Genomic DNA, 144,179 nt, shown 5'->3' on the forward strand with positions numbered 1-144,179 from the left:
CAAAGATTTTAAGAACAACTATAGCCGAAATCTGTAAAGTTTTCTGTGGCACTCCTAATAAAAAAGAAAAAACATGAAGTTGCGCATGAGGCGAAAAACAAGCGGAGGAGCTAAAGTCGGGTGTCCCGACTTTTAAATATAATATATATTTAATATATTTATTACATATATATATATATATATATATATATTTTTTTTTTTTTTAATATATATATATTTTAACTATATACGTATTATATTTAAAAGTCGGGACACCCGACCGGAACATCCAGCACAGGGCAAAACCTAATAGTCTCTAGCGATTAAGACTATGATGCGACGGGCAACAAGGCTATTGGCTTAACATATGATTTATACTTCTAATTTCATCCAAGCAACAAGTTGTATTTTTCTTTCCACTTTGTCCGAAAACGGATTTTCTTGCTTGGTATCAATTTCCATCGCTCCAATACTGAAATCCCTTTGTTATCATTCGGATCTAAACCTTCGAATATTGTGTTATTAATTCCAAATTGTGCTGGTCGTATACTGTTCTCAGCTTCAAACCTCTGTCTAACTTGTACAGTGGCCTGGAGCTCAGTATTGCCTTAATTTGCACTAGTGACGTACTTATTTTCTCGTACGCTAGAGTGCGTTCTTTTATTATTTTATTGTAATTTCTTACTGAATCTACCCCAGCTCTCCGGATTCATTCGACGTGAGGACTTGCTTGAGGGATAAGATGAAATTCTGGTCTTTGTAGCCACATATTTTGAGCTTGCTTGCTTGTTTCAAACCTACTGTCTAACTTGTACAGTTGCCTGGAGCTCAGTATTGCCTTAATTTGCACTAGTGACGTACTTATTTTCTCGTACGCTAGAGTGCGTTCTTTTACTATTTTATTGTAATTTTTTACTGAATCTACCCCCGCTCTTCGGATTCATTCGACGTGAGGACTTGCTTGAGGGATAAGATGAAATTCTGGTCTTTCCAGACACATGTTTTGCGCTTGTATAGTGGAATCGGAAAATTTGTTCGAACTTTAGATTTGCTTTCTTGTATTGTGCTTTTGGATTGGACGTTTATTGGACGAAGTCTGCACCTATGAGCTCAGGGGCGTTTATAAATTGGACTGGGGTAATTTATCTTGACATTTTTTCGTGCCTGTTTTCTTACAAATTTCTAATTATGCTTCTAAAGTGATAATCGGAGAGGAAGAAAATGTAGCAGCAGATATATTTTCGCACTTTAAATTTGTTTCTTCTTTTGACTTTTAACCAAAGTTTTCTTTCGCTGTTTGGGCTAAGTCTGCAACTATGAACTCAGGGGACTCTCTTAATTCAAATGAAGGTAATTGTATGCCTGTTTCCTCACAATTGTTGAAGTTGTCCTTCTCTGTATTTTTCTCTGACAGTTTTCTAAAAAACCTAAATTTAGGAAAATATAACTTTTTCTCAGAAGTTTTCTCTGAGACTTCGTTTATAAAATTAAATTTAGAAAAATCTATCGTTTTCTCAGCGGCTTTCTTTGAGACTTCTCGTAGAAAACTAAATTTAGTAAAGTTCGTATTTCCTATTCATTCAATTCCCTCATCTTGTTCATAAAACCTAATTCCATTTCATCTAATATTTCTTCTTTGTCTTCGAACCTTGTCATGGTCTGTCTTCAATTCTCGTATATTGTCCATAATTGATTCAAATTTTTCCCTAATCATTTTCCTTGCTTCTCTTACCTCAAATCCTTCATGTCTGTCCCTGTAAAATGTTTCGGCCCTAAACATAAGGACATTTTTCCGTTTTTCCCACTGGTCCCTAGTGAAAAACTTCTTCTTCTTTGTCATCGCTCAAAACTTTGTAGGAGTTTTGAAGATTTTTGGCCCAAACCTTGTAGAGCTTAGCTTCCGATGCTTGTTCGGCTTTGCTTTCGATGCTTCTTTGGCCCAAACCTTGTAAGGAATGTGGATCTGGTGTCTCCTGCGGCCCGAACCTTGTAGGGGCTTGGCTTCCGCTGCTTCTTCGTATCTCCTGCAAGGGTCTTTGTTCCTATTTATCGGCCCAAACTTTGTAGGAGTTTGGCAACCGATTTCTTCTTTGACCTTTATTTTCCCTTTTTTTTTTAAGGCAATGGCCTTTTTTTGCTTATAGTTTATACTTTTTTTGTTCTGACACCTTTTCTGGTATCCAGTTCGGTCGGGTCCGTTTTTGCCGACCTCGCCGTTCGAAGGACCAAATTGCGTGCTATACAGCTCGCAACTATTTACTACCAACGGCTAACACTTAATTTTCGTGTAAAAGCATCTTTGGGAAAACTACTAAGGACGCAAATATACACTTAAATTTCCAAATTAATTCTAGTTTGTTTCTGAAATTACTTCAGTATTTATACAATTTTGGGTTATTGTTGCCGCTGCAGCACAGCCTAATTTAAAGGCACCGTTAATTCGAATTTGAATCTATCACCTACTACTTATCTGGCAACACCAAAACCTACGATATGACCGAAAAGCGGGAAGTATGGCAGTTGCAGCATAGAGGCCGATGGGAAGCCATAAAGCTCTCTGTATATTTCGATTTCGCGAATATTTTTGTATGAATACCCAAAACTCTGAAATAAATAAATATATAAATATAAATGAGTGCTATTAGAAGCTTTTAACTTCCTTTACTTATGCCGGCTGCAACATTTCTTTAACAAATCTTTTGTCTTTTGCGCGTCGATGAACAGTAAGGTTCCGCGCATTAGTAAATGTGTAACTACGTGCAAGTGTGAAATATAGGGCTTGTGTTTTAATTTCTTGGCAAGGGTGTAGTTAGAACATTAAGTTTACACAGTATATCCACAATAACAGTTTGTACTTCCAGAAGATTAAGACGCCACGGAGCGCCTCTGCAGTTAACTGTAAACTTATATATATAGCACGCTGCAGGCGGCTCTAACACACATATAAAATCAAAATTATACCCGTGCATATAGCGTGTGGTGAAATTACAACAGCGTAGTGTGTATAACACACATTAAAAGTACAGTCACTGAGAAAATTCGAGCACTAGAACACAGACCCTTATTTACCTGCCTCCGCTAGAATTAAGCCACCATGATCGGGTGCGAGTACGACAACACAAGGTGCGACTATTGCAAAAAAGAACGTAATAGCACCGGCAAATCAAGCTGGGTGCAATGCAATATACGCAAAGCATGGTACCACTTTTCGTGCGTTCGCGTTAACGATGGAAAAAAGGAAAGGGGTGGACATGCCTCTACTGTGAGCTTAACGACATTCAAAGTTCCCGTGGTGAAACTGTAAAAACCTTCACAGTTTCTAAAGAGAAATACGAATCATTGATAGCAGTGGAGCCCTTAATTAACCTGGTAGTATCGGACGCGGATACACAGGTTCTACCGTTGTGAAGCCACCAAAAGAATTGGCAGCAACTCACAAAGAAGTCCAGTATTCGCCTGGCACACATATTACAGCTGATGCCCAACTAAGGGACATGGGTTTGAATGAGGAAAGATCAACAACCGTAAATAATAATGTAAATACGGGCTTATCTAATACCATTCTATTATTACAGATGCTAGAAGAGAAGGGAGAAGCTGAACAAAAGTACATTGAACAAAAATACAATATACTTGCACAACAGAGTGGAGCGAGTTCGATTCTAATGTCCACATATGTGGATCCTAATAGCGCACAGTTGGCGACGTGCCAAGTATTACCAGTGGATTTGCCAACCTTCAATGGCAATGCGGACGATTGGCCCATGTTTATCAGCGCGTGCGAGAACAGCAACGCTGCTGCCGGGTTCGCAAATTTCGAAAATATGCTTCGTCTACAAAAATGCCTCAAAGGGAACGCGTACGATCTAGTGAAAGACAAACTTCTTTTACCGTCAATGGTGCCAGAGGTTATAGGCACCTTAAAAACATTCTTCGGACGCCCGGTTGAACGCATTGAAAGGCAAAAAATATGTACATAAACAAAGAAAAGTTGGACTCACTTATCGATTACGCGTTGGCACTGCGAAACATTTGCGCCACTATGGAGGCTTGCAGCTTAGACGCGCATTTAAATAATCCAATGCTTGTAAAGCAGCTGGTGACCAAACTTCCGAACCAATATAAGTTGAACTGGGCTATGAACCCAAAAGGAATACACGTGCCAACTGTAAAGGCCTTTAGCGACTGGCTATACAGGATCGCTGAGGCAGCATCAACAGTGATATCAATCTCATCTACAAAACTAAATTCTGTACACATACATTTGACTACGACCTCTCTGCTGAGAACATTAACAAATGTGTAGCTTGTAATGCAACACATCATCAGGTGACTCACTGCGAAATAACTACTCCACTAACCTTTATATCCTTAGAAATAGATGATGATGATGCACTAACTCCTAATCACCTACTGCTCAGATTCGCCGATGGATATAAGCCCATTGCTTCCAGCGAGTGCGATTTAAGACAACGCTGGACTCAGGCTCAGCAGTTTGCGAATCTCTTCTGGAAACGATGGGTAATGGAGTATACGCCAATGCTGATGCGACGTTGCAAGTGGTTTTACAAAAAGCCACCAATAGCCATTCGTGGTCGATGAAAATCTACCGAGAAATTGCTGGCCTTAGGGACGTATTGTGGACGTTGTGGCAACGAAGGACGGACAAGTACGAAAGGCAACTGTATAAACTCAAAATGGTCTTATGGTCCGCCCTTCTTCTAAATTAGACGTACTGTCTACTGGACTGGACGTCGCCCAGCGAAATAAGTAAACCCCTGAAGCTCGTTTACGAAGGGGGGAATGTTGCCGCCGCAGCACAGCCTAATTTAAAGGCGCCGTTAAACGAATTTTAATCTATCGCCTACTACTTATCTGGCAACACCAAAACCTACGATATGACCGAAAAGCTGGAAGTATGGCAGTTGCAGAATATAGGCCGATGGGAAACCACAAGATTTTTTAAAGCTCTCTGTATCTTTCGATTTCGCGAATATTTTTGTATGAATATCCAAAACTCTTTAATTAATAAATTTAAAATAATAATGAGTGCTATTAGAAGCTTTTAACTTACTTTACTTATTCCGGCTGCAACACTTATGTACTCGTTTTTCCTTATGTACTAAAATTTTACTATTTTATTCTTTCTTACGCTCCAAATATCGAACGTAGTTTAATTAAAATGTTTTTCCTAAAACGTGTCAAGTGCTTTTTCTCCTTGCTAGCGAGAGTACACTACATGCTGCTGTGGACAATGCCCTACACGGGATAGCCCACGTAAAAGCGCTGGAACAAGCTAGACTAGAAATTCGTGAAAAACTTTTAGCAAGGATCCAAAATGTTTGCTATGCTGTAGGAAAGGACTACATAACTATGCCCACGCCACCGGCAGCTTTAATTGCCTAGCGTTTAAAAAAGCAGTGCGTCAGGAGAAATGCCGAAATTCATCCAGCTGAATCTGAACTATTGTAGTACGGTACAAGACGTACTGCACAAAACAATACAGGAGCTCTCGGTCGACTTGGCAATTCTGAGCGATCTCCATATACCACCGAAAGACCAGATGGGCTACTGATGAATCTGGTTATGCTGCGCTATGGGTCTGCGAACCCTGTGGGATTCATCTGGAAGAGGTACAGGAATGCAAAACTTTTGTGGGCGCAAGAGTTTGAGGCTTTGGACGAGCTGGTGACCGACACAGCGAATCGCCGTAGGATCGCTTGGCTTGGGCAGTGGATTTGGGCACCCGTGGCCGTATACAGCTCGAAACCTTCGCAAATATGGAAATTTTCCTGCAGGCATAGGCACATAGCCCACAACTCAACCCGCCGGCTCAAGCTCCATGATAGATCTCACGTTCGCAAGCAGCTCTCTGTTTAATTCTGGATTTCTCGTATCGCATATATATAAGCCTGCCCAGAAACCCCCAGAGCATAGCGCACGTAGCTGTGGCACACCTCCAGGCTGCATGCGATATTAACATGTTGAAGAGGAGGTCAAATCCGCGTCATGATCAATCGCGCCAGACGACTCAACCAAAGACTGCGGGGCACATAAGAGTTCCTTCTCCAACAAGCAAAATTTAGGAACTGCAGAAGATCCCTGAAGCGCGCCATTCGTATTAGCAGAAGGAACTGCTTTCTGGAGCTATGCGATTCGGCAGACGTAAAGGCGTATAAATCGGTTGTGAAGAGAATCAACGCAGATCGGTACGAAGTGCCTTCTGCCCAAGATTCACTAGCACAAATAGTCGGTGACCGGAGAGAATGAGGGGCGCACAATTGTCTGGTCCTTGCTGTGAAGCCAACAAATTCAAATATCGGCGATAGGCAAATCAATTGTTGAGCATTTAATGTTATTTGGGTTTCATAGAGTTTGATTTGATTGCCTGTATTCACACAAAGTAGATTGTTAAGTACAATGCTCATATATTTATTATAACTTGTTGGAATTGCAACTCCTTTTCAGCATCTGTCTTAGACGGGATGACAGCGACCAGTTCAGACTTAATTGTCTTAAATAGCTTTGTCTGCACTATATTACTACAATTAACTGGTGCACATGATCAGTTTATTTATGGGTGCAGCTTCAACTACTGTTATTGTACATAGCCATACTAATTTACCAACACCTACAATGTATTTTATAGGTACCATCGTATTGCTATCAGTCGACAGTAGTGTTAATTGTATTAGTCAGTTATTGCAGTAGTGTTAATTGTATTAGTTTGGCGTTGCTATTAAGTCATTAAAATCAAATCGATGAGTTACGTTTCGTGTGTAGGTGTTGATAAAAACTAAATTAAATACTTTGTTGAACATCTTTTGCGACAAAGTCCCACGTGCTCAGCATTTTAATTAAGCGAGTAAAGTTATTTGTGAGTAATTTTTGTCATCAGCAGACCAGATCAATTCAGTTTTACCAAAAAAGATAGATACGAATATATGTAAGTATCTATTTTATATCCGCAAGAATAAAGAGCACAATAAGTAGTATATTTTTTATGGACATATTCTGTGCAAAAGTTTAAAATAAATAGCAGGATAGTGAAGCACAGCCACATGTATGGATTCCGGAAAGCGTAATCGACGATTTATGCCATCGGTAAAGTAGTCGAGATAGCCTCAAAAGCTATTAAAGGGACGCGCTGGAAGGGTGCCACCAAGAAGTATTGCCTTGTGGTAACGCTGGACGTAAAAAAAGCATTTAATTCGGCCGATCTACGGGGCGCAAATTGTTAAGCACCCGGGGTCAGAAGAAAGGAAGCAGACTACACCTGTTGGGATTCACACGCGCAATGATGCTATATGGATTTCCCGTCTGGAACGAGGCCACGGTGCCATGGTGCCAATAGACCTGTTGGCAAATGAGGCGAGCACTCTTCATCAGAGCACAGGAACAGATGGCGTGAACGGGATGGTGATGCTCTCACTGCGTAGGGCACTACGCTTTAACACTAGGTAGCAAAGCCTACGGGTATGTCATGAGCGCTGAAACACATAGACCTTAGTGGTCCTGGAGATCGGTTAGGGTTTGTTCTTAGTATTCCATTAGCTGGTTGCTTTGTTTTGCACACGCCAGCAGTGCTTTCGGGGAAAATTTGACTGCATCCTTCAACGAGGTGTTTAAGTATTTGGCTCTGTAGGTATAGATTGTTGGGCAGTGGCATACAAGGTGCTCAATCGTTTCTATCGCTTCGAGCTCTTTGCATTTCCTACATCTGTCCTCAGTTGTTATGCCCATCTTCTTGGCATGGGCAGCTACTAGGCAATTACCTGTCAGTAGGTCAGTGATATGTCTGCATTCCTTTCTCTGGAGTTGCAGAAGGAATTGGGTGAGCTTATGATCTCTACCCTTGCACATTGTGCGCGCTGTTCTGGAGTTGGTTGTGTTGTTCCATTGTTCTGCTGCCTTAGGCCATGTCTATCTATGCCTTGTTGGCTGGGGACCCAGTAAATGTGTACCGTTTTACTTTTTTTCTATCTACGGCTTCCCTGCTTGCCAGGATGGTTTTGTATTGGACAAACCCCTGATATGAAGATCCAATGCGTCAATTTTGATGAGAGGCCCCAAGTGCTACCCAGCATATTTTGCGATGCATAGAGTGCACTTGTTGCTTTCTTCACTCTTTCTTCGACATTAGCCCTCCACGTCAGTTTACTGTCCAATACTATTCCGAAGTATTTTACTTCCCTTTTCGGGGTAAGCGGGGTTCCGTTCACCTTCGGTGGGTTCTATCTTGATACCTTGTATGTCTTTGTGAAGAGAATGGGGTCGGATTTGTCTGCGTTGATACTGAGTCCTACGCTTGCTGCCCACCATAAGAGCTACAAGCGCCGTGTCCAGGGATTTTCATTTGGTATATGCATGGTCGCTGGGTTCCATGGCCGGTTATGAGGATCTCTAGAACCTTTTCTAGTGTTTTCAACAGGAATGAGGCTAGGCTAATGAGCCTGCAATCTTTCGGCTGCACGTGACTCATTTGCCTGGTTTGGACAGAAATATAACCCGTGCCGTCCCTCAGGTTAGTGGTATATAGCCAAACTTCAGGCAAGCTTCGTATCACTTGAGTAGTCATGGGGCTACCTCTTCTTTGGTCGCTTTCAGCGGGGTCGACTATGCGGGGTCTGCATGCGAGAAACGAGAAACGTAGGCAACATTTAGGTTTCGGGTGAGCGTCTATACAGACTACACAATACCCTCCACCGATGTTATGGTTGGTGGTGTGCTTAGACCCCTACTCAGTATCGATGTTAACCTGCCCCAGTTTGTCTTCCGGGGGTTTCTGACCGATGCTCTGGGTTGGTCTGAATTTAGAGTTGTATAGGATGTATTTATGATCAGAGAAGAAGTGTGTGTCAAGAACTCTCCATTCCGATATTTGCGCGTTGGCGCCATAGTCAAGCGTAAGGTCAAGAATGTTAGAGGATGTTGGTCCCATGTAGGTAAGTACCTCCCCTACGTTTCCTATACTTCTGTAGTATAGTATTAAGTAGTATTGTAAAGATATGTGGAGCCTCATCAAATACTAGAATTGACGGGGCCCCATTATAAACATGCGGTGTGTGTTTTGTTGATGCTTTATTAAAACTCAGAACTCAAACTTAAACTAACTCTTACTTTTGGACTTAAAGTAAAACTAAGCTAAGGCCGCGTAGCTACGCTGCCAGGAACGTCAGCAGCGGAGCGGCTGCATTATATATTAACTTGTATACTCAGCGCTGGTGGCGCCTTTCTTTAGTGTGCATGTAGCTGAAGGTTAGGAGTATTGACCTACCCTGCACCGTTCTCTATCGCCACAACTGTGAGACTGTCAGACAATAGGTACGAGAAGATACCTTTCCTCGCAACGATGGTTGTTCTTGTACTACTTACTGTTGTCGGGTGAAGCGTGCTGAAGCTGGGAGTTCTTAGCAAAGAGACCTTGTTCCCCGACGCTTTCCAAGGCTCTTGGACTAAGGTCACACCGGCAAATCCTTCCTCCAAAGCTAGATGGAGCTCTGCCGACGCCAGTTTGCTCGTATGCAGATTTACCTGGAGTATCTGCCGTGTTGTAGATCGACTCGTCTTGTCATGCTGATCAAGAATATATATACTTTGTGGGGTTTGCCACGCCTCCTACTGTCTGTTACATTTTCAGCTCCCGCAAACCCAATATACTATTGTATATTTCATGTACAGAGTATAAAAACTCTAGACAGATTAGTAGCAGCCTACCTCAGACAGACAATCAACCTGACTTTGCTGTCTTGCTGCCCTATACGCGTACAGTAACGGAAGGTCCACAACAATGCCTTTCACACCTTGGTTTCTAAAAATGATAACTCACTGGTAGCCTTTCTCGACATAGAGGGCTCTTCAAAAACATATGTACTGTAATGCAAATTAGTAGTGCATAGTTCATATCGCGACTTTGGTGCAAACTGATGTGATTTGTGCTTATCGATACGCCTACATGCGCCACCTACAAACAGCTAGTTTTACAAGATCCACGCTGCCTCGGCCAACTTCAAGGCTTCAACCGCAACTAACTTATAGGAGTGGTTATCTTCTTGGTGCGCTCTGGACCGACACGGTTGTGTTATCACCTGATTCAGCTCATTTTAAGCATTTTGTTTGTATTCTTTAAGTGATTTTAGAAACTAAGTTTTAAGTCGATCGGTTGAAAAATGCGGATTTTTCAAACACACTTTGGAGTTCGTTTTCCCCCCTTTGTCGTTCGAAATTTCCAAAACTTCTTAGTGCTCACCTACACCACTGAAGACAACATGTGTCTTATTTTCAGCCTCCTAGCTCTAACCGTTTGGGCTGTGCGTTGATTGCAAATAGCTTTTCGTTTACCGAATTTTCCACCGGTAAATCATTATTATTCAGGCCGCAGGAAAAATATTGAAAATCCAAGCATACAAGTTTTTTTTGTATTCTTTTTGAGAGTATACAAACTAAGTTTGAAGTTAATCGGATAAAAATTGTAGATTTTTCATACAAACGTTGGAGCTCGTTTTCCCCCCTTTGGAGCTCGAATTTTCCGAAACCCCTGCTTAGTGCTCACTTTCATTATAAGAGGGATCTTGTGTCCAAATTTCAGCTTCCTAGCTCTTACCGTTTGGGCTGTGCGTTGATTGCCAATCAGTCAGTCAGTCAGGACAAACTGTTTTACAAGGTGCAATTCAAAAGTTCCAGGACTTTTATTAAAAAACGAAAAATATATTTTTTTTTTGAAAAATTTATTGATCGCCTTTATAACGCCTGAATACAACGTTTTGCACGTTCAAGAAGGTGATCGAACGACTTTTTTAGGTCATTTGTCGGTATAGCGTTGAGGATGGCGGTCGCCGCCTGTTGGATGGCATCAGCGTCAGCATAGCGGTTTCCTTTCATGGCCAAATGTAGTTTTCCGAAAAGGTAGAAGTCGCACGGTGCCATATCAGGTGAATACGGCGAGTGGTTAATGGTTAAAATGTGATTTTTGGTCAAATAATCGGTCACAATCGGTTGATTTTTGAGCAATTTTTGGTCGTCAGTCAATTTGTGCGGAACAAACCGTGCACACACCTTTCGTAAGCCCAAATGTTCGGTCAAAATGCGATAAATCGATGTTTTGGAGATGTTCAATTCCATTTCCATCAATTTTAATGATGATTTCGGCTGATTTTTGACGATTTCACGCGCAGCTTCGATGATATTTTCGGTGATCAAGAATTTTGATTGGCCCACATGTTGACCGTCATTTATGTCCTCACGACCACTTTGAAAATGTTGAAACCACTCGTGCACTCTGCTACGGGATAGGCAATCATCGCCATAAACTTGTTCCATCAACGTTTCGGTAAAAGTTTTACCAATTTTAAAACAAAATTTAATGTTGGCTCTTTGTTCGAAGCTCATTTTCGCACAGATAACACAAACATACTGACACTTAAAATGCAATAACTTCACTTCCAATCGATGAAATGTCATAAAATTCTCACTGGATCAATCGGACAATCAATAAAGATACCAGATTCTAACGCACCAGTCGACATATAGATAGCGCCACCAGGGGGCGCTAGATTCAAATGTCCTGTTTCCTTTGAATTGCACCTTGTATATATATAGAGATTGATCAGGATGACAAGACAAGTCGATAAGTCTGTCCGTCCATCCGTCTATATGAGCGTAAGGATCTCAGAAGGTGCAAGAACTAGAATGACCAAACTTGACAGGTCAAGTTTGTTTTTTTTTATTCTAATTTCTCCCCCACTCCCCCGCAATTCGTGTTTTTTTTTAACTCCCGTAATTCTTGTAATTTTGAAATCAGTTTTGGTAGTTACTTCCAGTTAGTGCTTATGTGTCCGTTTGCCATGATAGGTCAATTCTGAAGAAAGTTATAGTCATAAATAAAATCGCTGCCTGGAGCTCTACCCGCAGCGCTGCCCCCAGCTGTTGTTGTTGCTGCTTTGGTTCAAGTTTGTGCTGCATACATAGACGCATATAAACACGCACAGACGCGTTGCTGATGTAAATTCATTCTGTTGAAACTGTACAAGAACATGTCTCCACTTTTGTATATATAGGTATTGAATAATTTGTATTGAATTTAATTAAATAATTTAATTAATATAATTTTTTTAAAATTAATTTAAAATTTGTTTTTTCATATTTTCCTTTTTGGTGGGAGGTACAGGGTATTTCAAAGTTGAGCACGCTCGACTATAGCATTCTTTTCTTGTTTTCTATGGAAAGTGAATTTTTTAAAACATCGATGCATCGGTGTTTGATAAAGAGACATCGATGTACATCAACATCGATGATTTTCCTTCGACTTACATCCCTAGCCTGCTCTTACTCAGATTAACGTGAAAGAATGTATATATATATATCGAATGTTGGAAATATAATCTCTAACTTTTCTGTACTTATATATTGACATAATAGTGGTGTCAGAAGTGGTTAATGATGAGTATAACTAACGAGCAACTGAATAAGACAATCAGTTTACTGGCAAGCGCCATTTGGGCAGCAGTGCAACAGGGTCAATTGCAATGACCCAAAATGCAACTTCTTCAACAAAAATACTGTAATTTGCAATGTCACACTACAAAAGCGGATAGGATTCTATAGTACAAGACTACTTCACACGACTTGACTGGGTCTTACAACTGAATAAGGTACCTCCTGAATAGCACCACTAAAACACACGGGTGCATATGGGTGCAGAATTAAATACTGCGCTACGTATTTTAATAAGTCAGAACCGGCCCGATGAGATACAAAAAAGTGATAATTTTGATCGCTCAGATCATCCAAAGTTGCCGGTAGGCAAAGTGAAGGGGTCCCTCGTCGCGACGATCAAATCAAAGATATATGTGTGTATATAAGTACCCTTGTACTTATATACACGAACGCACTGGCTTGTGTATGAAGAGCATCGAAACGAAAAAAAGTAAACTGCACAAATCGACTTCCAATTTTCAAGTGCTTTATTGCTAGCCATGCCGTCGCATTCTTCCGCTTCTCCAGCACTGATTGCTCTTTGGTCAACTTAATGTGAGAATTAGTTGGCCAAAGGTTCTGGTCATTCTGTAAAAACTTTGGACCACCAAACCAATGTGAATCAATCAATTCTGCAGTGGTACAACCACGCGAAGTTATGTCAGCTGGATTTTCTGCAGTCGGTACATGGCGCCAAGTGGCGTCTGATGTCAATTCCTGTATGGTAGCAACTCTATTGGCGACAAATGTATTCAAATGTGAAGGATGAGTTTGCAACCAATGCAGGACTACCTCTGAATCAGACCAAAATACGATTTGGTCAACAGGCACATGGAGAAGATGCCGAGCTTTCTCCCACAAATTTGCTAGCAACTGTGCTGCGCACAATTCTAAGCGTGGTACCGACTTTGTCTTCAGAGGCGCTACCTTCGACTTTGCAGTCAGCAAATTCACAGTTACTGTGTGCTCTCGCTCAATTCGCAGGTAAATACAGCACCCATAAGCCCTTGTCGATGCGTCGGCAAAGCCATGAACCTGACACTTTGTGCCTTTGGTGACGCCGACATATCGGGGAATGCGTATAGCTTCAATCTCACAAAATGACTGCGCAATTGACTGCAAGTCGGACAGTAAATGGTCGGGAATTTGGTCATCCCAAGCGGATTTTGAAGCCAAATTTCTTGCATCAGAATTTTTGGTCGAGTGATAATCGGACAAAGCAAACCAAGCGGGTCGTACAATCTGGATATAAACGATAATATCGAGCGCTTGGTGGGGGCAATGTCTATCGACATGTTCGAAATCGAATATTTAAAAACGTCTTCACGCGGGCTCCAAATGAGCCCCAACGTCTTCGTATCCTCCTGATGGCCGATCACCATTTCGTCAGAAGGCGACGCTTTAAATGTTTCACAATTTGATGCGCATTTCGTTAGAGTGAAACCGAACGATTCGAGGACTGAAACTAGCTCATTCCGTAGCATTCGCAATTTTTCCACTGTATCTGCTCCAGATAGCAGATCATCTACAAAGAAATCGCTAGCAAGCGACTTTGATGCCAACGGATGTGAAACAGCATGTAGCTCACTCAGGTACTTTAAGCAACGGATTGCCAGAAAAGGTGCCGAAGCAGTACCGTATGTTACCGTGTTTAAACGATACAATTGGAGTGGTTCAGTGGAGTTGCTTCTCCAAATAATAAGTTGGAAATTGCGATGCGATTCGTTGATTTCGACTTGTCGGTACATTTTTGCAATGTCTGCCGACAGGGCGAATGGATGAAGTCGAAATCGCAACAATGTTGAGTATAGACATGGCTGTATGGTTGGACCAACCATCAGGATGTCATTTAAAGACAATTGTGACGACGTCTTGCTAGACGCGTCGAAAACGACTCTCAACTTTGTTGATGTGCTTTGTGGCCTTAGCACGCATTGGTACGGTATAAAATAATGCGGCTCTCTCGGTACACTGTTCTCAATGGCACTCATATGGCCCAACGAAATGTACTCTTTCATAAAGGTAATGTACATTGACTGTGTATCAGGCTGCTTTGCCATTCTTCGTTCCAGAGCCAAAAACCGCCTTAAGGCTGTCTCATATGAATTTCCGAGACTTTTGGGACTGGATTTGAATGGCAACGAAACAGTCAGCCTGCCCGAGGGTAAGCGATTGACCGATTCGAGAAATGTTTTCTCGCAAAGCACTTGTTCTGGGGTGTACAAACTCTGATCGGACAAATTTGGAACTTCTTCCAACTCCCAGAATTTACGGATGAGACTATCTAGTTCCTGACATTCTGGATTTGACAAAGAGCTTTGATTTAAGCTCACGAGCGATGTTGACGGCAGCTCAGTTGACCCCGCAGAACGGCAACGGCCAGCTAAGTGCCGTAAATTGCAAAGCCGGCGAGTCACTGGTACCCTTTATTTGCCCTTCTCGTAGCAAATCAAAAAATGCATCTGCCCCAAGTAGCAGATCTATGCGTTGCGGCCGATGGAATTGCGGATCTGCCAATTCACAACTGTTAGGCACGTCAACGTCTACTACCAGTTTTTCAGGCTGGTACGAAGAAATGTTATTCAACACTGCAAATTCTGCCGTCAGCTCAAATTTGTCAATTCGAGAAGCTATAGAAGTTTGAACGATATGACGTACTTCAGACTTTCGTTTGCCTATGCCTAATAAACAAATGTCTTTGCGCTCCCTCTTAAGCTTTAAGACTCTGGCCAAGTCCTCGGTCATAAAATTGACCTGCGAACCAGAGTCTAAAAGTGCCCTGGCTAATTGGTAGGAACCTGACTGGTCCATTACCTTAACAATTGCTGTTGCTAAGATTACTTGGTCAGTCACTGTCGTGGCGTGGTTTACCGCCGACGTTTGCGTTGGTACTGCCGATTGTACTACCAACGTGTGACTAGAACCCGCAGCTTGCGAAATGTTCGAACTATATTCGTACTTGTGCAAGAGCGTGTGATGCGGCTTCGAACAGACTCTGCAACAACCAGACTTGCAGGATTTAGTCGTATGACCTTTTCGCAAACAGTTTATGCACAACTGGACCCGTTTCACAAATTTAAAACGCTCATCTCTAGCGATCGCTGAAAATTGAGGACATACTTGTATGTAGTGGTCATTCGACTGACAAAACGGACACTTAGGGGTCAATGGCTGACTTGGCTGTGCTACTGCCAACGCCGTTTTACCATTCCTTATTGACCCATCGGAACTTGGCTTCTTAGGCCGGCCAGACGATGCCTCCTCAGCAGTCAGATGCTGGTAGCGTTTATTAAGAGTGGCCTCGCATTCTTCCCAAGATGGAAGTTGACTGTAGTCAAGGCCCTCTTCCCATTTGGATCGAGTGATGGAGTCAACTTTACCCATAACCAAATGTATGAGAATGACGTTTGCTATTTACTTCTCATCACCCAATGACAACAGCGATTCATAAATTGCCCTTACATTATCTATTAGGGAGCGCAAAGATGAAGCAGACGGCCCTTGCATTTTGGGCAAGTCGAACAGCTTGGACACGCTGTCGAAAACGATTAGGCAACTATTGTCATACACTCGTTTTAATGCTGCTAGCGCCTTTGGATAATTGGCATCAGTCACTTGATAAGCTTTGACTGTGCCAAGCGCTTCTTTGTCCAAACAAGAAAGCAAGTGATTAAATTTCTCTATGTTCGTCAGAGATGCGTCATGGTCAACCAAGTTTTCGAACAGACCAATGAAATTTTTGTACTCCGAATAATCGCCACTGAATTTTGGGAGTTTCATCGACGGCAGCTGCTTGCTATGGCAACCTGATCCAAACATTGTAGAGTTTGCCAGGCTATCCCTATGAGGCTTAGGCCGAACACCTTTACTCATGAGCAGCGTTTCTGTCGTGACGCACAAATTTTCTAAATCTGCTCTTGAGGCTAAGGCCGGATCGATTTGATCCAACTCTTCCTGCAGATTGAACGCTCTGTCAATATATCTGGTTAAAATTTTCAACCGGCACTCCATTTCAACAGACTCAATGGGCTTAATGGCATTTTGCACGGAATCTTTAATGCGTTCTATATCTCTGACAACATTGTTGTGTGATTGCAATAATGCATCGAACTTGGTCGACTCCAAATCATCCGACAGCTTGCCGTAAGTTTGCTTGTTGCGTTTTGATGGCATGTTTGTAGCGAGTCTTTAAATGTTTGCACAAGACTAAAAGTGTATAAATGTATAATTGGACTATGTCCAGAAAAATATACACAATATACACAAAAATTTACACAAATGTATACACTGTATACTATTTTCAAGAAAGCGCAGGCGCAAAGGTTTAACTTTGTATGGTAAGTAAATGTAATGCCTACAGTTGTGGCCAGCACTGTACGCACGTATAAACCTATGTATGTACGCAACTATGTTAACAGCAGCTGACAAATAACAGAGGCGAGAGACGCGCAGCTGTTAGAATTAATGCTGAACAAATGCACACTGCACGATAGCAGCGAACCCACGCAACAACAATATGTCCGTAAGGGAAACGAATGACGTCGACGCTAGCTGAGCGACGCACGTCGACGGCTGAACTTGCAAGCAACGCAAGCAGCGGAAAGAACAATTAGAACAACAAGAACCACAGCGCAATTAGCAATTAGTCCAGCAACAACAATGCACAAGCAAGCGAAATTGTCTCTAGCTTGCAGTTGCTAGACCAGTGCGGCAATAACGAAGAGAGCGCAAAAGGCAGAATCCAAAATCAAACGGCACAGAAGAAAGGCGCGCTGAACTCTAACTTTGGCGCTTTCAAATTCTTGCGGTACGTTGGTATAATAAATGTCCAAAGTACAGCAGTTATATGTACATATGTACAAGCACAAATGTATATACATAGGTATTTATATATATGTTGGCAAATTTGCATGTATGTATGACCAAATGAAAATTATGCACTCATGTACCAACAAATGTATATTAAACTTTATTTATTTAAAAGTTTACTGTATGTATATGGTATATGGTAAAAAACAAATCGAATGCCAACATGTAAATTGCGGCCTAGTCATGCGAAAGCATTGAACGCATACACTCACATACATATGTGCCTTTATAGACAATTAACATATGGATGTACATATGTATGTGCCAATTCCAATCAGACAGATTTGGCCGCTATTTAATTTGCACTCGTTACCTGTGTATAACTTCCCTGTGGAATTGGGCACTGCATCGCCAGCTACCGCAAATAGGACAGTTTCAAACCAAATCTCCAGATACACAACCAGATGGCAGGAATGACTCCAGACCCAATGTCCAGTGTCCAACAAGTCACCACGATGAGTCCACCCGGGGGCGCCAAAATGATCGCTCAGATCATCCAAAGTTGCCGGTAGGCAAAGTGAAGGGGTCCCTCGTCGCGACGATCAAATCAAAGATATATGTGTGTACATAAGTACCCTTGTACTTATATACACGAACGCACTGGCTTGTGTATGAAGAGCACCGAAACGAAAAAAAGTAAACTGCACAAATCGACTTCCAATTTTCAAGTGCTTTATTGCTAGCCATGCAAGGCTTAGCATACGCATAACATAATGTGGACATTAACTTAACAGCGACCAAGAGACTAACATAAACAGCTGTTATTACAAATTAACATTTATGAGCGCTTACAACTAATTACTTACAAACGGCTTATGTCTACAATTCAATGATAATTCAAACAACTTATATCTACAATTCAGAATATTTCAACAAACTTAAATCTATACTTAAGTATAAAGGCATGAAATGCCCATACAAATTTATTACTTCAATGGGAAGCGTAATTTCGACAACTACCTCAGAAGCCAGAGCAATCACTTGGAAAATTCGTTCTTCGCCTAAAACAAGCAGCAACATTTAGTGAGTACGGGCTCTTCTTCGATAGAATGTTAATAGAACAAATGCTGTTTAGGATGACAAGTCGCAATACCTGCGATTAGGTGATCGCCATGCAGACAGCTACATTCGCGGACATGTATGAAGCCGCATATTTCTGAGAATGGTGTGGTTAAATAGAACACTAAGTCATGGATGAAATTTTCGTGCAAACTGGGATTTGTACTAACGCGCAAGAAACCAGAAAAGAACATGAAGCAAGGTAATAATGGCTACGGCTGTGGAGACCAGCATCTTCGTAAAGAGTGCAAATTCAAAAATGGTAAATGCTTCATGCGCGGAAAAGTTTGGCAAATAAGCAGGGTATGTAAGTCCAATACCAAGTAGATCTCCGATACAACAGATTCAGATGAGACAATCCAAATAGTACGGCCGACAAATTCAATTAATACAGTCAACCAATCGGGCAGCAAATACATAATTGTGAACATTGGGAGAGCTCAAACGCCAATGAAGCAAGACACAGGTGCTCCGTGAAGCATAATTTACAGGAAGAGTTTCAAAAAATTAAAATTAAAATTTTTTTTAACAAACGATATTTTCAATACTAATGTAGATAACATATGCAATTATATTTTTTTCTGAAGGGCTATCACAAGGGTATCACAAGGGGACCACGTGTAACCATCAAGCCAGATGATACGCGCCGTAATTGTGACACACCACTGGTAGTGCGACTATACTCTTTTTGCGAGAGCGGCTGAAAGCAGACCCCTGGCACGGTCATGTCTCTGCCAGGTGATGCTGACTAATGGTAGTCGGGCGAGAGATGAACTATATAAAATTTTTCCCAATCCAAAATGGAACAGCTTAGGCCGTTGGATGCGTCGCTGAGGGGGTGCTCAGGATGTATTTATGATGTATTTATGATCAGAGAAGAAGTGTGTGTCAAGAACTCTCCATTCCGATATTTGCGCGTTGGCGCCATAGTCAAGCGTAAGGTCAAGAATGTTAGAGGATGTTGGTCCCATGTAGGTAAGTACCTCCCCTACGTTTCCTATACTTCTGTAGTATAGTATTAAGTAGTATTGTAAAGATATGTGGAGCCTCATCAAATACTAGAATTGACGGGGCCCCATTATAAACATGCGGTGTGTGTTTTGTTGATGCTTTATTAAAACTCAGAACTCAAACTTAAACTAACTCTTACTTTTGGACTTAAAGTAAAACTAAGCTAAGGCCGCGTAGCTACGCTGCCAGGAACGTCAGCAGCGGAGCGGCTGCATTATATATTAACTTGTATACTCAGCGCTGGTGGCGCCTTTCTTTAGTGTGCATGTAGCTGAAGGTTAGGAGTATTGACCTACCCTGCACCGTTCTCTATCGCCACAACTGTGAGACTGTCAGACAATAGGTACGAGAAGATACCTTTCCTCGCAACGATGGTTGTTCTTGTACTACTTACTGTTGTCGGGTGAAGCGTGCTGAAGCTGGGAGTTCTTAGCAAAGAGACCTTGTTCCCCGACGCTTTCCAAGGCTCTTGGACTAAGGTCACACCGGCAAATCCTTCCTCCAAAGCTAGATGGAGCTCTGCCGACGCCAGTTTGCTCGTATGCAGATTTACCTGGAGTATCTGCCGTGTTGTAGATCGACTCGTCTTGTCATGCTGATCAAGAATATATATACTTTGTGGGGTTTGCCACGCCTCCTACTGTCTGTTACATTTTCAGCTCCCGCAAACCCAATATACTATTGTATATTTCATGTACAGAGTATAAAAACTCTAGACAGATTAGTAGCAGCCTACCTCAGACAGACAATCAACCTGACTTTGCTGTCTTGCTGCCCTATACGCGTACAGTAACGGAAGGTCCACAACAATGCCTTTCACGCCTTGGTTTCTAAAAATGATAACTCACTGGTAGCCTTTCTCGACATAGAGGGCTCTTCAAAAACATATGTACTGTAATGCAAATTAGTAGTGCATAGTTCATATCGCGACTTTGGTGCAAACTGATGTGATTTGTGCTTATCGATACGCCTACATGCGCCACCTACAAACAGCTAGTTTTACAAGATCCACGCTGCCTCGGCCAACTTCAAGGCTTCAACCGCAACTAACTTATAGGAGTGGTTATCTTCTTGGTGCGCTCTGGACCGACACGGTTGTGTTATCACCTGATTCAGCTCATTTTAAGCATTTTGTTTGTATTCTTTAAGTGATTTTAGAAACTAAGTTTTAAGTCGATCGGTTGAAAAATGCGGATTTTTCAAACACACTTTGGAGTTCGTTTTCCCCCCTTTGTCGTTCGAAATTTCCAAAACTTCTTAGTGCTCACCTACACCACTGAAGACAACATGTGTCTTATTTTCAGCCTCCTAGCTCTAACCGTTTGGGCTGTGCGTTGATTGCAAATAGCTTTTCGTTTACCGAATTTTCCACCGGTAAATCATTATTATTCAGGCCGCAGGAAAAATATTGAAAATCCAAGTATACAAGTTTTTTTTGTATTCTTTTTGAGAGTATACAAACTAAGTTTGAAGTTAATCGGATAAAAATTGTAGATTTTTCATACAAACGTTGGAGCTCGTTTTCCCCCCTTTGGAGCTCGAATTTTCCGAAACCCCTGCTTAGTGCTCACTTTCATTATAAGAGGGATCTTGTGTCCAAATTTCAGCTTCCTAGCTCTTACCGTTTGGGCTGTGCGTTGATTGCCAATCAGTCAGTCAGTCAGGACAAACTGTTTTACAAGGTGCAATTCAAAAGTTCCAGGACTTTTATTAAAAAACGAAAAATATATTTTTTTTTTGAAAAATTTATTGATCGCCTTTATAACGCCTGAATACAACGTTTTGCACGTTCAAGAAGGTGATCGAACGACTTTTTTAGGTCATTTGTCGGTATAGCGTTGAGGATGGCGGTCGCCGCCTGTTGGATGGCATCAGCGTCAGCATAGCGGTTTCCTTTCATGGCCAAATGTAGTTTTCCGAAAAGGTAGAAGTCGCACGGTGCCATATCAGGTGAATACGGCGAGTGGTTAATGGTTAAAATGTGATTTTTGGTCAAATAATCGGTCACAATCGGTTGATTTTTGAGCAATTTTTGGTCGTCAGTCAATTTGTGCGGAACAAACCGTGCACACACCTTTCGTAAGCCCAAATGTTCGGTCAAAATGCGATAAATCGATGTTTTGGAGATGTTCAATTCCATTTCCATCAATTTTAATGATGATTTCGGCTGATTTTTGACGATTTCACGCGCAGCTTCGATGATATTTTCGGTGATCAAGAATTTTGATTGGCCCACATGTTGACCGTCATTTATGTCCTCACGACCACTTTGAAAATGTTGAAACCACTCGTGCACTCTGCTACGGGATAGGCAATCATCGCCATAAACTTGTTCCATCAACGTTTCGGTAAAAGTTTTACCAATTTTAAAACAAAATTCAATGTTGGCTCTTTGTTCGAAGCTCATTTTCGCACAGATAACACAAACATACTGACACTTAAAATGCAATAACTTCACTTCCAATCGATGAAATGTCATAAAATTCTCACTGGATCAATCGGACAATCAATAAAGATACCAGATTCTAACGCACCAGTCGACATATAGATAGCGCCACCAGGGGGCGCTAGATTCAAATGTCCTGTTTCCTTTGAATTGCACCTTGTATATATATAGAGATTGATCAGGATGACAAGACAAGTCGATAAGTCTGTCCGTCCATCCGTCTATATGAGCGTAAGGATCTCAGAAGGTGCAAGAACTAGAATGACCAAACTTGACAGGTCAAGTTTGTTTTTTTTTATTCTAATTTCTCCCCCACTCCCCCGCAATTCGTGTTTTTTCCTTAACTCCCGTAATTCTTGTAATTTTGAAATCAGTTTTGGTAGTTACTTCCAGTTAGTGCTTATGTGTCCGTTTGCCATGATAGGTCAATTCTGAAGAAAGTTATAGTCATAAATAAAATCGCTGCCTGGAGCTCTACCCGCAGCGCTGCCCCCAGCTGTTGTTGTTGCTGCTTTGGTTCAAGTTTGTGCTGCATACATAGACGCATATAAACACGCACAGACGCGTTGCTGATGTAAATTCATTCTGTTGAAACTGTACAAGAACATGTCTCCACTTTTGTATATATAGGTATTGAATAATTTGTATTGAATTTAATTAAATAATTTAATTAATATAATTTTTTTAAAATTAATTTAAAATTTGTTTTTTCATATTTTCCTTTTTGGTGGGAGGTACAGGGTATTTCAAAGTTGAGCACGCTCGACTATAGCATTCTTTTCTTGTTTTCTATGGAAAGTGAATTTTTTAAAACATCGATGCATCGGTGTTTGATAAAGAGACATCGATGTACATCAACATCGATGATTTTCCTTCGACTTACATCCCTAGCCTGCTCTTACTCAGATTAACGTGAAAGAATGTATATATATATATCGAATGTTGGAAATATAATCTCTAACTTTTCTGTACTTATATATTGACATAATAGTGGTGTCAGAAGTGGTTAATGATGAGTATAACTAACGAGCAACTGAATAAGACAATCAGTTTACTGGCAAGCGCCATTTGGGCAGCAGTGCAACAGGGTCAATTGCAATGACCCAAAATGCAACTTCTTCAACAAAAATACTGTAATTTGCAATGTCACACTACAAAAGCGGATAGGATTCTACAGTACAAGACTACTTCACACGACTTGACTGGGTCTTACAACTGAATAAGGTACCTCCTGAATAGCACCACTAAAACACACGGGTGCATATGGGTGCAGAATTAAATACTGCGCTACGTATTTTAATAAGTCAGAACCGGCCCGATGAGATACAAAAAAGTGATAATTTTGATCGCTCAGATCATCCAAAGTTGCCGGTAGGCAAAGTGAAGGGGTCCCTCGTCGCGACGATCAAATCAAAGATATATGTGTGTATATAAGTACCCTTGTACTTATATACACGAACGCACTGGCTTGTGTATGAAGAGCACCGAAACGAAAAAAAGTAAACTGCACAAATCGACTTCCAATTTTCAAGTGCTTTATTGCTAGCCATGCCGTCGCATTCTTCCGCTTCTCCAGCACTGATTGCTCTTTGGTCAACTTAATGTGAGAATTAGTTGGCCAAAGGTTCTGGTCATTCTGTAAAAACTTTGGACCACCAAACCAATGTGAATCAATCAATTCTGCAGTGGTACAACCACGCGAAGTTATGTCAGCTGGATTTTCTGCAGTCGGTACATGGCGCCAAGTGGCGTCTGATGTCAATTCCTGTATGGTAGCAACTCTATTGGCGACAAATGTATTCAAATGTGAAGGATGAGTTTGCAACCAATGCAGGACTACCTCTGAATCAGACCAAAATACGATTTGGTCAACAGGCACATGGAGAAGATGCCGAGCTTTCTCCCACAAATTTGCTAGCAACTGTGCTGCGCACAATTCTAAGCGTGGTACCGACTTTGTCTTCAGAGGCGCTACCTTCGACTTTGCAGTCAGCAAATTCACAGTTACTGTGTGCTCTCGCTCAATTCGCAGGTAAATACAGCACCCATAAGCCCTTGTCGATGCGTCGGCAAAGCCATGAACCTGACACTTTGTGCCTTTGGTGACGCCGACATATCGGGGAATGCGTATAGCTTCAATCTCACAAAATGACTGCGCAATTGACTGCAAGTCGGACAGTAAATGGTCGGGAATTTGGTCATCCCAAGCGGATTTTGAAGCCAAATTTCTTGCATCAGAATTTTTGGTCGAGTGATAATCGGACAAAGCAAACCAAGCGGGTCGTACAATCTGGATATAAACGATAATATCGAGCGCTTGGTGGGGGCAATGTCTATCGACATGTTCGAAATCGAATATTTAAAAACGTCTTCACGCGGGCTCCAAATGAGCCCCAACGTCTTCGTATCCTCCTGATGGCCGATCACCATTTCGTCAGAAGGCGACGCTTTAAATGTTTCACAATTTGATGCGCATTTCGTTAGAGTGAAACCGAACGATTCGAGGACTGAAACTAGCTCATTCCGTAGCATTCGCAATTTTTCCACTGTATCTGCTCCAGATAGCAGATCATCTACAAAGAAATCGCTAGCAAGCGACTTTGATGCCAACGGATGTGAAACAGCATGTAGCTCACTCAGGTACTTTAAGCAACGGATTGCCAGAAAAGGTGCCGAAGCAGTACCGTATGTTACCGTGTTTAAACGATACAATTGGAGTGGTTCAGTGGAGTTGCTTCTCCAAATAATAAGTTGGAAATTGCGATGCGATTCGTTGATTTCGACTTGTCGGTACATTTTTGCAATGTCTGCCGACAGGGCGAATGGATGAAGTCGAAATCGCAACAATGTTGAGTATAGACATGGCTGTATGGTTGGACCAACCATCAGGATGTCATTTAAAGACAATTGTGACGACGTCTTGCTAGACGCGTCGAAAACGACTCTCAACTTTGTTGATGTGCTTTGTGGCCTTAGCACGCATTGGTACGGTATAAAATAATGCGGCTCTCTCGGTACACTGTTCTCAATGGCACTCATATGGCCCAACGAAATGTACTCTTTCATAAAGGTAATGTACATTGACTGTGTATCAGGCTGCTTTGCCATTCTTCGTTCCAGAGCCAAAAACCGCCTTAAGGCTGTCTCATATGAATTTCCGAGACTTTTGGGACTGGATTTGAATGGCAACGAAACAGTCAGCCTGCCCGAGGGTAAGCGATTGACCGATTCGAGAAATGTTTTCTCGCAAAGCACTTGTTCTGGGGTGTACAAACTCTGATCGGACAAATTTGGAACTTCTTCCAACTCCCAGAATTTACGGATGAGACTATCTAGTTCCTGACATTCTGGATTTGACAAAGAGCTTTGATTTAAGCTCACGAGCGATGTTGACGGCAGCTCAGTTGACCCCGCAGAACGGCAACGGCCAGCTACAATCCAGCCAAGTGCCGTAAATTGCAAAGCCGGCGAGTCACTGGTACCCTTTATTTGCCCTTCTCGTAGCAAATCAAAAAATGCATCTGCCCCAAGTAGCAGATCTATGCGTTGCGGCCGATGGAATTGCGGATCTGCCAATTCACAACTGTTAGGCACGTCAACGTCTACTACCAGTTTTTCAGGCTGGTACGAAGAAATGTTATTCAACACTGCAAATTCTGCCGTCAGCTCAAATTTGTCAATTCGAGAAGCTATAGAAGTTTGAACGATATGACGTACTTCAGACTTTCGTTTGCCTATGCCTAATAAACAAATGTCTTTGCGCTCCCTCTTAAGCTTTAAGACTCTGGCCAAGTCCTCGGTCATAAAATTGACCTGCGAACCAGAGTCTAAAAGTGCCCTGGCTAATTGGTAGGAACCTGACTGGTCCATTACCTTAACAATTGCTGTTGCTAAGATTACTTGGTCAGTCACTGTCGTGGCGTGGTTTACCGCCGACGTTTGCGTTGGTACTGCCGATTGTACTACCAACGTGTGACTAGAACCCGCAGCTTGCGAAATGTTCGAACTATATTCGTACTTGTGCAAGAGCGTGTGATGCGGCTTCGAACAGACTCTGAAACAACCAGACTTGCAGGATTTAGTCGTATGACCTTTTCGCAAACAGTTTATGCACAACTGGACCCGTTTCACAAATTTAAAACGCTCATCTCTAGCGATCGCTGAAAATTGAGGACATACTTGTATGTAGTGGTCATTCGACTGACAAAACGGACACTTAGGGGTCAATGGCTGACTTGGCTGTGCTACTGCCAACGCCGTTTTACCATTCCTTATTGACCCATCGGAACTTGGCTTCTTAGGCCGGCCAGACGATGCCTCCTCAGCAGTCAGATGCTGGTAGCGTTTATTAAGAGTGGCCTCGCATTCTTCCCAAGATGGAAGTTGACTGTAGTCAAGGCCCTCTTCCCATTTGGATCGAGTGATGGAGTCAACTTTACCCATAACCAAATGTATGAGAATGGCGTTTGCTATTTACTTCTCATCACCCAATGACAACAGCGATTCATAAATTGCCCTTACATTATCTATTAGGGAGCGCAAAGATGAAGCAGACGGCCCTTGCATTTTGGGCAAGTCGAACAGCTTGGACACGCTGTCGAAAACGATTAGGCAACTATTGTCATACACTCGTTTTAATGCTGCTAGCGCCTTTGGATAATTGGCATCAGTCACTTGATAAGCTTTGACTGTGCCAAGCGCTTCTTTGTCCAAACAAGAAAGCAAGTGATTAAATTTCTCTATGTTCGTCAGAGATGCGTCATGGTCAACCAAGTTTTCGAACAGACCAATGAAATTTTTGTACTCCGAATAATCGCCACTGAATTTTGGGAGTTTCATCGACGGCAGCTGCTTGCTATGGCAACCTGATCCAAACATTGTAGAGTTTGCCAGGCTATCCCTATGAGGCTTAGGCCGAACACCTTTACTCATGAGCAGCGTTTCTGTCGTGACGCACAAATTTTCTAAATCTGCTCTTGAGGCTAAGGCCGGATCGATTTGATCCAACTCTTCCTGCAGATTGAACGCTCTGTCAATATATCTGGTTAAAATTTTCAACCGGCACTCCATTTCAACAGACTCAATGGGCTTAATGGCATTTTGCACGGAATCTTTAATGCGTTCTATATCTCTGACAACATTGTTGTGTGATTGCAATAATGCATCGAACTTGGTCGACTCCAAATCATCCGACAGCTTGCCGTAAGTTTGCTTGTTGCGTTTTGATGGCATGTTTGTAGCGAGTCTTTAAATGTTTGCACAAGACTAAAAGTGTATAAATGTATAATTGGACTATGTCCAGAAAAATATACACAATATACACAAAAATTTACACAAATGTATACACTGTATACTATTTTCAAGAAAGCGCAGGCGCAAAGGTTTAACTTTGTATGGTAAGTAAATGTAATGCCTACAGTTGTGGCCAGCACTGTACGCACGTATAAACCTATGTATGTACGCAACTATGATAACAGCAGCTGACAAATAACAGAGGCGAGAGACGCGCAGCTGTTAGAATTAATGCTGAACAAATGCACACTGCACGATAGCAGCGAACCCACGCAACAACAATATGTCCGTAAGGGAAACGAATGACGTCGACGCTAGCTGAGCGACGCACGTCGACGGCTGAACTTGCAAGCAACGCAAGCAGCGGAAAGAACAATTAGAACAACAAGAACCACAGCGCAATTAGCAATTAGTCCAGCAACAACAATGCACAAGCAAGCGAAATTGTCTCTAGCTTGCAGTTGCTAGACCAGTGCGGCAATAACGAAGAGAGCGCAAAAGGCAGAATCCAAAATCAAACGGCACAGAAGAAAGGCGCGCTGAACTCTAACTTTGGCGCTTTCAAATTCTTGCGGTACGTTGGTATAATAAATGTCCAAAGTACAGCAGTTATATGTACATATGTACAAGCACAAATGTATATACATAGGTATTTATATATATGTTGGCAAATTTGCATGTATGTATGACCAAATGAAAATTATGCACTCATGTACCAACAAATGTATATTAAACTTTATTTATTTAAAAGTTTACTGTATGTATATGGTATATGGTAAAAAACAAATCGAATGCCAACATGTAAATTGCGGCCTAGTCATGCGAAAGCATTGAACGCATACACTCACATACATATGTGCCTTTATAGACAATTAACATATGGATGTACATATGTATGTGCCAATTCCAATCAGACAGATTTGGCCGCTATTTAATTTGCACTCGTTACCTGTGTATAACTTCCCTGTGGAATTGGGCACTGCATCGCCAGCTACCGCAAATAGGACAGTTTCAAACCAAATCTCCAGATACACAACCAGATGGCAGGAATGACTCCAGACCCAATGTCCAGTGTCCAACAAGTCACCACGATGAGTCCACCCGGGGGCGCCAAAATGATCGCTCAGATCATCCAAAGTTGCCGGTAGGCAAAGTGAAGGGGTCCCTCGTCGCGACGATCAAATCAAAGATATATGTGTGTACATAAGTACCCTTGTACTTATATACACGAACGCACTGGCTTGTGTATGAAGAGCACCGAAACGAAAAAAAGTAAACTGCACAAATCGACTTCCAATTTTCAAGTGCTTTATTGCTAGCCATGCAAGGCTTAGCATACGCATAACATAATGTGGACATTAACTTAACAGCGACCAAGAGACTAACATAAACAGCTGTTATTACAAATTAACATTTATGAGCGCTTACAACTAATTACTTACAAACGGCTTATGTCTACAATTCAATGATAATTCAAACAACTTATATCTACAATTCAGAATATTTCAACAAACTTAAATCTATACTTAAGTATAAAGGCATGAAATGCCCATACAAATTTATTACTTCAATGGGAAGCGTAATTTCGACAACTACCTCAGAAGCCAGAGCAATCACTTGGAAAATTCGTTCTTCGCCTAAAACAAGCAGCAACATTTAGTGAGTACGGGCTCTTCTTCGATAGAATGTTAATAGAACAAATGCTGTTTAGGATGACAAGTCGCAATACCTGCGATTAGGTGATCGCCATGCAGACAGCTACATTCGCGGACATGTATGAAGCCGCATATTTCTGAGAATGGTGTGGTTAAATAGAACACTAAGTCATGGATGAAATTTTCGTGCAAACTGGGATTTGTACTAACGCGCAAGAAACCAGAAAAGAACATGAAGCAAGGTAATAATGGCTACGGCTGTGGAGACCAGCATCTTCGTAAAGAGTGCAAATTCAAAAATGGTAAATGCTTCATGCGCGGAAAAGTTTGGCAAATAAGCAGGGTATGTAAGTCCAATACCAAGTAGATCTCCGATACAACAGATTCAGATGAGACAATCCAAATAGTACGGCCGACAAATTCAATTAATACAGTCAACCAATCGGGCAGCAAATACATAATTGTGAACATTGGGAGAGCTCAAACGCCAATGAAGCAAGACACAGGTGCTCCGTGAAGCATAATTTACAGGAAGAGTTTCAAAAAATTAAAATTAAAATTTTTTTTAACAAACGATATTTTCAATACTAATGTAGATAACATATGCAATTATATTTTTTTCTGAAGGGCTATCACAAGGGTATCACAAGGGGACCACGTGTAACCATCAAGCCAGATGATACGCGCCGTAATTGTGACACACCACTGGTAGTGCGACTATACTCTTTTTGCGAGAGCGGCTGAAAGCAGACCCCTGGCACGGTCATGTCTCTGCCAGGTGATGCTGACTAATGGTAGTCGGGCGAGAGATGAACTATATAAAATTTTTCCCAATCCAAAATGGAACAGCTTAGGCCGTTGGATGCGTCGCTGAGGGGGTGCTCAGTCTCTACTAAGGCGAACTCTGGATACCTGTAGACCTCCAGTTTTAACCAGGCTTCTCGTGGAACACGGGCTATGCCACGGGTTACCCAACTACTCGTGGTAATACAAACAATGAAACTAACCAAAAACAAGTAAAAAAGCTAAAGTCGGGTGTCCCGACTTTGAAATACTCTGTACATATGTTTACAATAATTATAGAAAATAAAAAAAATTACGAAAATAAAAAGAAATTCAATGATCGATTTTACCTTTCTCAGTATTCGAACTCACGTAAAGGGTGTATAATTGCACATTTACATAGCAATTGCGTCTGTGTGAGTGTATGTATGCCTATGCGCATCTATTCGTGTCTGTGTAATCATTTTCGCAGTCAACCAAACAGCAACATCAACAACAGCCGCGGGCAGCGCTTGAGCAGCGCTGCAGCAGCAAATAAATTTATAGCTATAACTTCTTGATAAATCGGTCTATCGTAGTGAAACTTAGCATACTGACACATAATTACTAACTGGGGGTATTTCCAAAATTTTAGTTCGAAATTCCAAGAATTACGTTAGTTAGAGAAAATCGCATTTGCGTGGGAGAGGGGGGAGGGAGGGAAATTCCAAAATATACATTTTCTGCGTATTCACACAAGGCACCTTGGACTAAAATTTCCAAATTGGTGTTCCTAGGTCTTATGGTCTCCGAGATATAGGCGATTATACGAATGGAAAATCGGGAAAACCCCCATAGGGGGGAAGTGGGGGGGGGGGGGGGGGGAAATCAAAAAAATAAAACAAACTCGTATAGAATATACACATAACGCATCTTTGTGCAAAATTTGGTGTCTCTATCTCTTATAGTCTCTGAGATCCAGGTGTTCATACGGACGGACAGACAGACAGACAGGGCTAGATCGACTCGTCTTGTCACGCTGATCAAGAATATATATACTTTGTGGGGTCTGCCACGCCTCCTTCTGCCTGTTACATTTTTCAGCTCCCGCAAACCTAATATACTCTTGTACATTTCATGTACAGAGTATAAAAAACAAAAACTGAGACTGGTACTTGCCAAAAGCCATACGGGACCACAAATGCCTCATTTCAATCGGTCGTATACTTGACCGTCAACAGGATAGGAGCCTCCAGCTTTTTGATGGATCTGGCCACAAACGGAGGACCGCCACTGATCTGCGATGATGCAGGCTGGCACCAGGGCAGAATCAAGTGTATTGCCTACCCTGATAAGCGGTCGGCCGAAGAATACAAAAAATCCATAGCTGCACTGGGAGAGGTATATTCAGGTGCCAAGTTAGTTGCGGTAGATTGGTGCGATGTACCCAACAGAACACGACCAGGGTCAGGGTGTCGGCGAAAGCTATCCAAAAGATATCGTGAAAGTCCTTCAGATCTTCAAGCCGCAACTGAAAACGGATGACTGGAGCGTGGTCAAGGTAGAGGAAGAAGTAGAGACCACACGTCAAATCGTCCTAACTATAAACAAAGAGTCGGCAGATGAGCTGACAAAACCGCTTCTTAGTGCTCACCTACACCACTGAAGACAACATGTGTCTAATTTTCAGCCTCCTACCTCTAACCGTTTGGGCTGTGCGTTGATTGCAAATAGCTTTTCGTTTACCGAATTTTCCACCGGTAAATCATTATTATTCACGCCGCAGTTTTTTTTGAATTCTTTGTGAGAGTATACAAACTAAGTTTGAAGTTAATCGGATAAAAATTGTAGATTTTTCATACAAACGTTGGAGCTCGTTTTCCCCCCTTTGAAGCTCGAATTTTCCGAAATCCCTGCTTAGTGCTCACTTTCATTATAAGATTTCAGCTTCCTAGCTCTTACCGTTTGGGCTGTGCGTTGATTGCCAATCAGTCAGTCAGTCAGGACAAACTGTTTTACAAGGTGCAATTCAAAAGTTCCAGGACTTTTATTAAAAAACGAAAAATATATTTTTTTTTTGAAAAATTTATTGATCGCCTTTATAACGCCTGAATACAACGTTTTGCACGTTCAAGAAGGTGATCGAACGACTTTTTTAGGTCATTTGTCGGTATAGCGTTGAGGATGGCGGTCGCCGCCTGTTGGATGGCATCAGCGTCAGCATAGCGGTTTCCTTTCATGGCCAAATGTAGTTTTCCGAAAAGGTAGAAGTCGCACGGTGCCATATCAGGTGAATACGGCGAGTGGTTAATGGTTAAAATGTGATTTTTGGTCAAATAATCGGTCACAATCGGTTGATTTTTGAGCAATTTTTGGTCGTCAGTCAATTTGTGCGGAACAAACCGTGCACACACCTTTCGTAAGCCCAAATGTTCGGTCAAAATGCGATAAATCGATGTTTTGGAGATGTTCAATTCCATTTCCATCAATTTTAATGATGATTTCGGCTGATTTTTGACGATTTCACGCGCAGCTTCGATGATATTTTCGGTGATCAAGAATTTTGATTGGCCCACATGTTGACCGTCATTTATGTCCTCACGACCACTTTGAAAATGTTGAAACCACTCGTGCACTCTGCTACGGGATAGGCAATCATCGCCATAAACTTGTTCCATCAACGTTTCGGTAAAAGTTTTACCAATTTTAAAACAAAATTTAATGTTGGCTCTTTGTTCGAAGCTCATTTTCGCACAGATAACACAAACATACTGACACTTAAAACGCAATAACTTCACTTCCAATCGATGAAATGTCATAAAATTCTCACTGGATCAATCGGACAATCAATAAAGATACCAGATTCTAACGCACCAGTCGACATATAGATAGCGCCACCAGGGGGCGCTAGATTCAAATGTCCTGTTTCCTTTGAATTGCACCTTGTATATATATAGAGATTGATCAGGATGACAAGACAAGTCGATAAGTCTGTCCGTCCATCCGTCTATATGAGCGTAAGGATCTCAGAAGGTGCAAGAACTAGAATGACCAAACTTGACAGGTCAAGTTTGTTTTTTTTATTCTAATTTCTCCCCCACTCCCCCGCAATTCGTGTTTTTTCCTTAACTCCCGTAATTCTTGTAATTTTGAAATCAGTTTTGGTAGTTACTTCCAGTTAGTGCTTATGTGTCCGTTTGCCATGATAGGTCAATTCTGAAGAAAGTTATAGTCATAAATAAAATCGCTGCCTGGAGCTCTACCCGCAGCGCTGCCCCCAGCTGTTGTTGTTGCTGCTTTGGTTCAAGTTTGTGCTGCATACATAGACGCATATAAACACGCACAGACGCGTTGCTGATGTAAATTCATTCTGTTGAAACTGTACAAGAACATGTCTCCACTTTTGTATATATAGGTATTGAATAATTTGTATTGAATTTAATTAAATAATTTAATTAATATAATTTTTTTTTAATTAATTTAAAATTTGTTTTTTCATATTTTCCTTTTTGGTGGGAGGTACAGGGTATTTCAAAGTTGAGCACGCTCGACTATAGCATTCTTTTCTTGTTTTCTATGGAAAGTGAATTTTTTAAAACATCGATGCATCGGTGTTTGATAAAGAGACATCGATGTACATCAACATCGATGATTTTCCTTCGACTTACATCCCTAGCCTGCTCTTACTCAGATTAACGTGAAAGAATGTATATATATTTATCGAATGTTGGAAATATCATCTCTAACTTTTCTGTACTTATATATTGACATAATAGTGGTGTCAGAAGTGGTTAATGATGAGTATAACTAACGAGCAACTGAATAAGACAATCAGTTTACTGGCAAGCGCCATTTGGGCAGCAGTGCAACAGGGTCAATTGCAATGACCCAAAATGCAACTTCTTCAACAAAAATACTGTAATTTGCAATGTCACACTACAAAAGCGGATAGGATTCTATAGTACAAGACTACTTCACACGACTTGACTGGGTCTTACAACTGAATAAGGTACCTCCTGAATAGCACCACTAAAACACACGGGTGCATATGGGTGCAGAATTAAATACTGCGCTACGTATTTTAATAAGTCAGAACCGGCCCGATGAGATACAAAAAAGTGATAATTTTGATCGCTCAGATCATCCAAAGTTGCCGGTAGGCAAAGTGAAGGGGTCCCTCGTCGCGACGATCAAATCAAAGATATATGTGTGTATATAAGTACCCTTGTACTTATATACACGAACGCACTGGCTTGTGTATGAAGAGCACCGAAACGAAAAAAAGTAAACTGCACAAATCGACTTCCAATTTTCAAGTGCTTTATTGCTAGCCATGCCGTCGCATTCTTCCGCTTCTCCAGCACTGATTGCTCTTTGGTCAACTTAATGTGAGAATTAGTTGGCCAAAGGTTCTGGTCATTCTGTAAAAACTTTGGACCACCAAACCAATGTGAATCAATCAATTCTGCAGTGGTACAACCACGCGAAGTTATGTCAGCTGGATTTTCTGCAGTCGGTACATGGCGCCAAGTGGCGTCTGATGTCAATTCCTGTATGGTAGCAACTCTATTGGCGACAAATGTATTCAAATGTGAAGGATGAGTTTGCAACCAATGCAGGACTACCTCTGAATCAGACCAAAATACGATTTGGTCAACAGGCACATGGAGAAGATGCCGAGCTTTCTCCCACAAATTTGCTAGCAACTGTGCTGCGCACAATTCTAAGCGTGGTACCGACTTTGTCTTCAGAGGCGCTACCTTCGACTTTGCAGTCAGCAAATTCACAGTTACTGTGTGCTCTCGCTCAATTCGCAGGTAAATACAGCACCCATAAGCCCTTGTCGATGCGTCGGCAAAGCCATGAACCTGACACTTTGTGCCTTTGGTGACGCCGACATATCGGGGAATGCGTATAGCTTCAATCTCACAAAATGACTGCGCAATTGACTGCAAGTCGGACAGTAAATGGTCGGGAATTTGGTCATCCCAAGCGGATTTTGAAGCCAAATTTCTTGCATCAGAATTTTTGGTCGAGTGATAATCGGACAAAGCAAACCAAGCGGGTCGTACAATCTGGATATAAACGATAATATCGAGCGCTTGGTGGGGGCAATGTCTATCGACATGTTCGAAATCGAATATTTAAAAACGTCTTCACGCGGGCTCCAAATGAGCCCCAACGTCTTCGTATCCTCCTGATGGCCGATCACCATTTCGTCAGAAGGCGACGCTTTAAATGTTTCACAATTTGATGCGCATTTCGTTCGAGTGAAACCGAACGATTCGAGGACTGAAACTAGCTCATTCCGTAGCATTCGCAATTCTTCCATTGTATCTGCTCCAGATAGCAGATCATCTACAAAGAAATCGCTAGCAAGCGACTTTGATGCCAACGGATGTGAAACAGCATGTAGCTCACTCAGGTACTTTAAGCAACGGATTGCCAGAAAAGGTGCCGAAGCAGTACCGTATGTTACCGTGTTTAAACGATACAATTGGAGTGGTTCAGTGGAGTTGCTTCTCCAAATAATAAGTTGGAAATTGCGATGCGATTCGTTGATTTCGACTTGTCGGTACATTTTTGCAATGTCTGCCGACAGGGCGAATGGATGAAGTCGAAATCGCAACAATGTTGAGTATAGACATGGCTGTATGGTTGGACCAACCATCAGGATGTCATTTAAAGACAATTGTGACGACGTCTTGCTAGACGCGTCGAAAACGACTCTCAACTTTGTTGATGTGCTTTGTGGCCTTAGCACGCATTGGTACGGTATAAAATAATGCGGCTCTCTCGGTACACTGTTCTCAATGGCACTCATATGGCCCAACGAAATGTACTCTTTCATAAAGGTAATGTACATTGACTGTGTATCAGGCTGCTTTGCCATTCTTCGTTCCAGAGCCAAAAACCGCCTTAAGGCTGTCTCATATGAATTTCCGAGACTTTTGGGACTGGATTTGAATGGCAACGAAACAGTCAGCCTGCCCGAGGGTAAGCGATTGACCGATTCGAGAAATGTTTTCTCGCAAAGCACTTGTTCTGGGGTGTACAAACTCTGATCGGACAAATTTGGAACTTCTTCCAACTCCCAGAATTTACGGATGAGACTATCTAGTTCCTGACATTCTGGATTTGACAAAGAGCTTTGATTTAAGCTCACGAGCGATGTTGACGGCAGCTCAGTTGACCCCGCAGAACGGCAACGGCCAGCTACAATCCAGCCAAGTGCCGTAAATTGCAAAGCCGGCGAGTCACTGGTACCCTTTATTTGCCCTTCTCGTAGCAAATCAAAAAATGCATCTGCCCCAAGTAGCAGATCTATGCGTTGCGGCCGATGGAATTGCGGATCTGCCAATTCACAACTGTTAGGCACGTCAACGTCTACTACCAGTTTTTCAGGCTGGTACGAAGAAATGTTATTCAACACTGCAAATTCTGCCGTCAGCTCAAATTTGTCAATTCGAGAAGCTATAGAAGTTTGAACGATATGACGTACTTCAGACTTTCGTTTGCCTATGCCTAATAAACAAATGTCTTTGCGCTCCCTCTTAAGCTTTAAGACTCTGGCCAAGTCCTCGGTCATAAAATTGACCTGCGAACCAGAGTCTAAAAGTGCCCTGGCTAATTGGTAGGAACCTGACTGGTCCATTACCTTAACAATTGCTGTTGCTAAGATTACTTGGTCAGTCACTGTCGTGGCGTGGTTTACCGCCGACGTTTGCGTTGGTGCTGCCGATTGTACTACCAACGTGTGACTAGAACCCGCAGCTTGCGAAATGTTCGAACTATATTCGTACTTGTGCAAGAGCGTGTGATGCGGCTTCGAACAGACTCTGCAACAACCAGACTTGCAGGATTTAGTCGTATGACCTTTTCGCAAACAGTTTATGCACAACTGGACCCGTTTAACAAATTTAAAACGCTCATCTCTAGCGATCGCTGAAAATTGAGGACATACTTGTATGTAGTGGTCATTCGACTGACAAAACGGACACTTAGGGGTCAATGGCTGACTTGGCTGTGCTACTGCCAACGCCGTTTTACCATTCCTTATTGACCCATCGGAACTTGGCTTCTTAGGCCGGCCAGACGATGCCTCCTCAGCAGGCAGATGCTGGTAGCGTTTATTAAGAGTGGCCTCGCATTCTTCCCAAGATGGAAGTTGACTGTAGTCAAGGCCCTCTTCCCATTTGGATCGAGTGATGGAGTCAACTTTACCCATAACCAAATGTATGAGAATGACGTTTGCTATTTACTTCTCATCACCCAATGACAACAGCGATTCATAAATTGCCCTTACATTATCTATTAGGGAGCGCAAAGATGAAGCAGACGGCCCTTGCATTTTGGGCAAGTCGAACAGCTTGGACACGCTGTCGAAAACGATTAGGCAACTATTGTCATACACTCGTTTTAATGCTGCTAGCGCCTTTGAATAATTGGCATCAGTCACTTGATAAGCTTTGACTGTGTCAAGCGCTTCTTTGTCCAAACAAGAAAGCAAGTGATTAAATTTCTCTATGTTCGTCAGAGATGCGTCATGGTCAACCAAGTTTTCGAACAGACCAATGAAATTTTTGTACTCCGAATAATCGCCACTGAATTTTGGGAGTTTCATCGACGGCAGCTGCTTGCTATGGCAACCTGATCCAAACATTGTAGAGTTTGCCAGGCTATCCCTATGAGGCTTAGGCCGAACACCTTTACTCATGAGCAGCGTTTCTGTCGTGACGCACAAATTTTCTAAATCTGCTCTTGAGGCTAAGGCCGGATCGATTTGATCCAACTCTTCCTGCAGATTGAACGCTCTGTCAATATATCTGGTTAAAATTTTCAACCGGCACTCCATTTCAACAGACTCAATGGGCTTAATGGCATTTTGCACGGAATCTTTAATGCGTTCTATATCTCTGACAACATTGTTGTGTGATTGCAATAATGCATCGAACTTGGTCGACTCCAAATCATCCGACAGCTTGCCGTAAGTTTGCTTGTTGCGTTTTGATGGCATGTTTGTAGCGAGTCTTTAAATGTTTGCACAAGACTAAAAGTGTATAAATGTATAATTGGACTATGTCCAGAAAAATATACACAATATACACAAAAATTTACACAAATGTATACACTGTATACTATTTTCAAGAAAGCGCAGGCGCAAAGGTTTAACTTTGTATGGTAAGTAAATGTAATGCCTACAGTTGTGGCCAGCACTGTACGCACGTATAAACCTATGTATGTACGCAACTATGATAACAGCAGCTGACAAATAACAGAGGCGAGAGACGCGCAGCTGTTAGAATTAATGCTGAACAAATGCACACTGCACGATAGCAGCGAACCCACGCAACAACAATATGTCCGTAAGGGAAACGAATGACGTCGACGCTAGCTGAGCGACGCACGTCGACGGCTGAACTTGCAAGCAACGCAAGCAGCGGAAAGAACAATTAGAACAACAAGAACCACAGCGCAATTAGCAATTAGTCCAGCAACAACAATGCACAAGCAAGCGAAATTGTCTCTAGCTTGCAGTTGCTAGACCAGTGCGGCAATAACGAAGAGAGCGCAAAAGGCAGAATCCAAAATCAAACGGCACAGAAGAAAGGCGCGCTGAACTCTAACTTTGGCGCTTTCAAATTCTTGCGGTACGTTGGTATAATAAATGTCCAAAGTACAGCAGTTATATGTACATATGTACAAGCACAAATGTATATACATAGGTATTTATATATATATGTGTATTTATACATGTATGTATGTATGTATGTTGGCAAATTTGCATGTATGTATGACCAAATGAAAATTATGCACTCATGTACCAACAAATGTATATTAAACTTTATTTATTTAAAAGTTTACTGTATGTATATGGTATATGGTAAAAAACAAATCGAATGCCAACATGTAAATTGCGGCCTAGTCATGCGAAAGCATTGAACGCATACACTCACATACATATGTGCCTTTATAGACAATTAACATATGGATGTACATATGTATGTGCCAATTCCAATCAGACAGATTTGGCCGCTATTTAATTTGCACTCGTTACCTGTGTATAACTTCCCTGTGGAATTGGGCACTGCATCGCCAGCTACCGCAAATAGGACAGTTTCAAACCAAATCTCCAGATACACAACCAGATGGCAGGAATGACTCCAGACCCAATGTCCAGTGTCCAACAAGTCACCACGATGAGTCCACCCGGGGGCGCCAAAATGATCGCTCAGATCATCCAAAGTTGCCGGTAGGCAAAGTGAAGGGGTCCCTCGTCGCGACGATCAAATCAAAGATATATGTGTGTATATAAGTACCCTTGTACTTATATGCACGAACGCACTGGCTTGTGTATGAAGAGCACCGAAACGAAAAAAAGTAAACTGCACAAATCGACTTCCAATTTTCAAGTGCTTTATTGCTAGCCATGCAAGGCTTAGCATACGCATAACATAATGTGGACATTAACTTAACAGCGACCAAGAGACTAACATAAACAGCTGTTATTACAAATTAAAATTTATGAGCGCTTACAACTAATTACTTACAAACGGCTTATGTCTACAATTCAATGATAATTCAAACAACTTATATCTACAATTCAGAATATTTCAACAAACTTAAATCTATACTTAAGTATAAAGGCATGAAATGCCCATACAAATTTATTACTTCAATGGGAAGCGTAATTTCGACAACTACCTCAGAAGCCAGAGCAATCACTTGGAAAATTCGTTCTTCGCCTAAAACAAGCAGCAACATTTAGTGAGTACGGGCTCTTCTTCGATAGAATGTTAATAGAACAAATGCTGTTTAGGATGACAAGTCGCAATACCTGCGATTAGGTGATCGCCATGCAGACAGCTACATTCGCGGACATGTATGAAGCCGCATATTTCTGAGAATGGTGTGGTTAAAGAGAACACTAAGTCATGGATGAAATTTTCGTGCAAACTGGGATTTGTACTAACGCGCAAGAAACCAGAAAAGAACATGAAGCAAGGTAATAATGGCTACGGCTGTGGAGACCAGCATCTTCGTAAAGAGTGCAAATTCAAAAATGGTAAACGCTTCATGCGCGGAAAAGTTTGGCAAATAAGCAGGGTATGTAAGTCCAATACCAAGTAGATCTCCGATACAACAGATTCAGATGAGACAATCCAAATAGTACGGCCGACAAATTCAATTAATACAGTCAACCAATCGGGCAGCAAATACATAATTGTGAACATTGGGAGAGCTCAAACGCCAATGAAGCAAGACACAGGTGCTCCGTGAAGCATAATTTACAGGAAGAGTTTCAAAAATTTTAAAATTAAAATTTTTTTTAACAAACGATATTTTCAATACTAATGTAGATAACATATGCAATTATATTTTTTTCTGAAGGGCTATCACAAGGGTATCACAAGGGGACCACGTGTAACCATCAAGCCAGATGATACGCGCCGTAATTGTGACACACCACTGGTAGTGCGACTATACTCTTTTTGCGAGAGCGGCTGAAAGCAGACCCCTGGCACGGTCATGTCTCTGCCAGGTGATGCTGACTAATGGTAGTCGGGCGAGGGATGAACTATATAAAATTTTCCCCAATCCAAAATGGAACAGCTTAGGCCGTTGGATGCGTCGCTGAGGGGGTGCTCAGTCTCTACTAAGGCGAACTCTGGATACCTGTAGACCTCCAGTTTTAACCAGGCTTCTCGTGGAACACGGGCTATGCCACGGGTGACCCAACTACTCGTGGTAATAAAAACAATGAAACTAACCAAAAACAAGTAAAAAAGCTAAAGTCGGGTGTCCCGACTTTGAAATACTCTGTACATATGCTTACAATAATTATAGAAAATAAAAAAAATTACGAAAATAAAAAGAAATTCAATGATCGATTTTACCTTTCTCAGTATTCGAACTCACGTAAAGGGTGTATAATTGCACATTTACATAGCAATTGCGTCTGTGTGAGTGTATGTATGCCTATGCGCATCTATTCGTGTCTGTGTAATCATTTTCGCAGTCAACCAAACAGCAACATCAACAACAGCCGCGGGCAGCGCTTGAGCAGCGCTGCAGCAGCAAATAAATTTATAGCTATAACTTCTTGATAAATCGGTCTATCGTAGTGAAACTTAGCATACTGACACATAATTACTAACTGGGGGTATTTCCAAAATTTTAGTTCGAAATTCCAAGAATTACGTTAGTTAGAGAAAATCGCATTTGCGTGGGAGAGGGGGGAGGGAGGGAAATTCCAAAATATACATTTTCTGCGTATTCACACAAGGCACCTTGGACTAAAATTTCCAAATTGGTGTTCCTAGGTCTTATGGTCTCCGAGATATAGGCGATTATACGAATGGAAAATCGGGAAAACCCCCATAGGGGGGAAGTGGGGGGGAAAATCAAAAAAATAAAACAAACTCGTATAGAATATACACATAACGCATCTTTGTGCAAAATTTGGTGTCTCTATCTCTTATAGTCTCTGAGATCCAGGTGTTCATACGGACGGACAGACAGACACACAGGGCTAGATCGACTCGTCTTGTCACGCTGATCAAGAATATATATACTTTGTGGGGTCTGCCACGCCTCCTTCTGCCTGTTACATTTTTCAGCTCCCGCAAACGTAATATACTCTTCTACATTTCATGTACAGAGTATAAAAAACAAAAACTGAGACCGGTACTTGCCAAAAGTCATACGGGACCACAAATCCCTCATTTCAATCGGTCGTATACTTGACCGTCAACAGGATGGGAGCCTCCAGCTTTTTGATGGATCTGGCCACAAACGGAGGACCGCCACTGATCTGCGATGATGCAGGCTGGCACCAGGGCAGAATCAAGTGTATTGCCTACCCTGATAAGCGGTCGGCCGAAGAATACAAAAAATCCATAGCTGCACTGGGAGAGGTATATTCAGGTGCCAAGTTAGTTGCGGTAGATTGGTGCGATGTACCCAACAGAACACGACCAGGGTCAGGGTGTCGGCGAAAGCTATCCAAAAGATATCGTGAAAGTCCTTCAGATCTTCAAGCCGCAACTGAAAACGGATGACTGGAGCGTGGTCAAGGTAGAGGAAGAAGTAGAGACCACACGTCAAATCGTCCTAACTATAAACAAAGAGTCGGCAGATGAGCTGACAAAACCGCTTCTTAGTGCTCACCTACACCACTGAAGACAACATGTGTCTAATTTTCAGCCTCCTACCTCTAACCGTTTGGGCTGTGCGTTGATTGCAAATAGCTTTTCGTTTACCGAATTTTCCACCGGTAAATCATTATTATTCACGCCGCAGTTTTTTTTGAATTCTTTGTGAGAGTATACAAACTAAGTTTGAAGTTAATCGGATAAAAATTGTAGATTTTTCATACAAACGTTGGAGCTCGTTTTCCCCCCTTTGAAGCTCGAATTTTCCGAAACCCCTGCTTAGTGCTCACTTTCATTATAAGATTTCAGCTTCCTAGCTCTTACCGTTTGGGCTGTGCGTTGATTGCCAATCAGTCAGTCAGTCAGGACAAACTGTTTTACAAGGTGCAATTCAAAAGTTCCAGGACTTTTATTAAAAAACGAAAAATATATTTTTTTTTTGAAAAATTTATTGATCGCCTTTATAACGCCTGAATACAACGTTTTGCACGTTCAAGAAGGTGATCGAACGACTTTTTTAGGTCATTTGTCGGTATAGCGTTGAGGATGGCGGTCGCCGCCTGTTGGATGGCATCAGCGTCAGCATAGCGGTTTCCTTTCATGGCCAAATGTAGTTTTCCGAAAAGGTAGAAGTCGCACGGTGCCATATCAGGTGAATACGGCGAGTGGTTAATGGTTAAAATGTGATTTTTGGTCAAATAATCGGTCACAATCGGTTGATTTTTGAGCAATTTTTGGTCGTCAGTCAATTTGTGCGGAACAAACCGTGCACACACCTTTCGTAAGCCCAAATGTTCGGTCAAAATGCGATAAATCGATGTTTTGGAGATGTTCAATTCCATTTCCATCAATTTTAATGATGATTTCGGCTGATTTTTGACGATTTCACGCGCAGCTTCGATAATATTTTCGGTGATCAAGAATTTTGATTGGCCCACATGTTGACCGTCATTTATGTCCTCACGACCACTTTGAAAATGTTGAAACCACTCGTGCACTCTGCTACGGGATAGGCAATCATCGCCATAAACTTGTTCCATCAACGTTTCGGTAAAAGTTTTACCAATTTTAAAACAAAATTTAATGTTGGCTCTTTGTTCGAAGCTCATTTTCGCACAGATAACACAAACATACTGACACTTAAAACGCAATAACTTCACTTCCAATCGATGAAATGTCATAAAATTCTCACTGGATCAATCGGACAATCAATAAAGATACCAGATTCTAACGCACCAGTCGACATATAGATAGCGCCACCAGGGGGCGCTAGATTCAAATGTCCTGTTTCCTTTGAATTGCACCTTGTATATATATAGAGATTGATCAGGATGACAAGACAAGTCGATAAGTCTGTCCGTCCATCCGTCTATATGAGCGTAAGGATCTCAGAAGGTGCAAGAACTAGAATGACCAAACTTGACAGGTCAAGTTTGTTTTTTTTATTCTAATTTCTCCCCCACTCCCCCGCAATTCGTGTTTTTTCCTTAACTCCCGTAATTCTTGTAATTTTGAAATCAGTTTTGGTAGTTACTTCCAGTTAGTGCTTATGTGTCCGTTTGCCATGATAGGTCAATTCTGAAGAAAGTTATAGTCATAAATAAAATCGCTGCCTGGAGCTCTACCCGCAGCGCTGCCCCCAGCTGTTGTTGTTGCTGCTTTGGTTCAAGTTTGTGCTGCATACATAGACGCATATAAACACGCACAGACGCGTTGCTGATGTAAATTCATTTTTGTTGAAACTGTACAAGAACATGTCTCCACTTTTGTATATATAGGTATTGAATAATTTGTATTGAATTTAATTAAATAATTTAATTAATATAATTTTTTTTAAATTAATTTAAAATTTGTTTTTGTATATTTTCCTTTTTGGTGGGAGGTACAGGGTATTTCAAAGTTGAGCACGCTCGACTATAGCATTCTTTTCTTGTTTTCTATGGAAAGTGAATTTTTTAAAACATCGATGCATCGGTGTTTGATAAAGAGACATCGATGTACATCAACAACGATGATTTTCCTTCGACTTACATCCCTAGCCTGCTCTTACTCAGATTAACGTGAAAGAATGTATATATATTTATCGAATGTTGGAAATATCATCTCTAACTTTTCTGTACTTATATATTGACATAATAGTGGTGTCAGAAGTGGTTAATGATGAGTATAACTAACGAGCAACTGAATAAGACAATCAGTTTACTGGCAAGCGCCATTTGGGCAGCAGTGCAACAGGGTCAATTGCAATGACCCAAAATGCAACTTCTTCAACAAAAATACTGTAATTTGCAATGTCACACTACAAAAGCGGATAGGATTCTACAGTACAAGACTACTTCACACGACTTGACTGGGTCTTACAACTGAATAAGGTACCTCCTGAATAGCACCACTAAAACACACGGGTGCATATGGGTGCAGAATTAAATACTGCGCTACGTATTTTAATAAGTCAGAACCGGCCCGATGAGATACAAAAAAGTGATAATTTATTACTTCAATGGGAAGCGTAATTTCGACAACTACCTCAGAAGCCAGAGCAATCACTTGGAAAATTCGTTCTTCGCCTAAAACAAGCAGCAACATTTAGTGAGTACGGGCTCTTCTTCGATAGAATGTTAATAGAACAAATGCTGTTTAGGATGACAAGTCGCAATACCTGCGATTAGGTGATCGCCATGCAGACAGCTACATTCGCGGACATGTATGAAGCCGCATATTTCTGAGAATGGTGTGGTTAAAGAGAACACTAAGTCATGGATGAAATTTTCGTGCAAACTGGGATTTGTACTAACGCGCAAGAAACCAGAAAAGAACATGAAGCAAGGTAATAATGGCTACGGCTGTGGAGACCAGCATCTTCGTAAAGAGTGCAAATTCAAAAATGGTAAATGCTTCATGCGCGGAAAAGTTTTGCAAATAAGCAGGGTATGTAAGTCCAATACCAAGTAGATCTCCGATACAACAGATTCAGATGAGACAATCCAAATAGTACGGCCGACAAATTCAATTAATACAGTCAACCAATCGGGCAGCAAATACATAATTGTGAACATTGGGAGAGCTCAAACGCCAATGAAGCAAGACACAGGTGCTCCGTGAAGCATAATTTACAGGAAGAGTTTCAAAAAATTAAAATTAAAATTTTTTTTAACAAACGATATTTTCAATACTAATGTAGATAACATATGCAATTATATTTTTTTCTGAAGGGCTATCACAAGGGTATCACAAGGGGACCACGTGTAACCATCAAGCCAGATGATACGCGCCGTAATTGTGACACACCACTGGTAGTGCGACTATACTCTTTTTGCGAGAGCGGCTGAAAGCAGACCCCTGGCACGGTCATGTCTCTGCCAGGTGATGCTGACTAATGGTAGTCGGGCGAGGGATGAACTATATAAAATTTTCCCCAATCCAAAATGGAACAGCTTAGGCTGTTGGATGCGTCGCTGAGGGGGTGCTCAGTCTCTACTAAGGCGAACTCTGGATACCTGTAGACCTCCACTTTTAACCAGGCTTCTCGTGGAACACGGGCTATGCCACGGGTGACCCAACCCTTCCCGTCTACTCGTGGTAATAAAAACAATGAAACTAACCAAAAAAAAAAAATATCAAAACAAACACTGAGACCGGTACTTACCATAAGCCATACGGGACCACAAATCCCTCATTTCAATCGGTCGTATACTTGACCGTCAACAGGATGGGAGCCTTTTTGATGGATCTGGCCACAAACGGAGGACCGCCACTGATCTGCAATGATGCAGGCTGGCACCAGGGCAGAATCAAGAGTATTGCCTGCCCTGACAAGCGGTCGGCCGAATACAGGTCTACCAATCCGACGCAGCGAATGGCAAGACCATCATTCAAGACGCTGCCGAACTTATGGATGCGGAACCAGTTCTTCCAGACACGGAAGTTGCGTCCGAAGAAGAGGAGGGTATCCTAGAGGGGTATTCCTCCGAGACATCAGTGCTTGCTAGAGGGCTCGCTACACTCGGCCAAGAGGATGAAGACTCCATAAATTGCGACCAGAAATACCAGACGCATGTTTCATCGGGCTGAGTACGGACAAAAATCGAAGTGGCAACGCTACATGAAGGCGTGAAACTTTTAAAAAGTTGCAGCAGCGCCGCCTGGCGGTACCGCGTGGGGAACCGAGGTGCCAACTGCGGTTTCACAGGCGCAGAGTTGCTGTCCGATGGCGCCCCAAAATAGGGAAACGTCAAGGCCGCGATGAACGGATGCGTAAGGATAAAGGAATCCGCAGAGACACGACATACGGCCTATAAAAGGCAAGCCGCAACACGCCATTCGGAAAGAGCATTCGGCCCCATGAATTGGGATACCTGGAATTACACAAAAAAAAAAAAGGTTTTAGAACCACAATAAAACGTCAGAAGCAGGAAAAAGAAAGTGAGTACCGGGAAAAGAAAAAAGAAACGAAAGAAGTGTAATTAAAAACTATAATAAAGAACAGTTTGCTAAGACCCAGCAGTGGTAAGTAAACACGGGGTCGAAGACTATACCCGTTCCCTGAACAAGGTGCCAGTCAGCGCGCCAAAAGCAGCCGCGGTTAGTTTTCACCGCGCCGAAAGGCAGTAGCAACGAAAGGTAACAAGCATCGAAGAAGCTACCCACGTGGGAATACTGTCAACGCAACACCAGCAAAGCAGTACTATCAGCTTTAGTACCGGAAGCGCCAGTAGCAGCAATAGCTATACCCCCAACGGCCGCACAAACGGCAGCATCATCAGCAGCAACGGCATCGCTGCGTCACCATCGAGGCAACAGCAGTGCATAGGCAGTCACCATAAACGGCAGCCCCACCGGTAGCGCCGGCAACGCCAATAGCGGAGTTTATAAAAAGCCGGCGAGTCCGTTCCTTGGTCACGCGCCGTTCCAGGTGTTTTTTGTATCAAATTCACCTGCAGGGTCCCACGCGTCCCCAAACAAGGCAGAAAGCGGCACCGGAACAGAGCTTGGCGTTTCAAAACAAGAAAAAAGAAAAAGGAAAAAAAAGGTTTATAATAACACTAATGATAAATATATATAGGCACCTAAAGTTTGAAGTTCCCTGTTAAAGAAAAAAGTAGTAAGAATATGTAATTAATCAACATGCAGCCGTAAACCTCCAGAGCTCTGTTAGGTCTAAGTAGGGCACCAGAAAAGATATTCACATACATAAACGTCAAAGTGAGAAGTCGTATTTTTATTGTGCGTTCCGTAAAAATATTTTATATTTCATTTCTTAATATAAACGCGTCTAGTGCGTCTTCAAAAATCCAGATACCTAGTTCAAGTTTTCACTCGCTCATAACTGCAATAGTTCGTTGTTGTTGTCGCCATAGCGGCCCCAACAGGCACTATGGTCCCACCAGCCCCACATAAACCAAAGTGGCAGCTAACGCCACCGAAGCTTCTACCAAGAGGAAACTTCAATCCTAGTGGAGTCCCATCAGCGAAGCAGGCAAAGGTGTCAAATGTGTCTCCTAAGGTACAGCTAGATGGCTCGAGCGATGGTGAAGCAAGCTCGTCCGGCTTGGAGCCAAGGGAGATAAAACACAAAGCCCCTCTTCGCAAAACCCCTCCTCGCAAAGCCTCGCAGAGCAATAATCCCAAAGCCACTAATAGCAAATTCAATAATGCTAACAGATTCGCTGCGCTCTCCGATGGAAGCGATGGAGAAGGAGAAGAAGACGACGAAGCCGATAATTTTCAGGACGCCCCTACTGCCCCAGAGAGGATAATCAAGCCACGACCGATTTTCATTCCTGATGTCGGCGACATCAAGGAATTCATAACGGACGTTGATCTGGCCATTGGAAAAGTGAACTTTGACTATAAGGCTGGCAGAGACGGTCGCGTCAGGGTCAATCTTGTTGATAAGGAGAGCTTCTCAAAGCTTAAAAGCTACCTCAATACGAACGACATCAGTTACCAGAGTTTCCAGGCTAAGGATGAGCGTGCCTATAGGATAGTTGCCAAAGGACTGCATCACTCCACTGACATAGATGACATTAAGGAAGCCTTAGCAGAACATGGACACACGGTTCGAGGCCGTGAGATCAAAAACGCTGTCAGCCGTAGCAACAATTTGCCGTTGTCTATGCTCTTCGTGAACTTGGAACTCGCCAGCAACAACAAGGACGCCTTTGGTATAAAACGGCTATGTAGGTGTGTTGTCACGATTGAACCACCACTGAAATCCAAGGATATCATGCAGTGCTATCGATGCCGGCTTCCACCTAAATGCGTTAAGTGCGGCGAAGACCACAGCTCTATCGAGTGCACCAAATCCAAAGAGATTCCCGCCTGTTGCGCCCACTGTAAAGCCTGTAAGGTGTATCAGAAGGCCAAGCAGCTCCATTCACCTAAACCAAGGCCCTTGTTACCGACCTCAAGCCGCGTGACATCCACAGTTCTTCCTGGCATTAGTTTCGCCAGTACGCTACGTGGATCCCAACAACCCCCGCATCAGTCTGATACCACTCCCTCTGCCCCGAATGCAATAAACTCCAGAATGGACCGTCTGGAAGCCATGATGGAGAAAATGCTTGATCAATTTGCTGCCATGATGCAATTGCTCACGTCACTCTTGGCGAAGCAATGCAATTAAATCTCCATATAATTATATGGAACGCGAACGGTCTGTGCAAGAGCAGGCCCGAGGTCGAACATTACCTCAAGACAAATCACGTTGACATACTCCTCGTCTCGGAAACTCACTTCTCCCCCAGATCCTTCTTCACCATTAGCGGCTATGATGTCATAGCCGTGAACCATCCCAGCGGCAATGCCCGAGGCGGAGCGGCTGTAATCATCAGGAGCGGGATTAAATATATCGAACTCCCGGCATACCAGGAGCCATGGGCACAGTGTGCCAAGATAAGAGTACTCAGTCTAACTGGAGACACAACAATTGCGGCCGTGTACTGTCCACCACGACACCTTGTAGGGCATGCTCTATTCCATGGTCTGTTGGACAACCTTGGGTCACGGTTTATTGCTGGAGGTGACTTTAACGCCAAACACATATGGTGGGGTTCCCGCACTATCAACCCCAAAGGCAGAGCCCTCTACAAGTGTATAACTGATTCCAGACTCGACTGGCATTCCACCGGTGACCCTACTTACTGGCCCACTGACAGCAACAAGATTCCCGACGTGCTGGATATTGCGGTGTCTAAAGGGATCGCAAGGCATAAGTTCGTCACCAGCAACGTGTTAGAGCTGTGTTCTGACCACTGCGCTGTCAAGATCCTGGTAAACATACCAGCCAGCACCAATTCGGCAAGGAGCGGATTGTTTAGGCGTAACACCAATATCGATCGCTATCAGCACTGGCTGCAGAGCAATTTGGACCCAATGGTTGAGATTGCAACTGGAGACGACTTGGATGAAGTTGTAGAACATCTCAACGTTCAAATCCACAACGCTGTGTCGCATGCCACACCCCCAAGCAGACCCTTCTATAGCGTCGCCCATAGAGATGTCCACCTTTGGTCTCCCGAAGTTGCAGCCTTGGTTGCTGAGAAAAGACGTCTACGCCGACTGTGGCATAATTCTCGCAACCCCAGAGACAAAACTGTGTTCAACAGAGCGGCCAAAGCACTCAAAGAGCTGTTATATAATCTTCGAAAGCAATCCCTGGATCAGTTTCTTGAAGACCTGGAGCTAGGCGACCCTCAACACAACCTGTGGCGACTGACCAAGAGCTTCAAAAGACCTATAAGAAGGAAGGAGCCAGTTAAGAACGCCAACGGAGCCTGGTGTCGTTCTGACAGCGAAAGGGCAACAGCCTTTGCCGATTATCTGTTTGACGCATTCTCACCTTTCTCAAGATGCTCTCAACAGGAAGCAAACGAGACGGCTGAATTCCTGGACGTGCCCTGCCAAATGGCGCTCCCTATCCCCGCTGTCGAGCCAGATGAATTAATCTGCGAAATCGGAAAGCTCAAGGCGTCAAAATCCCCAGGATACGATGGTATCGATGTACCAGCCATTAAAGCACTGCCACCGAATGGAATCCAGCTCCTTCTCAAAATCACAAACAAATGTTTTCAACTAGGACACTTCCCCACCCAGTGGAAATGCGCTGAAATAATCGTAATTCAAAAACCTGGGAAACCTGCAGCTAATCTTACTTCATATCGCCCGATTAGCTTATTGGCGGTTCTCTCCAAAGTAGTTGAAAGATTATTTTTGCGCAGAGTCCGAGCAATCCTTGAGGAGGCCAATTTGATCCCGGATCACCAGTTTGGCTTCAGAGAATGTCATGGCACACCTGAACAATGCCATAGGATTGTTGCAAACATTCTGGATGCATTCGAGGAAAAGAAATATTGCTCGGCAGTCTTCCTGGACGTCAAGCAAGTCTTTGACAGAGTATGGCACACTGGACTGCACTACAAGCTGAAGATTGCCCTACCTGCACCATACTACTTATTTCTAAAATCTTACGTCGAGGGAAGAATGTTCTTCGTGAAGTGCAGAGATGAAGGCTCCGCCATTAGAGACATTAGAGCCGGAGTTCCTCAGGGCAGCATACTGGCCCCAGTCCTCTATACTCTATATACCGCTGACATGCCTATCATATCGGATAGAAGACTACTGACTGCCACCTATGCTGACGACACGGCCTTCTTGGCAAATGATGTTTCGTCACAGACTGCCTCTCCCATCCTCCAAATGCAGCTTGACTCCACTAACGTCTGGCTAAGGAGATGGAATTTGTTGGTCAACCCCGAGAAGTCCACTCAAACCACTTTTGCCCTAAGAAGTGAAGACTGCTCCCCGGTTCAACTGGACGGCTCAACCATCCCTAGCAGCGATACAGCCAAGTATTTGGGTCTGGTGCTAGACAGACGACTAACCTGGAGACCTCACCTACTCAACAAAAGGTCACAGCTGAACGAAAGGCTGAAAAAGCATCTCTGGCTTGTTGGCAAAAAGTCCACCCTGAGGCTGCGCTTCAAGCTATTAATTTATAAGGCTATAATGAAACCCATGTGGACCTATGGGATTCCGATCTGGGGCACTGCCTGCCGAACCAACTGTAATATCATTCAAAAATTTCAAAACAAAGCGCTCAGAACCATCTCCAATGCGCACCCATTCCACTCAACCGTGGAGATTCAGAACGAACTCGGTGTCCCTTGGGTTCACGAGGAGATTACCAGGCTGAGCAGAGCCCACATAGAGCGACTGGACAGACACACCAATCCCCTCGCCTTTAACCTGCTTAACAACAGCAACTCCACCCGTCGTCTGAGAAGATACCACCCGCTTGACCTTCCTCATCGCACAATCTAAACTTTTCAATCCATCTCTCCACAAAGCCACACATAATACAAAATCATAATGCCAATGTTCCTCCAGTATAATTTGCTGATTGTCCGTTAGGACAGATTGCAAATTTAAATCAACTGTTAATCAAAAAAAAAAAAAAAAAAAAAAAAAAAAAAACATACATATATGTATACACTTTGTTCGTATGATAGCGATTGAGGGCAGTACAGGTCTATCTCGAAATTTCCCTTTAACACATGTTCAATTACCTTTATAATTGTAATTATAAATTATGTGTTCACGAATTTTGCACCCGACATATTGTCGTCGTTACATTTGTTATGTTGTTATTTATATGTTACATGAACACAATCCTACATTAAACGTCCATATACATTGAGTGTTCCAAAGTAAATAGGACTTTTGGAATCTAGCGCCCCCTGGTGGCGCTATCTATATGTCGACTGGTGCGTTAGAATCTGCTATCTTTATCGATTGTCCGATTGATCCAGTGAGAATTTCATGACATTTCATCGATTGGAAGTGAAGTTATTGCGTTTTAAGTGTCAGTATGTTTGTGTTATCGGTGCGAAAATGAGCTTCGAATAAAGAGCCAACATTAAATTTTGTTTTAAAATTGGTAAAACTTTTACCGAAACGTTTCAATTGATGGAACAAGTTTATGGCGATTATTGCCTATCCCGTAGTAGAGTGAACGAGTGGTTTCAACGTTTTCAAAGTGGTCGTGAGGACATAAATGACGATCAACATGTGGGCCAATCAAAATTCGTGATCACCGAAAATTCCATCGAATCCGTGCGTGAATTCATCAAAAATCAGCCGAAATAATCATTGAAATTGATGGAAATGGAATTGAACATCTTCAAAACATCGATTTATCGCATTTTGACCGAACATTTGGGCTTACGAAAGGTGTGTGCACGGTTTGTTCCGCACAAATTGCTTGTAACCGATTATTTGACCAAAAATCACATTTTAAACACACATAAAATAAATTGATTTTGCCGAAAAAACCATTTGTTCAGTTTTTTTTTTTAAGTAATGTTTACTTTTGAACACACCTTGTATATATGCACGTGTACATACTATACACCGGCTTCTTTTGTATTATCGGATGCACCGCGCGTTATTGTTACATTAAAGTAGCATCAGTAGGGAGAGACTTACATGAGTCCTGGAATAGCCCAAACACGGCTAAATCCCATGCAGTTATCCGACATTTTTTGACGTTCGTATCCGTGTTGATCCGTTTACGTTTTCCCGCATTACGTTTGTTTACGTATGTCAGGGTATCCACGTGAAATTTTACGTTAGATACAGGCAGGGTGGGTACAGGTGCGGCAGAAGGAGGCATGGCAGACCCCAAAAAGTATATATATTCTTGATCAGCATGACAAGACTAGTCGATCTATGTCTGTCTGTCCGTCCGTATGAACACCTGGATCTCAGACACTATAAGAGATAGAGACACCAAATTTTGCACAAAGATGCCTTATGTGTGTACGCTGTGCAAGTTTGTTTTATTTTTTTGATTTTCTCCCCCACTTCTCCCCTATGGGGGTGTTCCCGATATTCCATTCGTATAATCGCCTATATTTCGGAGACTATAAGACCTAGGAAAACCACATTTTAGTTCAAGATGCATTTGTCAATATGCAAAAAATGTGTACTTTGGAATTTCCCTCCCACCCCCTCTCCCATGCAAATTGCAATTTTTTCTAACTCTCGTAATTCTTGGAAATTCTAACTCAAATTTTGCAAATACCCCCAGTTATTAATTATGTGTCCGTATGCCAAGTTTCGTCATGATAGACCGATTTAGCAGGAAGTTATAGCCATAAATATATTTTCTGCCCAAGCGCTGCTCAACCGCTGCCCGTAGCTGTTGTTGATGCTGGTGCTTTGGTTGACTGCAAACTTGTTTACACAGACACGAATAGATGCGCATAGGTATACATACACTCAAACAGACGCAATTGCTTTGTATATGTGCAATTATACACCCTTTACGTGAGTTCGAATACCGAGAGAGGTAAAATCGATCAGCAGTTTTTTTTTAATTTTCTCAATTTTTTTAATTTCTATAATTATTATAAATATATGTACAGAGTATTTCAATGTCGAGACTCCCGACTTTAGCTTTTTAACTTGTTTTCCTACTGCACTTGTACCGAAGTATGTACCTATGTACAGCGACCGCTAGCAACGGCTTGACCACAGAACACAACTTTTTTTTGAGCTTTATTGCAACCCTGTTCATTTGGCAAGTTCATGAACTTAGCTGATTGGTGACAGCCCTGGCATTTGCAAATTGGAGGAAACTTTTTGCCAACTTTCGCTTATCATGAAAGTGGTTCTATTTGTTTAAAAATAAAAGTATAAGTATGGAAAGCAAAGATCAAGGTATGTAGCATCAATTTCTAAGCCATATCGTGACGTCAATGTATGTGTGTTCGTGTTATCCAGTATTTTGTGTGTGTCTATTTAGCAGGAGTGTATAACAAAAGTAATAGTGTTTTGTGGAGTATTACTTTCGCAGGGCGCGTCAGAGCGTGGAGCTAACAATGTCAATGTCTTAACAAAAGTACACAGAAATTATTGACATTTAGAGCACCAACATAGACTCAGAAAACGTATTTAAGCAGTATATATTGCAGAAAATTAAACTAAAAATCGTAGATGAACATAATACTATGTTGATATCGGAAAAAGTAAAAGCCTTCGCCAATTATATTAAAAACCACAAGCCGAGTTGTAATGAAACTCTATAGAAATTTTAAAAAAACCCACGAATTGTTTTGCTTTTAACATGGTTGTAGAAGTTGATAGTCATTTTAAGTATTGATTAAAAATTCCTGTACCCACACAAACTTCCGGCACTTAATAATATGCATCCCTAGCGGAAGCAAAAGGAAGAAGAAGAGCGAACTTGATGCTGCAGTTTGTAGGCATAGTACTGGACTGAAATTGTTACGCTAATAACTTTTCTATAAATTGATCGATTTCGATGTTAAATTTCATCAACAAAGCTAGATTGTTTATGTAGCTTTCGAAATGTGGGCAGTATTGACAATATGCTGTATATGAAACAGAGGGGAGGGTGGAATATTAAAGAAATAAAATAAACTTTTTTTGTAAACTGAAATATAATGCACTGGAGAGAATTATAGGCCAATGCCTGTTTTGTTACGGCAAAAAAATACCAAAGTTAGTAAAAGTCGGCCATATCGGTTATATGGCAGCTATATGAATTAGTGGCCCAAACTGAACAGAACTTGGTGTGTCGTCTTAGAGGGCCAAAATATGAGTAGAAACTAAATTTGTTAGTGAACTGCACAAATTTATATGTGTACATATATTTATGCACTTGTATGTATATATATGTCACAAACATGGCGTTTAAATATACACGCAAGTCGACAAATGTGTCCGCAATTTATTTTTCGCACTCGTTACCTGATGTAAACTTCCCTGAAAATTGTGGCAATTCAACGGTTGGAAACGTAAGCCAAACGTTCAATTATCTAGGAGGAATCCGCCAACAATCTCGCGCAGATCGATGACCCAAGTTGTTAAAACGATGTAGCTTGTCGCAAAGTCGAACGTAGGAGTAGACACCAATGTCCACCCGAGGTACCAAAATGTACGGCTTTAAGCAGGTAACTTGCCGGTATGGCAAAATCATATGGTTCACAAAAACTTCATACAAAAAAGAAAGACTTCAGTCTTTCTATGCAAGATTTATTGGCTCAAGAATAATTACGTGTATACACAGCCCAATATTACAAGTGTAAGCACAAACATAAGAGCGGCAATTACAATTATGCTGCTCCCAGGCAGCTGGAGTGTACAACACCTTTTCTCTTAAGACGATACGTTGATTTCAATTATAATTCTCTTAAATACTTATGACTATTTAAAACTACATATGTACGTAAAATGCCTTTACAGACACGTTTGGGCGTCTGCCACGCCTCCTTCTGTATGTATATGTACTAGTATACCCTTTCACCCTTTGGGTAGAATATTTCCAGGTATTGCTATAATTTACTATAGTGCTCAACGTAAAGAGGAAACATCAACTCTATTGTCGTTAATATCTAACATTTAGATATTACTACACTTAGATAAGTATTTAATTAATTTACAATATTTACTAGTTTCGGGTTACGTCGGTGCGATGCATGGTAATACGGTAATATTGGAATAATTTGATGTAACGATGCATTCCAAATAATAAATTCAATATTAATATGAAAACACTAGCTGTCCTAGTTTTCTGTCCTTTTTAAATTTTCCTTTCCCTTTTTTCCTCTTTTTTAATGTTCTCTTGTCCATATTTTGTGGCGATACTGGCAATACTGGTGTAGATACAGGGTGCGCCATCTTTTATGTCGGTATGTAGATATTGAATAACTTTGTCATTAGTGAACGGATTGACTTGAGTAGACCGGTGTTGAAAACCTCAGTTCAAGAAATTGTACAGAACCAAATTAAATAAAGATATCCCATACTTGAAAATCGGTTGTTTATTTTCAAGGATATTCAATGTTTGCATACCGACATAAAAGATGGTGCACCCTGTACATACATACTTAAGGAGCAATACTGTAATTGCACAGTTCAAAGAAAAATACTAATATCCGCCGTATAAAAAGACGACAAAAATCGGTGATGCCGATTTCCTTCTACGGTCAAAAAATTCTTCGTACCGAAAGGTGCCTAGTAACACAAAATAATAAATAAAACAAGTAGAGAAGTTAAAGTCGGTTATCCCAACTTTGAAATACTTTGTACATATGTGTAGAATAATTATGCGTGCATCTGTGTGTTTGTGTAAAGCAGTAACAACAACAACAGCTGCGGGCACTGCTTGGCCATAGATCTATATATGGCTATAACTTCCTGTCAAATCGGCCTATCATTATGAAGCTAAGCATACAGATATAATCACTAACTGTAGGTATTTGCCGAATATGAGTCAAAAATTCCAAGAAATACGGGAGTTATGGAATTAATCAGTGATTGACGGAGGGAGGGAAATTAGAAAGTACACATTTTCATTTTCACATAAGACATCTGGGACTAAAATTTGGAAACCCTAGCTCTAATAGTGTCTGAGATATAGGCGATTATACGAATGGAAAATCGGAAAAAAACCCCAGGGGGGAAGTGATGGGAAAATCAAAAATAATAAAACAAATTCGTATAGCGTACACACATAAGGCATCTTTGTGCAAAATCTGGTGCCTAGCTCTTATAGTCCCAGGTGTTCATACGCACAGACTGACAGACAGGGCTAGAACGACTCGTCTTGTCATGCTGATCAAGAATATAAATACTTTGTGGGGTCTGCCACGCCTCCTTCTGCCTGTTACATTTTTTAGCTCGCGCAAACCTAATACACTCTTGTAAATTTCATGGATAGGGTATAAAAAGACTATACTTAATTTGGCGTTCTATATATTTAGGTTTTTTATTTCTTCAAATAAATAGGTTAAATATGTGTCCTTATGAGTCTCGTACCAGGGTCCGTTACTCCTGAACTCCTTGTAGAAATATAAATTTTAAAGTGTCGATATTTTTGTCTAAACATCGTTTATCGCAGATGCGTTCACAAATACGTCTGGAAAAAATCATCATCGAAACATTGAAGATGTGTAAAAATCGAGGTTTCTTACAGCTCTACCAACATGTCAGTAGAGCTGGGGAAACATTGATGTTTCGATTTTTTGGGGGGAAGAACTTCGATGTATCGATGCATCGAAATTCCACTAACAAATTTTCAAACAAAAATTAATATACAACATAGGGCACTTCGTTTTGATTTCTGTTATTTATAAAGATACAAAAGGTTTTAAAACAAACGATATTTTCATAACTCCAAACAATAAACTAAAAACAAGAGAAAGTATAACATACAAAATTATAGTTAATGACTAATTTCAGATTGAATTGATTGTTGATCCTTATAAATAGGGCACTTCATTTTGTATTGTCATCTTATTCATAAAGTTAAGTTTTCTTATATAATACGAACGATTTCAACAAAAAACAATATTTTCATAAATTGAAAGAGTATAACAAAATGAAAAGCATAACAAAAAAAAAAAATAATTCATGACTAATTATTTGATATCCACTCATTTTTGTTAATAAAAATGTCTAGATGCTTAGATTTAAGCGAACTCATTTTTTCGCTAACTATATGTGCGGCTTTGCTGAACATGCGCTCACTTTCAGTGGACGTTGCAGGAACGCAGAGGTACTTGTATATACATGTCTTAAGGGACTTATCATTTGAGTTTTGTAAATAAAACATTTAATCATTATGAACTTATCAAAGTCGATATTGTTATATAAAGTCTTACCTTCCATTAATCTTGAATCCTTGAATCCAAATTATCCATGTACTGACGAAGAGTCAAAGTGGAGTCAACGCGAGAATTACGAATTCTAAGCGATTTGTTCATTTCCAAAAATTTTAAAAGTGGCTGCGGTTGTGGCTGTGTTGTGAATATTGGTGTTGGCAGGCTTAGTCCAGATGGAGGCGAAAATCTAATCAAGGCGTTGTTGAGTGATGAGAGCTCATTTTCCAGAATTTTTCTGAGTATAAAATGTGGACAATAAACCTTCCTTTTTAAAACGAGGATCTAGTAGCGTTGACACTCGTGTGACTGTTCGCTTCTCATATGCTAATAATCTTTGCCTAACGCCTCCCATTAAGCATTTGCATGCCTCACCGCCTTCAACAGTTTTCAGATTGCCTTTAATGTTTTCCAAATTGTGTAACAGTCCACAAACTACCGGTATAATCATAGAGGCTGTCACTGAAGAGCTGGATGAAGTGTACATCGTTGCGTGTTCAAACGGTGAAAGAACCTGGTTTAATTCCTCCAGGACTAAAACCTCATCGGCAGTTAAAGGCAATAATGCTTTTGGGGTATTGAGAAGTACTTTTCCAATGGCAACATTTGTTAGTAAAATGAGTTCCACCATGTAAAAAGCACTATTCCATCTAGTTGGGCATTCCTGTTTTAAGCTGTAAGGGCATTGCGCTTCTTTAAATTTGGCATAAGCTACAGAGCTGTTCTTAAAAAAAGACACTATACTCTTGTACTTTCCCATTATAGTTTTAATTTTGTCTTGAGATAGGCAGTCTTGTACGGTCAAGTTAATTGAGTGCGCAATGCATGGCAAATGTCTTTTTTGCAGGATCACACATGCTTTTATCATATTCGTGGCGTTATCTGTCACAATGGCTGTTACTTTGTCAAAAACTCGCCATGCAGTAACTCGATATGCTCTCTGCTGAGTGGTTCGTTTCATCAAGCAGTTTTTTGGTTGACAAAACTGCTGTGCGTAACTCAAAGTTTGTCGTTATGAAATGGCAAGTGACCGTAATATAACTTTCGTTAGCTCGTGACGTCCAGCAATCAGTTGTCACAGCACAATGCTCTACATTTTCCAAAACTACGTGCAATTTAGATTTCATCTCATTAAAGAGATTTGGCACACACACATTTGTCAATTTTAAACGAGAAGGTAACTCGTGGAGTGGATCAAGCTTGCCGATGAAATGACGGACCTTTGTTTTCAACTACTGAAAATGGTCGAAAGTCTGAGCTGATGTAGAAGGTCAATGCGGTGTCCAAACTCTTTTTCCTACCTGACGATGCTTCGAATTCGAGCCCAAAGGGGCGAAAACGAGCTCCAAAGTTTGTTTGAAAATTCCGCATTTTTCAACTCGACTTAAAACTTGGTTTCTAAAAAAAGTTGCATACTTGGTTTATTAAATATTTTCTTGGAGACTGAAATTTTGGTGCTTTTTTGGGACATAAGAGGAAACCGCGTCAACAGCCCACAGCCCAAACGGTAAGAGCTACAAAGCTGAAATTTGGGGCAAGTATTCTATCATAGTGTAGGTGCGCACTTTTTGAAAATTCGAGCTCCAAAGTAGGGAAAACGAGCTCCAAAGTTTGTTTGAAAAATCTTCAGCATTCCACCAATCAACTTCAAATTTGGTTTTTATAATCTATAAAAGAATGCAAAAAACTGCAAATGTGTGTTGGAGCTTGATTTATTGGGGTTTTATTATGTATTCACTTTTTCAAATGAAAAGTTTGTGTTATGACTTTCGTCCGATCGAGGTAAAATTTGGGTAATGTAATCTACTTAACTAAGTCTACAACTTTGCGTTCAAGGATTTTCAAAATATGCATTTTACAAATGCAGGCAGAACCAACAATATAAAATATCAAACAGTTTAATTAATTAACATTTCTTGCTCTGTCAGTGCAAGACGAATGAACATACATACATACATAGATGTGTACATATGTATGTTTGTATATGATGTGTTCGAATTGATCTAAATAAATTATAAGATGTTATTATTTAAATTTTCTGTTAATTTCAATTCAAACTTCGATGGAATTATTGATTGTATCGACGGATTCAACTATCGATAGTTTTGATGCTCTATCACATAGAGCATCCGACACATGCGATTTACAAAAGCAGAAACACACCTTTTACATTCACAACAATCATATTTGGAATTGAAGACACAAATTAGTGTTGAATTAAAAAATTTAATACATACTTATATATGTATGTATGAATATAGGCGGATAACGCCTGCAAGAAAAATTTAAATGTATGTACATATCAGCGTTTCCGAACGCTCCAATTTTGGCCGGACGTCCCGATTTATTTGTCCCGCGTCGGACTTTTCGGGGATAACTCGACGCGTACAACGTGCTGAGGAAGCACACAGTTAAGTTTGGACTGGCAGTCCGCCCGGTGCGTAGCGAGATACATATGTACATATGCACTATGTATTTACGTATAACCATACATATGTACATAGTACTTATTGTACCATATTTGATTTTTGAAAGATTCGACGAATGAATTCTTTAAAAAACTTTAGAGACCGTCGAAAGAAGAATATCATATAGTAAGTAAACTTTTAATTATAAGCACATTTTACTTAGCCCAATAAAGACGGGCAAGACCTGCTGTATGTACATACATATAATGAAACAAGTAAAAAACCTAAAGTCGGGTGTCCCGATTTTGAAATACTCTCTTTACAATAATTATAGAAAATAAAAAAAATTAAGAAAATAAAAATAAAATTTGATCGATTTTATCTCTCTCGGTATTCGAACTCACGTAAAGGTTTTATAATTGCACATTTACATAGCAATTGCGTCTGTGTGAGTGTATGTATGCCTATGCGCATCTATTCGTGTCTGTGTAAGCATTTTCGCAGTCCACCAAACTGCAACATCAACAACAGCCGCGGGCAGCGCTTGAGCCGCGCTTGAGCAGCGCTGCAGCAGCAAATATATTTATGCCTATAACTTCTTGTTAAATCGGTCTATCATAGTGAAACTTGACACACGGACACATAATAACCAACTGGGCGTATTTCCAAAATTTTAGTGCGAAATTCCAGGAATTACGGGAGTTACGATGTGCATCGGAGAGGGGGGAGGGAGGGAAATTCCAAAATATACATTTTCTGCGTATTCACATAAGGCATCTGGGACTAAAATTTGGTGTTCCTAGGTCTTATAGTCTCCGAGATATAGGCGATTATACGAATGGAAAATCGGGAAAACCCCCATAGGGGGGATGTGGGGGAAAATCAAAAAAACAAAACAAACTCGTATAGAATACACACATAACGCATCTTTGTCTCTATCTCTTATAGTCTCTGAGATCCAGGTGTTCATACGGACGGACAGACGGACAGACAGACAGACAGGGCTAGAGCGACTCGTCTCGTCATGCTGATCAAGAATATATATACTTTGTGGGGTCTGCCACGCCTCCTTCTGCCTGTTACATTTTTCAGCTCCCGCAAACCTAATATACTTCTGTACATTTCATGTACAGCGTATAAAAATACACTTACACAAATAAGACTGCAGCTGCAAGATTACCTTTGCTATTAGATTCTTTTAAAAACTTCTCGATTTCCAAGCACTGCCAACACCAATATCCATCTATAATATTAGTCATTTTTTATACCCTGTACCCAAAGGGTGAAAGGGTATACTAGTTTTGTGCGCATGTATGTAACAGGCAGAAAGAGGCGTGGCAGACCCCACAAAGTATATATATTTTTGATCAGGATGACAAGACGATTCGATATAGCAATGTCCGTCTGTCTGTCCGTCCGTCTGTCTGTATGAGCGCAAGGATGTCAGTAAGTACAAGAGCTAGGATAACCAAAATTGGTATCAAGGTTCCTATAAGCCCTAGGCTGATCGAGTTTGTTTATTTTTTCTGATCCACCCCACCCCCCCCCCACTTCCCCCCCCCCACCTATTCAAGATTTTCTATAACTCCCGTAATTGGAATTTTGAACTAAAATTTGGTAGTCACAATAGGTTAGTGATTATATATCCGTATACCAAGTTTCATTATGATAGAATGATCGGAAAAAAAGTTATAGCCATATAACCAGGCCCAATGCACACATACATACATATGTACAAGTACACAAACACGCATAAGGCACGATTCTGATGTAAATGTATATGTATGCATGCATGGATTATTTTATATTTAATTTAGTTAATTAATTAAATTTATTTAGTTAATTAATTAAAGTAATTTAATTAAATTAATTAATTAATTTAATTACTTTTTTGTGGGGTGGTACAGGGTATTTAAGAGTTGAGCCTGCTCGACTTTAGCATTCCTTTCTTCTCTGTATTATATTAGGGGTTTTATTCAAAAATGCAAATTATAGCTTTTACTTACCTTTTCCTTTTACTTAGCTTTTCTCGCGATTTTTTTTTTTCAAGTAGTAAAAAACATTGAAAATCGGAAATAAAACATCGATGTTTGAAAAAAATGACAAAACATCGATGTATCGATTTTACATGGATGTTTCGCCCAGCACTACATGTCAGTGTAGGCAGGCTGCTTAGAAAGTGAGGAGTTTACCGCGTGGTGGTCATAATTGGAATTGTATAGATTTCGTAAGAAATTTACGCATTGTGAAATAAAAGCACAAAGTTGTGTCCATTGTGAATAAGAGTTCTTTTGAAATATTTATGCATCTCGCAAGCTGTGATATTGTGTAAAACTGTCTTCCCAAAATATAAAAGAAACATCATGAATAACAGTGCGCAAAAGGTGTCAGTTTATTCAACTAGAAACAACACTGTTGAACATAACAGATCTATTAGTAGTAATGCCGAACATAATCCTGGGGCGGAATCTGAACCAATTACAATCGTATCTCCTTCACGGTCAATTTTGATGTCCAAAAGGAACTTCCTTCATGCCGTTCGCGACAAACTACGTACAACAGGTGGCGCTTGGGATACACAGTCATTTATTATTTCTGAACAGACGCACATAAATGTACAGTCAGTACATCTGCTAAAAGATCGGTATTTGGTCAGCGCTCAATCTAGTCATATCTCAGCGGAATCAGCTGCTAAAACTCCAGCCTCTTATCGCCACCTCATTGATCTCACCTCATCAAATCTGACAGTGTCTGATGTTTTCAGCGGAGAACACTTTCTCTGTAAGATTATTAACGAGCCTCTGCACAAAGTACAACGGGCGTACTTCAACTTACAACAGGATGATGAACTGTATCTCAGTACCATACACGGCCACAAACTGATACGGGGGGTGCACGATCTAGTCCCCTTGTCGAAAGATCGCACCTATATTATTATAAAACCACTGCACGCACACTGCGACTCCGTGGGTAGCACTGCAGGAGCTTATGATAACTTGCATACATATATTCGTCATCAAAAGCGACTATGTGAGGCCGAAGCGCGGTCTTTATTTCATCAAATATGCCAGACGGTCCAAATTTGTCACCGTTATGGTATAATTATTCGCGATCTTAAGCTAAAGCGTTTTTACTTCATTGATGAAGCGAGGCAAGTATCAACTACAAAAAATATTAATTGGGAATATTTTATACTTATAATACATGCACCAAGTACATAGCCAAATGTATATACATATACTTACGTTCGTACTTACATACTATACACAGATATGTATAGTATATCTGCATTGCCTTTATGGTGGTTGCATAGTTTTGCAATTCGATACTAACTGGTTATGGTCAACGCATATGTATAATTGTTGTTTTCCACAATTGTTGATCTTATTGTGCTGGAAGATTTAATTAGCGTACGTCGATACTGACTATTGCGAGTAACATTTGAAAAATTACACAATCATCAATGACAATAATGCAAGATACTTTTAAATATATCTTCATATAAAATGTAAAACTATAAGTTATTCGTCTAAGGCCATTGTGTTTTTGCTAAATGCATATTTATAATTGTTTGCGTTTCGTTGCTTACATCACGCTACAAGTTTGTCTCAGAACAATATGCAGGCAAGGTCGAATATGTATGTATGTACTTATACGTATGTACTTACATACACATACATTTAGACATGTAGACATACAATTTTGTTTTGTCATTTAAAAGATATTTGGGAGAAACTATATAAATTATAGTATTACACTTAACTATAAAAAAAGTTTGTATAGTTCTCGTAACTGTGTAATATACATTGGTATGTATGTACATACATATATTGCGCGTGTAATAGTTAAAAGCAAATATTCTAATAAAATAAGATTTAACGAATAGTAGATTAATGAATACCACATGATATGCAGCTGCATGCTTATTTTTAAAGTATACCCACACACAACTTTCAAGAGTGCATACCATTTTTTTCAAACTTTCAATTCATTTTTGTTATTATTATTATAAGTCTTATATTAACACGTGCTAAGCTTCTTTAACGCTGACAAATCTGATCGACAACATTTGGCCTTAGTCTGATATTCCAGTTGGATTGATTGTAAAACAAGTTACGTTGCTTATTTGTGCTCAGGGTCAGTTCGAGGTCTACAACTTTTTTATTCCATGTATGTATGTATCTATGTGGTTAACTTATTGTGAAACACTACCATGTTTATTGTATTGTTTGGTGTTCATTTTGTTTGTTGTGCTGTTCAGCACTTTGCTGTGTTTTTGCGTTGTTATACGATTTTGATATGTGGGAGACAAAAGGCTGCGATTAATAAAAACAATCGAGCTATTTTGTATCCTACCGTAATTGGCAGTTGAAATTTAATAATTGTGAAATGTAATCTAGGTACCTCATGGAAAGAAGTATAAGTGCATAAGTGTGTGCATGTCTCTCTTCTTTAGTTGTTTCGGTACATTTGATTTTGGTATTATTCTGTTTTTACATGGTAGATTGGTTCCTAAAAAAACGTGTTAAGAAAAACCATTTAAAAAAAGACATTGATCATAGTTGAATAGTGCTAAAGTCGTGTAACCATATATGTATACATTTTTTAATGTTCAAACCGTGTTAAAAAAGACCGTGTAAAAACCGAATTAGGAGTATACTTATGTGGAAGCAGCGATTAGAGTGCTTTTGACGGTTAATGTGCTACAAATCTTATGTCTTTTTATAACATACTAGCGTCCTGCTTCGCACGGGTATTTTTACAAAAATTTTATAAATTATACATTTTATAAGACACACACATACACCCTTCTTTTTGCTATGAGTTACTAAGAAGGAGTAAAATTTATTTTGGATATTATTATTTTAATGATTTTTTGTTCATTTGTAGATTTTATTGTTATTCTTTATTAGGTCAGAGGCTCTCTGTAAAAGATATTTGGTGTTTTATTTTGTGGTAGCAAAATAAATTCAGGAGCTCCGAGCCGTGATAGCTCAACATACAGTAAAACATTGCTTTCGTATGTCGATGCCTAATAATTCGAAGGCTTGGCCTTGGAATTACCGGAAATTGAAGCCATATAAATGATCAAATGGGATCATCGGTATCCTCGTTATATGAGTTGACCAGTTGCTGGGCCGTTGATAATAGTTGCTACACTTAAATTGACCTGCAATTCCTTAATAAGCAGCCTCGTCCCATTGCACATGCTTGGAAGGCTTTTATTTATAAAGCATGGTTTCATGAAAGCATGATTGCAATTCCGAATTTTACCGTCAATTCATGTGGCGGAAGTTCAGAACGGCTTAGTGAATTTAAATGTCTTCAATATTAATCATGGTGTCGATCGATTTGTAATTATACTCTGTACATGAAATGTACAAGAGTATATTAGGTTTGCGGGAGCTGAAAAATGTAACAGGCAGAAGGAGGCGTGGCAGACCCCACAAAGTATATATATTCTTGATCAGCGTGACAAGACGAGTCGATCTAGCCCTGTCTGTCCGTCCGTATGAACTCCTGGATCTCAGAGACTATAAGAGATCGAGACACCAAATTTTGCACAAAGATGCCTTATGTGTGTACGCTATACGAGCTTGTTTTATTTTTTGATTTTCCCCCACATCCCCCCTATGGGGGTTTTCCCGATTTTCCATTCGTATAATCGCCTATATCTCGGAGACTATAAGACCTAGGAACACCAAGATTTAGTCAAAGATGCCTTATGTGAATACGCTGAAAATAATTCTTGGAATTTCGAACTCAAATTTGGGAAATACCCCCAGTGAGTCATTATGTGTCCGTATTCATTATGATAGACTGATTTAAGAAGAAGTTATAGCCACAAATATATTTGTTCTCAAGCGCTGCCCGCAGCAGCTATTGTTGATGTTGCTGTTTGGTTGACTGCAAACATGCTCACACAGACACGAATAGACGCACACAGATATGCATACACTTACATAGACGCAATTGCTTTGTATATGTGCAATTATACACCCTGTACGTGAGTTCGAATACCGAGAGAGGTAAAATAGATCCACATTTTTATACCCTGCACCCAAAAGGTAAAAGGCTATATTAGTTTTGTGCGAATGTATGTAACACACAGAAGGAGGCGTGGCAGACCCCACAAAGTATATATATTATTGATCAGGATGACAAGACAAGTCGATATAGCTATGTCCGTCTGTATGAGCGCAAGGATCTCAGAAGGTACAAGAGCTAGAACTACCGAACTTGGTATCCAGGTTCCCCTAAGCCCTAGGCAGGTCAAGTTTATTTTTATATTCTGATACACCCCACTCCCCCGAAATTCGTGTTTTTTTGTATAACTCCCGTAATTCTTGGAATTTTGAAATCAGTTTTAGTAGTTACGTCCAGTTAGTGCTTATGTGCCCGTATGCCAGTTTCATCATGATAGGTCAATTCTGAAGAAAGTTATAGCCATAAATAAAATCGCTGCCCATGCTCTGCCCGCAGCTGTTATTGTTGTTGCTTATATATACAAGTATATAAACAAGCATAGACAAGTGATGTAAATGTAAAACTGTACATAAAGATGTCTTCTATGTATGTATTAAATAAATGTTCTTAATTAATTTAATAAATTAATTAAATTTTTTTTTAAATATTATATAATATATTAAAATATATGGAGAGTACAGGCTATTTTACTGTCGGGCTTGCTCTGTAGCGTTCTATCTTGTTTTTTCAATAACACTTATAATTATTACAGTCCCTGCTTAGTAGTTTGGTCACACCGCTGCCGTTTTCAAATGAGAAACTGCGATTATAGGCTATAACCATATTTTAAATGGTGATTGTTAGTTTAAAACCATTGTAGATGAATTTAGATCAGCGGTGGGCACGAAATTTTAGTTTGGGAGTCCTACAACAACATCTACAACAAAAACTGCCGTTTGGGTTATGAGAACATCATAAACTGCGAGCAAAAAATGAGGAAAAAACAAGTAAAAAAGCTAAAGTCGGGAGTCCCGACTTTGAAATACTCTGTACATATGTTTACAATAATTATAGAAAATAAACAAGTAAAAAAGCTAAAGTCGGGTATCCCGACTTTGAAATACTCTGTACATATGTTTACAATATTTATAGAAAATAAAAAAAATTAAGAAAATAAAAAAAAATTCAATGATCGATTTTACCTCTCTCGGTATTCGAACTCACGTAAAGGGTGTATAATTGCACATTTACATAGCAATTGCGTCTGTGTGAGTGTATGTATGCCTATGCGCATCTATTCGTATCTGTGTAAGCATTTTCGCAGTCAACCAACCAGCAACATCAACAACAGCCGCGGGCAGCGCTTGAGCAGCGCTGCAGCAGCAAATATATTTATGGCTATAACTTCTTGTTAAATCGGTCTATCATAATGAAATTTGGCATACGGACACATAATAACAAACTGGGGGTATTTGCAAAATTTTAGTTCGAAATTCTAAGAATTACGGGAGTTACGATTTGCGGGGTAGAGGGGGGAGGGAGGGAAATTCCAAAATAAACATTTTCTGCGTATTCACATAAGGCATCTTGAACTAAAATTTGGTGTGCCTAGGTCTTATAGTCTCCGAGATATAAGCGATTATACGAATGGAAAATCGGGAAAACCCCCATAGGGGGGAAGTGGGGGGGGGGGATCAAAAAAATAAAACAAACTCGTATAGAATACACACATAACGCATCTTTGTGCAAAATTTGGTGTCTCTATCTCTTATAGTCTCTGAGATCCAGGTGTTCATACGGACGGACAGACAGACAGACAGACAGGGCTAGATCGACTCGTCTTGTCACGCTGATCAAGAATATATATACTTTGTGGGGTCTGCCACGCCTCCTTCTGCCTGTTACATTTTTCAGCTCCCGCAAAACTAATATACTCTTGTACATTTCATGTACAGAGTATAAAAAAAATTAAGAAAATAAAAAAAACAAGTAAAAAAGCTAAAGTCGGGTGTCCCGACTTTGAAATACTCTGTACATATGTTTACAATAATTATAGAAAATATAAAAATTAAGAAAATAAAAAAAAAAATTTGATCGATTTTACCTCTCTCGGTATTCGAACTCACGTAAAGGGTGTATAATTGCACATTTACATAGCAATTGCGTCTGTGTGAGTGTATGTATGCCTATGCGCATCTATTCGTTTCTGTGTAAGCATTTTCGCAGTCAACCAAACAGCAACATCAACAACAGCCGCGGGCAGCGCTTGAGCAGCGCTGCAGCAGCGCTGCATCAGCAAATATATTTATGGCTATAACTTCTTGTTAAATCGGTCTATCATAATATCTTGTACATTTCATGTACTGAGTATAAAAATATATTAAAAAAAATTAAATTAATTTAAAAAATTTAATTAATTTATTAAATTAATTAAGAAAATTTATTTAATACATACATAGAAGACATCTTTATGTACAGTTTTACATTTACATCACTTGTCTATGCTTGTTTATATACTTGTATATATAAGCAACAACAATAACAGCTGCGGGCAGAGCATGGGCAGCGATTTTATTTATGGCTATAACTTTCTTCAGAATTGACCTATCATGATGAAACTGGCATACGGACACATAATCACTAACGGGATGTAGCTACCTAATTTTCGTGATTCCAAGAATTACGGGAGTTATAGAAAAAACACGAATTGTGGTGGACAGGTGGGGGGGGGGGGGGTGTATCAGAATATAAAAATAAACTTGACCTGCCTAGGGCTTATGGGAATCTGGATACCGAGTTTGGTTATTCTAGCTCTTGTACCTTCTGAGATCCTTGCGCTCATACAGACGGACGGACGGACATGGCTATATCGACTCGGCTTGTCACCCTGATCAAGAATATTTTGTTGTTTTATTGTTCTATTTAATTTATTATAGGCAATAAGAAAGAGTATGACAGAAAGGGGTGAGCCTTGAGGAATGCCATTGTGCAGAGGCTTAGGCGAGGAAAACTGGTTATTGGCATATACCACTATTTTCCTGGAAGACATGAAGCTTACGATATAGTTTAATATTTTCGGACCGATATTCCAGGACTGAAGTTCATCGATTATTGAATGTAGCCCAACTTTATCGAATTCTTTCGTGAAATCCAGTGAAATTATAGAGATGTGGTTTTTAGTTGAAAGGGATGATGATATCAAGTAGTCTAAGGCTAGTAGGCTATCTGATATTGATTTCCCTTTCCTAAATCCCGTTTGTCGACTATCTATTGATTTGTTATTAGAAACAAACCACCATAGTCGATTGGCTATGATTTTGTCAAAGGTTTTGGCGCAGCAAGAATTTAACGGGATGGGGCGGTAGGAATTAAGGCTTGTTTTGTCACAATTTGGTTTATTTAATGGGACTATTTTGCTTAATTTGTAGTTTTGGGGAATGTATGTATTAAATATGCAGTTGAAGTGGCTAAGCAGACGAGATTTAACTGACGGATGTAGGTTTTTTAACATTGGGTAAGAGATTCGATCTAAGCCTGCCGATTGCCCTTTTAATTTGGAAGGTGCCAAATTAAGTTCGATAAGGGTAATGGTAATTTCAAGCTTTTCTGATGACGTAGTAAGAGAGTAGTGGTGAGTGTTTAAGTTAAGACTACGTTTGTGGAAGCGGAAGCAGTCGGAGAAGTTCGAGTCGTTAGAAGCGTTAGACCAATGGGAACATAGTTTCTTGGCTATCAAGGGATCATCGGTTATTGAGAACTGGGAACTTATATCTGTCAAGCAGTGGATTTTATGACGTGGCTTAAGACCGCAGAAGGTTCTGATGTTATGCCATATTTTAGTTGTGGATGTGGGTTGATTTTACCCGTAAAGGAGTTAATTGATATACGTTTCGGTAATTTGATCTCACGCTTTAGAAGTGCGTTTGCTTTCCTGTAATTCAGAATGTTTTGAGAGTTAATGTTGTGTTTTTTTTTTTTGGGGTTGAAAAAGGATTGAGGAATGGAGATGTTGGCGCTTTCTCTGATAATTTTATTAATGTTGGCTGACTTTGTTAATGTTATTGCTTGTAGGACGGACTATGTGAAAGTTGTATGACGCTTCTTCAAATTTCTTCCAGTTGGCTTTGTCAGTGACAAATTTTGGTGTTATTATTGAGGATCGTTGTTGTTGAATAGAGTGATTAAGATGGGGAAGTGGTCGCTACCGTAAGTATCAGATTCGATATTTCATGAGGAGTGAATTGCTAGTGATGGGGTCGAGAATGTGAGGTCTATGTGAGTGAATGTGTTGTGTGTGCTAAAGTGGGTGGGGGATCCATTATTAAGTAATATTAACGGGGAAACACTAAGAAATTTAAATATGATGTTGCCTTTTTTATTACTAGATCCCCACAAAGGATGCCAACTGTTGAAGTCTCCGGTAATCAAAGAGGGAAAAGATAGGTTATGGAAAACGTTATGAAGTTGAACAAGGGAAAACGATTTGTTTGGTGGGATGTAGGAGCACATAATATTGAATTTTAATTTAGAAGAAATTTGAATTCCGACAGTATCAAAGTCATTTGGAATAGGTAGTTTAGTATATTGGATGGAGTTGTGAATGAGCAGCGCAACTCCTCCCGATGACGCTTGGGATGAATCTGTAAGTGTTCATAGTTGTTAAAGTAGCCATTACAATTCCATTGTAGTACTTTTAACATATTTCACGATTGGGTATAAAACAAATTATATTACTTATAAATATTATCAAAAGTAAAGCTTTAAGGAGACATCAAGATGTCGTCATCAGAGGGAGGGTATACAGGGCTGGAGTTTGAGGCGTTAGAAGTGGAAGTAGTTTTGGCTTTTTATACTCTGTACATGAAATGTACAGAAGTATATTAGGTTTGCGGGAGCTGAAAAATGTAACAGGCAGAAGGAGGCGTGGCAGACCCCACAAAGTATATATATTCTTGATCAGCATGACGAGACGAGTCGATCTAGCCCTGTCTGTCCGTCTGTCCGTCCGTATGAACACCTGGATCTCAGAGACTATAAGAGATAGAGACACCAAATTTTGCACAAAGATGCCTTATGTGTGTATTCTATACGAGTTTGTTTTATTTTTTTTGATTTCCCCCCCCACTTCCCCCCTATGGGGGTTTTCCCGATTTTCCATTCGTATAATCGCCTATATCTCGGAGACTATAAAACCTATTTTAGTCCAAGATGCCTTGTGTGAATACGCAGAAAATGTATATTTTGGAATTTCCCTCCCTCCCCCCTCTCCCCCGCAAATTGCGATTTTCTCTAACTCCCGTAATTCTTGGAATTTCGAACTAAAATTTTGCAAATGCCCCCAGTTAGTTATTATGTGTCCGTATGCCAAGTTTCACTATGATAGACAAACAAGAAGTTATAGCCATAAATATATTTGCTGCTGCAGCGCTGCTCAAGCGCTGCCCGCGGCTGTTGATGTTGGTGCTTTGGTTGACTGCACACATGTTTACACAGACACGAATAGATGCGAATAGGCATATATACACTCACACAGACGCAATTGCTATGTAAATGTGAAATTATACACCATTTACGTGAGTTCGAATACCGAGAAAGGTAAAATTTCTTAAGTTTTTTTATTTTCTATAATTATTGTAAACATAGACTTTAGCTGTTTTACTTGTTAAAGTATTAGAATTAAGGGATGGCTTAAAAGATTTTTTATTTAAAATATTGCTAGTTGCGGAGGGTGCTGTAGCTATTTTGATTTTAGTGGCTGATAAAATTTTGGACTCCAGCGAGGGCGTTGATGAGGGCGTTGGGTGTGATGGGGGCGATGATGTCGCAGTGGAGGCAATGTCGGTTGATGCAGTGACGGTGTCGGCGTATGATACTGGCTGGCGAGAGTTGTGACAAGTGGTAATGTGTATAGTGTGTCTAGAAAGTGATGTGGATGGGTTGGTGAAGTGATAACGCTCATTGTATATTTTTTGGGCGTTTTTCATGTCATTTTTTTCTAACGTTTTGATGGCCTGCAGTTCCTTTTGTTTTATAAAAATAGGGCAGTTGCGATCGAAGGGGCTGTGGTGGTAGTTGTTTATGTTGCTTTCCTTACAGTTGATGCAGCATTTCAGGTTGAGGCATGTTTCACCAAGGTCGATGTGGGCAGCATTGCTGCAATCGAGGCAGAGTTTTGTGCTTCTACAGTTGGGTGTTGGGTGGCCGAAGCGGCCACAATTTTTGCATCTGAGCGGTTGGGGAATGTATGGGCGGATTGAGACTTTTTGGTAGCCAATGTTAATATTAGAAGGGAGTTCTAATAAGCCGAATGTGAGGATGATATGGCCGGTTTCTTTAAAGGAGTTGTTTTCTTTTTTTAGGATTTTTTTATACGATGACATTTTGGTTTTTAAGCTCAGTGAATGTCACGCAAATCGTTGCAGTAAATAACACCGTTGGTGGAGTTTAGCGATTGGTGTTCGGACACGTTGACATTAATAAAGTTGGTGAGGGCGGTTAATTGGATAAGTTTTGCTGCTTGCATTAAGGTTTTGGTTTTTAGCAAGATTGTGCCGTTACGCAGTTTTTTTGCATTCACTGATTTCACCTCCACACACGTTGTCAATAACTTTTTTAATTAGAAAAGGTGAGACGTCAGTTAGTGTATTATTATCGTCGGTTCTTTTCATAATAAGAAACTTAGGTCCAGCTGCTTGCCTGGACAGCATAATGGTTTTGTCGAGTTTAATTGCTAGACGTTTCACAGGGTCAACGATGCGATCGGGCCATGCTCGATGCCATGCTCTTCGTAGACGCTAATCTATAAATAGATTTGGGAGGCGAGATTGCAGCTAAAGCTGTTGTTGTTGTAAGCCGAATTGAATTGTTTGCACTGTAACTGTTTCACGTATAGAATTGTTTTTGGTAGTTAGTTGTCGGTTTTGCTTTTAGAAACGAACGAAGACTGATGCAGTCAAGCGCGTAAGGTTTAGGCACGTCTGGACTCTATGAATGCAGATTTGTGACTGTGACCCAAAGGGTGAAAGGCTATACTAGTTTTGTACGCATGTATGTAACACACAGAAGGAGGCGTGGCAGACCCCACAAAGTATATATATTCTTGATCAGGGTGACAAGCCGAGTCGATATACCCATAATATATAATTTTTCTTTTTTGTGGAGAGTACAGGCTATTTTACTGTCGGGCTTGCTCGACTGTAGCGTTCTATCTTGTTTTTGCATTATTTTATAGATTATTAAAAACAATGCAGTTGATTGGTGGAAAAATTCAGATTTTTCATACAATGTTTGGAGCCCGTTTTCCCCCTTTGGCTTTCGAATTTTCCTTAGTGCTCACCTGCACTATCAAAGACAACTTTTATCCAAATTTCAGCTTCCTAGCTCTTACCGTTTGGGCTGTGGGTTGATTGCCAATCAGTCAGTCAGTCAGGACAAACTGTTTTATTTATAGACTAGCAGGTATTGCCCGTCTTAACCCGGCTCAATATAATGTTTCCAATTGTATTTATTTTGTGTTTGCATAACCTATCCATATGTTTTCACCTTACCAGTAGGAAGGCATTTAAGGTATTTAAATGAACATTTTTTGTTCTTGACAAAAAATTGTTCAGTAGTCCGTTATATTTTTGTTCTTGCCAAACTATTTCGTTAAACGAACATGACCACTATAACTAATATTTTTTAAGGCTCGTTTTCCCCCCTTTGGAGCTAGAATTTTCCAAAAGCCTTTCTTAGTGTGCTCCTACACTATACTATGAAAGGATACTTGAGTCCAAATTTCATCTTTTACCGTTTGGGCTGTGCGTTGATCACCAATTAGTCAGGACAAACTGTTTTATATATAGAGATAACGCAACGTTTTAAGATAGACTATGTGCAAAAAAGGGGAATAATTATAAGGGTATATCCTAATTTTAAATTCACATTTGAGTCTTTTCGTGCCATATTGAGTCAATACGGTCACGCACAAACTCGGAATATGAAACACGGCACTCGTGTCAATGCCGTGCAGCGATGAGCCACGGTCAAAAAGCACTGACAATTCTCATCTCAATTTGCTAGAGTAAAACTTTCGATAGTTGAAGCCACCGATACTATCAAAATATCGAAGTTTGAATGCAATAAGCAGAATATTTAAATAATAAAATCTAATTATTTATTGAGATCAATAAGAACAAATCATTACATACATACATCTGCCCGCAATGCGAAGCAGAATATGCGTAGCTCCGTTATTCGGTTATGTGTTATACACTCAATGCAATTCGCGAAAAATTCCACAACTTTTTTATCTAAGTGCCCGCAGCTGTTGTTGTTGTTGCTGCTTTCGTTCAACTTTGTGCTGCATACATTCACGCATATAAACACGCATAGGTACGTGATGTAAATGTATGCTGTTTAAACTGAACATAAACATGTATTCTAATTTAATTTAATTAATTATTTTAATTAATTCATTCATTCATTTTTTTTAATAATTTAATTTCTTTTAATTTTTTTTTTTTTTATTTTTCCTTTTTGTGGAGAGTACAGGCTATTTTACTGTCGGGCTTGCTCGACTGTAGCGTTCTATCTTGTTTTACTCCAGTACAGAATAGGATGCCACTTGCCATCATGCTGCTGGAGAAGAGTTGCACCAAACGCATCTTTTGACGCATCAACATGTAACTGTGCTGCCGCATTCTGCATAAATATCTTCAATACTGGTTCATTCGTCAAAGCATTCTTTAATTGTTCTATCGCCTGTACATCTAACCCTTCAATTTTGAATTCGGCTTCTTTTCTCAACAATTGTGTCAACGGTCTGGCTAGTAATGCATAATCTTTAACGAACTTTCGAAAATACCCCATTAGTCCAAGAAAGGCCTGTACTCCCCGTATGTTTTTGGGAAGAGGAAAATTCTTCACAGCTTTTACCTTTTCTTGACCTGGCCAAACACGTCCGTTTTCTACTTCATGACTCAGAAAATTTATTTTCTTCTTTAAGAACTGACACTTGGCCCATTTTATATCAAGCCCATACTTTTCTGCCTGCTTCAGTACAGTTCGCATATTTTCCAAACATTGACCAGCTGAATCTCCGAAAATAACTATGTCGTCAACATACATCTCCATTATGTCTTTGTTAATCAATGTTTGAAATATGTAATTAACGTATCGTACGAATACTGCTGGGGAGTTGCAAAATCCAAAGGGTGCCCTATTAAATTCATACAACCCTTCTTTGGTAACAAACGCTGTATACTTTCGACTTTGCTCCTCTACCTGCACATGAAAAAAGCCATTTCGCAAATCCATAACAGTAAAATATTTCGCATTTTGCATCTTCTCGAGTACTTCTTCGACAACTGGTACTGGAAACCTATCCTTAAGTACGAGGGTATTCAGCTTACGATAGTCCACACATAATCGGTAGGTCCTATCTTTCTTTTTGGCCAACACCACCTTGCTTGCAACGTTTGACGACGACTCTCTGATAATGCCACTGTGGTGAAGCCATTCATCCACCTGTTTTCGTACAAATTCACGTTCTGTTGTAGACAATCGGCTTGGACTTTCGCGAAAAGCGATGCTTGGAACATTCGGTATGATGGTAATTTTTATTGGGCATTCTACTGCATTGTCCACCGGCTTGTAATTGGCGATCATTTGTTTGACTGGTTCGGCATACTGGGATTCAACATTTAAATCGATTTCTTTTGCTGGATTTACCACGTTAAAAACATTCAACTCAGACTGCTCATCACCAGCTTTTGTTTGCGCCTGTACGAACGTGTAACCATTGGAATTTAGTGTGACAGTAAACTTCTGTAAAAAGTCATAGCCAACAATTGTTTCAACTTTTAGACTTGCATCTGGTACAACAAGAAATGTATGATTTGTCACAAAACCATCGACCTCAACTGTTTCTGTGAATTCACCCAACACGACAGTGGCAATATAGCCTAAGCCAAACAGTTTAGTAAAATTCTTTTGCAACTTTTGGTCACCGAAAATGTTTTCATACTTTTGTTTTCGCATAAGTGAAACATCCGCGCCAGTGTCAATCAAACACGATACAACTGCTTTCCCGATTTTTATTTCTTTAACGCGATTTTCCTTTAATACAATGTTAACGCTTTGTTTGTTTGCGACGCACTGCTTCGCTATGTGACCGACACCGTTACACTTAAAACATTTTGTTTCTCGTTTACATTCTGCCCGCTTATGTTCTGTTGAACCGCAATTGTAGGAATGCTGCTGTTGTTGTTGTTTGTCTCCCACTTTATCAACGTTTTCGCGACGTTTGTTATACGAACTGCTCTTTGCCACTAATTCAGTAAGCTCATACCGACTTCGAAGTTCTTTGTACGTGTGCGCACTGTACAACGAAAATTTTAGATCGTCACGCACGTCTAAGCCATCAACTATATAATTTATAACCGACTGATCTTCAACTTGTCCAAGTGATGCTATTTTTCGCATCTGGAACACATAATCATGAACATTTTCCGACACACGCTTTTTCCGCTTTAGCAACATTTTATGTACTTCGGCACTGCTCAGCTGTTTATCAAATTCTTCTATTAAGGCTGCACATAACATTTCATAATTTGATACAGTAATAGGTTTCACAAATAATTTGGCCGTCCCAACCATTTTATTTCTTGCATTCACATACTTTTGTTTTTCACTTAATTCGTATGCCTCGGCGTTTTCGTCGAAATTATTTACCCGCTGCTTAACTGGTATAGCTATGCCATCGAAATCGGGGACTACTTTTGCAAAGCTTTCCACCGACACACTGTTCTTGTTTGGGTTAGAATCGCACTTTTCACTCAGCATTTTAATTAAAATTGACAAATCGTTGTCTTGTATACATGTGTGTGTCTCCTCGGAATACATTCTTTTCTCGGTATTTTCAACTGCGCAATTATCATGTAGTTCGACGCTCGCACCTTTTTCTTTTATTCCTGCCGTTGTGCCTTGTTCGCACTTGTATATATTTATCTCTTTTTCGCACGTATGATTTACACTTTGTTCATCATTTACCACTGCTCTGCTTTCCTCTACCATTTCAAATGTTAGATCAAGATCGTCTACACTTTGTGATGTCTTTCCACACGCGCCACCGGCAACAGATTTTTCTTGCTTGATGCGCCATTTTTATTTTTTCTGCTTGAGCTTATCATTTTTAAGCACTGCAACTTTTAGATGTATTATTTCAACTGACTGCGCATGAACATATGTAACTGCTCTGAAAATTTATGCGGCTGAGCCCTTATGTAAGAACCATTTTTTATGAATGCTTCACTTAAAAACTTTTAACTGTTCTAAATATTTGTCCGGCTGCTCGACACGGTTGAGCCCCCATGTAAGATTTATTAGGTTTATAAATCGTTTAATAAAGTATATCGAGTATTTGACAAACAATAAGAACAGTATTATATAATAACATAAGACTTCAAAATATATTTAGACGCCGACTTTCGCAACTTCTGACCAACTTTAGTGACTGCTGTACAACTTTACTACTGACGACTGAATGCCACGACTGCTGCTTACGACTGTTGAAAACCGACTATCCCACGACTTCTTCTTAATTACGCCTTCGCCTGATCGGGGTGCCAACTGATGATAATGGCACAAGGATGCCACTTTACATACATACATATGTAGATACATATGTACATACATAGATGTGCACATATGTATGTATGGACATTCACACATTAGTGTCTCACATTTTGCTTTGGCTATTTCAATCGTTTGCATGCAACTCATGTAATGTATGTGTGTGTGTGTGTGTGTGTGTGTGTATGTAGACTTAGTTGTCCCCAACTTTTTGATATTTTGTAGGCAGGCAGAAGGCTTTTGTAAAATGCATATTTTGAAAATCCTTGAAGGCAAAGTTGTAGATTTAGTTACGTAGATTACATTACCCAAATTTTAAATCGATCGGACTAAATTTATAACACAAACTTTTCATTTGAAAAGGTGAATAAAATTGAATTGAATAAAATTTTGAGCAACAGTAGACAATTATATATAAATTATGTGTGCTTATGTATGTTGCTTTAGGTAGCATTTGAAATGTGGACGCTATTGACGAAATTCTGAAATAAACGTCCTTTCTCGGACCTAGGAGAATCTGGATGCCAACTTGCGTTCATCCAGACGGACAGACGGACGGACATGTCTAGATCGATTTCTCTCGTCGTGCTGATTCAGAATATATATACTTTATGGGGTCGGAGATGCTTCCTTCTGCATGTTACATACTTTGCACAAACCTAATATACCCTTTTTACCCTACGGGTACAGGGTATAACAACAACAATTGCAAGTCATTGGCTCGCGCTTCTTTTTTCGTTTTGATCATTTACGCCTGTTAATTTCAAAGGCAAAATGTCAAAAGTTTACAGTTACCGTCGCTAGGCAACGACTGCGTAAGCGATAGTAAAGCAGAAACCGAAAGCGGACCTACGCATATTCTTCTTCACGTTGCGGGCAGATGTACATATGTATGTTTGTATATGTATGTTTGTTCTAATTGATCTCAATAAATTATAAGATGTTATTATTTAAATTTTCTGTTAATTGCATTCAAACTTCGATGGAATTATTGATTGTATCGACGGACACGTAGAGCATCCGACACATGCCCATCTCTAGCATCTCAGCTGATCGCATATTTACAGCGACTTACCGTTTGTGTTAGCTAACAACGCTACAAATATACTCTGAACAAATCTAAGAGTCATTTATCGTTAAGCCTATTTTGTGAGTTTATTCATGCGATTTACAAAAGCAGAAACACACCTTTTACATTCACAACAATCATATTTGGAATTGAAGACACAAATTAGTGTTAAATTAAAAAATGTAATACATACTTATATATGTATGTGTGTATATAGGCGGATAACGCCTGCATGAAAAATTTAAATGTATGTACATATCAGCGTTGCCGAACGCTCCAATTTTGGCGGGACGTCCAGATTTATAATTAAAATTAAATGTCCAGCGTCGGACTTTTCGGGGATAACTCGACCGTGCGTTAACATGCTGAGAAAGCACACAGTTAAGTCAGGACTGGCAGTCCGCCCGGTGCGTAACGAAGATATGTACATATGTATGTGTGTACGTATAACCATACATAGTACTTATTGTACTATATTTGCTATTTGGAAAACGAACTCTTTAAAAAACTTTAGAGAGCGTCGAAAGAAGAATATCATATAGTAATTAAACTTATAATTTTAAGCACATTTTACTTAGCCCAGCAAAGACGGGCAAGACCTGCTAGTCATACTATATACATAAATATACATATGTATGCACATATAACCATACATAGTATTGTGCTTTATGTCCTAGCTCTCGAATCGTACCAAAGTAATTTGCTATTTGGGAAATTAACTCTTTAGAAACTTTAGTGTGTCAGAAGAGAAATATCTATATGATATAAGTTATTTACAATACTAAACAAACGTATAATTGTAAGCACAAATACTGAGCCAGCAATGACGGACAAGACCTGCTAGTATGTACAGAAATACATAGAAATTGTGTCTATGCAGTGCAAAACAGAAGTGCAGTGCAAGAAGAACAACAGCTGCAGGCAGTGCTTGGTCGGAGATTATATATATCATTATAACTTGGCATATGGACTCATAATCACTAACTAGAGATAGTTGCCAAATTTGAGTTCGAAATTCTAAGAAGAAGAACACCTGGATCTCAGAGAATATAAGAGCCTGAGAAACCAAATTTTGCACAAAGAGGCCTTATGTGTGTACCAGAGAACTGCAACGGGTACTACATTTTCGGTCATACTCGAGCATTTATCCATACTCGTTATGATTATTTCATTTGGGTATAGTGATAAGCAATGACTGGTTGTGAATGAGCCCTCAACGAACACTCAGATCCAATCAAAACTACAAAAACTCAGAGGTGAGCGGTTGTGACAGAAACTTTTTGCATGAATGCAAGCAATGACTGGTTTTAAACGAACCCTCAACGACCAGTCAGTTCGAATCAAAACTGCAATGACTCAGAATAAGCGGCTGTGAACGAAGCTTTTTGCCTGCATGCAAGCAATGATCGAACTTCGTTTTTACAATCATACCCGTATGACCGAAATGTTCGCTAGAGTTTGGGTAATTCTCGAGTCATGACACCGACAATGATCTCGGCACTTGCACCGATAATTATCTCGACATTGGACATTTTCTATGGTTTTTCGGCTATTAGTTCAATAGCAATGTAAATTGAAGAAACCAACAAAACTATTAGTAAAAAGAAATACCTTCCTTTTTATTAAAATAAAAAATTGTTATGCTAGTTTAATTTATATTAATTATTAATTATATAATTAGAACCCTTTTTTATACTCTGTACATAAAATGTACAAGTGTATATTAGGTTTGCGCGAGCTGAAAATGTAACAGGCAGAAGGAGGCGTGGCAGACCCCACAAAGTATATATATTCTTGATCAGCATGACGAGACGAGTCGATCTAGCCCTGTCTGTCTGTCTGTCCGTATGAACACCTGGATCTCAGAGACTATAAGAGCAAGAGACACAACTTTGCACAAAGATGCGTTATATGTGTGCAAGTTTGTTTTATTTTTCTGATTTTCCCCCCTATGGGGGTTTTCCATTCGTATAATCGCCTATATCTCGGAGACTATAAGACCTACGGACACCAAATTTTAGTCCCAGATGCCTTATGTGAATAAGAAAATGTTTTGGAATTTCCCTGCCACCCCCCTCTCCCATGCAAATTGCGATTTTCTCTAACTCCCGTAATTCTTGGAATTTCGAACGCAAATTTTGCAAAAGCCTTCAGTTAGTTATTATGTGTCCGTATGCCAAGTTTCACTATGATAGACCGATTTAACATAAATATATTTGCTGATGCTGCTCAAGCGCTGCCCGCGACTGTTGTTGATGTTGCTGTTTGGTTGACTACTAACATGTTTACACAGACACGAATATACGAGCATATACATACATACACTCTCATAGACGCAATTGCTTTGTATATGTGCAATTATACACCCTTTACGTGAGTTCAAATACCGAAAGAGGTAAAATCGATCAAAAATTTTTTTTTAATTCTCTTACTTTTTTTAATTTCTATAATTATTCTAAACATATGTACAGAGTATTTCAAGGTCGGCACACCCGACTTAAGCTTTTTTACTTGTTTAAGGAAATAAAATCATGCTTTATATCATAACTAGCAGGTATTGCCCGTCTTAACCCGGCTCAATATAATGTTTCCAATTGTATTTATTTTGTGTATGTTTTCACCTTATAAGTTACCAGTAGGAAGGCATTTAAGGTATTTAAATGAACATTTTCTGTTCTTGACAAAAAATTGTTCAGTAGTCCGTTACATTTTTGTTCTTGCCAAACTATTTCATTAAACGAACATGACCACTATAACTAATATTTTTTAAGGCTCGTTTTCCCCCCTTTGGAGTTAGAACTTTCCAAAAGCCTTTCTTAGTGTGCTCCTACACTATGATGGATACTATGAATGGATACTTGAGTCCAAATTTAATCTTTTACCGTTTGGGCTGTGCGTTGATCACCAATTAGTCAGGACAAACTGTTTTATATATAGAGATAACGCAACGTTTTAAGATAGACTATGTGCAAAAAAGGGGAATAATTATAAGGGTATATCCTAATTTTAAATTCACATTTGAGTCAATACGGTCACGCACAAACTCGGAATATGAAACACGGCACTCGTGTCAATGCCGTGCAGTGATGAGCCACGGTCAAAAAGCACTGACAATTCTCATCTCAATTTGCTAGAGTAAAACTTTCGATAGTTGAAGCCACCGATACCATCAAAATATCGAAGTTTGAATGCAATAAGCAGAATATTTAAATAATAAAATCTAATTATTTATTGAGATCGATAAGAACAAATCATTACATACATACATCTGCCCGCAATGCGAAGCAGAATATGCGTAGCTCCGTTATTCGGTTTCTGCTTTACTATCGCTTACGCAGTCGTTGCTTAGCGACGGTAACTGTAAACTTTTGGCGTTTTGCCTTTGCAATTAACATTAAATGGTCAAAACGAAAGAAGAAGAGCGAGCCAACAACTTGAAGTTGTTGTTGTTGTTTTGTATGTACATGCTACATACATATACAGGCATAGATACATATGCTTGTACATATGTATGTATGCATGGGCACACATAGACACGAACTGTTCCCAACTATTTGATATTTGATATATGATATATATATATGTATATAGGAATGTATGAACGTACATACATACTTATTGATGTACATACATACATATGTACATGCTATACATACAGACGTATGTACGTTTGTAATACATATGTATGGTGCTGGTGTAATTCATAATGCGAAATTCTTTCTAACCAACCTGCGTACGCCCTTGTAGTCCGTTGTCCTAAAAACCCCTTATGCCAAATGTACTAAACAAAGAAAAAATAACATAAAAATGTTTATGTTATAATGTTAATAATTTTTAATTAATTAACATTTCTTGCCCTGTCAGTGCAAGACGAATGTACTTTTGTACATACATATGTATGTATGTATGTACATACATGTGTACAAATGAACATTCACACATTAGTGTCTCACATTTTGTTTTGGCTACTTCAACCGTTTACACGCAACTACACGAACAGCTGCTTGTATGTATGTATGTGTGTGTGTGTGTATGTATACTTAGTTGTCCCCAACTGTTTGATATTTTGTATTGTTTGTTCTACCTGCATTTGTAAAATGCATATTTTAAAAATCGTTAAATGCAAAGTTGTAATTTTAGTTACGTAGATTATATTACCCAAATTTGAAATCGATCTGACAAAATTTATAACACAAACTTTTCATTTGAAAAAATGAATAAATATTAAAACCCCAATAATTCAAGCTCCAACACAAAAACCGAGTATGCAGTTTTGTTTGTATTCTTTTATAGATTATAAAACCCAAATTTAAAGTTGATCGATTCAAAAATGCAGAATTTTCAAACAAACTTTGGAGCTACTTTTCCCCCCTTTGGAGCTCGAATTTTCCAAAATTCTTCTTAGTGCGCATCTACACCATGATAGAATACTTGAGTCCAAATTTCAGTTTCCTAGCTTTTACCGTTTGGGCTGTGGGGTGTTGATTGTGTTTCAATTTTTCCACGGAAAACCCCCCCTTTTTCATGCCCCAGGAAAAATGGTGAAAAACCAAGTATACAGTTTTTCTTGCATTCTTTTTGAGAGTATACAAACTAAGTTTGAAGTTAATTGTATTAAAATTGTAGATTTTTCATACAAACGTTGGAGCCCGTTTCCCCCCTTTGGCGTTCGAATTTTCCAAAACCGCTTCTTAGTGCTCACCTACACCACTGAAGACAACATGTGTCCAATTTTCAGCCTCCTAGCTCTTACCGTTTGGGCTGTGCGTTGATTGCACATAGCTTTTTGTTTACCGAATTTTCCACCGGAAAATCATTATTATTCAGGCCGCAGGAAAAATATTGAAAATCCAAGTATACAGTTTTTCTTGTATTCTTTTTGAGAATATACAAACTAATTTTGAAGTTAATCGGATAAAAATTGTAGATTTTTCATACAAACGTTGGAGCTCGTTTTCCCCCCTTTGGAGCTCGAATTTTCCGAAACTCCTTCTTAGTGCTCACTTTCACTATAAGAGGGATCTTGTGTCCAAATTTCAGCTTCCTAGCTCTTACCGTTTGGGCTGTGCGTTGATTGCCAATCAGTCAGTCAGGACAAACTGTTTTATATATATAGAGACTAGCAGGTATTGCCCGTCTTAACCCGGCTCAATATAATGTTTCCAATTGTATTTATTTTGTGTGTGCATAACCTACCCATATGTTTTCACCTTATAAGTTACCAGTAGGAAGGCATTTAAGGTATTTAAATGAACATTTTCTGTTCTTGACAAAAAATTGTTCAGTAGTCCGTTACATTTTTGTTCTTGCCAAACTATTTCCTTCAACGAACATGACCACTATAACTAATATTTTTTAAAGCTCGTTTTCCCCCCTTTGGAGCTAGAATTTTCCAAAAGCCTTTCTTAGTGTGCTCCCACACTATGATGGATACTATGAAAAGATACTTGAGTCGAAATTTCATCTTTTACCGTTTGGGCTGTGTGTTGATCACCAATTAGTCAGGACAAACTGTTTTATATATAGAGATAACGCAACGTTTTAAGATAGACGATTTGCAAAAAAGGGGGAATAATTATAAGGGTATATCCTAATTTTAAATTCACATTTGAGCCTTTTCGTGTCATATTGAGTCAATACGATCACGCACAAACTCGGAATATGAAACACGGCACTCGTGTCAATGCCGTGCAGCGATGAGCCACGATCAAAAAGCACTGACAATTCTCATCTCAATTTGCTAGAGTAAAACTTTCGATAGTTGAAGCCACCGATACCATCAAAATATCGAAGTTTGAATGCAATAAGCAGAATATTTAAATAATAAAATCTAATTATTTATTGAGATCAATAAGAACAAATCATACATACATACATCTGCCCGCAATGCGAAGCAGAATATGCGTAGCTCCGTTATTCGGTTTCTGCTTTACTATCGCTTACGCAGTCGTTGCTTAGCGACGGTAACTGTAAACTTTTGGCGTTTTGCCTTTGCAATTAACATTAAATGGTCAAAACGAAAGAAGAAGAGCGAGCCAACAACTTAAAGTTGTTGTTGTTGTTTTGTATGTACATGCATGTGTGTGTACGGTAACTGTAAACTTTTGGCATTTTTCGTATGCAATTAACAGCCGTAAATTATCAAAACGAAAGAATTTTTCGAGCCAATAACTTGTTGTTGTTGTTTTAAAAATTTTGATTTGAAAACATAGAACACTATTTATTACAATTAAACAACAGTGTTCGATGGCCCACTGCATACATACAAACCTATATATGTATATAAGAATGTATGTACGTACATACATACTTATTGATGTACATATGTACATACTATACATACAGACGTATGTATATATGTATGTACGTATGTAATACATATGGTTCTGGTGTAATTCATAATGCGAAATTCTTTCTAAGGGGAGCAATGTCCCCCCTGCCCAACCTGCGTACGCCCTTGTAGTCCGTTGTCCTAAAATCCCTTATGCCAAATGTACTAAACAAAGAAAAAATACCATAAAAATGTTTATGTTATAATGTTAATAATTTTTAATTAATTAACATTTCTTGCCCTGTCAGTGCAAGACGAATGTACTTTTATACATATGTATGTATGTATGTACAAATGAACATTCACACATTAGTGTCTCACATTTTGCTTTGGCTACTTCAACCGTTTGCACGCAACTACACGAACAGCTGCTTGTATGTATGTATGTATGTGTGTGTGTATGTATACTTAGTTGTCCCCAACTGTTTGATATTTTGTATTGTTTGTTCTGCCTGCATTTGTAAAATGCATATTTTAAAAATCGTTAAATGCAAAGTTGTAATTTTAGTTACGTAGATTATATTACCCAAATTTGAAATCGATCGGACAAAATTTATAACACAAACTTTTCATTTGAAAAAATGAATAAATATTAAAACCCCAATAATTCAAGCTCCAACACAAATTTCAAAAAACCGAGTATGCAGTTTTGTTTGTATTCTTTTATAGATTATAAAAACCAAATTTAAAGTTGATCGATTCAGAAATGCAGAATTTTCAAACAAACTTTGGAGCTACTTCTCCCCCCTTTGGAGCTCGAATTTTCCAAAATCCCTTCTTAGTGCGCATCTACACCATGATAGGATACTTGAGCCCAAATTTCAGTTTCCTAGCTTTTACCGTTTGGGCTGTGGGGTGTTGATTGTGTTTCAATTTTTCCACGGAAAACCCCCCCTTTTTCATGCCCCAGGAAAAATGGTGAAAAACCAAGTATACAGTTTTTCTTGTATTCTTTTTGAGAGTATACAAACTAAGTTTGAAGTTAATTGGATGAAAATTGTAGATTTTTCATACAAACGTTGGAGCCCGTTTTCCCCCCTTTGGCGTTCGAATTTTCCAAAACCGCTTCTTAGTGCTCACCTACACCACTGAAGACAACATGTGTCCAATTTTCAGCCTCCTAGCTCTAACCGTTTGGGCTGTGCGTTGATTGCACATAGCTTTTCGTTTACCGAATTTTCCACCGGAAAATCATTATTATTCAGGCCGCAGGAAAAATATTGAAAATCCAAGTATACAGTTTTTTTTGTATTCTTTGTGAGAGCTCTAACCGTTTGGGCTGTGCGTTGATTGCCAATCAGTCAGTCAGTCAGTCAGTCAGTCAGTCAGTCAGTCAGTCAGTCAGTCAGGACAAACTGTTTTATATATATAGAGATATAAAAATAAATAAATACAATTTGCGTTCCAAAGTAAACAGGACTTTTAAAAAAAAAAAAAAAACAGAACAAATGGTTTTTCAGCAAAATCAATTTATTTTATTCAGCTTTAATACAGCTTTTTGCACGATCCAAAAGCTGTCGAACGAATGTTTTAGCTCGATGGCCGCCAGTATGCCGGTGCAAGCCGTTTGAATAGCCTCTACGTCTGCATAACGCTTTCCTTTCACGGGCAAATGCATTTTTCCGAAAAGGTAGAAGGTAGGTGGATACGGCGAGTGGTTAATGGTTAAAATGTGATTTTTGGTCAAATAATCGGTCACAAGCGTCGATCGTCTGAGCAATTTTTGGTCGTCAGTCAATTTGTGCGGAACAAACCGTGCACATAGCTTTCGTAAGCCCAAATGTTCGTTCAAAATGCGATAAATTGATGTTTTGGAGATGTTCAATTCCATTTCCATCAATTTCAATGATGATTTCGGCTGATTTGTGATGAATTCACGCACGGATTCGATGGAATTTTCGGTGATCACGAATTTTGATTGGCCCACATGTTGATCGTCATTTATGTCCTCACGACCACTTTGAAAACGTTGAAACCACTCGTGCACTCTACTACGGGATAGGCAATAATCGCCATAAACTTGTTCCATCAATTGAAACGTTTCGGTAAAAGTTTTTCCAATTTTAAAACAAAATGTAATGTTGGCTCTTTCTTCAAAGCTCATTTTCGCACCGATAACACGAACATACTGACAATTAAAACGCAATAACTTCACTTCCAATCGATGAAATGTTATGAAATTCTCACTGGATCAATCGGACAATCGATAAAGATAGCAGATTCTAACGCACCAGTCGACATATAGATAGCGCCACCAGGGGGCACTAGATTCAAAAAGTCATGTTTACTTTGGAACGCTCCTTGTATGTTTTGTTCCAATTCTGTGCCTCTTTATTTAAAAAACGTACATACATATACACATGTTTGCGCATATATGTAATTGCAAAATGCAAATACATAAATATGTGCATACATGCATTTTTTATACGGTCATACTTGGGTAAAACCCGCGCAATACTCGAGACATTCTCGGGTAAAACCTGCGTAATACTCGAGTAATACCCAAGTACAACTCGCGCAATACCCAAACAAGACTTGAGCAATAACAGTACTTTACACGTTTTACCAAATGCTCATTCTCGAAACTCTGGTTTGTTTCGATCAGGACCCAGTCATCTTAAACGAAATGACCGAGCCTGAACTGTTTGAAAGCAAACCAATCAAGTCCGATGCTTGTGTAAAATAGAACGATTGCTCATTCAGGTTCGATCATAAAAAACAATGCTGAGAGTACTTAGCTCGTTCGAACGCATTTGAAACCAATCAATGATCTGATTTGACGAAATTTCGGCAAGGGTGATCGAACATACCCGTTTCAGTTCTCTGGTGTGCAAGTTTGTTATAGCCTGTACCCAAAGGGTGAAAGGCTATACTAGTTTTGTGCAAATGTATGTAACACACAGAAGAAGGCGTGGCAGACCCCACAAAGTATATATATTCCTGATCAGGGTGACAAGCCGAGTCGATTTAGCCATGTCCTTATATTCGTCCGTCCGTCTGTATGAGCGCAAGGATCTCAGAAGGTACAAGAGCTAGAATTACCAAACTTGGTATCCAGGTTCCCCTAAGCCCTAGGCAGGTCAAGTTTATTTTTTATTCTGATATACCCCCCCACTCCCCCGCAATTCGTGTTTTTTGTATAACTTCCGTAATTCTTGGAATTTTGAAATCAGTTTTGGTAACGTCCAGTTAGTGCTTATGTGTCCGTATGCCGAATTTCATCATGATAGGTCAATTCTGAATAAAGTTATAGCCATAAATAAAATCGCTGCTCATGCTCTGCTTGCAGCGCTGCCCGCATCTGTTGTTGTTGTTGCTGCTTTGGTTCAACTTTGTGCTGCATACATACACGCATATAAATACACATAGACACGTGATGTAAATGTAAAACTGTACATAAACATGTCTTCTATGTATGTATTGAATAAATTTTCTTAATTAATTTAATAAATTAATTTAACTTTTTTTAAATAATTACATTTTTTTAAATATTTTTTTTTTAATTTTTCTTTTTTGTGGAGAGTACAGGCTGTTTTGCTGTCGGGCTTGCTCGACTGTAGCGTTCTATCCTGTTTTCTTTTGTTTGATTTTGATTTCCCATCCCACTTCCCTCCTATGGGGTGATTTCCCTATTTTCCATTCATATAATCGCCTATATCTCAGAGACTATAAAAGCTGGGAACAAAAAGTTGTTGTGTATTTTGGAATTTTCCTCCCTCTCTTCCGCAATCAAGACAGACACACACATATACACGCATAATTATTCCACACATATGTACAGAGTATTTCCTTCGACTTTAGCTTCTCTACTTGTTTTATTTGATCGTTTGCTTTATTGCTTTATTTTATTTAAAAAAATATCTATGCACATATTCTTTTTTCCATGAGGTATATCTTTTTAATATAGAAAAAATATTTGCTGAACTAGTTTGCAATTTTCTAATATGGTGATGTCTTTAGATCCACTTCCCTATTTCTTTAAATCTGCTTCTAAAAATAAAATAATAATTTAAAAATAATTAATTAATTAAATTAAATATAAACAATGGAATGCTAAAGTCGGGCGGGCTAAACTCTTAAATACATACCCTGTACCCACCCCACAAACAAAATAAATTACAAATTTAATTAAATACAAAAATTGCAACACGTGCACACATACATAAGTGCTCATGTACAATGCGAATTCTAAGAATTACGGGAGTTATGGAAAAACACGAATTACGAATAGTGGGGGTGTATCAGAAAAAATAAACAGGAGAACCTGAATACCAAGTTTGGTTATTCTAGCTCTTGTACTTGCTGAGATCCTTGCGTTCATACATACAGACATACATACATAGCTATATCTACTTGTCTTCTCATACTGATCAATAATATACGTATATACTTTGTGGGGTCTGCCTCTTTAGCCTTTTACCCTTTGGGTGCAGGGAGTAAAAATTAATTGTATTGATCATTTCTATCTGTGATCAATATTTGATTAGCTTTCTGCTTTCAGTGTCGACTCACTAATAACAAATTATGTTTTTTAATGTCGCACGGGACATCGAAATATGCGACAATTTTTCATCTAATATGTATACTCTTGTACATTTCATGCACAGGGTATACAAAAGAAAACCAAAGAAAACAGACTCATACATAAGTATATACTCATAGACATCTCACAAATTAATTACATTACCTCCTACGCCATCATAACAGAAACTGATTGCATAAGATCGGAGGTGCTTTCATACTACTCTTTTGTCTTATCATAAAAAATAATTGCTATAACAGAAGCGGTAACATTGCTTAAATCAAAAAATGGGAATTCTGCAAATTGTACAGATTCCCTTTCATTTATAGACCCCATATACAAAACAAACAACTCAGGTTACTTCGCTTCTTTTATAGTTATAGGACTCACAATCCTGTTCTTATACTTATACACCTCTTTAAAGTTAACATTTGTACCCCACACAAGTACAACCATTTATAATAATTATTTATTTATTGGTATATCATTTTTTTCAGAACAAAATTACAATATGAATCGTTGGAGGGCTCCATGATCCTTGACGATGCTAACGATGACACACTAAGCGACAAAATCGGTTGTCCTTTATATACTGCTCCAGAATTACTATGTCCACAGCCAACTTACCATGGTAAGCCGGCAGATATGTGGTCGCTTGGCGTTATACTGTACACCATGTTAGTGGGTCAGTACCCCTTTTACGAGAAAGGCAACTGTAATTTAATAACGGTCATACGACATGGTAATGTTCACATACCACTTTCGCTTTCTAAATCGGTACGGTGGCTGATATTATCGCTATTGAAAAAAAACTATACAGAGCGCATGACAGCTATGCATATATTCTTAGCGCCCTGGCTGAAGGACCAGCGTCCTTTTCACGTGTACCTGCCCATAACCATTGAGATTACAGAAGATTTGGATGATAATGACAACAATCACGATGGATTGGCAATGGATGTGGCGATTAATCATAAGGATATTGGTGTAGAGCCAGAACCCTTAGACTACACGCGCAGGACGTTGCAAATTATCCATGCCAGTTCTTTACCTGCAGATGTAGATTTGGGTTGAAGAAGTGCCGACCCTGTTTTTCTTCAATATTGTGTTTAAATATTATTGTAGCTTTTTATGCTCAAATAGCCGGGTGTGCTGCAAGAAGAGCAACTAATTGGTTTCATTTTTTGCATCCGTAAAATGAAAGTAATGCTCTCTGCGAAGCATATATGTTTCTTTTCCGTAGTAAGAGCAACATGGGTGGTTTGAATTCGTGATATTATTCAGAGTTCCTGATAATTGTTATAAGATTTGTTTATTTTATCACAAGTAAACATTATTCAAATCACGATTAGGGACAAGAATTTGTTTTTAATGTAAATAGTGTAAATGAATAAAAATTGATCTCTCCAAAGAATATGTATTTTAATTAGCTATGGATAATTTTGCGAATGCTATTTGCTTAACTATTTGTTAATTAAAAACAAGTAAAAAAGCTAAAGTCGGGTGTCCCGACTTTGAAATACTCTGTACATATGTTTACAATAATTATAGAAAATAAAAAAAAATTAAGAAAATTAAAAAAAAAAAATTTTGATCTTATATTTTTGTAAGTTTAAAAGTGCAAGTAAAAAAATTTAGGTTTGCAGTTTTATTGCTTATAGTAATGGAAAACAAAAAATAAGAAAAAAGTTAAAGAAATCGTATTTCAATACATATAAATCTTAATGTAAACTTTTTCTTCATTATAAATAATTATATGTGACTTTTCATGATATGCTCAACTTATTGGGTTTAATCAACTTAAATGAATTAAATTCGATATACTGGTAATGAAGTGAAATTAATAACTAATAGGCTTTCCACTATTCATTATTACCGAACTTAAGCGAAATGGCATGGAGTTAATCAATGATTTTTAGTGGGATAGGTCAATTTATTGCCAATTTAAGCACTTTTGCTGTCTCAAACTGCCGGCAATTTTTGAACACTTCAGCGGATAGAATACCCCAGAGATCCTCAATTGGATTAAGGCCCGGCCTCATTGCTGGCCACTTAAAACTGGAATGTTTTTCTCGTTAAAATATTTCAACAGCATACATTTACATCAGAATCGTGTCTGTGCGTGTTTATATGCGTGTATGTATGCAAAGTTGAACCAAAGCAGCGACAACAACAAAAGCTGCGGGCAGAGTTGCAGGCGGAGCATGGGCAGCGATTATATTTATGGGTATAACTTTCTTCAGAATTGACCTATCATGATGAAACTTGGCATGGTAAAAAAGAATATATAGCCAAAACTAGTATAGCCTTTCACCCTTTAGGTACAGGGCACTATGGTCCCACAGCGGCATAAAATCGAAAATTTTCATGAAAGTGGTTCTATTTGTTTAAAAATAAAAGCATAAGTATGGAAAGCAAAGATCAAGGTATGTAGCATCAATTTCTAAGCCATATCGTGACGTCAATGTATGTGTGTTCGTGTTATCCAGTATTTTGTGTGTGTCTATTTAGCAGGGATGTATAACAAAAGTAATTGTTTTGCGGAGTATTACTTTCGCAGGGCGTGTCAGAGCGTGGAGCTAACAATGTCAATGTCTTAACAAAAGTACACAGATTCATAATTAGTAAGTCTCCTTTGTCCGTTTTTGCCCGTTTTCGAAAAAATCGCTTTAATTACAGGTAATATGTGTTTGGGCACGTAGAAATTATTGACATTTATATATATTGCAGAAAATTAAACTAAAAGTCGTAGATGAACATAATACTATGTTGATATCGGAAAAAGTAAAAGCCGTCGCCAGTTATATTAACAAGTAAAAAAAGCTAAAGTCGGGTGTCCCGACTTTGAAATACTCTGTACATATGTTTACAATAATTATAGAAAATGAAAAAAATTAAGAAAAAAAAAAAAAAATTTGATCGATTTTACCCCTCTCGGTATTCGAACTCACGTAAAGGGTTTATAATTGCACATTTACATAGCAATTACGCCTGTGTGAGTGTATGTATGCCTATGCGCATCTATTCGTATCTGTGTAAGCATTTTCGCAGTCCACCAAACTGCAACATCAACAACAGCCGCGGGCAGCGCTGCAGCAGCAAATATATTTATGGCTATAACTTCTTGTTAAATCGGTCTATCATAGTGAAACTTGGCACACGGACACAAAATAACTAACTGGGAGTATTTGCAAAATTAGTTCGAAATTCCAAGAATTACGGGAGTTACGATTTGTATGGGAGAGGGGGGAGGGAGGGAAATTCCAAAATATACATTTTCTGCGTATTCACACAAGGAATCTTGGACTAAAATTTGGTGTGCCTAGGTCTTATAGTCTCCGAGATATAGGCGATTATACGAATGGAAAATCGGGAAAACCCCCATAGGGGGGAAGTGGGGGGGAAAATCAAAAAAATAAAACAAACTCGTATAGAATACACACATAACGCATCTTTGTGCAAAATTTGGTGTCTCTATCTCTTATAGTCTCTGAGATCCAGGTGTTCATACGGACGGACAGACGGACAGACAGGGCTAGATCGACTCGTCTCGTCATGCTGATCAAGAATATATATACTTTGTGGGGTCTGCCAAGCCTCCTTCTGCCTGTTACATTTTTCAGCTCCCGCAAACCTAATATACTTCTGTACATTTCATGTACAGAGTATAAAAACCACAAGCCGAGTTGTAATGAAACTCAATAAAAATTAAAAAAAAAAACACACACACGAATTGTTTTGCTTTTAACATGGTTGTAGAAGTTAATGGTCATTTTGAGTATTGATTAAAAACGCTACAGTCAAGAAATCCCGACAGTGAAATACCCTGTATCCAAACAATCTTCCGGCACGTCCCTAGCGGAAGCAAAAGGAAGTAGAAGAGCGAACTTGATGTTGCAGTTTGTAGGCATAGTACTGGACTGAAATTGTTACGCTATGTGTGTTCTAGCGATGTACAACAGCAGCAACTTGCCATTCATAAAATTTTTATACCCTGTACCTGAAGGGTAAAAAGGGTAAAGTTTTCTTTATTTATCGAATCTTCTCTCTCGGAGACTTACGATAAGTAGTCAAATCTTATTGTAATATAGTTATTTAATAAATTACAATTAAATATTTAAATTGCGGTCCTAACTGTTATTGCTTTCAGGATATTTTCACTCCATATGTACGTGGGTGCCCCAGTGATGGTTCTCTGAATTTTCGATTGAGCTCTCTAGATTAACTCTACGTTACTAATGGATGCGTTTCCCCATAGCTCAGATCCATATGTCCAAATTGGTTTGAGAACTGCATTGTATAAGAATACTTTGTACTCCAGTTTTAGTGGTGAACGGACGTTTATAAGCCAATGTAGATTAATATAGCTTTTAGTTTCAGTTGATCTCTCTTCGCTTCAATGTGTTTGCGCCAAGTAAGCCGTCTATTCAAATGGACACCAAGGTATGTTACTTTGGTTTTTATACTCTGTACATGAAATGTACAGAAGTATATTAGTTTTGCGGGCAGAAGGAGGCGTGGCAGACCCCACAAAGTATATATATTCTTGATCAGCATGACGAGACGAGTCGATCTAGCCCTGTCTGTCTGTCCGTCCGTATGAACACCTGGATCTCAGAGACTATAAGAGATGGAGACACCAAATTTTGCACAAAGATGCGTTATGTGTGTATTCTATACGAGTTTGTTTTATTTTTTTGATTTTCCCCCCTATGGGGTTTTCCCGATTTTCCATTCGTATAATCGCCTATATCTCGGAGACTATAAGACCTAGGAACACCAATTTTAGTCCCAGATGCCTTATGTGAATACGCAGAAAATGTATATTTTGGAATTTCCCTCCCTCCCCCCTCTACCCAGAAAATCGTAACTTCTTGGAATTTCGAACTAAAATTTTGGAAATACCCCCAGTTGGTTATTATGTGTCCGTATGCCAAGTTTCACTATGATAGACCGATTTAACGAGAAGTTATAGCCATAAATATATTTGATGCTGCAGCGCTGCTCAAGCGCTGCCCGCGGCTGTTGTTGATGTTGCTGTTTGGTTGACTGCGAAAATGCTTACACAGACACGAATAGATGCGCATAGGCATACATACACTCACACAGACGCAATTGCTATGTAAATGTGCAATTATAAACCCCATACGTGAGTTCGAATACCGAGAGAGGTAAAACCGATCAAAATTTTTTTTTATTTTCTTAATTTTTTTTTATTTTCTATAATTATTGTAAACATATGTACAGAGTATTTCAAAGTCGGGACACCCGACTTTAGCTTTTTTACTTGTTTGTATTGATGTTGTGTAGCGACAACATGCTCGTTTACATGCATGCGCCAGTCTGCCATTCTTCTGTGGCCACGAGGTGAGATGATAAGAGTTCTGTAGCTCTTGTTGGGCACTTGGAGCGACTTAGGATGTATCATCAGTAAATGTCGAAATTGTTGTATGACTGTCGGTATATCTGCTGTGTTTATGATATACAGTGTCGGTCCAAGCACGCTTCCTTGGGGTACACCAGATTCAATTGGATGGTATGTAATGTTGTATATTCTGCCGCGGGTATACTCGCTGGCCATAGTCGATGTTTTAATGTTTATTAGGCCCCCAAAGTGCTAAGGCGACCCAATAAGAAAGAGGCGGCGGTATGCCGTGAATATAGTTCAAACAATGTGCTTTTATTTTTAAACTCAAAAGTCGTTGCGCTTCAATTATTATTATTCGGTTGATTTGTTCAATGGTTCCATGTTTTTCAGGAAAACCAAATTGGTATGTAGGTTCTGTTTGATGCGATTCAGTAGCAGTTTTTCGAATATCTTCGATAGGCACGACAGGAGACTGATAGGTCTATATGATGGTGGCTTAGACTTGTCCTTTCCGGCTTTATGGATCATTGTGATGACAGATTTTGCTCCATTGTTGAGGATAATATTCCCATTTTATTATTAAACTTGGACCTTAACTTCTCCTGCTTGGAATACGATAGGCGTGGTAGCTTCAAGATGATTGGTTAGTGGGAGCACAAAGCTATTTGTTGCTGGATGTGGTTTGAAGACTTTGTCTAAATCTATCTAAAAGCAAGAGAGAACGCTACAGTCGAGCAAGCCCGGCAGTAAAATAGCCTGTACTCTCCACAAAAAGAACAATTAAAAAAAAAAATTTTTTTAAAAAATTAAATTTAAAAAAAAATGAATGAATTAATTAATTAATTAAATTAAATTAGAATTCATGTTTATGTTCAGTTTTAACAGCATGCGTGTTTATATGCGTGTATGTATGCAGCACAAAGTTGGAGCAACGCAGGAACAACAACAACAGCTGCGGGCAGCGCTGCCGACAGAGCTGCAGGCAGCGCATGAGCAGCGATTTTACTTATGGCTATAACTTTCTTCAGAATTGACCTATCATGATGAAATTTGGCACACGGACACATTAGTACTAACTGGATGTACCTACCAAAATTCCGAGAATTACGGAAGTTATAAGAAAAAACACGAATTGCGAGGGAATGGGGGGGGGGGGGGGGGTGCATCGAAAAAAAACTCAAACTCGTACTTTCTCGGTCTTAGGAGAATATGGAAACCAAGTTTGGTTATTCTAGCTCTTATACTTTCTGAGATCCTTGCGTTCATACGGACAGACAGACGGACGGACGGACAAGGCTATATCCACTCGGCTTCTCATCCTGATCAAGAATATATATACTTTGTGGGGTCTGCCACGCCTCCTTCTGTGTGTTACATACATGCGCACAAAACTAGTATAGCCTTTCACCCTTTGGGTACAGGCTATAAAAATCATCTATGTTTGGGCAGCCATCAATATGGGAACTTACGTACTTCCTGTATTTAAGCCAGTCAGTTTTTCTAAAAGTTAAAAAGTGTGGGCGTTCCGAGTACTGTGGGTGGTCATAAAGGTGAAGGAGGATTGGCGAGTGATCCGATGATAGATCTGTTAAGTGCTCCACACAAATCTGAGCCTGTGGTACTCTTCTTGTAATAGCAAAATCAATGAAGTCTGGTTGCTTCTTTGGACCTGTGGGCCAGTATGTAGGCCAGCCCGGAGAAATAAAGTCAAGCTTGTTTCGTGGTGTTATTATAGCGTTATATATTTGTCTTCCTTTTGGGTTGATGAGTCGGGATCCTCAATGTGTGTGTTTGGCATTGTAGTCACCAGCTGCTATGAAGCGGTCACCTATTAGATCGAAGAAATGTACAAATTCTGCCGGCAGTATACTGCGGCTAGGCTTAAATAGCCGCTTTGTATTTCGATATGAATTGTTGTGGCCTGTAGATAAGTTGTAGCAAATGATGCAACATATGCAGTTTAAAATTAGCAGGCACGCACACTACAAATTCAAAACCCCATTTGACAGCGAAGCATGGCGAAATATTTAATGAAATGGACAGCAATGGACATAACGAAGAAAAACAGAACAAAAATAAAGAAAAATAAGTTATGAAACTAGTGAAGAGGCAGTCGTTTCACCAATAATTTAAATTGTGACCACAGACGGAAAGACATTTTTATACTCTGTACATGAAATGTACAGAAGTATATTAGGTTGGCGGAAGCTGAAAAATGTAACAGGCAGAAGGAGGCGTGGCAGACCCTACAAAGTATATATATTCTTGATCAGCATGACGAGACGAGTCGATCTAGCCCTGTCTGTCCGTCCGTATGAACACCTGGATCTCAGAGACTATAAGAGCTAGAGACACAAAATTTTGCACAAAGATGCCTTATGTGTGTACTCTATACGAGTTTGTTTTATTTTTTTGATTTTCCCCCCCACTTCCCCCCTAGGGGTGTTTTCCATTCGTATAATCGCCTATATCTCGGAGACTGTAAGACCTAGGAACACCAAATTTTAGTCCCAGATGCCTTATGTGAATACGCAGAAAATGTGCATTTTGGAATTTCCCTCCCTCCCCTCTCCCATGCAAATCGTAACTCCCGTAATTCTTGGAATTTCGAACTAAAATTTTGTAAATACCCCCAGTTAGTTATATGTATGCCAAGTTCTACTATGATAGACCGATTTAACAAGAAGTTATAGCCATAAATATATTTGCTGCTGCAGCGCTACCAGCGGCTGTTGTTGATGTTGCTGTTTGGTTGACTGCTAACATGTTTACACAGACAAGAAAAGATGCGCATAGGCATGCATGTACTCACACAGACGCAATTTCTATGTAAGTGTGCAATTATACACCCTTTACGTGAGTTCAAATACCGAGAAAGGTAAAATCGACCAAATTTTTTTTTTTTGTTCTATAATTATATAATTATTGTAAACATATGTACAGAGTATTTCAAAGTCGGGACACCCGACTTTAGCTTTTTTACTTGTTATTTCTGGAGAGCGAAGGGTTTAGAGAATTCGTGAACCCAATTTATACCGCGCTTTCAATTTATTTTTCTAGATTTTTACAAGGAATTGAAGCTCAAATCCCCACACCTGAGTTCTCTCGCACATGTTGTGCTGGCTACACCGGCGACTTAGGTGTCCGTTGAAAGGGCATTTTCATCGCTTCACTTCATTTTAAACGATGAAAGAAGTTCTTTAAGTAGAGTAACAATAATTCGTTGTTAAGCTCAACGCAGAATACATAATAAATAATTATTATCCCATTTATTTTAATTATTTTATTATTAATAATTACTTCATTAATTAAACTAGAAGTGTAACGGGTTTTGTGTGTGTGTGTGTGTGTGTGTGTGTGTATAGCTATACGAGCTAAAGCCTGGGTAATCTTCGAAAGATATTTGTAGCCCGAGCTACCAATACGCACGATTCGCATATAAGACAAGACTTACTCTTTGGCTTGCTCGCGCCTATGTACTAAACCTCCATCCTTATCCGTATCCTCCAAACCATGTGCCCCCCTGGTACCGCCGTCAAGCATGACTTCAGGGGGTGGTGATTCAGCGAGTGCTATCCTCTATTCTGCTGATCTCTCTTTTTCTGCCGTCCTTTGTCGCTCTATCACTTCTCTGGCGAATTCGCCGACATTGGTCCAGTTTTCAATGGATGCCAACATCAGGTTTCCTAGGGTAGTGGGTGTAACCGGTGCTCCGACTGCTCTTTCTAGGCTGTTCCGCTGATGGTTATATCGTGGACAGTGAAAGAACACGTGCTCTGTATCTTCTATAACACTTGCGCATTCCGGGCAGGTGTTGTTGTTGTCGTGCTTGTATTTGTACAAGTATGCTCTAAACCATCCATGCCCTGTTAGAAGTTGGGTCAAGTAGAAATTCACCTGCCCATGTCTCCTTTCGGTGCACTCCTTTATATTTCCGAGTAGCTTATGTATCCATCTTCCCACTGGTGTTGCCACCTGGCCATTGCCTCAACGCTTATCTGCCGCGACTCTCCGGCTCTTCTAGCGAGATACCTCTCCTTTTCTGCCTCTGCCAGAAGCTCTAACGGTGGCATTCCTGAAATAACTATGGCTGCGTCCGTTGATACTGTACGGAAATATGATGCTACTCTAAGGGCACACCTACTCTACGCTGACAGTACGTGCTTCTTGTAGGCATTTTCGCTCATCGCTTCAAACCAGATGGGCGCTGCATACAGGGCTATTGATTTGACAACGTTTATCAATAGCAGTCTTGTCGCGGTCCACCAAGGTTGGGCATTATTCGTGCTAGGGCATTGCTCACCCCAGCACCTCTAACCTAAGTATGCCGTCATACATAATGTTCCATAGCATTGGACCTAGCACTGATCCCTGTGTTACACCCGCTGTCACCGCATATTGCTCCCTGCCTTCGTCTGTGTCATACAGGAGCACTCTGTCTTTAAGGTAATCCCTTATAATTTTTTTTTTTGCCGAGTGCTTTGCTAAAATGGCGTTCCAGTCTGCTGAGTTAAAGGAATTTTTAACATCCAGGGTGATAATGGCGCAGTATTCTTTTTCTCCTTCAAGCCACCGCAATTTGGTGGCGTCCTTCGCTGTGTTTATGACTGCTGATATCGCGTCTACTGTGGACCGGGCTTTTCGGAAGCCATACTGTCAATCCGAGAGGCCATCTTCCTCTAGCGATTCTTCCAATCTTCTGCTGTTTATCTTCTCTAGTAGTTTGCCGGCTGTGTCAATCATACAGTGTGGGCGGTAGCCAGAGGCATCCTGGGCGTTGTTTCCTTTTGGGTTCAGCACAAGTTTTTGTTTCTTCCAGATCTGGGGGAATTTTCTCTCCTTAATGCATGCGTCAAATGTATCTCTAAATAATTCTGTGTCATGTTCGATAGCCGTCTTTAGGGCAATGTTTGGGACTCCATCAACCCCTGGTGCTTTCTTTAGTTTCAGTCCTATTCTGTCGATTCACAGCTTTGCACTGAGTAAGTAATTTCCGACCTCTGGGGAAAGAGACCTTCCACAATTGCCCTTAGCTTCGTTGCTAACTTCTTCATTACCAGTTTGTGTCCCATGCCCCATGGATTTTTCTGGGCATCATCACACATCTCCCTGTAGTAGTTCCTTTTGCTTTGGGTAATTGCTTTTTTTAGGGCGGTCCTCGCGGCCTTAAACTCTTCTTAGAGCTCGACAAAATTATCGCGACCTCTGGATCTCTGGCACGAATGCATTTATTCCTTAGGTCGGCTATTTGCCTGTTCCACCAATAAATAGGTTGTCTGCGTGTTTGTTGGCCTTTCCTAGCCATAGACGCGTTACAGGCCTCACCAACGCGGCGCATCAGGGTGGTCGCTTTGTTGCTCGCATTACCCGTTAGGTGACACTCATCGAAAGATTAAAGGCCTCTTATTGCTTGTTCTGTGTGTGAGTGTGTGTATATGATGTCCCCAACTATTTGATATTTGCGTTCTTTGTAATCTGTTGATGCTGAATAAAGTTACTAATGAAAACCGTAATGCCAAATATACTAAACAAAGAATAAATTACTTTTAAATATGTTAAATAATTTTTTAATTAATTAACATTTCTTCCTCTGTCAGTGCAAGACGAATGAACATACACACATTGCTTTGGCTATTTCAATCCTTTGTACGCAACTACACGAACAGCTGCTTGTATGCGTGTGTGTGTTTGTTTTTAAATATTCTACTTTTTTGCGAACAAATGTGGTACAAAACAAACAAATATCGTCTTGTGGACTGATGTAAGATGGAGCACTACCCGTACGGAACTGCCGCTAAGCATTGCGTCGTACGGGCTGAGACATCCTTCACAGGCCCGCTCTGGCTCTCTCCAGTTTCCGAAGCTCGGCCATAACGGCCGCAGAGAAACGATTTGTTGCCTCCCATCCATCCATGGTGGACAGCTAAGGCTCACTAGATTGTCCGTCGAGATAGGAGTACCTCGTGAGATCACCAGCTCACTCCGATTCCTCGAAAATCTCGGGCACTCGAATATGACATAGTTGGCGTCTTCTTCAACTCCATATCCGCACCAGGTGCACCTGAAGTTGAGTCATGCCCAAAGCAATGCAGGTAATTCCTGAAGCAGCCATGACCGCTGAGGAGCTGGGTGGTGTAGAAGTTCACCTCGGGTATTAAGCGGTGCGCCCATCGGCCTTTGTTGGATTCGTCCCAGCGCCGTTGCCAGCGCTCAATGCTACGCCGTCACTGATGGCGCTCAGGCGGTAGGTGGCCTCGAGGCCTCTCCTGTAGGACCCCGTCTCCATTGCATGGGCCCAAATTGGAGCAGCGTAGACCATCACAGAACTCACTACTTTTGTTATCAGTGCTCTTCGGCTTTGTTTGGGACCACGTGTATTCAGCATGATCCGGGCTAATGCTCTCCCAGACTCCGACGCCTTATGGCTTGCATAAGCTAAGTGCTCTCTAAAACAGAGCCTAGTGTCTATCATCACGCCAAGATATTTTATAGCTCGCTTCGATTCCACCGTTGATAAGAACAGCCTCGGTTTTGTGAGGGGCCAGCTCTAATCCGGCAGCGCTGAGCCACCTCCACGTCACACAGATCTGTGGGTACCGTGACAACGGCCACGTCGTCCGCGAATCCAATAATATGGATACAGCCGCAGTACTCCATCATACATCATATTCCACAGGAGCGGTACCAGAACGGATCCCTGGGGCACACCGTGGGATATGTGATGAGAGTGAATTCCCTCGTCGGTGCCATAGGACAGAGTCCTCCCGTCGAAGTAGCTCTCCACTATAGTGAGGAGGTACTGTGAGACGGAGAAGTGCCTTAGGGCCTGCAGGATACGACCCCACTCAGCCGAATTCCGTATGTCGAGTGTAGCGATTTTTTTGTGCCTCCTTTCCAACGCGTTCCCGCCGTCGCTTCAGTGGCTATGTTAACCACGCTGCTGATGGCATCTACGGTCGATCGTGCCTTCCGAAAGCCATACTGGTTTGGTGATAGCCCTCCAGCTCTCTCCAGTGCCAAGTTCAGGCGGTTGCTTATCAATTTTTCTAGTGTCTTGCCCAGTGAGTCCAAAAGGCAGATCGGCCTATAGGACGATGCTTCCTCAGGAGGCTTACTCGGCTTGGGCAGAAGTATGAGCCTTTGCATCTTCCATTTGGCTGGGAATACTCCTTCTCGCAGGCATTGGTTAAATAAGTCCACGAAAACTGCTGGGTGGAGTGCTATGGCTAGCTGTAGGGCTCTGTTAGGGATAGCGTCCGGGCCGGGCGCTGTCGTCGGCTGAAGCCTCTGGGCTGCCAGCTCCTCCATCGTTACCGTGTCGAACGTATATGGTGGACTCACCAGCTCATGCAGAAGTACGCTAGCTGTTTCTGTTTGGCTGCGAGGAAATAACGCTTGGAAAATGCTTAACCACAATCTGGTAGGCTATGCTCCATGGATCGTGCTCAGCTGTGTCGCATAATTCCAAGAAGCAGGGCCTCTTGCTTTCTTTTATTATTCGCTTGAGGACACTCCTTTTATATCGGTAGTCCTCCTGAAGTGCTTGGAACTCCGGTGTATTTCTCGAGCGCCGGTAGCGTCGCCTCGTTCTGAGACAAGCTTCTCCACCCTGGCCAAAATACGCTCTGCCATTGTTTGGGCTGAGACTGCGGCCCAAAGATCCTCTAGGGCCCTAGCGAAGGCTTGTGTATTAAGCGACTCGCTGCGGAACATTCTGTTGGGGGGAATGCTGCTGCGTAGCTGGCTGGACCCCGATCCAACCTCGCAGTAGATGGCCTCGTGGTCGCTGGCGGAGTAGTCGAGTCCTAGGTTCCACGTGCAGGATCGGTGTAGTGCGCTACTGACAAACGTTAGGTCAGTCGCCCGCAATGACCCCGCGGTTGCGGCTCCTGGCGTCAAGACAGTCCATAATTCTGGAAAATTCGCTAAGAGGCAAACTGGGGGCCAGGTAGCAGCTATACACCCTGTAGTTGCCGATTCTAGCCCGCACGAAGCCATGATCCGAGTGGATGGATAACTGTCTATATTTCGATCCGCACAGCCAGATGGCAGCCCCTTTGGTCAGGTTGGGGGCCCAGTCGCAACCTCTGCCTACCTTATACAGGCTATAAAAACATGCATGTTTGCTCTCGTTCTGAGCAGAACACTTCGTTTGTCTTCGTTTTTGTTTTCTGTTAGGTGTTTGGCGTCGAGCTGTTTACTCGTTTAATGACAACTTACAGAGAAATCCGATTGACAGTTCATATTTTGAGAATCAGTAGATGAACCGAAAAATGAAATGCTCAGCTCATTAATTCACACTCACACTACGTGTTCGAACGAACGATAGGGGCACGCAGACTGCCCACCAGCAGGAATTTTGGGGCACTCCAGAAAGGCTAAGAGAAGATATGGAGAAGCCTAGGAGAACACCGCCCAATAAGACAAAAACTAACCGGCAGGCGAATCCGGAACCCCATAGCGAGAAACCGGACGGACCGGAGAAAATGTCATTTGCCGTTCTACTAAGGAAGGTTAAAAGTGCCCCTGAACTGAAGACAGTCGGCGAAGAGGTACCGACCGTACCGAAGACGCATAAAGGAGAGCTACTACTTGAATTCAAGAGATCCACCGATGTAACCAGAGGACAACAACAGGCACATATCAAAACCATACTGCCCACAGACATTGAGGTCAGAATGCTTACACAGGAAACAACATTCGAGTTAAGGTGGAGGAGGAAAGTAGGTGACATACATAACACGGCCATCAAAACAATAAGAGACGCTCCTGGTGGGACTAGGACGGCCATAATTGTCATTCCGGAGAAACAGGCAAAACAAGCCGATGAGGTAGGGAAACTACGAGTTTGTTGGACAGTCTGCCGGCTAGTTAAAAAGACTACACCCGGAAGGTGCTACAAATGCCTTGACTTTGGGCACATGGCAAGAAACTGCAGAAGCACCAAGGACTGGTCGAAGCACTGTTCCAGGTGTGGGGGATTTGATCACCTAGCCAAAGCGTGTCAAGGAGACCCACATTGTCTGCTTTGTAGGAACGACCCAAATGCCGACGCCAGACATGCCACAGGAAGGCCTAAATGCCCCCTCTACATAGCAGCCCGACGCAGAGCCCTGAACAAACAGAAATGAGAGTCCTACAATTGAACCTAAGCCACTGCGAGGCGGCCCAGAAGCTGCTATAGCAGACAGTGCGGGAACAAAACAAGCAAAAAAACAAAACAAAAAGATGTACAACGTTTTCTTGGATTGACATCGTATTTTAGAAAATTTGTCGAGGGATATGCAGTGATTGCGAAACCATTGTCGGATATACTCAGGAAGGACTCGAAATTTGAATTTAAGGAATTGCAGCTTGTAGCATTTGAACAATTAAAGGTGGCGTTAACAAGTAAACCAGTATTGATGTTATATAACCCACAATTGGCAGCAGAAATTCATACAGATGCATCTAAATTTGGGTTTGGGGCCGTTTTGTTGCAGAGGAACTCAGGAGATAGTTTGTTTCATCCAGTTATGTACATGAGCCGTAAGACAAAGCCTTGTGAAGAAAAATACCATTCATATGAACTCGAAGTTTTGGCAGATATAGGAGCTTTAACAAAGTGGCGCGTGTATGTCTTGGGAAGAAAATTCAAAATCGTAACTGATTGTAATGCGTTTGCCATGACAATGAAAAAGAAAGAGGTTCCGTTAAGAGTAACGCGATGGGCTATGTTTTTACAAGATTATGATTATGAAATAGAACACCGTTCAGGCACAAAATTGAGACATGTGGATGCATTAAGCCGAGTTTCATGTTTTGTTTTAACAGATAGTGTGATGCATCGGTTAAAGGAAGCACAACTGACAGACGATTGGACAAAAGTAGTAAGGGAACTAATAGAAAGTAAAGGGTATGAAGATTTTTACATTGCAAATCAGGTATTATTCAAAGACCCTGACCAAGAGTTGATTGTCGTTCCTTCTCAAATGGAAACTGAGATTATTCAAATTGTCCATAGACAGGGTCACTTTTCAGTGAAGAAAACGCAGGATTTAGTGGAGAAGTTTTATTTTATTCCAAAGCTGAAAGAGAAAGTGAGTGTAGTAGTTGGAAATTGTGTCGAGTGCATTTTGGTTAATTCAAAGGCTGGTAGGCAACAAGGATATCTAGCTACGATAGATAAAGGTGATAAACCATTGGTAACGTATCATATTGATCACGTAGGTCCAATAGAGGTAACCAAGAAAAGATATAATCACATTTTAGTAATTGTCGATGGATTTTCCAAATATGTCTGGTTGTATCCAACTCGTAGCACAGGAGTCGAAGAAGTTATCAATTGCTTAGAACGACAGGCTGTTATTTTTGGTAACCCGTATAGAATTGTGTCAGATAGAGGTGCAGCTTTCACAGCTAATATGTTCCAAGAATACTGTGTTAGGCAAAAGATCCAGCATTATTTGATAACAACAGGAGTACCACGCGGCAATGGACAAGTCGAACGAATGCACAGAATAGTAGTACCTATGTTGTCAAAGCTTAGAAAACCCATGTTGTTGGTACAAGCACGTAGGTAGAGTACAACAACTAATAAATAATACCGAACCAAGAAGTACAAAGATAACCCCGTTTAAATTTTTGACAGGTTGTGACATGCGTTGTTCAGGAAATACAGAAATTAAGGAGTTAGTACAGCAATCACTTATAGAGGAGTTAGATGACGAACGTGAACAAGTAAGGAAAGAAGCAAGAGAAAATATAAAGGTATTGCAAAAAGAGAATAAACGATCATTTGATGGGAAAAGGAAAGGAGAAAAGCGATACAAGATTGATGATCTAGTGGCGATAAGGCGTTCTCAGTATGGAGTAGGGTTGAAGTTTAAGGGAAAATATCTAGGTCCGTATAAGATTGTAAAGATTCATAATCATGGCAGGTATGAGATGGAGAAAGTAGGAGATGGAGAAGGTCCTTGTAAAACCTCTACCGTAGCAGAATACATAAAGGACGAATCCCACGTCGTCTCTTGGTTGTTTTCGATACTTCGGTAATATTGGAGACCACATGTATGTACATATATACATATATGTATATAAAAAAGTTTGTATAATATATCTGCTTTTTCAACCCATTTTTTGCATTGGGGCTTTATTGGTGCACGAAAAAAATTGTATGTATTTTTGTACATATGTATGTGGGTATGTAAGTATGTGCAATTAACGCACAGCCCAAATGATAAGCGTTAAAAGGCTGTCAAAGTGTGGGTGAGCACCAAGAAGTGGTTTTAGAAAATTAGAAATCCGATTGACTTTAAACTTGGTTTATGTATTTACTCTGAAAAAAAGAAAGAATACAAGATAAACTGCGTTGTATTTTTGTAACTTTTTATTAAAGAGTAGAATAAATAATTATGATATATGTATATAAGTTAACTAAAGTCAACCGGACCAGAGTCGATGACCGAATTTCCGCAACCAGACACCACCGGCCAAATAGCTAACACAGTATTTGGCCGGGTTCTCGTGCATAGCTGGCAAACGCTGCCCATTTGCGTGGCCGCTATGTGTAAATTTATGCTATCTGTAAGAATAAGAATTATATGCAGTTGTAGTCTTGTATTCGACTTTGAGAGAGACACGTCTCCAAAATATACTACTCCGGCACTAGCCGTTATTAATAAGCCATAATTATTTTATTGCTGAGCCAAAAGGCCAGTATTTTGGAAACTGTAGTGAAATTAAAATTTTTATAGAAAACACATAAGTGTAAAATTTGAAAAAAAAAAAATGGGAAAACTAAAAACAACATTTTTTGTTCTCCTCATGGCAGTTGCCAACATAACCCACCGCAACAAATTGTGAAGAATTGTTATGAAACACACAAGTGTAAAACTTAAAAAAAATATTTATATATATATATAATATATATATATATATATATATATATATATATATATATATATATATATATATATATATATAAATATATAAAACAGTTTGTCCTGACTGACTGACTGACTGATTGGTGATCAACGCACAGCCCAAACGGTAAAAGCTAGGAAGCTGAAATTTGGACTCAAATATCCTTTCATAGTGTAGGCTGGCCGTCTCAGACACAAGGCTGGACAAGTGTTGCTCCTGTCCCACTGTTGAGCCTTTGTGCGCCGGTGATTGAACTTCGACCTGGACTTTGACCCCTTCAGACGCGTTTCTTACGTTGGTCAAGCAGGCCGGGTGTGAGTATACGTTTTCGTATTTCCTTTTTCCCATCTGTTCTGCCCATTCGATATAGGCAGCCGCACAGTTGCATTTAAAGCAGCTGGCTGCTGCCCAGCTGACGTAGAGTTGCACCTTGCCATCTGTAAGCCGACCAGCTGGTCCACAAAGGACGCCAGGCTTAGTCACCAGATGGCGGCCACGGCCAAGAAAATTGCAGCACTAGTGCTGCATACTTTTAGGATCACTCGGCAATTCGCATTTTATACCCCAAATCTCGGTGCAGCCTTTTAGGAGCTGGAAGTTTTGGGGCGAGTTGTACAAAGGCCGGACGGGCTATATTCCAATCCCTACCGCATCGGCGGCGTACCTGATTGGGGCTCTAGTGACCGAGCAGGGGCGGGATAACCCCCATCCTGTCAAGAAGAAATTCCTGACCACCGAGGGAACTCGCTAAGAACCTGCCTCGATGACAGACGTACAACTGCATGGGCGGCAGAAGGTGCTGCCACCGACCAGCCACCAGAGGGTGCAACAATTGCAAGGATCATACCGTAGCATACAGGGCGGTAACGGGACAGCACAACCAAAGTCCCACTTGGAGGCGCCTCTCCCATTCTCGCAAGGCCCTCCGCTGGCAACCCTAGCTTTGGCTAAAATCCAATGAAATGGTAACCGGCGTGAACCCTTTCGCGCGTAGGTCCTTGGTGGCCAGATCCCCACCAAAGTCAGCTCCACCGTCAGTGGCCCTTCAGAGCTTTCCACTACTATGCTCACCTGCAGCATCTTTGCGTGTAGCAAAACTCAGCCGAGCCGGCAAACACGACAAACACGCCATTTTCAACGCCTCTGGCAACGACATTGTCTACAACGCCTTTACCGGTCTCGACTCTGCCGACAAACACGGTGCCAAACGGCCTTCCAGCCCAACCAACCGCCGCCCAGACAGAGATGCAGGAGCTGGGTACCCACTTGCAGTCCGTCTGCCGCCTTTTCGAAGGCCAACATAAGCGTCACGTCAACCAGCAGGACAAAGAGCTGTTTGTAGAAATGGTGAGGCTGTATATCTCGATATACAGCAAGATAGACTGATCAGGCATTGGAGTGAAGCCGTCCTACAGCGAAATCGGCGTATAAACAGCAGAGCCCTGGCCTAAAGCGTCCAGCCAACCTCAAACGGGCACCCCGACAAGGCTTAGAGACCCCAGGAGCACCCAGCGCGCTACCCCGCCAAAAAAAACACAAGATGCGGGACCAGAAGCCTGCCACCGCATCGCAAACTACGAGTGGCCAGGCCCCCGTCACCCTGCCAAAGGACTTCGCACAGGCAGTGAAGGGAAATGGCAATCCTACCGATTCCACTCTCGCTTCCAAGGCCAATGCCTGGACGAAGCCCCAGCGCCAGGCACGGACAAAGCCCAGCAGGCCGGATCCTATAATAGCCAAAGGTGAAGCCCAGTATGCTGACATACTAAAAGCAGTAAAATCAGCACCAGATTTGCAGCCATTAAAGAACGACATTCAGAGCATCAAAAGAACGGGCAACGGCAGTCTGCTTTTACAAATGAGCAGATCACCGACCCATGACATTGGGAGGCTGCACGAAGCTGTGGAGGCGGCATTACAGGGTATGACTGTAGTCAAGCCGCTTGTGGAGGAGACCCAGCTGGAGATCCGGGATCTGGATGAGCTGGTCACCAAAGAGGAGATTCTGGAAGCGCTCAGGTCAATTGGAGAGGACTTTAACATCGGTTCAGATGCAATAAAGTCAATCCGCAAGGTGAACGGCGGACTGCAGATAGCTTTACTATCGCTTCCTGTGGAGAAGGCAAGAGTGCTGATAGAAACAGGGAAAGTACGGGTAGGATGGGTTATCTGCCGCATCCGAGGAGTTATCCGACCAACACGTTGCTACAAGTTCCTCGGCTTCGGTCACATAGCACCTTAAAGATGCCTGTTACAGGTGCGGTGAAAAGGGGCACCTAGCCAGAAGCTGCGCAAACAGCCCGAAATGCTTGTTGTGCGCAAAGAAGAGTCTACCATCGACTGACCACGCCACTGGCAGCTTCAAATGTCCGGCATATAAGGAGGCCGTAAGACAAACAAGATGCTAAGCATCCTTCAGCTCAACCTTAATTTTATTTATTTATTTATCAGAGAGCACGTGGTTCGCCCTTGTTCTCGCTCAGGCAGGATACCAACCGGGAGTCTAGGCGACTGCTGAAAAGGGCTATCTCAGCAAGCAAGAAGAGATGTTTTTTAGAGTTGTGCGACTCCGCAGAACACGATCCCTGGGGGAAGGCGTATAAGCTGGTAGTAAAGTGCATTCATGCTGGTGGTCGCGACGCACCCCTGGATCCCGAGAACCTCGCTCGGATTGTCGCAACTCTATTCTCCTCGAGACCAGAGACGCCAGTGCTGATATCCACCACAGACGCACTATCGCCCACCATTGACGACGTCACGACGGATGAAGTGATACTAGCCGCTGGCAGCCTGAAGCCCAACAAAGCGCCGGGCCCGGTCGCAATACCGAACCGCGCCCTCAAACTGGCATGCACGCCAAGACGTTCGCCGCTTTCTTTGGAAAGTGCATCAGAGAAGGAATATTCCCAAATTGCTGAAAGGTGCAGAACCTAGTCCTGCTGCCAAAACCTGGCAAGCCATCTGAAGACCCCTCGTCGTACAGGCCGATTTGTCTCAATCGGTAAAGTGGTGGAGAGACTGCTCTGCGAGAGGCTCGAGGCAGCCATCGGCATATCTCCAAACCAATTCGGGTTCAGGAAATCGATGTCCACGATTGACGCAATCAGCAAAGTGGTGGACATCGCATCTAAGGCGATATCAGGCAACAGGTGGAAAGGTGGATCAAAGGAATACTGCCTTGTGGTGACCCTTGACGTCAAAAACGCGTTCAACTCGGCAGATTGGGGATGCATCCTCAATGCTCAGGGGGTACCATCGCACTTAGTACGCTCCATTAGAAGTTACCTAAGCAATCGCTTACTTAGATATCGTACCTCATCAGGCAGTAAAACCGTTAATGTCGTCGCTGGAGTTCCTCAGGGGTCGGTCTTATGGCCGCTTCTTTGGAACGTCATGTACGACGGAATTCTCCGCCTTCAGCTTCCGCCTGGCACGGAACTAGTGGGTTACGCAGACGACATAGCGATTGTAGGCGTTGCTAAAGAGATCAGGGCTGTGGAAGATGCATGCAATCGCTGCATCGAAACCATTATGAGTTGGCTGTCCACGGTTGGCCTCGAACTGGCGGCTTGCAAAACTGAGGTTGTGCTCATCAGCAATCGCAAAACCGTAGAACAGGCGCACATTCGCATCGGAGGTCTCCTAGTTCCATCCAAGCGCTCCATTACATACCTTGGAGTCAGTTTGGATACACGGCACCCCTCCCTCGACAACGAATTTTGTGGCGAATATGCTCGCTAACGAGGACGCTTGGGCGGCGAGTGCCTAACAGCCGTACCGCCCGGAATACAACCTGCGTATATGTATATTTATTTATTTATGTATATATAGTTTATATCTTTATTCATCTCTCTGTTAACTTCCTTACTTAATTCATATTAAAGAATACAAAAAAAAAAAAACACACACACAGCCTGAGGAGAAAGTCGAAAGTGAACGGACGTCGGTTTTCCTTTTCGTAGTGCAAGCTGGCTGCAATTTTTTTGCGTAGTTATCTGGTCAGATCCAAAGTGTGGAAACCACTTACCATCGTTCCAGGCGTGAAATTTGGTAAGACTCAGTCCACATTACTGTGTGAGCATATTGGCTGTCGTCAGGCGATTGAACTTTCACCCTTGAACCTTGACCGGCATAGTCCCTCACCTGTGCGGGGCGGGCCGTTAGGTCGCGCATTTTCTTTTTCTTTTCTTGACTCGCCACGTTCTATCGTCCATCAACTCAGCGACTGCATAGTTGCATCTGCGTCAGCTGGCCAATGCCGAGCTGTTGCAGCACTGCATCTGGCTTATCGACTGCTGCCTGGTTCTACAGGGGCGCCATCATCACACCAGTGCATACTTTTAGGATTGCCGGGATTGCCCTCTTACCAACCCCAAACTTGTGCATAGTTTTAGGGATACCGTAAAATTCCTCTGCAGCTTTTATTTTTTCATTAGCGAGATAGTACAAAGACCGGACGGGCCGTTTTCCAACCCCTACCGCATCGGCGGGGTACGCTAAAGGGGCTCTGGGGACCGAGCAGGGGTGGGATAACTCCATCCCGCCAAGCAAATTTTTGGCCACCGTGGGACCTCGCTAAAAAGCACGCAGCAATGGTCGGTACACACTTAAATTGTCTGCAGAAGGTATCGCATACAAGAAGCTGATGCCGCAATCCAGCCAAGGGTTCACGTGGAGGCTCCCACCTCGCACTCACTAGGCCCATCACAGGCAACTTTTGGGGATTTAGCCTGGCTAAAAGCTAACGAAGCCATCGCCGATGTTAACACATTTGCGCGTCGATCGCTGGTGGCAAGATCTCCACCGAGGTCAGGCCCACCCTTAGCGCCTCTGAAGAGCTTCCCGCTTTTTAGCTCACCTGCCGCAACTACACCCACGTGTGCAGCAAACGTATTGGAGCAGCCAAATACGCCCTTCGCGACGCCACTTGCAGCGCCCGTTCCGACTGCTAACACAGCAGGGGCGAGCAACGAGTTACCAAACCAACCAGTTACAGGACACGGAATTGTTCGCCGAAATGCTAAGGCTGCACAGCTCGGTATGCGGCAAGCTGGAGTGGCCGAATACTGGCGAGAAGCCGCCTAGAAGAGAAGTTGGCATACAAACTTTAGAGCCCTGGCCAAAGACATCTAGGCAGCCCCAACTGGTCACCCCTAAAAGACTCAGGGATCCACCAAAAAAACCGAAAACGCGTGACTACAAGGCCGCCATCGAACCGCAGGATCAGGTCCCAAGCACCCAACCACAAGAATTTTCGCAGGTGGTAAAGGGAAACGCGAACCCTCCAGTCACCTCCCCTGCCCCTAGAGTGGACACATGGACGAGGATTAAGCGCCAGACACGTGCCAAGCTTAGCAGGCCAGACGCCATCATAGCCAAAGGTGTCGGCGAAGCTCAGTATGCGGACATACTGAAAGCAGTCAAGTCTGCACCCGAGTTGCAGCCATGAAAATATGATGTACAGCGTATAAGCAGAACAGGAAACGGTAGCCTGCTGTAGTAAGCTGCACGAAGCTGTAGAGGCAGCCCTAAGTGGAATAGCCGTGGTCAAACCACTGGTAGACGAGGCTTAATTGGAGATCCATGACCTTGACGAGTTGACCACCAAGGAGGAGGTACTGCACGCAGTTAGATCGAGCATCGACGACTTGAAAATCGGGCCAGAGGCGGTAAAATCAATCCGCAAGGTGAACGCTGGGCAGCAAATAGCCACACTCTCCCTCCCAACAGATAAAGCAAGGGCGCTTACTGAACTGGGAAAAGTGTGTATACGCTGGGTCGTTTGCCGCATTCGGAATGTAATACGTCCAAAACGGTGCTATAAGTGCCTGGGCTTTGGCCACATAGCAGCAAAATGCACGAGCGACGAGGATCTGAAAGACTCCTGTTTCAGATGCGGCGATAAAGGGCATACAGCCACGGATTGCACGAACAGCCCGAAATGTGCACTGTGCAGTAGGAAAAAGCTCCCAGTAACGGACCATGCCACAGGCAGCTTCAAATGCCCGGCGTTTAAGGAGGCGGTTCAACAAATGAGATGCTAAAGGTCCTGCAGCTTAACCCCAACCACTTCACTGCAGCGCAAGACCTGCTGCTGCAAACTGTCAACGAGGAAAAGGTAAACCTGGCAATCCTCAGCGAGCCATATAAAGTCCACAGCAACAGTAGATGGGCAGCTGACCTGTCCGGTAAGACGGCTCTGTGGCTGTGCGGACCAAGAACGCTTTGCTTTTCTGATGTCAGAGCTGATCACTTCTTCGTGAGAGCCAAGGTGGCAAGTCTGTGGATATATAGCTGCTACCTACCACCTAGCCTATCTTTGACGGAATTTGCAGCAGTCGTAGATGCAATAGCGTTCGATGCCAGAGGGCGTAGCCGAGTCATAATTGCGGCCGACTTCAATTCGTGAGCGCTAGAATGGGGCAGCAACATCACCAACGCCCGAGGGCGGATATTGCTAGAAACGTTCTCGGGCCTATAACTAACACTATTGAATAGCGGATCGCAGCACACAGGCAGGCGTTTGCTCAATAGTCGACCTGACCTTTTCTAGCAGCTCTCTACAAAATGAAATCAGATGGTCCATAAGCGACGCCTTTACTGCAAGTGATCAAATCAGAGCGGCCTGCGATGGCAGCATGGCCAGACGGAACAACGAATTAGCTGAACTACGCCGCCTGTGTATTAGAACCAGAAGACGAAGCCAAAGAGCAAGATGTATTCCCTCCTTTGACCTCCTGCATGCAGAGTTCCGAGAAGCGAGACGGTTGCTGAAACGAGCGATTGTAGCCGAGAACCTCTATCGGATTGTTGGGACTCTATTCCCTACGAGACCGGAGACGCCTGCGAGGATCCCCACTACAGATGCAGCCTTTGACGATGCAGAGGAAGTGCTCCTAGCTGCTCGCAGTCTTAAGACAAACAAAGCGCCGGGCCCGGACGCAATACCTAACCGCGCCCTTAAATTGGCTTTGTTAATGCACCCCGAGGCGTTCGCTTCTCTCTTTGGGAAGTGCATTAAGGAAGGCATATTCCCGGACTGCTGGAAGATACAGAACCTGGTCCTGCTTCCAAAACCAGGTAAACCACTTGAAGATCCCTCATCTTACAGGCCGATCTGTCTCCCAGACTCAATCGGAAAAGTCTTGGAGAGACTATTATGCGTTAGGCAATCCTAAGCGGCTATCGGTCTTCCACCCAACCAATTTGTGTTCAGGAAGTCGAGGTCCACGATAGATGCTATCGGTAACGTAGTGGATATCGCGTCTAATGCGATATCTGGCAGCAGATGGAAAGGCGGATCCAAGGAATATTGGTGGTGACCCTGGATGTAAAGAACGCATTTAACTCGGCAGACTGGGGATGCATTATAAATGCGCTGGTGGACCAAGGTGTTCCCACGTACTTAGTGCGATCCATTAGGAGCTACCTTAGTAACCGCACACTGAGGTACCACACAACATCGGGCACCAAAACCCACAATGTCGTCGCTGGTGTTCCCCAAGGGTCGGTCCTCGGGCCGCTGCTATGGAATGTCATGTATGACGGAATCCTCCGTCTCCACCTTCCACCAGGCACGGAGCTAGTGGGAAACGCCGATGATGTAGTAATTGTTTCCGTCGCAAAAGAAGTCAGAATCGACGCGTGCAACCACGTGTTCCAAGGTCGGGCGGGCCGTCTTCCAACCCCTACCGTTCCGGTGTACCTGAAAGGGGCTCTGGGGACCGAGCAGGGGCGGGATAACCCCCAACCCGCCAATTAAATAATTGGCCATCGTGGGAACTCGCTCCTCAGTTAACTCAATGCTCGAGATACAACCAGAAGCGGCCCAGCGGCTGACGGTCACCGGCCAACCGCAACAGAGCACCCAACTGTGTGCTGTAAACCCACTGGAGCTGGCGGCTACGCCTTATTCAACACCAGTGGCGGCGCCACTGCCGGGAGCAGACGTGGGTGTCGACTGTTAGGCCACCAAGCAGGCCAAAAACCGCCCAAGCCGAGATGCAGGAGCTGGGAATGCAGTTGCAACTGGTCTGCCGCCTTTTCGAGGGTCCACAAAAGCGTCGCGTGAACCAGCAGGATAAGGAACTGTTCTCGGAGATGCTCAGGCTGCACTCATCTATTTGCAGCAAGCTGGATTGGTCTGGCAATAAGGAGAAGCCTCAATCCAGGCACGCTGCAGCGCAAACAGTCGAGTTGTGGCCAGCCACGGCTAGTTGTACTGGCATTCAAGCCTCCGCACGGGGTGCTCACGGAGGCGCTGCCAACAGGTCCTGCGCCGGTGCGCAGTGGTTTAAGTTGAGCTGAATCAACCTCATTTGCGCTGGCTCTTGGCGTCCTCCGTCTCTAGCGGGCATCTGCGACTGCCAGTAGCATGGTTTGTGTCGGCGAGCCCTTTGTTGCTGCACCGGAAGCACAGCGGATTCCCGCTACACTTGGCAGCTTTGTGACCGACTGCACCACACTTGAAGCAACAGTTGCTTCTATCTGCATTGCTCCTACAATTTTAAGCTTGCCAAGCGCGAGTAGCTTCTTGGCAGGTGAACGTGGTAGGCTAATGACGGCAGTTTGCGTGCCTGCAAACGAGGTACCCAGACTCTTGATGCTGCATAACTCTGGGTCAATACCGGCCTGAGTAGCAATTGCCATCCGAACGTCACCCGCAACAACAAGCTCGCCCAGGTCCCTTATCTCAAATCGGCGCTCCTGAACGAGGGCCCGAACTGAGACGTTATCATCTAAAGTTTGACCTAAGCTCTCCTTTAATTTCTCGGCGCTTCCGCTGCTACTCCTTTTTAGCTCCTGAAGAAGATCGCTGTTCCGCGTTTTGCGAACTTTGCTTATGTTAGTGCTTACTTCCTGTAGCTTGTTGTCCGTACGCCTGGCAACCATTCGCAGAATTTCGCTGTATGAAAGATTTTCCTGTTGCTTGATTATTATCGCCTCCGGACGAGTGCGTCTTGGCAGGGCTTGGGCTTTGTCTTGCCTGCGCCTGGAACTGGCCACCTGCCACTCTTGTTCCAAAGATGCGCCGGCGACTGTAGGGACCTCGCGTGGATGCGTGGCCTGCACCAAGTTCCTCGATGGTTTGGCCCCAGCTTCAGCGTGGAAGTTAGAGCGCTTGTTTGCTCCATTCTTAGCTGGCGAATCTTTAACAGCGCCTCCGTGAGCACCCCGTGCGGAGGCTTGAATGCCAGTACAACTAGCCGTGGCTGGCCACAACTCGACTGTTTGCGCTGCAGCGTGCCTGGATTGAGGCTTCTCCTTATTGCCAGACCAATCCAGCTTGCTGCAAATAGATGAGTGCAGCCTGAGCATCTCCGAGAACAGTTCCTTATCCTGCTGGTTCACGCGACGCTTTTGTGGACCCTCGAAAAGGCGGCAGACCAGTTGCAACTGCATTCCCAGCTCCTGCATCTCGGCTTGGGCGGTTTTTGGCCTGCTTGGTGGCCTAACAGTCGACACCCACGTCTGCTCCCGGCAGTGGCGCCGCCACTGGTGTTGAATAAGGCGTAGCCGCCAGCTCCAGTGGGTTTACAGCACACAGTTGGGTGCTCTGTTGCGGTTGGCCGGTGACCGTCAGCCGCTGGGCCGCTTCTGGTTGTATCTCGAGCATTGAGTTAACTGAGGAGCGAGTTCCCACGATGGCCAATTATTTAATTGGCGGGTTGGGGGTTATCCCGCCACTGCTCGGTCCCCAGAGCCCCTTTCAGGTACACCGGAACGGTAGGGGTTGGAAGACGGCCCGCCCGACCTTGGAACACGTGGTTGCACGCGTCGATTCTGACTTCTTTTGCGACGGAAACAATTACTACATCATCGGCGTTTCCCACTAGCTCCGTGCCTGGTGGAAGGTGGAGACGGAGGATTCCGTCATACATGACATTCCATAGCAGCGGCCCGAGGACCGACCCTTGGGGAACACCAGCGACGACATTGTGGGTTTTGGTGCCCGATGTTGTGTGGTACCTCAGTGTGCGGTTACTAAGGTAGCTCCTAATGGATCGCACTAAGTACGTGGGAACACCTTGGTCCACCAGCGCATTTATAATGCATCCCCAGTCTGCCGAGTTAAATGCGTTCTTTACATCCAGGGTCACCACCAATATTCCTTGGATCCGCCTTTCCATCTGCTGCCAGATATCGCATTAGACGCGATATCCACTACGTTACCGATAGCATCTATCGTGGACCTCGACTTCCTGAACACAAATTGGTTGGGTGGAAGACCGATAGCCGCTTAGGATTGCCTAACGCATAATAGTCTCTCCAAGACTTTTCCGATTGAGTCTGGGAGACAGATCGGCCTGTAAGATGAGGGATCTTCAAGTGGTTTACCTGGTTTTGGAAGCAGGACCAGGTTCTGTATCTTCCAGCAGTCCGGGAATATGCCTTCCTTAATGCACTTCCCAAAGAGAGAAGCGAACGCCTCGGGGTGCATTAACAAAGCCAATTTAAGGGCGCGGTTAGGTATTGCGTCCGGGCCCGGCGCTTTGTTTGTCTTAAGACTGCGAGCAGCTAGGAGCACTTCCTCTGCATCGTCAAAGGCTGCATCTGTAGTGGGGATCCTCGCAGGCGTCTCCGGTCTCGTAGGGAATAGAGTCCCAACAATCCGATAGAGGTTCTCGGCTACAATCGCTCGTTTCAGCAACCGTCTCGCTTCTCGGAACTCTGCATGCAGGAGGTCAAAGGAGGGAATACATCTTGCTCTTTGGCTTCGTCTTCTGGTTCTAATACACAGGCGGCGTAGTTCAGCTAATTCGTTGTTCCGTCTGGCCATGCTGCCATCGCAGGCCGCTCTGATTTGATCACTTGCAGTAAAGGCGTCGCTTATGGACCATCTGATTTCATTTTGTAGAGAGCTGCTAGAAAAGGTCAGGTCGACTATTGAGCAAACGCCTGCCTGTGTGCTGCGATCCGCTATTCAATAGTGTTAGTTATAGGCCCGAGAACGTTTCTAGCAATATCCGCCCTCGGGCGTTGGTGATGTTGCTGCCCCATTCTAGCGCTCACGAATTGAAGTCGGCCGCAATTATGACTCGGCTACGCCCTCTGGCATCGAACGCTATTGCATCTACGACTGCTGCAAATTCCGTCAAAGATAGGCTAGGTGGTAGGTAGCAGCTATATATCCACAGACTTGCCACCTTGGCTCTCACGAAGAAGTGATCAGCTCTGACATCAGAAAAGCAAAGCGTTCTTGGTCCGCACAGCCACAGAGCCGTCTTACCGGACAGGTCAGCTGCCCATCTACTGTTGCTGTGGACTTTATATGGCTCGCTGAGGATTGCCAGGTTTACCTTTTCCTCGTTGACAGTTTGCAGCAGCAGGTCTTGCGCTGCAGTGAAGTGGTTGGGGTTAAGCTGCAGGACCTTTAGCATCTCATTTGTTGAACCGCCTCCTTAAACGCCGGGCATTTGAAGCTGCCTGTGGCATGGTCCGTTACTGGGAGCTTTTTCCTACTGCACAGTGCACATTTCGGGCTGTTCGTGCAATCCGTGGCTGTATGCCCTTTATCGCCGCATCTGAAACAGGAGTCTTTCAGATCCTCGTCGCTCGTGCATTTTGCTGCTATGTGGCCAAAGCCCAGGCACTTATAGCACCGTTTTGGACGTATTACATTCCGAATGCGGCAAACGACCCAGCGTATACACACTTTTCCCAGTTCAGTAAGCGCCCTTGCTTTATCTGTTGGGAGGGAGAGTGTGGCTATTTGCTGCCCAGCGTTCACCTTGCGGATTGATTTTACCGCCTCTGGCCCGATTTTCAAGTCGTCGATGCTCGATCTAACTGCGTGCAGTACCTCCTCCTTGGTGGTCAACTCGTCAAGGTCATGGATCTCCAATTAAGCCTCGTCTACCAGTGGTTTGACCACGGCTATTCCACTTAGGGCTGCCTCTACAGCTTCGTGCAGCTTACTGCAGCAGGCTACCGTTTCCTGTTCTGCTTATACGCTGTACATCATATTTTCATGGCTGCAACTCGGGTGCAGACTTGACTGCTTTCAGTATGTCCGCATACTGAGCTTCGCCGACACCTTTGGCTATGATGGCGTCTGGCCTGCTAAGCTTGGCACGTGTCTGGCGCTTAATCCTCGTCCATGTGTCCACTCTAGGGGCAGGGGAGGTGACTGGAGGGTTCGCGTTTCCCTTTACCACCTGCGAAAATTCTTGTGGTTGGGTGCTTGGGACCTGATCCTGCGGTTCGATGGCGGCCTTGTAGTCACGCGTTTTCGGTTTTTTTGGTGGATCCCTGAGTCTTTTAGGGGTGACCAGTTGGGGCTGCCTAGATGTCTTTGGCCAGGGCTCTAAAGTTTGTATGCCAACTTCTCTTCTAGGCGGCTTCTCGCCAGTATTCGGCCACTCCAGCTTGCCGCATACCGAGCTGTGCAGCCTTAGCATTTCGGCGAACAATTCCGTGTCCTGTAACTGGTTGGTTTGGTAACTCGTTGCTCGCCCCTGCTGTGTTAGCAGTCGGAACGGGCGCTGCAAGTGGCGTCGCGAAGGGCGTATTTGGCTGCTCCAATACGTTTGCTGCACACGTGGGTGTAGTTGCGGCAGGTGAGCTAAAAAGCGGGAAGCTCTTCAGAGGCGCTAAGGGTGGGCCTGACCTCGGTGGAGATCTTGCCACCAGCGATCGACGCGCAAATGTGTTAACATCGGCGATGGCTTCGTTAGCTTTTAGCCAGGCTAAATCCCCAAAAGTTGCCTGTGATGGGCCTAGTGAGTGCGAGGTGGGAGCCTCCACGTGAACCCTTGGCTGGATTGCGGCATCAGCTTCTTGTATGCGATACCTTCTGCAGACAATTTAAGTGTGTACCGACCATTGCTGCGTGCTTTTTAGCGAGGTCCCACGGTGGCCAAAAATTTGCTTGGCGGGATGGAGTTATCCCACCCCTGCTCGGTCCCCAGAGCCCCTTTAGCGTACCCCGCCGATGCGGTAGGGGTTGGAAAACGGCCCGTCCGGTCTTTGTACTATCTCGCTAATGAAAAAATAAAAGCTGCAGAGGAATTTTACGGTATCCCTAAAACTATGCACAAGTTTGGGGTTGGTAAGAGGGCAATCCCGGCAATCCTAAAAGTATGCACTGGTGTGATGATGGCGCCCCTGTAGAACCAGGCAGCAGTCGATAAGCCAGATGCAGTGCTGCAACAGCTCGGCATTGGCCAGCTGACGCAGATGCAACTATGCAGTCGCTGAGTTGATGGACGATAGAACGTGGCGAGTCAAGAAAAGAAAAAGAAAATGCGCGACCTAACGGCCCGCCCCGCACAGGTGAGGGACTATGCCGGTCAAGGTTCAAGGGTGAAAGTTCAATCGCCTGACGACAGCCAATATGCTCACACAGTAATGTGGACTGAGTCTTACCAAATTTCACGCCTGGAACGATGGTAAGTGGTTTCCACACTTTGGATCTGACCAGATAACTACGCAAAAAAATTGCAGCCAGCTTGCACTACGAAAAGGAAAACCGACGTCCGTTCACTTTCGACTTTCTCCTCAGGCTGTGTGTGTGTTTTTTTTTTTTTGTATTCTTTAATATGAATTAAGTAAGGAAGTTAACAGAGAGATGAATAAAGATATAAACTATATATACATAAATAAATAAATATACATATACGCAGGTTGTATTCCGGGCGGTACGGCTGTTAGGCATTGCTTCGCCCGGATGAACAGCCCTCCTATATGGTGCTCCTCTCACGCTCCTGCTTTCTGAGCTTGCACATTATTGAAGCAGCAAAGCTTGCACTCGCCGCCCAAGCGTCCTCGTTAGCGAGCATATTCGCCACAAAATTCGTTGTCGAGGGAGGGGTGCCGTGTATCCAAACTGACTCCAAGGTATGTAATGGAGCGCTTGGATGGAACTAGGAGACCTCCGATGCGAATGTGCGCCTGTTCTACGGTTTTGCGATTGCTGATGAGCACAACCTCAGTTTTGCAAGCCGCCAGTTCGAGGCCAACCGTGGACAGCCAACTCATAATGGTTTCGATGCAGCGATTGCATGCATCTTCCACAGCCCTGATCTCTTTAGCAACGCCTACAATCGCTATGTCGTCTGCGTAACCCACTAGTTCCGTGCCAGGCGGAAGCTGAAGGCGGAGAATTCCGTCGTACATGACGTTCCAAAGAAGCGGCCATAAGACCGACCCCTGAGGAACTCCAGCGACGACATTAACGGTTTTACTGCCTGATGAGGTACGATATCTAAGTAAGCGATTGCTTAGGTAACTTCTAATGGAGCGTACTAAGTGCGATGGTACCCCCTGAGCATTGAGGATGCATCCCCAATCTGCCGAGTTGAACGCGTTTTTGACGTCAAGGGTCACCACAAGGCAGTATTCCTTTGATCCACCTTTCCACCTGTTGCCTGATATCGCCTTAGATGCGATGTCCACCACTTTGCTGATTGCGTCAATCGTGGACATCGATTTCCTGAACCCGAATTGGTTTGGAGATATGCCGATGGCTGCCTCGAGCCTCTCGCAGAGCAGTCTCTCCACCACTTTACCGATTGAGACAAATCGGCCTGTACGACGAGGGGTCTTCAGATGGCTTGCCAGGTTTTGGCAGCAGGACTAGGTTCTGCACCTTTCAGCAATTTGGGAATATTCCTTCTCTGATGCACTTTCCAAAGAAAGCGGCGAACGTCTTGGCGTGCATGCCAGTTTGAGGGCGCGGTTCGGTATTGCGACCGGGCCCGGCGCTTTGTTGGGCTTCAGGCTGCCAGCGGCTAGTATCACTTCATCCGTCGTGACGTCGTCAATGGTGGGCGATAGTGCGTCTGTGGTGGATATCAGCACTGGCGTCTCTGGTCTCGAGGAGAATAGAGTTGCGACAATCCGAGCGAGGTTCTCGGGATCCAGGGGTGCGTCGCGACCACCAGCATGAATGCACTTTACTACCAGCTTATACGCCTTCCCCCAGGGATCGTGTTCTGCGGAGTCGCACAACTCTAAAAAACATCTCTTCTTGCTTGCTGAGATAGCCCTTTTCAGCAGTCGCCTAGACTCCCGGTTGGTATCCTGCCTGAGCGAGAACAAGGGCGAACCACGTGCTCTCTGATAAATAAATAAATAAAATTAAGGTTGAGCTGAAGGATGCTTAGCATCTTGTTTGTCTTACGGCCTCCTTATATGCCGGACATTTGAAGCTGCCAGTGGCGTGGTCAGTCGATGGTAGACTCTTCTTTGCGCACAACAAGCATTTCGGGCTGTTTGCGCAGCTTCTGGCTAGGTGCCCCTTTTCACCGCACCTGTAACAGGCATCTTTAAGGTGCTATGTGACCGAAGCCGAGGAACTTGTAGCAACGTGTTGGTCGGATAACTCCTCGGATGCGGCAGATAACCCATCCTACCCGTACTTTCCCTGTTTCTATCAGCACTCTTGCCTTCTCCACAGGAAGCGATAGTAAAGCTATCTGCAGTCCGCCGTTCACCTTGCGGATTGACTTTATTGCATCTGAACCGATGTTAAAGTCCTCTCCAATTGACCTGAGCGCTTCCAGAAACTCCTCTTTGGTGACCAGCTCATCCAGATCCCGGATCTCCAGCTGGGTCTCCTCCACAAGCGGCTTGACTACAGTCATACCCTGTAATGCCGCCTCCACAGCTTCGTGCAGCCTCCCAATGTCATGGGTCGGTGATCTGCTCATTTGTAAAAGCAGACTGCCGTTGCCCGTTCTTTTGATGCTCTGAATGTCGTTCTTTAATGGCTGCAAATCTGGTGCTGATTTTACTGCTTTTAGTATGTCAGCATACTGGGCTTCACCTTTGGCTATTATAGGATCCGGCCTGCTGGGCTTTGTCCGTGCCTGGCGCTGGGGCTTCGTCCAGGCATTGGCCTTGGAAGCGAGAGTGGAATCGGTAGGATTGCCATTTCCCTTCACTGCCTGTGCGAAGTCCTTTGGCAGGGTGACGGGGGCCTGGCCACTCGTAGTTTGCGATGCGGTGGCAGGCTTCTGGTCCCGCATCTTGTGTTTTTTTTGGCGGGGTAGCGCGCTGGGTGCTCCTGGGGTCTCTAAGCCTTGTCGGGGTGCCCGTTTGAGGTTGGCTGGACGCTTTAGGCCAGGGCTCTGCTGTTTATACGCCGATTTCGCTGTAGGACGGCTTCACTCCAATGCCTGATCAGTCTATCTTGCTGTATATCGAGCTATACAGCCTCACCATTTCTACAAACAGCTCTTTGTCCTGCTGGTTGACGTGACGCTTATGTTGGCCTTCGAAAAGGCGGCAGACGGACTGCAAGTGGGTACCCAGCTCCTGCATCTCTGTCTGGGCGGCGGTTGGTTGGGCTGGAAGGCCGTTTGGCACCGTGTTTGTCGGCAGAGTCGAGACCGGTAAAGGCGTTGTAGACAATGTCGTTGCCAGAGGCGTTGAAAATGGCGTGTTTGTCGTGTTTGCCGGCTCGGCTGAGTTTTGCTACACGCAAAGATGCTGCAGGTGAGCATAGTAGTGGAAAGCTCTGAAGGGCCACTGACGGTGGAGCTGACTTTGGTGGGGATCTGGCCACCAAGGACCTACGCGCGAAAGGGTTCACGCCGGTTACCATTTCATTGGATTTTAGCCAAAGCTAGGGTTGCCAGCGGAGGGCCTTGGGAGAATGGGAGAGGCGCCTCCAAGTGGGACTTTGGTTGTGCTGTCCCGTTACCGCCCTGTATGCTACGGTATGATCCTTGCAATTGTTGCACCCTCTGGTGGCTGGTCGGTGGCAGCACCTTCTGCCGCCCATGCAGTTGTACGTCTGTCACCGAGGCAGGTTCTTAGCGAGTTCCCTCGGTGGTCAGGAATTTCTTCTTGACAGGATGGGGGTTATCCCGCCCCTGCTCGGTCACTAGAGCCCCAATCAGGTACGCCGCCGATGCGGTAGGGATTGGAATATAGCCCGTCCGGCCTTTGTACAACTCGCCCCAAAACTTCCAGCTCCTAAAAGGCTGCACCGAGATTTGGGGTATAAAATGCGAATTGCCGAGTGATCCTAAAAGTATGCAGCACTAGTGCTGCAATTTTCTTGGCCGTGGCCGCCATCTGGTGACTAAGCCTGGCGTCCTTTGTGGACCAGCTGGTCGGCTTACAGATGGCAAGGTGCAACTCTACAACACTTGTCCAGCCTTGTGTCTGAGACGGCCAGCCTACACTATGAAAGGATATTTGAGTCCAAATTTCAGCTTCCTAGCTTTTACCGTTTGGGCTGTGCGTTGATCACCAATCAGTCAGTCAGGACAAACTGTTTTATATATTTATATATAGATATATAGATATATATATATATATATATATATATATATATATATATATATATATATATATATATATATATATATATATATATATATATATATTATATATATATATATTATATATATATATAAATATTTTTTTTAAGTTTTACACTTGTGTGTTTCATAACAATTCTTCACAATTTGTTGCGGTGGGTTATGTTGGCAACTGCCATGGGGAGAACAAAAAATGTTGTTTTTAGTTTTCCCATTTTTTTTTTTCAAATTTTACACTTATGTGTTTTCTATAAAAATTTTAATTTCACTACAGTTTCCAAAATACTGGCCTTTTGGCTCAGCAATAAAATAATTATGGCTTATTAATAACGGCTAGTGCCGGAGTAGTATATTTTGGAGACGTGTCTCTCTCAAAGTCGAATACAAGACTACAACTGCATATAATTCTTATTCTTACAGCTAGCATAAATTTACACATAGCGGCCACGCAAATGGGCAGCGTTTGCCAGCTATGCACGAGAACCCGGCCAAATACTGTGTTAGCTATTTGGCCGGTGGTGTCTGGTTGCGGAAATTCGGTCATCGACTCTGGTCCGGTTGACTTTAGTTAACTTATATACATATATCATAATTATTTATTCTACTCTTTAATAAAAAGTTACAAAAATACAACGCAGTTTATCTTGTATTCTTTCTTTTTTTCAGAGTAAATACATAAACCAAGTTTAAAGTCAATCGGATTTCTAATTTTCTAAAACCACTTCTTGGTGCTCACCCACACTTTGACAGCCTTTTAACGCTTATCATTTGGGCTGTGCGTTAATTGCACATACTTACATACCCACATACATATGTACAAAAATACATACAATTTTTTTCGTGCACCAATAAAGCCCCAATGCAAAAAATGGGTTGAAAAAGCAGATATATTATACAAACTTTTTTATATACATATATGTATATATGTACATACATGTGGTCTCCAATATTACCGAAGTATCGAAAACAACCAAGAGACGACGTGGGATTCGTCCTTTATGTATTCTGCTACGGTAGAGGTTTTACAAGGACCTTCTCCATCTCCTACTTTCTCCATCTCATACCTGCCATGATTATGAATCTTTACAATCTTATACGGACCTAGATATTTTCCCTTAAACTTCAACCCTACTCCATACTGAGAACGCCTTATCGCCACTAGATCATCAATCTTGTATCGCTTTTCTCCTTTCCTTTTCCCATCAAATGATCGTTTATTCTCTTTTTGCAATACCTTTATATTTTCTCTTGCTTCTTTCCTTACTTGTTCACGTTCGTCATCTAACTCCTCTATAAGTGATTGCTGTACTAACTCCTTAATTTCTGTATTTCCTGAACAACGCATGTCACAACCTGTCAAAAATTTAAACGGGGTTATCTTTGTACTTCTTGGTTCGGTATTATTTATTAGTTGTTGTACTCTACCTACGTGCTTGTACCAACAACATGGGTTTTCTAAGCTTTGACAACATAGGTACTACTATTCTGTGCATTCGTTCGACTTGTCCATTGCCGCGTGGTACTCCTGTTGTTATCAAATAATGCTGGATCTTTTGCCTAACACAGTATTCTTGGAACATATTAGCTGTGAAAGCTGCACCTCTATCTGACACAATTCTATACGGGTTACCAAAAATAACAGCCTGTCGTTCTAAGCAATTGATAACTTCTTCGACTCCTGTGCTACGAGTTGGATACAACCAGACATATTTGGAAAATCCATCGACAATTACTAAAATGTGATTATATCTTTTCTTGGTTACCTCTATTGGACCTACGTGATCAATATGATACGTTACCAATGGTTTATCACCTTTATCTATCGTAGCTAGATATCCTTGTTGCCTACCAGCCTTTGAATTAACCAAAATGCACTCGACACAATTTCCAACTACTACACTCACTTTCTCTTTCAGCTTTGGAATAAAATAAAACTTCTCCACTAAATCCTGCGTTTTCTTCACTGAAAAGTGACCCTGTCTATGGACAATTTGAATAATCTCAGTTTCCATTTGAGAAGGAACGACAATCAACTCTTGGTCAGGGTCTTTGAATAATACCTGATTTGCAATGTAAAAATCTTCATACCCTTTACTTTCTATTAGTTCCCTTACTACTTTTGTCCAATCGTCTGTCAGTTGTGCTTCCTTTAACCGATGCATCACACTATCTGTTAAAACAAAACATGAAACTCGGCTTAATGCATCCACATGTCTCAATTTTGTGCCTGAACGGTGTTCTATTTCATAATCATAATCTTGTAAAAACATAGCCCATCGCGTTACTCTTAACGGAACCTCTTTCTTTTTCATTGTCATGGCAAACGCATTACAATCAGTTACGATTTTGAATTTTCTTCCCAAGACATACACGCGCCACTTTGTTAAAGCTCCTATATCTGCCAAAACTTCGAGTTCATATGAATGGTATTTTTCTTCACAAGGCTTTGTCTTACGGCTCATGTACATAACTGGATGAAACAAACTATCTCCTGAGTTCCTCTGCAACAAAACGGCCCCAAACCCAAATTTAGATGCATCTGTATGAATTTCTGCTGCCAATTGTGGGTTATATAACATCAATACTGGTTTACTTGTTAACGCCACCTTTAATTGTTCAAATGCTACAAGCTGCAATTCCTTAAATTCAAATTTCGAGTCCTTCCTGAGTATATCCGACAATGGTTTCGCAATCACTGCATATCCCTCGACAAATTTTCTAAAATACGATGTCAATCCAAGAAAACGTTGTACATCTTTTTGTTTTGTTTTTTTGCTTGTTTTGTTCCCGCACTGTCTGCTATAGCAGCTTCTGGGCCGCCTCGCAGTGGCTTAGGTTCAATTGTAGGACTCTCATTTCTGTTTGTTCAGGGCTCTGCGTCGGGCTGCTATGTAGAGGGGGCATTTAGGCCTTCCTGTGGCATGTCTGGCGTCGGCATTTGGGTCGTTCCTACAAAGCAGACAATGTGGGTCTCCTTGACACGCTTTGGCTAGGTGATCAAATCCCCCACACCTGGAACAGTGCTTCGACCAGTCCTTGGTGCTTCTGCAGTTTCTTGCCATGTGCCCAAAGTCAAGGCATTTGTAGCACCTTCCGGGTGTAGTCTTTTTAACTAGCCGGCAGACTGTCCAACAAACTCGTAGTTTCCCTACCTCATCGGCTTGTTTTGCCTGTTTCTCCGGAATGACAATTATGGCCGTCCTAGTCCCACCAGGAGCGTCTCTTATTGTTTTGATGGCCGTGTTATGTATGTCACCTACTTTCCTCCTCCACCTTAACTCGAATGTTGTTTCCTGTGTAAGCATTCTGACCTCAATGTCTGTGGGCAGTATGGTTTTGATATGTGCCTGTTGTTGTCCTCTGGTTACATCGGTGGATCTCTTGAATTCAAGTAGTAGCTCTCCTTTATGCGTCTTCGGTACGGTCGGTACCTCTTCGCCGACTGTCTTCAGTTCAGGGGCACTTTTAACCTTCCTTAGTAGAACGGCAAATGACATTTTCTCCGGTCCGTCCGGTTTCTCGCTATGGGGTTCCGGATTCGCCTGCCGGTTAGTTTTTGTCTTATTGGGCGGTGTTCTCCTAGGCTTCTCCATATCTTCTCTTAGCCTTTCTGGAGTGCCCCAAAATTCCTGCTGGTGGGCAGTCTGCGTGCCCCTATCGTTCGTTCGAACACGTAGTGTGAGTGTGAATTAATGAGCTGAGCATTTCATTTTTCGGTTCATCTACTGATTCTCAAAATATGAACTGTCAATCGGATTTCTCTGTAAGTTGTCATTAAACGAGTAAACAGCTCGACGCCAAACACCTAACAGAAAACAAAAACGAAGACAAACGAAGTGTTCTGCTCAGAACGAGAGCAAACATGCATGTTTTTATAGCCTGTACCCAAAGGGTGAAAGGCTATACTAGTTTTGTGCGCATGTATGTAACACACAGAAGGAGGCGTGGCAGACCCCACAAAGTATATATATTCTTGATCAGGATGAGAAGACGAGTCGATATAGCCATGTCTGTCCGTCCGTCTGTCTGTATGAGCGCAACGATCTCAGCAAGTACAATAGCTAGGATAACCAAACTTGGCATTCAGGTTCCCCTAAGCCCCAGGCCGATCGAGTTTGTGGTTTTTTTTCTGATACACCCCCCTCTCCCCCGAAATTCGTGTTTTTCCTAACTCCGGTGATTCTTGGAATTTTCAAATTTGGCATATATATCCAGTTCGTGGTTATTTTCAAGTGTCATCACGATAAGTCAATTATGAAGAAAGTTATAGCCATAAATAAATTGCTGCTCATGCGCTGCCTGCAGCTCTGCCGGCAGCTGTTGTTGTTGTTGCTGCTTTGGTTCAACTTTATGCTGCATACATACACGCATAGGCACGTGATGTAAATGTATGCTGTTAAAACTGAACATAAACATGTCTTCTAATTTAATTTAATTAATTCCATTTTTTTAATAATTTAATTTTTTTTTTATTTTTCTTTTTACATTTTTCTTTTTTGTGGAGAGTACAGGCTATTTTATTGTCGGGCTTGCTCGACTGTAGCGTTCTCTATTGTTTTCGGTTATGTGCGTGACTAGACCGCAAAGGGGAAAATGGTTAACAGTTATTTGCCAGCTCTGCTTATAAGCATACAGCCAGGTGTCAGTTCTACCTTGAACATTGGTTGGGGAATTTTATTTTTATTTATTATGTTCATGGCCATTTTGACTTCAAATCCCTTATCTTTAAGTCCATATTTTATCTCGCTGACTGGAACTGTTGGCTCGATTCCTTTGATAACCACTTGTAATCCCTTGCTACTTTTAAGTTGGTAGGTGTAGTAGTTCATATTTTTACCGTTGAGGTATTTGGCCACTGATCGATAGTTATTTTCGTCATTGACTTGTATTTTAGTTTCATTTATGCTATCCGTTTTTATAGACGTAACATAGAATTTGTTTTCGCCAATTTTGGTACTGATTTTTTTTAACCAATTCTGTACAATTTAAGTGACACACATAAATAGGTGGCGGCTTTAGTTGCTTGGTGTTAACTGTCTCGGCGTTATCTTCTTCAGATAAACTGAGAATCGCGAATCTATTGTTTTTCAGCGCCTCAGTTGGCACAGTGCTTTTTTCTTTTGTTATTTTAGATGCGTTGTTTTTCTTAGTCGCGTGTGGGCTGAGTTTTCATTTCATTTGCACATAGCTATCGAGCCCAGTTTGTATTAACGCTACGTTAGCGCTTTGCGTACTTTTCGGCTGGGAGAGGATGAGCTCGCAGTGAGCTGACAAGAGAGACTGCTATTGTTGTCGTTGTCGAAGACACAGTTGTAAGCGAGGGCATTGTACTGGTCGTTGTTGTTATCAGCAATTCAAATTAGCTTGCAGTAATGCAGTTGTTGTTGGTACCGTTACATCGGGTGCGCGTATAGAAAAGTACGCATTGTTACAAAGTGACGAAAGTCGACGTTCGTCTTGTTGTTGTTGCTGGCAATCACGATTCTGGCTCATTTTTTCTTTTTTGTTTACAGAGCTTATCCTCTTACTCGTTGGCATTACTTTATTTTTTCCACAAAATGTAGTTCGTTTTTCTTTTCGCGAATTAATTTGGTTAATTTGGCGTTAATTGCACTATATTTTTAACACACGGCGGAGCGAAATAAAAATAAGTCTGACGTCTACGACGTTCACTTTCAGTGTTGTTGAATGTTTATTGAATATAATTATTTCAGCTGGTGAATGCTAATTAATTAAGTAACTGGCCATGCTCAGATCAATGCTATGGTCCTTCCCAAACTTTGTCAAATAGTTGCTGGTACTCTGTACCATGCGCTCTACTACCACGTCAATCATAAATACATCCTCGCGAGTTGCTGTGTCTGCTTCTGGTGGAATGACGTCTGGTACTGTTTTCGACGCGTTGAAAATTCCCAATAGTGGGCGATGATCTGTAACCAATATAAAAGAACGGCCATACAGATAATTGTGCAATCTTTTGATTCCTGATATAAGCGTTACGACTTCTCTACAGGGTTCGTAAAATCCGCATAATACACACGCATGCAGCGCTGCCATGTGCAGTAGTGTGCAGGCCGGCAGAGACCGTATGCAGTTGTGTGCAGGCAGGCAGCGGCCGAGCGCTGGTTCTTGCTACGTAGGCATATGTATGTATGTATGTATGTATGTGTGAAATTTGTATGATGGTATGCTTGTGTGTATATACTTCAAGGCGGAATGTGCGCGACCCGTTTCATCCCTTATAGCTTAACTCAACTGTTTTGTCTGCGTTTGAATAGTGGTACCTGATACTATATTTCTGAATAAACTTCTTTTAATATTTTGGCTTTAGAACATAAATATATCATTTGTAGTTTATTTACAATATAATTTTTACTATTCTAAAGGACTGTATGAATTGAATGTAGGTTTTATTTGTATGGGAATAAATAGGTTGTAAAGTCCCTTTGAATTACTACAAGTTGCAACACCATGGGACTTTAAAAAATAGTTCAGTTACCAATGCGCAAACGTAGGCAAAACAGTTGGATGAAGCTAAAACGGAGGAGGCAACAAGTACAGAGTTGAAGAGATCGCGCACATATATACACAGAAACATGCATACATATGCCTGTGTAGTACGAACGAGCGCTTGGCTTCTGAACTTGCTGTTGACTGTACCGCGCTGTGAATGCCGGTAACGATTCATCTTAACATTATGAACGGGCTCGCCGGTTTATCTAATAACCTACTGATCACTGCTGCTTCATTAGACATGGCGCGTTCTAAGTCTCGTTGTCAAATCGTACCGTCAAATCGTTATCCGCCAAGAAACTTTTCTGAAGACCTTCATCTCTTAAGCCACATGCGCAACATCCGAACTACTGCCGCCCCGAATTTGTAATCGACTGCCAAAGTACGAAGTGCTGCCATATAGTTGCTAACGGTCTCATCCACGTGTTGGTCTCATTTGTGAAAGTGGTAGAATGCAGCGATTTCGGAGGGACGTGGAGACAAATGGTCGGTTAGAGTTTTGTAAATGTCGGCTAATTTCAATTCACTGACCTGTTTAGGAGATGCCAAAGATGTCAAAAGGTCGTACAAGGGTGCTCCGGCGAGCGTAAGAAATGCCGCCTTTTGCCGCTCTGCCCCTGTGATATCATATGCCAGCAGGAACAAATTGAAGCGCTCCATATGCGTTACCCATTTACCCAAGTCGAACGGTTCTAGACTTCCAACTACAGCCATGTGAGTAATTTTTCACTCACTCAATCAGTAACATGTGATTCTCTCAGCTTTAACGACTGTCTCGTCGCTAATACTCGATGCTTGCTCGCTGTTCTCTAAACCATCTATCCGTTATCAGCAGAACAGTTACTCCGAATTAACTGCACTTTTCCTGGTATATTACCGCTACGCACAACAATAACCACACTGCACACAATATGGAATTTGTTCAGTGTCTCTGAACCCCGCTTGCTTTTCGCTCACTCGATAATAACTGTGTATGTTAAATGATTGCAACTTTGGCTTGCCTTTTGCAATGCACTTGCAAATAAAAGACGAGTTAACTAAAAGAAATTTGTACAGACGATACGTCGCGCGTTTTAAAGTACAATAAGCTAAGCTTGTAGCGTCGCTGCCGCTCCCACGAAAGTGCAGCGTTAGCACCTCGTACGCGGTGTCGGATGCCCGTTGCTGCCAGCAGTGCAGTTCCGACACATCTGGCGTAACCACGACTCTGGTCATTGGCTTTCCCAAAACGCTGGGTCAGCATTTGCTAATATTCAGCGGTTAACTTGTATACTATAGTATGTCTTTTGTGAATTTTGCGAAGTGACGGACGTCTACGAAACAACTAACTCTAGTTCGTGTGAACGAACTGACCTGTCACATACATAAGAATTAGGTTTGTGCAAAGTATGTAACAGGCAGAAGGAAGCATCTCCGACCCCAAAAAGTGTATATATTCTGAATCAGCATGACGAGAGAAATCGATCTAGACATGTCCGCCTGTCCGCCTTTCTAGGTGAACGTCTGGATTTCGGAATCGGTTGAGCGCACATTAACCAAACTTGGTATGTAGACGCTCCTCATCCCTAGTCTATACGAGTTTATTTTCCTTTTTTGATTTCTCCCCCTTCCCCCGCTACAGAATTTCGTCAATACCGTCCACATTTCAATAGCTGCATTAACCAAACATTGCATACATAATTTGTATGTAATTATCTATTTTAAATCTGGATCTGTTTGAAATCTCATCTAAATCGGATAATTCTAAGAAAAGTTATTACCGAAACAATTTCTCTCCAGTACTACGCCCACAAGCTGCAGCATCAAGTTCGCTCTTATTCTTCCTTTTGCTTCTGCTAAAGCCGCATATACCTCAGTGTCGGAAGTTTACCTGGGTACAGGGTATTTCACTGTCGGGCTTGCTCGACTGTAGCGTTCTCTCGTTAAACACATATTAGTGTTGAATTACAAAATGGCATGTATACATACATATGTACATAAGGAGGTAGATAGTGCCTGCAAGAAATAATTAAATTGCACTTATTTATTTACATTTGGGCATTTACACCGAAAGATCCACCGAGACCCAAAACTTAAAAGTTATTGAATTAACTTTTTTTTATCATATTTTTATAGAGCATCAATTGAATTTAACTATTTTATATAAATAAAAAATTTGAATAGCCTGTTTCGAGATATTCGAATGCAAAGGAACGCAAGACCAAATTATCTCGCTAAGATATTTATATCGGGAGAGAGTTGTTGTCATTAAAAAACGTGTTGGCTTACGCTCTGTGTTTTTTTAAAATTATTTTTGCCTTTCAAATCAGCTTGTCTATTATTGCTTTGCTTTGTTCATTTTTACCTATTTGACCATTATTGTGCTTAGCTTAGTAGTTTTGCATTTAACAGGTATTTATTTTATAATTTTATTGTTTCGGCGTCAGTAGCCCTCTCATTGCGCCGCTTCGCTCCCACTCAGCCTTGTTGTTGTTTTTGTTTGCTATTTATCGCAGTACCTAAAAGCTTTATCTCAGCGCCGCTCAGTTTTTTTTTTGCTCAGTTTGGCTTATACCGTTTTTCTTACGCTTTGCGCCAACTCACTTATTAAAATCATTCACCCTTGTTTTATTTATTCCGCCCACAATATCGTGCTGCAACAAGTGTTGTACAGATTCAATTAATTCTGATATACTTCGGTTTGTTAAGTGTTGGCTGTGCGAAAATTTTATGCACATTAAATATGCTGGATTTAGTGGTCGTGACCTCGATAAAATTGACCCACCTAAAAAAGGCTGTGGTGGTTTGAAGTGGTCATGTACTGTATGCATTTACATACAATTTAATTTCTCATGTATCTATAATAACGTGAGAAAGAAATTTCTTAAATTGCAAAAAATAACTAAGCAACTCTCAAATGAGTTTGACTCTGGAGAAGAGTTGCTTAGTCAATATAGGTTTTTGTCTCCGCCCAAGCGTAGGTTGCAGTCTCAATTTTTAGAGGTACCGCTTAGAAAGTTTGCTCCTCGGAATTTTCCGCAATATCCCCCCACAGTTTCATCAGGAACTGCAAAAAGTGCTTCAATTCCAGCTCTTCCTCAGCCCCGTCTTTAACTGTGATCCAAAATTTTGGCCTCAACATAAGTTCAGGCAAAAACAAGTAAAAAAGCTAAAGTCGGGTGTCCCGACTTTAAAATTCTCTGTACATATTCTTAGAATAATTATAGAAATTAAAAAAATTAAGAAAATTAAAAAAAAAACAGGAAAAAAATGCTAAAGTCAAGCAGGCTCAACTCTTAAATACCCTGTACCTCCCATCAAAAAGAAAAAATGAAGAAAAATGTTTAATTAATTTTAAAAAATTATATTAATTAAATTATTTAATTAAATTAATTACAAATTATTCAATACATATGTACAAAAGTGGAGACATGTTCATGTACCGTTTCAACAGCATACATTGACATCAGAATCGTGTCTCTGCGTGTTTATATGTGTGTATGTATGCAGCACAAAGTTGAACCAAAGCAGCAACAACAACAACAGCTGCAGGCAGAGCAAAATTGACCTATCATGATTAAACTTGGCTGACTTGTGTTCGACCATAAGCTGTTGGTAAGCTTGTTCTAAATATATTTTATTTTAGGGTATTGACTCCTGGAATTTGATAGGAATGAGATTTGATTTCTTTATTTAATGTTGATTTATAGTCGCCGCAGATGCCTTCTTGACGACTGGCACCATCGAAGTTATCCAGTCAGAGTATTCTACTGACTTCAAAATGCCTTCTTTGCATAATCGCTCGATCTCTTTTTCGACCAGACCCTTGATTGCGAAAGGTATACGGCGCGGTGACAGACGCACAGGAGCGACGCCCCTATCGATATGCAGTGCAACTGGCGGCCCGTTATGGCACGAAAGTTCTTTAACGAATAAATGGTCGTACTCACTGAGCACGGATTTTATGTTGACGCCACTGTTGACAGCAAGCACGCAGCAAATCAGTTGCATCCTACCAAATTTGAGCCTCCTTCATTGGCGATGATCAGTGGCAGATTGTCAATATTACGACGATTGTAACGGATTGTGCATCGATGACACCCTTGATCGAAATTTGGTTGCGTTGGTAATCCGTTAAGCCCAAGTCACACTTGGCGAGATCTGGCTGTCCTTGTCCTGTCACTGGCGACCCTGAATCCACTTCAAAAGAACACGTGCACCTATTGATGACAAGAGAAATTGACCAATGACACGATTTGGTTGACAGATTCTCCACGATACGATCTGTGTGTTGACATCCCTCGATGTCTTTGCTGTGAGTTGGATGTTGATATAGACCTCGTAGACTTCGCTGCATCAGGGCTACGGCAGACTCGTTGAAGATGCCCTTTATGACCGCAGGAATGACACACAGTATCATGGTGGGGGCACTGCTTGCAGGAATGTCAGCCTCCGCAGCCGCCACATATTTGTCCATTGAACTTGCTATTGACTGTATCGCGCTGTAAATGCCGGTAACGATTCATCTTAACATTATGAACGGTGTCGCCGGTTTGTCTAATAACCAACTGATCATTGCTGCTTCATTAGACATGGCGCGTTCTAAGGCTCGTTGCACAGTCAAATCGTTATCCGCCAAGAAACTTTTCTGCAGACCTTCATCTCTTAAGCCACATGCGCAACATCCGAACTACTGCCGCTCCGAATTTGTAATCGACTGCCAAAGTACGAAGTGCTGCCATATAGTTGCTAACGGTCTCATCCACGTGTTGGTCTCATTTGTGAAAGTGGTAGAATGCAGCGATTTCGGAGGGACGTGGAGACAAATGGTCGGTTAGAGTTTTGTAAATGTCGGCTAATTTCGATTCACTTACCTGTTTAGGAAATGCCAATGATGTCAAAAAGTCGTACAAGGGTGCTCCGGCGAGCGTAAGAAATGCCGCCTTTTGCCGCTCTGCCTCTTTGACATCATATGCCAGCAGGAACAAATTAAAGCGCTCCATATACGTTGCCCATTTATACGGGTGACCCAAGTCGAACGGCTCCAGACTTCCAACTCCAGCCATGTGAGTAATTTTTGCACTCACTCGATCAGTAACATGTGATTCTCTCAGCTTCAACGACTGCTTCGTCGCTACTACTCGATGCTTGCACGCTGTTCTCTAAACTATCTATCCGTTACCAGCAGAACAGTTACTCCGAATTAACTGAACTTTTCTTGGTATATTTCGGCTACACACAACAATAACCACGCTGCGCACAATATGGAATTTGTTCAGTATCTCTGTACCCCGCTTGCTTTTCGCTCACTCGACATTAACTGTGTATGTTAAATGATTGCAACTTTGGCTTGCCTTTTGCAATGCACTTGCAAAGCATGCAGCGTTAGCACCTCGTGCGCGGTATCGGATGCCCGTTGCTGCGAGCAGTGCAGTTCCGACGCATCTGGCGTAACCACGACTCTGGTCATTGGCTTTCCCAAAACGCTGGGAAACGCTTTGCCAATAGTCAGTGGTTAACTTGTATACTATAGTATGTCTTTTGTGAATTTTGCGAAGTGACGGACGTCTACGAAACGACTAACTCTAGTTCGTGTGAACGAACTGACCTGTCACATACATAAGAATTAGGTTTGTGCAAAGTATGTAACAGGCAGAAGGTGTATATATTCTGAATCAGCATGACGAGAGAAATCGATCTAGACATGTCCGCCTGTCCGCCTTTCTAGGTGAACGTCTGGATTTCGGAATCGGTTGAGCGCACATTAACCAAACTTGGTATGTAGCCGCTCCTAGTCCCAAGTATATACGAGTTTACTAGGTGTGGTTAAACGAAACCTCCTTGGGCATGAATAAATGATTTTAATTTTAATTTTATTTTTTTATTCCATGTAGTCTCCTTTTAGGTCGATACACTTATTCCAACTTTTTATTCCAAATTTTTTATCCCGTCTGAAAATTAATTTTCCGGAAGGTCTACAAAATACGCCTCTGCAGCGTCGATGATCTCCTGGCGCGAGCTCAATTTTTTATTGATGATCCATCTTTTAAGGTTTGGGAAGAGATAATAGGTAGTGGGAGCCAAATCAGGTGAATAAGGTGCATGGGCAAGCACTTGGAGTCCTAAATCGTTGATTTTAGCCATGGTTTTAGCTTCTTGTGAGGGCGTTTCGCAGCGATTTCAACATTCAATCGCTCCAATAATGCGCAGTTATACTCGCTGTTGATCTTTTTTGAGATAGTCCACGAAGAGTATGCAATCCCAGAAATTAGAATACCTTCTTTATATGTAAAACTTCACCCAAAATATGGTGGGTTCATTCAGTACTAATCCTTGTGGCCTCTTCTAGCTCGCGCAGTTTCACTTTTTGGTCAGCCAACACTATTTCATGTATTTTTTGGACATGTTCCTGAGTAACCGCATCGGACGGCCTGCTACTAGGTACTTCATCGAAAGTGCAGTTTCGGCCACCATGAAACTCTCGAAACCAATATTTCACGTTGTAATCTGAAGGAGCATTAGCCCCATAATACTTATCCAACTTTTGTTTAGTTTCTTTCTCTGTTTTGCGTCTCAAAAAATAATGTTTTGTGAGAGAACGAAATTAATTTGTATCCATGCTGAACATGATGTGAAATACGTCAACATCTATCAGCTATAAAAAAAATTCTAAGGGCTGTATCAAGTTGAATTCCAACATGCCTACCTAAATATGAATGGACTATAAGGCGCCATAATTATTTTTGCGATAGTTGCGCAAGGAGGTCACCTTTCACCCCACCTAGTAGTTTCCTTTTTTGAATTTTCTCTCCTTCCCCCGCTACAGAATTTCGTCAATACCGGCCACATTTCAAAAGCTACATTGACCAAACTTTGCACACATAATTTGTATGTAATTATCTATTTCAAATCTGTATCTGTTTCAAATCTCATCTAAATCGGATAATTCTAATAAAAGTTATTACCGAAACAATTTCACTCCAGTACTACGCCCACAAGCTGCAGCATCAAGTTCGTTCTTCTTCTTCCTTTTAATTCTGATAAAGGCGCATATACCTCAGTTTATAATTTTATTGTTTCGGCGTCAGTGCACTGCACATTGTTTTTGCAATTATTTTAATTTTGCGTTTAAGCAGCTCCCTTTACTTACAAAAGCTTTTGTGTGTGTGGGTTCACGGTAGTCCTCTCATTGTGCATTTTACTCACACTCAGCCTTGTTGCTGTATGTGTTTGCTGTTTGTCGAAGTACCTAAAAGCTTATCTCAGCTGCAACAAGTCTTGCACAGTTAAAGATGCAATTCATTCTGATCAACTTCGGTTTGTTAACTGTGGGTTGTGGAAGAATTTTATGCACATTAAATATGCTGGATTAAGTGATCGTGACCTCGACAAAATTTACTCACCTAAAAAAGGCTGTGGTGGTTTGAAGTGGTCATGTACTGTGTGCATTGACACACAATTTAATTTCTCACGTATGTATAATAACGTAAGAAATAAATTTTTAAAATTGCAAAAGATAACGAAGCAACTTTCAACTGAGTTCGACTCTGGAGAATAGTTGCTTAGTCAATAAAAGTTTGTGTCTCCGCCCAAGCGTAGGTTAGAGCCTCAATTTCTAGAGGTACCACCTTGCTCGGCCCCGTCAACGCCTAAGTTCTCCAGTGGATCTTGATTTATCGCCAGCAATCTCGTTGTCTGCTTCCCCTGGAAATTTCCCCTCCTGCTGAAGTCATCTTAGCCCCGCTGGTAGAACCTCCTGCAGTAAGCAAGACAGCAATTGCCTCGAAAACTTCTAAGAAAGCTTCATCTGCCAAAGTTTCCGCAATATCCCTCGCAGTTTCATCACTAGCTGCAGAAAGTGCGTCAATTCCAGCTCTATAAAAACTACCTTGCCCGATGCAAGTTACAATTCGCCCAGGACACTAAACAGTTCTATAATTTCGTTAGCTCAAAACGTAAAACTTCTTCCCTTTCTTCAACGTTTTTCTTTGGTGACATAAAATCCAGCAATGATTCTGAAGCTGCTGACTTGCTTCCCAACTTCTTTCAATCAACTTATTCCTCTATTTCTTTTAGTAATACCTCTTGTACATATTGCATTTCTTCTTCCCACTCTGTTTACGCTCCCATTATTACTGATAGTTGTCGACTCTCCGCAATCAAGTCTTTAAAATGCTCTTACTCTCCTGCTGTAGACAATATTCCTAGTTGTGTACTGAAGGAGTGTTCTAGTCTTCAATCTTTTCAGCTATATGAAGAGAATCTTTCATAATTCCTTTATATAACAAGTAAAAAAACTAAAGTTGGGTGTCCCGACTTTGAAATACTCTGTACATATTACATGTCCATAAAAATTAAGAATTTAAAAAAACAAGTAAAAAAAGCTAAAGTCGGATGTCCCGACTCATTACTCATTACATATGTTTAGAATATTTATAGAAAGCAAAAAATAAAAAAAATTAAAAAAGAAATGTATTACCGGCGGTTAGGCATAAAACGCTAGGGGTGATTCCCCGATACAAAAATCAAACTGGGGGTCGTGAAGGATGAAACAAGGGCTGGGATGCCAGCCCAAACGTCGGTGGGAGGCAAAACCTCTACCTCCGGCGGGTACGGGGAGGCGAAATCCTCTCAGCGTGTCGCTAACGGTCACACCTCTACTGTGGTTGGAGCAGGCCATGGTAGTTGCCAAGTTACTGCCACGACGACGACTAGGGAAGACCGCAAGAAGATGCTCCGCAGCAGTGCCGTAGGCTCAGACTGCGAGAGCATCTCTACGGATGCCGAGGAAATGCTTCTGCTCTCCCCAACCCCGGTGAACACCGAAACCTCTAGCAAGCAAATCAAAAAAATAAAACAAACTTGCACACACATAAGGCATCTTTGTGCAAAATTTGGTATCGCTAGCTCTTATGATCTCTGAGATCTAGGTGTTTGCTCGCGCAAACCTAATATACTCTTGTACATTTCTTGTACAGATCATAAAAAGGGTGGTAAGTCTGATATTTCAAATTACAGAGGTATTGCAAAGTTGTCCGCTGTGGCACTTTGCAGGAACTCTGCAAATCTATCACATCACCTGCTCAACATGGTTTTATTAAGAGACGGTTTACTACGACTAATTTGCTGGAATTTACATCCTTTGTAAATGAAGTATTCATTTCAAAAATGCAGACTGACTCCAGTAAAGCATTTGACTCTGTAAACAATGACCTTCTGCTCGTTAAACTTAGCCGCATAGGATTTCCCGCAGCTTTATTGTGTTGTATTTCGTCCTATTTGAAAAACAGGACTCAACGAATTTTGCTAAGGTCGCATATCTCTAAGCCCATTCTTGCATTATCAGGTGTGTCTCAAGGTAGTCATCTTCGACTTTTACTTTTTATATTATTTAGTAATGACCTTCCCTCTACCTAATCACACTCTCATATACCTATGTATGCTGATGATGTGAAACTTATTCTGTCTTACAAAAACCCTCTTCATTTTCAACGCCTGCAGTATGATCTGAACTGCATGGTGCTTAGCAAACCACTTGCACCTCAATTGCTCTAAATGTAAGCTCATGACCTTTCATCGAACTTTGCCCCTTTTAGTCACATATACGATTGACAATGTGTCATTGCAGCGTATATCGACTGTTAAAGACCTTGGGGTTCTTTATGATTCCAAATTGAACTTCAATCTTCACATCTCTAGCATTGTAAATAAAGCCAAAGGCGTAATTGGGTTCATAAAGCGACGGTCCAAGGAATTTTCAGACCCTTATACTACCAAACTTCTTTACACTTCTCTAGTACGCTCTGTTCTTGAATACTGCTCTTGTGTCTGGTATATACAACAAAAAGAGTATCAGGAGCGTATTGAATCCGTTCAAAAGCATTTCTTGCTCTTTGCTTTACGTGGTCTTGGCTGGGATCATAATCTTCGCTTGCCATCGCATTCAAGCAGACTGTTGCTTATAAATCTTCCTTCATTAACAAGTCGCAGGATTGTTCTTGGAGTAGTTTTTCTCCACAAGCTTGTTATCGATGAGGTACACTAACAAGGAATTATTTGCCATTCATTGTGTCTAGATGCACAACTGATTACGCAGTGCACAATCGTTTTCCGGTCATTTGTTCTAATTACAATGATCTTTCACATTTGCATTTGGCAGAACTCTCTCTCAATTCTATACAAATTTATCCTTTATAGGTATTTCCGGGGAAATCCACTTACTGCTGTGAGTCGGGTCATAGCTTGCCAGACTGGCTATAAAATTTTCCCCCACCATGTTAGAGATTTGCCTTTTACTCTTTCTCTTTATGGTTAATTAGCAGTTAAGTAGAATTACTTTTCCTTCCCTACTTACTTTTTGTTTTAGCCTGTTAGGTATATAATGTCTCTGACCACACATGGCTTGATTCGGGGCATTGCTGGCCATATGGCAAATAATAAGTGACACTAACGCACGTTTCCAAACACTACTGGAAGCTTTTTCAGTACTAGATCTGACGCTACTGAATACCGGGTCACAACACACATTCTATAGGGCAGGCAGTGGATCCATAACAGACCTGCCATATGCTAGCAGCTCTCTTCATAGTCAAATCAGGAAAACCGATCTGTCTTCTAGACTCACTTGGAAAGGTGCTGGAGAGATTGCTATCTCCCAACCAATATGGGTTCAGGAAATCGAGGTCCACGATTGACGCTATCAGTAGGGGGGTAGATATAGCGTGGAAAGCAATTTCAAGCGGCAGATGGAAAGGTGGATCCAAGGAATAATAGCTAGTGGTGACCCTGAACGTCAAAAACGTGTTTAACTCGGCAGAGTGGGGATGCATCCGGTATCTGATGCGGGTTGGTTGTCGTCTCTGTCTGGCACGTGATACCGATTTGATGGTTGCGGTGTAACAGTGGGTGACATCGGAGCCACAAATTAATACCGATCGAGATGATCAGGGCTACGTAGGTGCCAATGGTGGCGATGACTAATGCTGCTAAGAGGAACTAACCTTGTTTCTTCAAGTAGTGCATTTGCCAGAATGGTGAATAGTGCTTGCGGCATCAACATGGTAGCTTGGTCTGTACATATTGTTATTCGTAATGGCTGCTTACTAAACCTTGGTTGCCTTTCAGGTTCTGCTTATCCAAGTATACACAGTGTGAATCTGCTTCCAGTACTTGTAACGTTAATGTATTGCATTCAGCTTTATTTCTTTGCCAACCGTGGAGTGCGCTGTCTTGTATCATAACTTGCCTTCGGAGCGTTCCTTTTGTGTGATTTTGGTGCTCTTTGATATGGATATTTCTTGAGTCCAGTGTTCTAAATAGCCCATTGGTAATATTTAAACCGATCTCTTGTTCGGGTCTGCGTTGCCTGACTCCTTTTAAAGGTGCCTTCGTGTGCCGCAGGGTATCCATCTCATGCGGTCGGAATTTGAGCAGCGACTGACATATCTGGCCTTGGTGTGAAGTATAATTGAATAGGCGCTGCTTGACAATTCTCATGTCTTGCCGTAACGGTTGCAGGTCATCGTAGCTAACGAATTTCCATTGGAAATCGACTGTGGAGATGGGTGGCTTTGCTATGCCAGGTGCATCTGACAGCTTAGCATATTTGATTCGGGAAGGCAGATAGTAATAAAAATGCCAATAGCAACAGTGCGTTGATCCATCTTGTGGGTGATAAACTTGTTGGTGTTGCCGGTTTGACCCTCATGTTGTCGTCTTTTGTCGATTTATTATTGGTCGATTTCGGTCTTGATTAGTCGGTTCTGATGGCCGGAGCTGCATCAGACGGTGACAAAATTCGGCTCCAATCAGCAAGTCAATTTTGGTCGACCGGTAGAACTCAGCTAACTCCATCCCCATCGGAATTTGTACTGTATCTCTGGTGATCGTTGCCGATGATCGTTCGGGCACAATTGTGCTCAGAACTAGAGCTTTTACTTGCATGTTATGCTTGTTGTTTACTGATGACACCTGCAAACTTACTTGTTTTTAAGCTGGTAGATTTCTGTATCCTAATCCCTGCAAAGTATTCTCTATTCGATGTGGACTTATGTTCAAGTCTGTCAATAGGCGACTGGATAAAAAGTTGGCTTGGGATCCCGAATCCAGTAATGCTCGCACGATTCTGTGCTGACCATTGTGGGCTACTACTTTCACCTGTACCGTAGCCAATAATAGGTACCTTATGTAGCAATGTATGATGCGGTTATTGGCATCGGAAGCACTGTCTGCTTGAGCATTCCCGAGAGCTGTGTGTGGCGATGATACATTTTGGGCATCGGTTAGTTTCTTGAATCCAGGCACATCGTCGGCCCACGTGCGTTGCCTTGAAGTCACGTATTTGTATACTGTGTGCCCAATCACCGTCCAGTAACAGTACACTCTTTTGGACCTTAGCTCTCTGATCACTGTAGCTCCGGCGGTGGCCTTGGCTGGTCTGTTGTTATTCGTTGTTACCTCCAGTGAGCGGAAGCGATGGTTGAGTAAATCCAGAAACGCGATCACCGATTGAAGCTCCGTTGAGTCTTGCGTTTCCTGTTCTAGTAACGCCAGGTTGAACTTATCCAGCTACTTACGCAAGACATACAGGAGAATGCTGTCTTGAAGTTTGATGGGATCTAGACCTACTTGTCATAATGCGCAATGACTTGATGGTGGTGTCGTGCAGTGACCGTATGGCCTTTGTGTCGTTTGTTGCCACGGGCTGCTCCATAAATCTCTCCAAGACAGCTATTGTGATTGCCCTAGTTTTTTGATAGCGTTACACTAATGTCTCTCATGTCACTGCATAGTTTGAAGCTGTTCCGTTTAAATGGTCGATGAGTTCAGCTGCCTCTCCCGTTACGCAGGATGTTAGATAGCACATCTTCTGTACATCTGGTAAACTGGTCCCATGGATCATCTCTTGCAACAGATCACTGATTGCGGGCCAGTTCACGTATCGTCCGTCGAACGGTGTAATTGAGATTGGGTTGCGTGCTTGGCCTTGCCTCCTGGGGAACTTCCTTACACAGGAACTCGTTCAGCAGCAATTGGACCCTCAAGAACAGGGCGGAATTGAAGCCTTGCCTTTCTGGGTTCTCCCAGTCGATGTTGAGCAGATCCCGCTTGTCCTGAATTCGGTTCCACGCTGCCAGAGCCAATTTTTGACTCTTTGACAGAATCGGTGGAGCTGACCAACTCTGCACCATGATTTCAAACGCGTTTAGCTCGTAGTTAAAAGAACCGACGCCTGGGGCCGTTACCTTTGTAGGTATCATCCTTCCTTCTTCCAGGGCCACCAAGTTGAGAAACTCCGCCCCTTGGCTGGTTGGGGTTGTCGGCCTCGAGGAGATACTGCCTGGCGGATCCTGCAGCTGGAACCCTGACTCGGTGGTTGTTTCTCTTCCTTCGAGCTCGCGACTCGGGCTGAAGCTAACCCATCTGGTCAGGGCGCTGTGACCCTCTCCAGCCTCCTGTGCCTAAACCTTGTAGCCGACGGGCCAGGTTTGGACTTGCGCTCCCAGCCATCTTTCTTGATACCGGATGGCAATCCTTGGGAGCATGTAGTTCAACGTGGTAGTTGGCGTGACAAAAGGTCAGCGGTTCCCGTATTGACCCAAAGTAACAGGCCGTTCGTTGATAAATTGAATACTGATTTTATTCTTAAAAATCATGGCTTATATAGCCATGCTTAAAACTAGCTTCTGTCTATTTATATTTACCGTTTCTATGTATTCTTTTGCGCAATACTTCTTAATCGAATGTAGGTTGACCCCGCTCAGCTACGTAAGCTAATCTACTGGCGGTTTCACAATAATGATGTGCAAGCACTTGACTGTGAGCTTAAGTATGCTAGTGTCAGC

At 41.8% G+C, this 144,179-nt stretch overlaps 1 protein-coding gene across 2 annotated transcripts; it reads left to right on the plus strand.

The window, feature by feature from the left end:
• The first annotated feature begins 19,324 nt into the window (after window positions 1-19,324).
• On the plus strand, window positions 19,325-90,697 carry LOC115628170 (tribbles). Of its 2 annotated transcripts, none has more exons than XM_030524152.1 (2): window positions 19,325-19,356; window positions 89,796-90,697. In XM_030524152.1, exons 1-2 carry the CDS (start codon window positions 19,340-19,342, stop codon window positions 90,370-90,372), a joined length of 594 nt encoding a protein of 197 aa, XP_030380012.1. In that variant the 5' UTR covers window positions 19,325-19,339; the 3' UTR covers window positions 90,373-90,697. The 2 variants fall into 2 exon arrangements, with proteins under 2 accessions (XP_030380012.1, XP_030380011.1); XM_030524151.1 differs by lacking the exon at window positions 19,325-19,356 and adding an exon at window positions 61,987-62,947 and having other exon boundaries at window positions 89,796-90,694.
• The last annotated feature ends 53,482 nt before the right edge of the window (window positions 90,698-144,179 follow it).

This window comes from Scaptodrosophila lebanonensis, unplaced genomic scaffold (assembly GCF_003285725.1).
Source record: "Scaptodrosophila lebanonensis strain 11010-0011.00,11010-0021.00 unplaced genomic scaffold, SlebRS2 tig00000110-arrow-arrow-pilon, whole genome shotgun sequence".
Lineage (NCBI taxonomy): Eukaryota > Metazoa > Arthropoda > Insecta > Diptera > Drosophilidae > Scaptodrosophila > Scaptodrosophila lebanonensis.

Excerpts from the sequence above, each read along its gene's own strand:
- LOC115628170 (XM_030524151.1), top strand. The coding sequence starts at position 62,160 with ATGAATAACAGTGCGCAAAAGGTGTCAGTTTATTCAACTAGAAACAAC. Across the intron at positions 62,948-89,795 it reads TACTTCATTGATGAAGCGAG|AACAAAATTACAATATGAAT; the intron begins GCAAGTATCAAC and ends CATTTTTTTCAG.